Raw genomic sequence first — 137,651 nt, forward strand, 5'->3', positions numbered from 1 at the left:
CTGTTCCCAAACTTTGGGTCTCTTCCACGCAGGGTCTCTGAAGGACAGTGACACATGAGCTTACACTACATATAGCCTTTCCTAAGGCACAGACAGGACATGGTGTCTGCTTGGCTGTCACTGCCTCCTTCCCTGCCTCTTTCCTCAAAGCCTGGAGGAAGTTTATCCACAAAACTTCTGCCCTTCTGTCAAACATTGCTGAATGTCTTGGCTTGGAATTCCTGGGATTCATGTGCTCTCTTGCAGAGCCAGTGGATACGGAGTGCTTGTTCCCTGTAGATTGTGAACATCGTATGAAACCTTGCTGCTGCCACCCAGGTGCCTCAAAAGCAGATTTATAAAGTACTTTCCCAAACCCAGGATATCAAACCCTACCTCCATGACACTGATGTCAGGGCTGGAACCCCTCTGCTGTGAAGACAGGCTGAAGGCACTGGGATTGTTCAGATGGAGAAGAGGAGGCTCTGGGGAGACGCTCCTGTAGCCTGTCAAAGGAGATTTATAAGAAAGGCGGAGAAAGGCCTGGACAAGCGGAATGGCTTTAACCTGCCAGAGGGGAGACTGAGATGAGCTCTGAGGCAGAAGCTCTTCCCTGTGAGGGTGCTGAGGCGCTGGCACAGGGTGCCCAGAGAAGCTGTGGCTGCCCCATCCCTGGCAGTGTTCAAGGCCAGGTTGGACACAGGGGCTTGGAGCAAGCTGCTCTAGTGGAAGGTGTCCCTGCCCGTGGCAGGGGTTGGAACTGGATGAATTTTAAGGTCCCTTCCAGCCCAAGCAGTTCTGATTCTACAAACCGAAGCCCCTCTAAGGCCTGGCTGACGGAGCGGCCGAGCAGCATTTGGTGACCCCAAGGAAGGCGCTTGCTCTGGGAGGTGACACCATGGACGAAGCAGCTCATGGACAAACCGGAGGCGGACAACACCCTTTAGAGCCGCCGGTTCCCAACCTGCCGGCCAGATCCCTTCAGCCGTGCCCGGTAACCGCGCCGCCCGCGGGCTGCGGAACCCGCCCTTTCCCGGGGTGGCCGCCGCGTCCCCTCAGGCGGGGCCGCCATGATGTCAGCGGGGGGAGGCGGGAGCCGCCGGCCAAATATAGCGGCGCTTCCTGGGCGGGGGGCGGTGCTCGGTACCGGCCTCCTGCCGCAGTCAATGAGCCGGTGGCGGCCGCGGCGGAGCGCGGCATCGGCCGGGGGCAGCGCGGAGGAGCGGGACGGGGCGGGGGTGCCGCGGCATGGCGGGGCGCTGAGGGAGCGCGGCAGCGAGCGGCGGCGGGCGCCGGCACCCGGCCCCAGCGCGGCATGGGCAGCCGCGGGGTCCTGCGATGAGCGCTCCCCCGGCGGCTCCTCCCCGCGCGAATATGGGCACAGCCGTGTCCAAAAGGAAGACGCTGAGGAACGAGGCCATGTCGTCGGTGGCGGCTAAAGTGAGGTGGGTGCCGGGGACCCGGCGAGCTGGAGGGGGGGAAGGCCCCGAGCCCCGGCGGGCGGCAGCGGGCGCGACCCCGGCGCTTGTCCAGCGGGGCAGAGAGCTCAGCCCCCGGGGCTGGGAGAGCTCGGAGGGAGCCTGTGCCCGCGGGACGCCGCCGGTGCCCCCTCGATGGCTGCTGCGGTGCCCCCCGAAAGCAGCCGCCCGCCCGCTCGCCGGTGGCTGCGGGACCGCGGTTCCCCGCGCTCGGCGGACCCTCAGCCTCCGGAGGGTGCTTTGTCTCCAGAGGTATCCCCGCTTCTCGCTGCCGGCCCGGCCGTCACCCCCGGCAGCTTCGACTTGCTCGTGGGGGCAAGGAGCGGGTCACAAGCGGATTTGTCAGGGCTGGATCTTTCCAATGTTGGGGAACCGGGAGCGCGGTCAGTTTGCTCGGTGGCTCCTCACCAGCTGGAATGCCATCTGTGTGTGTGTGTCCGAGGGCAAAGTCAGCCGCTGGCTGCAAGGGAGCTTGATCCTTTGAATGGAAAACGTACAGCGTGCAAACCCGGAGCCAGCACACCTGCCCTCGCCGGCAGTGTCCCAGGCCGCTGTATTAGCCAGTTAAAAGGTTTGGGCTCTATATCGTTACCGTACCTGTTAATTTGTATATTGCTTGTCCTACAGTGTGGCATTTCGTTACTGCCAGGTCCCAGTGATTTTAGTCTCAAACATGGGAGACGCTCTAAGCCGTGTTTGCTGCTGGGTTGTGCTGAGGTTTAAAGCCATCGCTGATGAGCTTTGCCACGGTGCCCTTTGCCTAGCAGGGTGGACCCGAGCCTTCTCCCCCGCTGCAGTGCAAGTGTCACAGCCGTCAGCGGGGACTGTGTGGGGGCACTGGCGCAGGTTCCCAGCAGCACAGCCATGCACAGGGGTAGGTCTGGCAGCTCCTCTCTTAGATGTGGAGTAGCTCCTTGGTAGCCCGATAAAAATGGGAGGAAATAAACTTTTCAGCTGCATTATGTAACGTCTCCTTTGTGTGAGACAGAATTGCGTTAGAATAACCCGGAGTCGTGTGTAGGACTCGATCCGTGCTGCTGAGGGATCTCAGTCACCTCTCTGTGACTGTAACTTGGCATTACGGCATCTCTGCCATGCCGGGAGGAGACACGGTCTTGTGGCTGAAAGCGGAGAGATCCAAAGGTGTTTATATATTGCTGTCTGTGTTGTAAAGAAATCCATCCTTCAAAGTCTGGAGTGACCCTGGAGGAAGCTGTCTGGGTAGAGCCTGGAACTTTTCCCCACTTCATGGTGCACCCTGTTCATAACCAGTACCGAAAACGTGAGTGCTTGCAATGGTGTTCAGAGATCTGGAAGTGGGATTCCTTTTGGGAGATGTCAGCCAGGTGGATATATAGAAATGACACAAAATGCACCATAACTGTTGTAATGGGGTGCTGGGAACAGGATTAGACAGCCAGTCACACACAACCATCATCCTGGGTAATCGCCAGCATTTCCAACGGGAGTGTGGGTGTTGGGAGCGACTAATGTGTTTTGAATGCAATGATTTGTTAGCCTACACCAGGATGGGCAGATGCTACGCAAGTAGTATTAGCTGTGTAGAGTTCAGGAGGTGCCTCTGGGGTTCTGGTTTGCTACATACCTGCTGTAACTGCTACCAGGCTGCTGCTTCTGTATGCGGGTGCTCCAAAGTGTCTCGGTGGTGTGAATTGTGGTGGTTTGACCAGAACAGTTAGCTGAGTGGACTTGGGCTCAGAAACATAAAGTCCTTGAGGAGCATCTGGTCACATAGTGTGTGGCACAGGAGAGGTGCTTTTATGTGTCTCCCCATTCATGCCCTGTGTTAGAAATGCCTAATCAAAAAAGCCTTTGGGGAGGACAGAGGACTGCTCCCTGCAGTGCCTCTGTGCACAGAGAAGGTGCTGGTGGGGACAGGCACTGCCGGTGTGCCTCCACCCTGCCCCTCCAGGCACAGCTCAGTCCCTGCCTCGTGTGGTCTCAGCTACCCTTGGCATCATTCACAGCAGTGATGATCTGCTGAAAGGTTCCTCCTGGAGCACATCACACACAGCTCCTCTGCTCTGCCTCGTGTCCACCTTCAGGTATCCCTCGTGTCCTTATCTTCCTTCCCTACAGTGAGGATTCTGCAGCGTGCAGTAGAGAAAGCTACAGAGAGAGCCTATTCTGTCCTTCCCAAGGGGGCTGGGGACTTGGATCCCTGTGTGGGTAGCACTGCTGTCATGATCAGGTCCCCGGTGGTTTTGTGTAGGCAGCTATGGGATCCTGATCTCATGCTGCAGGAGATGCCCTGGGATTGTCTCTCTGCACCTCCTGAGCTCTGCCCTGTTCATATTTCTCCTGACTTTTCATTTAGAGAGAAAAATCATCTCCTGAAACTCACTGCAAGTCCAAGTGGCCACTAATGTGTATTTATTATGCATGGCCGGAGCATGCATGTGCATTTGATTGTCTTCCTGAGCAGAGAGCATCATTTGTTTGCTATCATGGGTAGTGTGAGCTAAGCAGAAGGGGCAAGCTCCCTAGATTCTTAAACTAAAATCTCTGCAGAGCAACTCAGGGGAGGCTCCTGTCCCAGGAGAAGCAATTAAGCTCCATGCAGTTTGTTGTGTGCTGGGTCTTTTAAACAGCCTCTCAAAACTAACGGCATAGTTGCTGTGTGCTAACATTGTGGAGAGCATCCACGATGCTTCCAGCTTTGGTCTCTGTAGTCTTGTCTTCTGCTGGGAGAGCTGCAGTGAACTGTGTATGGCACCAGGAAAGGACTGTGGCTCCGTGCTCTTGCTCTGATCACATCTCAAGTGCTTGGATGTGAGATCTTGCTGTGCCTCCTTCCTATCTGTGCTGGTTTTGCCTTGCAGCTCCTAGGGCAGGGATGGCGCAGTTGTCCTTGAGCTGTGACCTTGGTGCTGCCCCTCTGCTGACAGTCCCAGGCTGCTGCAGGTTTGGGCTGGTGCAGGTTCTCTTCAGGCTCCTGGCCTGTGTGGTGCCTGATACACACTCCCTGGCTTCCTTAGCACACTTTGAAGGGCGTAGATTAACCAAAACCATTAGAAATGGGCTCTCTTTGTCCTTGCTGCCTTGACGCCTACAGAAAATACTGGCACCCCAGCTGTGGCTAAAGTCTGTCTTCTCCTGCAGCCCTGCTTTGCGTTTTGCTGCCCTATGGCTTTTCTTTGGGAGCAGACGGACATGAGACTTGTGTTCACGTGTTCCAGAACCATCTCTCTGTGCTATAGTTAGCACAGGGAATATTGGATTTGAAAGCATGGTTCATCCTGCCCATTTCCAGGGCTTTGGTGTCTAGTCCAAGGTACCCCACAGAGAGATGAGAATTTGGTCTCACTCCTTCCCTGTGGACTAGAGAGTGGATTTAAACAAGGGCCACCAAGTGTTAGTTGCTGTGAAAGGGTAAATCTTGCACTGGCAAGTGCTGAGGTACTTCAATGCGTTCCTTATTCCAGGTTTCTTGCTGCATGAGCAATTTTGGTCTTAGGCTGGGGTTCTTCCTGGAGGCTGGATTCCTTTTTCCACTTCAGTTTTCCTGTGAGTGGTTTGAACTCTTATGCTTGGGTTACCTTCTTTTAATTTCTGCTGGCTCCATCCTCTCTCCTCCTGTCCAAGATTTGAGTAGAAATTCGCCCAGAAGTGTGGGGTCTTTGACTTGAAGGTCCATTGCTGACATCAGATTTCCCTTTCTTGAGAGCGAGAATTTGCAGTTCTAACATTTAAACAATTTTTTCCAGCTACCATCTCCCTGCACAGATATTTCAGACAACTGGTTTTTGTCAGGGTATTCTTACTATCAGGTTTAAACAACGTAGGTGTCAGCAGTCTTTAGTGATGGACCTGGTACCTGTGGATGTGCTGGCAGTGTTCCCATCCCTGCTTAGTGACAAGGGAGGATTGCTGCTGTAGGAGGACGTAGGTCCTGATGATGCAGGAGGTCTTTTCTCTCCTGGTTTCCTGAGGTGCAGCACTGTCAGATGCTGTCACAACAGATTCCTGCTGCAGCTCCTCTGGGCATTGCTTCGGAAGGAGCACAAGAAGGTGGTGGGTGTTCTTTATTTTTCCATACAGTGCTGCTGAACAGTCCAGGTTTTGCTTACCTTGCTGCTCTGCTCTAAATGGAGTTATCTCAGGTCTTTCCTGGATCTCTATTTCAGTACTCATTTCTTCACTTGGTTCAGTGTCAGTTTGGTGGATTGCATGTATTTGCATCAGTTTCTTGTAGCTGCTAGTAGGCATTGAGGCCCCTTTTATCCTGCTGATGTGATTGTTTCAGACACATGATGGCTATTCCATGCTCATCACACTGTCACTGAGATCTTACTTAGCAGCTTCCTTCCTTCTAGTGAAGTCTCAGCCAACTTCTCTTTCAGACCTGAGTCCAGCTTTGACATCTAATGCCCAGTGAGTACTGAGGAGTGCCCTCAGAAGGGCAGCTGCCTGTGCTCCCATCCCACCCTCCGCTTTCCTGAAGCCATGCTGGTGGAGAAGCTGGTAGTGTTTTCTCTGAGGCACCAGCAGTGCTGTCTTCACCGGTTAGACCCCATAGCACAGCATACTGAGGCTGTGGTGCCTGCTTGACATCCTTTTGTTAAATCCGGCCGTGCTGACTGTGTAACGTGCAGATCTGATCTGCCACTAAAATGAATCCCTCTCTCTAGATGAGTCAGGGCTAAACTTGTCACGTTGTCAGCTGATTGCTCTTGGTCCTACCTGCTCATTGGTATGCAGCTCTTGCAGTGTCATACACTCAGGGTTATAGCTCATCTGCCCCTGTATGTGTGAGGCATCTTGTACTTCATCACGTTTATGTGAAACAAGGCTTTGTTTTTTAATCTCTTGCCAGTTGAATTATCCTGATGTGTCTCTGCTCTGAGAGCACTTGAAGCATTTTCTGCCAAGTGTCATCAGATCACTTGGTGGGACTTAAACTGTGAGAGTGGAGACAAAACTGAGCTGGGAGTTTTGTGACTTGTATTAACAGTGTGTTGTAAGAAATAGGAAAGAATGGGATGAATAGAGCACTGCCATCTGTTTGCCTTTGGCTCTGGCTCTATTTTGATCAAGTTAGTGGCTACCAAGGAGAAGGGGTGAATGGCACGATAACAATATGGGCAGATGCTGGTAAACTGGGGTGACTGTGAGCACAGTGAGGGAGGAGAAGGGACACGAAAGGCTTGGCAAGGGGAGACCAGGCATAAGGAGTTAGCATGGCCAGCAGAGTCCCCTTGGCAAAGGGCATGCATGGACATCTGTGGGAGATGAGCTGAGGCCCAGCCAAGGAGAAGCCGATGGCACTGAGGAAGCAGGAATGTAGAAGGGAACCACTGAGATAACAGGCAGAAATTTAGCCTGAGTTTGCAGTGTAATTGGCTGGAAAACCCCGGTGGCACCTTGTGCTATGTAGGCCTCATTGCCTTATTAGCTGTCACTGGATAACTGAGATCAAGTGTTCACATTCATTTGCTCTTGGCTTGCCCTGCAGCGTTGGAGAGCAGTGGAAGTGGCAGTGACGCAACTGCAAGTCCAGCCTGGGCAGGCAGCAGTGGCTTTGAGTGGTTCTGTGCTCTGCCACTGTGCTTCTGCCTGCAAGGAGAGGTCTGGGTATCCCCTGGGCTCTGGGAGCTCTGGTTTACCCTCCTACCTCATCTGCTTGGGGCAACGGGAGCGTGAGGTTGCAGACACTGCAGCACCTCTGAACTCAGGCTCTCATTCTGATTGACACTGTCTTCACTATGGAGCAAGGTGGGGTGGAGGGTGGCAGTGCTTCTCTCTGGCTCCATGTTAGCTCTTTGCACTTTGGGTCTTAGGAAGCGCTTGGTACTAGTTTTTGAGCCTGTGGTTTGCAAGCTAAGGGCAAACACTGGTTCTGGTTTGAGGCAGACAGATCAGCTTCAGGCATTGGCAGAGATGAATCGAGAGAATGACAGCTGAGCTAACATGCTCTTGGAGCTTTTGAAGTAGTTAGACTATTTTATCATCGTATTTCAGTATTCTTTGTGTAAATCTCCATGTTCTCTCCCTGATAATTTACCCGAGAACTTTCTCACTGTTATTTTCTCTACATGGAATGGCTGCTGATGGACAGAGAAGCTTCAAAGTCTTTCCCAGTGGTGTAAGTGCCCTGTTTGTGAATGGTTTTGATGATGACTTGCAAGGACAGATGTTTCTATGGGAAGCCTTGGAGTCCCAGCAGCGTTGGTGGAAGAGATATTGGAAGTCTTGGGAGCAGCCATCCGCTCACAAGGCTGTTGCCAGTGCAGTGTGAGATCAGCCGTGGCTTTGGATGAGCCTTTAACCACCTCTAAGGTAGAGTGGAGGAGTAGCTCAGGAGTGCTCTTACAGCTGCATAGCCTGATGTTAGAACCATAGGATCATATAATTATTTAGGTTGGAAAAGATCCTAAAGATCAACAACCTAAATGCTGCCAAGCCCACCACTAAGCCATGTCCCTAAGCACCACATCTACACCTCCAGGCATGGTGACTCGTCCACTTTCGTGAAGATGCCACACTCCAGCTCCCAACTTTACCCTTGTGTGTTGCCCCAGGACCAAGTCCTCCTTTTTGCCCAGGCAGAAAGGTGGTGGGTGAAGGAACATCCATGAGGTGCTTGTCCTCCTGGACGGGTGAGCCGTGATGGTCATCCCTTTGTTCTTTGTAGTGAAGATTGTGTGCCAGTTGTACAGCTCCCTCATGTGACAGAGCCCCTGTGTGACCATCTCTGGGGTTGCTTAGGCACCGAGGAAGACAGCTGGGGCAACTCCTACCCCAGTGTCTAAAGGCACAACCTAGTACTGGACAGGCAAGAATGCACAAACAGCAAAGCCTTGGTTCTGTGTGTTAGCCTGTCACGACACAGCAGGTTGAACCCAGCACAGCACAGCAGGTTGAACCTGTCACGACACAGCAGGTTGAACCTGTCACGACACAGCAGGTTGAACCTGTCACAACACAGCAGGTTGAACCTGTCATGACACAGCAGGTTGAACCTTGCTTCTCACACAGCTCCAACTGTGCTGCTCCAGAGCGTTTTGCATTTGGCTGTGCTGAAATTTAGTCCCTGGGAGATTAAATCACTTCATCGTTCATATTGATCCCTTGTTGTTGGCTGTGGATGACAAATGGACTTCCCACTCCTTCCAGCCCTCGTTGCTCTGGGAGGTACGTTGTAGCTTAGTTAATCTTTTCCTGTTGGGAGGAGGCGTGTAAAAGCAGTGGGGGGAAATCCTGGTGACACAAATTGGGATATGCTGCTGGATTGGGTAACAAAACGGAAGAGGATCGCGGGAGGCTGTGTTGGAGGTCAAAGCCATTTTCCACTTGGATGTTTTCTAGCTGTTATGAGCATAGCCTGGTGTGGAAGCTTGAGCTGGAGAGGGATGTTCTGAAGTTGAGCACCTCTGAAGGAGGAGGATGGTGGACGTGATGCCTTGCTATGTCTTCCGCTGTTGCAGTGTCTTTGTCTCCTCTCCCAGCAGATGCTGGTGTGCTTGAAGGCTGAGTGCCTGGCTGCTGGCTTTTGTTGGCTTGGCTTGCCAGGGAGGTCGGTGGCTGGTTTGTCTCCTGGGTTGTCCATGGGCAAATATCACCCTGCTTGTGGTGCTGCTGACCTTGGGGTGATTGTTCTAAAACCTGGGGAAATGGATGGCTGGATAAAAGCTGGTATTGACTCTCAAATCACAGGTCTGTTTGGGTGCAGGAGAACAAGCACAGCAGCAAATGCCCTGCAGTAGGACCCTGAAGATTGTATTTACTGTAGAGCAGGGAATGCATGCCTTGACCAAGGATGCCTTTCCTGTGTGGGTTGCAAGCTTTTTCCTGGCTGGAATATTCATAGGTTTGCTCTCTGACGTAGGCCCTGATGTGTGATAAGGGTTGCGCTCACCCTGCCTGGTTGATGCTTAATATATTGCAGTCAGCTTCCAGTCATCCATGGGACCTGAATCCATCAGAGAGCCAAGGATGGCTTTTGTGGGGTGTTGTGGGGCCTCTCAAATCAAGTATCCAAATGCTGACATAGTTGGTGCTTGAGCACTTAGGGTTAAGGTAGGTAAAACGGGTATTGGTAGTAACATCTAAGTTGTGATGGCTCACAGATAGGAGTATTCAGAACCAGAGTAGAAGGCTGGGGTGATGGATGGGGCTGGGCTGGAGATACCTTCTTCCTTGGGCTGCCAGAAGGGGTTTAGCCTATGTGTATCACAGAAACAAGGCCAAGTTTAATGCAGGTGCATTTCAATGGTTCATAGAGAAGCTGAAGACTGAAATAGTCCTGGGCTTGTGGTTACCCTTTTGGTGTGTTTACCAGGAAGCCCCCCCTGCTATTACACCATGTTTAAATTGGTGTCATCAGAAGCTGAAAGGCTGTTGCAGGAGAACAGCGGTATTGATATTGAACTGTTCCTTCTTTCCTTGGCCTTTAACCAATATTAATCTCTTTCTTTTTTACTGCCTTCTGGGATGCTTGGACGTGCAGAGCAGCAAGGGCTTTTGGAGAATATCTTTCCCAAAACCATCCCGAAGGTAGAAACGGCTCAGGTAAGAGAACTGACATTGCTTATATCCTTATGTGCTTGCACCTATTTATTAATAGGCCTTCAAATGAAAGTGCATTTATTCATCGTAAAGGGTTAGTGTGAGATCTCAGCAGGAGGAGTCACCCTCTAAATCAGTGAAGCCCTTGAGGAGAAAACGCAGTTTGGTGACTCAAAGGTTGGGTGGGCTGTGGGAAAAAGTTCACCTGTAGTGAACAAGTGTCCTGTCATAAATCCACCCCTACAGCTGATGTCCTTGGAAGGCGTTTCAGCTGGGAAGGGAAAGACTGCACTGCACAAGGCATCTGCGCTGCTTTGTCACTTCTAGGTCTTGCTTTCACTGGGGAATAAAAGTAGGTGAGTTATAGTGTCAGCTGAGGTGCTTGGGGTGTGTGCAGCAACCTTTGCTGGCAAAGGTAACATCTGGATTTATTCTAGGGTTTGCTTCAGCAGGGGTTAAAATGAGATTTGCCCTGTCTGGTTGAGGACACCAGCATGTGCCAGCTAATGTGTTAATATTTTATACACAGGTATTGTCCCTATCAGCTTATGCTGAGTTCTGCTTGATGGGCAAGAGAGCACAAGAGAAACTCAGTTGACTTCTAACAGGCCTGTGCCTGGTCTGTGAGGAAAGAAAACATTTTGCAGACAATAAATTCACTATAAAACCTATAGAAAATCCCATAGAACCCACATAAAACCATGTGTGAACAAGTAGCAAGCAGATTGTTCCCTAGCACTGAACTGTTTTGCCAGGGGTAACAGTTTTAGATAGAACATAATTTAGAGTGATGTTACCATTTAATGTAAATTGTGTGTGTGCTTAAACCTCTGCAGGCAGGGAATGCCTCTCCCTGAGAGAGCAAGCCCAGTCCCACCTGCCTTTGGCAGGCAGCTGAATGAGTCCCCGCCTTTTCTCTTGGATCTAATGACCTTCAAGTTATCCTTGGCTGGGTTGTGCTGCCTTTGGGAATGGAGGGGCTTTCAAACAACGTACTGCAGTTTTCCTTGATTTTCTTTCAGACATAAGAACTCCAGTGACACATTACTTCCAATAAGAACAACCCATCGTGGTAGGAAGGGAAGGGTAGAAAAAGGCTCAGGTTTAATGCAGTGGAGGTGAGGTGCCTGAGGCAGAGGGGGGAAAGGGGTTGGACAGGCAGTGCAGGACAGGCTGGGCAGGTCCCAGGAGGCCAGGCAGAAGTGTTCTTTATCATGGCCATTTCTGTAGCTGCTTCTAGCAGTTGAAGCCTTTGCTGGTGCTTTTCTGCACACCCCCACCCCAGGTGCCAGGAAGAAATTTCATTCTTCCCTGTGAGGGTGCTGAGGTCCTGGCAAAGGGTACCCAGAGAAGCTGTGGCTTCCCCATCCCTGGCAGTGTTCAAGGCCTGAGATCTGTGGAACCCTGGTCAAAGCCAAGGAGTAGGACCCTCTCTTATGCACACTTACACAGCTGACCTTCTACTCATCCTTATGGTTGCTCCTAGTTGCTTGTTCCTCTCTTGACTGTAGATAAGGAGGACATGGGAGTGGAGCTAATGTGACTCCTGGATAATGCACTAGTGTGGGTTCCCCTGACCAGTGCTTAAACCCACTCTGTGCTCGTACCCACTGCCCCCTGGTGTATCAGGCTAGAGATCATACTTCAAGTGAATTTAGTTGCTATGGATAAGAATCAAGCAGCGAGCGGTACACGTGGAATACACAGTCCTTAAGTATTGCCTTGGAAATAAAGTTTCCTAGAGATTACTGTAAATGTTTAAAGAGGAAAAAATAAGAATCCTCATTATTTAAGTCATCTTTTGCAGTCCTGCAGTGTATCGTTTAACCCACTCTGTAGCATTCCTTTATAAATAACTGGTAGGAAGGTTGCTGTCCTATAAAAATGTTTAGAAAATCTGTCTCCCTCTTATCCATGCCAGGAGTCCAATAGCAGGGGAACCAACTCTTTCCTTCCTCAGAAGTTCTGTATCTCAGTATGGCTTTCACAAGCTTCTGAACACTTCACCTTTGGCTCAGCAGAGCGCTTAAGCTATAGCTTTCATCCAGTGCCTGCAGTGAAACCAAGGAAGAGCCTCTTCTACGTGACTTGAAGACATAGGACATACATAGACGTACCTGAATCTGCTCCAATTCATCAGAGAGCAGGAGAGCAGTGTTAGGGCTCTACCAGCCCACCAATATCCTGTAGTTAGATTCCTCCTGGCATGTGTTGGTGGCTGAGGTCCAAGCTCAGCACACCGAGGAGCTGATTCCTCAGTGCACGTACATCTCTGTTCACAGCACTCTGGGCTTTCACTAGGGGCATCTTTACCTGGTGGGATGGGCTGGTTTCCACTGTAATAACCCTGTCTACATGGATGCTCCCTGCACTGCCAGGAGACTGCGGCTGCGGTTAAGGCTCTAACCTAAATGTGGTTGGAAGGAGGCAGGCCTTGAGTTCAGGAGTTTATAGTCAAGAAATAAAAAGGTCTAAGAAAGGCTTAAAGTCATTGATGAATGCAGTGAGGGAAAAGGGTTGTGGTCTTTGAGGAGCAGGAAGTTGGCAGAGCCATCAGTGGGACAGTGGAAGCCTAAAAAGCTCCTCTTCTGCGGATCCAAGGAGCTGGAACCCTGCTCTCTCTCTGCAGATGACAATCCTCTTGCAGAGAATGAGAGGAATGTAAATCTTTGGGGTGCCAGTTCTGCTGCTGCTTTACCTGCTAATTTACCTCCATGGCAGAAGGGTGGAGAGCTGGAACTCCCCAGGCAGACACAGCAGGCACTGTCAGATGGAGTCCCGTGTGTGCAGAGACTGCCTCAACTTCCTCCACTTCTGCTGCACTTTGCTCTCTGAGGTTCATCCATTTTGGTTCGACTCTTTTTGTCTTTAGAGTCTCCTGACTCCCAGGAAAGGAGATGCTTGACAGCTTTTGCATCCCCCCTCTTCACGTTCCACAGCTGATCAAAGAGCTATTCTTCGGTGGTAACTTTTACACCTCAGTCTATTTTCGGTGGCTCCTCTGGAGAGCCTGTGTGAGTGTGTGCGTCAGAATGTCTTTGAGATATTGGTGAAGAAGAACTACAGAGGGATTATGCACCAGCAGGATGGGCCAGCTGCCATGTCCGAGCGCTATAATGAGGGTGAGCTATCTGCAAGGCTTTGTTCACCTTCTGCTTTCAATAAAATCACAGTCTGTCCATGTTCCACTCCCTTTGCTAAGGCAGTGGCTGTGGAACTGAGCATCACCAGGGGGTAAGGAGGATTGCAGCATACTATGGGGTGTACACATAGTAAGGAAAAGGTGAGGAGAGTATTTGTTGTTGGTTACAACTTCTGATTCTTCCTAACGTGAGGCCTGAGAACTTCATGGCTGAGAAACACCGTGCCTATGCCTATGCAACTCCTCGATGGCTTGTTCTGGAGGAGGTTTTCCAGGCGACTGGGGAGTCCATTTACCTCTCCTCTGTTGCTTGGCTCGCAGTGCACTGACCATGTTCTCTGAGGTTGCAGCAGGGATGACAGCAATACACATTTGTCTCTCTTTGCTTCCCTTCCCCAGCTGCCTGCTGACAGGGTATGAGTTGCTGGCAGAGGATGAAGGAATTGTACTTTTGGCATCACTCAGATTTTTTCTCCTGATCTTTAAAATATTCTGAGGAACTAGAAAAAAGGGAGGGTTGGACTCTGCTGCTGCCAGGACATGGATCTGTTAAGGGAGCTGGTGCTGAGGTGGTAATGCATCTCCTCCTCTTTTCCTGCTTCCATTCATGCTGGCTTATTCGTGTAGGCTTGAAGGTCTGGGAAGGTTCCCAAGAAGAGCACTCTCATGTTCAGCGTTCATTCTGACTGCAGTGCTGCTGCCAGAGTCCTCGCTGACCCTCACAGCTTTCTGGTACTTTCCAAAGACTTTCCATCTTCTCTGTGGCATGGTTGTAGTGTAAGGGTGGGTGTCCCCTGGGACAGACCCAGAAGAAAGACAGGGAAAAGGGTTGACAGTTGCAAAAGGGAAGTGTAAGAAGGCTGCAGAGAGCAAAATACAAACATAGAAGAAATAATCACTCCAAGTCCCACCAGAGCTCACGGGATGAGGAGTTTTGGACATTCCCAGAGTCCCCTTCTTACAGCATAGGTGTCAGGGCCCCCACACTGAGATACTGCTTTAGATTTCTTTATCTCCATGTACTGGAAGTGTGAGAGGAAAAAAGATACCCAGAGCATGGGGCAGTGAAACGAGCAATAACAGCAAGCAGAGCACTTGAGAAACTTCCACCTATCAGGAGAAGCAGTGATGCATTCGGTGAGATGGGGTTCAGCACAAGGGTCCTTCACTGAGGAAAGGAAGGGAGCTGTACTGGGGCTTTTCCCTGATGCTTTTTTATCAGGCAGTTTTTGTTCTGTTTGCCTGGGCTATTTGGAGGGCAGCTGATGCTGCAGTGCTGGGGTTGCTGCTGTAGGATGTAGCACTGTTCTGCCCGCTGCAGGCTGGGGCTCTGAGCGACCTGCATGTGAAAGGCTGTGAAAGCAAAAGGAAGGGAAAGATCCCAGCAAGTATAAGGTGTGCTTGGTGCTGCAGAGATGATGGGCCTTGGGCCAGAGCTGCCCGGCAGGTCTTGACCTAAATTCACTGTGGTTCTTGCAGAATCAGCACGGCTGCTCTGACTGGTTTGCATCAGTGCAGACCAAAGGGGATAGTTACCTGTAACTGGAAGAAGCTCAAAAGAAGTCTGCTGCTTTTCTTTGGTTTTGCATGATGTTTCAGCCGTCAGTGAAAACACTGGGTGCAGAATGAGCATTCCTGAGCTTCCCCAAGCCAAATAGCAATGGGTAATAGTGGCAGGAGAAAAACATGTTTCCTCAGGCCCCTGTGCCATGGACAGAGACTGCGCCAAAGCAACCACTTGTGTTTTGCATCCTGGGCTTCTGAAGCTTCCCAAGAGGGGCTGTGGGTGCATGTAAGGGCTGTGAAGGAGCTGTGACATGGAGGAGGGTCCTGATGCTGCCAGGAGCTGACACAGGGCTGGAGAAACTGCAGCATGAGGCTTTGCAGGTGCTTGAGGCCATGCAAGGGACCTGTGAGCTGTGCTATAGGAAGCCATGAAGAAAGGCTGCAGCTCTACAGTGCTCTAAAAGGAGCCTTCAGTTCGCCACTGTGCACACTGTGGAGCTGCCAGTGCAGCCTGCTTCAGGGTAAGCACCAAATCTGTTTTCTCTGTGGAGGCTGTTTGCCCTGTCCCCAGGGGGAGCCCCAGCACTGTGCCCAGCCCAGCTCTTGGGGTACCCCTGTGCTGGAGCAGTGTGGTTGCCCTTGAGCAATGGAGGTGGCCTTTCTAGAAAGAGCCCGTGCTCCAGAGGGGGTAGGATGAATTCAGGGCAGAGCAGGGATGTGAAGTCTCTTCTCTTGAGGGTTTCAGGCTGCTTCCAGGATCGGCAGAGCACAAGTATGGTGGGGGTATATGCTAAAACTTGCTTCTAAAGTGAATAAAGAGGTAGGTCAGTGTTACCATAGGAATACAATGGAAAACTGGTGGAGCTGTCACTTGCTCCCTTGGGTCATGTCTCTCAGTCCCAATTTCATCTCTTCACGTTAATGTTACAGGCCAGACTTAAAGGTTACTTCGCTATGAAGCACAATGTCAACAGCATCTTCAGGTTGGCTGTTTTCAAGGCCCATTTCAGTGCTGAGGATTAATTGGAAGCATTTTGTCACAGCCAAAGTGACCTCCTGTTTCCTCCAAGCAGCTCCCTCACTGAAGCAGCCCTTGGCTCTTCCCTGGGGCTTTGCAGAGAAGTGTGTGACGTTCCTTCCCCAGGAGCAGTAGGGTCAGGGTGCCCCAAAAAGCCACTGCCTCGGTCAGTCTTCAGGTACTTTCATAGCAAACACTGTGCGTGTCCTTCATTCACTTGACTCTGGAGCTACTGCGTGGCTGAAATGCCACTGTGACCTTTTTGTGGTATCTCTGGTTTTATATCCCTGTCCCATGCTTCAAACCATTTTTCCTGGTTTCCATGCCTATTTCTTGCCTGCATTTCAGCCCTGCAGAGCAGCGGGGTCAGCTGCCAGCCCGGCTCTGGAGGCAGGAGCCATGTGCTGGTGGGGTCACGCAGTGGGACATCGGCATTGGGAAGGACAGGGCCGATGTGTCATGGCTCTGGTGCTCGCTCGGAGAGGGAGCAGAGGAGAACAAGACCTGACAGCCTGACAGCACACCTGCAGGGCACTGGCAGGCATACGGGAGGACTCAGAACTGAAACTGTGAGAGGAGCTGCTCAGCTGTGCTGTCTGAAAAGATGTTCCTGGTTTTGCAGTGCCTGGGGCTCTAGCCACTGCATCCATCTGCTCTCCTCATTGAGAGTGTCACCTGGACCCCTCCTGGTGTAAAATGAAAAAGCATTAACTTCATTCCAACTGCTGTGAACAGTGCTGCAGGTCCATGTACTGTACAGCTAAAATCTTCTCATTCTTCAGTAGCTGAGACAGTTCTTTCATTTAAAGTCAGTACCATCAACACCTGGTCTGGAGAATCCAGCTGAGGTGGAGCAGGGGAGAGAACTGTTCCTGTTAAATTTATGTTTTCTGAGATGACGGATGTGTTTTTAATAGGCCTTATCTGGATTCCCCTTTGCCACTTTGCTTCTGATGCTGGAGCTGAGGTTTTAAATCTAAGGTGCTTTAATCATCAGTTAAGCTGTTAGTCATAAATTTTGGACTTTTTTTAAGCTTCTGCCTATGCCTTATGGCTGTATTCCACCTTGATTTATAAACTTCCCATTCCATGGGGTTAGAAGGCAGCCTGCATCAGAGATGAGTTTGGCTTGGTGAGTCCCTCCACTGTTATCAATAGGCATCAGTCAGCTGAGGCTTATCGCAGTGTGTTGCCTCCTCTTGAGGCACATTGTGACAGCAAAAGAGAACATGGAAGTTCTTCCATGATTACCTACCTGGGTCAGAGCAAGTTCTCATGTTAGTTACTGAATGGGAAAGCATAATTGTAAGTAGTGTCTAATTATCGGGAACTACATGTACCAAGGTAGCACACATTAACCAGTACAGGTGCTAGTTGCTGTTGGTAGTTATGTCTCTGGTGACACACATGCCCTAGTGATTGTGTTGTGTAGAAGGTGAAGAGAAATATCAAGAGGAGCAAGTGAAGCCAAAGAAACGTGTTCAGTGAATAACAAGGGGGTTGAGAAGTGGATTCGTCCTTGGCACTGGACTGTCAAGCCCCCAGGCTTGGGCAGGCTGTTAGACTTAGCCCAGGTAAACAGGGAAGTGATGAAAATACAGGTTTTCAAGAGACATGATTCACAGATCCAGCATGTTGGTCCTCTTCCCTTCATTTTGCTGATATTTGGGCACAATAAATCCATGTAGACCACAGATCTAGTTGAAAAGAAATCTGAGTAACCTGAGTTGTCTGCTCCAGGGCAAACAAGGGTGCTGCTAGTGAAAGAGGGAGAGCAGAGCTGCCACTGGGTCAGCTTTCCTCAGGGCCTGGAGGGGAGGGAGCTATGCCAGGCCTCCCAAGTCACACTGTCCTGGGCTGCTGAGCAGTTGGATGGAGCAGCTGGGTGTGGGAGAGGTGGCAAGTGTGACGTGAAGATGAGGCAGAGCAGCAGTATCCATGCAGAGGATGTTAACAGCAGTCTGCTGCAGCTAACTCTGAGGGGGCAACTCCTGTCACTGCTGGAGTACCCTCTTACCTTGTCCTCTTCACTGAGCATCCCTTTGGCTCAGGTTCAATTCAGCATTGATTTCAGACCAGTTTCACTTTTCTAGCAGAACTATTGATCTGAAATGCCATAGTGGAGGCAGGTGCAGTGCTTTGGCATCTGAATCCCACCTCTGGAAGCACAGACAAGGGAATCAGTCCCTGGTGCTATCTCAGTGGTGCTGGTGTATGTGAACATGTGTGTGCGTGAATGTTAGCACAGATTTGCTCCCTGAATGGTGCAGGTTTGTCTTTAGAAGCCAGTAATTCATTCTGATGGATGTTTGAATCTCTTTTCCTTTCATGCTATTTTTTTTTGTGTAGATATATTCTTTATTAACTTCTATAAGAGCTTCACATTCCCTTTGCATATGAAGCTGTGTAGTTACCAAAGGTGCTAAATTAAATGAAAAGAAATAATCATCCAGTCCTTGGACAAAGAGAAAGCATACTGCTGTAGTGACAGGACTGTGGAGTGTAGACCATGAAAACTCTTAGATAAGCACAGGTGAAGACACCTTGAGTAACAGACAAGTAAGGTGGGAAGAAAGGATTATGCTTGCATTCTGCATGCTAGATCAGACAGGTGGTTTATGTCAAATACATCTGGTCAAGAGTAACCCTGCTGTGATTTTATAGTCACATCCCACTTAAATCTCTAAGTCTTATGGGTTGAACAGACGTTGGTGGTCATGAAGCAGAGGCAGGAGCTGGTCTCTGCACTTGCAACCATCAGCATTTTCAGACATACCGTACTTGGGGTACTTCATTTTTCCATTTACCCACCCACAGAGGTGCCAAGTCCTCAATCTGCGTTGTGGTGCTGTCAGTGCGTGAGCACAGGTGCTCAGTCCTGTGGGTTGCTCCCCTGAGGCTCCGTGTCCTCCACGGAAGTATTAATTTCAGGAGGAACAGGGCAGCTGTCAGCCACTATTTTGTGGTCTTAAGAAATTGTAGCGTCACTGAGCCCACACGCGTTAGTAAGTTTGACAAGCTGAGATGAGTACTTGGAACTGGCCTTTGTTTTTCATTTTCAAGATGGTGTGCTTGGCACTATTAGCCAGCACACATCTTGGCAGATCTTGGAGTCGTTTGCTGGTGTTTTCCCAAGACGTGCCTGCTCTGGAGCACAATCAGTCTTGGAACTGGAGAGGGTCTGACTTGCTGGAAAACAAATGCAGTGGCTGCTGCCTCTTGGGGGGTGACAAGTGGATGGAGAGACTTTGGAGACACTTTCTGCACTGGTTGGACTGCATGGCTCCTCACTGCACCTAGGCATGGATTTTAGACTCCATGTGCAGTCTGCAAAGGTAACATCAGAAGAGGCTCAAGAGGCTTTCTGTACAGGCAGCTCCTCCTGGTCAGCTCAAGCTGTCAGCTGCCGTGTCGAGACTGTGAGGGTTCACTAGGAGCCAAGTGAAATGAACCCAAGTTGTGTCAGTCTGCATGGTCCTGATGGTCACTTCTTGATCAGGAGTGGCCAGAGATGCATTTGTCTCATAGTGGTGTCGAGGGAGTTGTGTCTCAAGCAGAAAAATGAGATCAGGGTGACGCACTGTGCCAGTACCAGCTCAATTCAGTTCAGTCTCAGCTGCAGACAGAGCAGTGCAGAGGCCCTGGGCAACGTGGGCATAACCCAGGGGGGGCTTCAGAATCAAAAGCTGCAAATGTGCATCCTCAGCTTGGGAGGGCTCTTTTCAGAGGGGCACAAGAGCACTTCATAGGAAGCAGAGTGTGGCAGCAGTGGAAGCTCTGTGTTGCACACATACATCAGACCATCATGGCCAGCTATGAGGGAGCCAAGATTGTTGCTGCGGTCTTCCAGGTCGTGGCTCAGTAGCTAAAGGAAAGGTAATGAAGTAAAGGCTGGGGTTTGTTTCTGCCTGTGTTTCAAGTGCTGCTGTCTGTGCTGGCCACTGATGATTTTGGGTTCTCGGGTAGCCATCACATGAATAATGCATTGCCTGTTGAGCCCTTTCCCAACCCCTGCTGCTTCCCAGCTGAGGGAAGTCTGAGAGGTAATTAACAGCCACTTGAAAAGGATTAGCAGGTGGGTGGGAGCTACTGTTGGGTTCATGCATGGAATTGCCATGGAAATGCTGAGATTTCCTGGCACTTCATCCAGTGTGTGGGCTCCGAAGATAGTTGTGCTCATGGGCCTCTCTGCTTTCCATCTTCCTACCCTACAAAGGCAGCGGCTGTGTTTTCCTTCAGGACAGCATCCTCTGGCTGTGCTGTCACCATCTGCACACAGGATGAAGTCTGCTAACCAGGGGTGCTGTGGAGAGCAGGGTGCTGGTTGCAGCTGTCAGCTGAAGGCCTTCTGCAGTTCTTTCACATCCAGCTGCCTTTCTTTCACATCAAGAAAGGATCTGGGGGTGCTGATTGACAGAGCTGAACATGAGCCAGGCAGCCAGGAAAGCCACCAGCATCCTGGCCTTTATCAGCAACAGCGTGACCATCAGGGCCAGGGCAGTGGTTTTGCCCCTACACTGAGTGCTGGTGAGGCTGCATCTCAAATCCTGTGTTCAGTTCTGGGCCCCTCACTACAAGAGAGACATTGAGGTGCTGGAGTGGGGCCAGAGAAGGGCAATGGAGCTGGTGCAGGGCCTGGAGCACAAGTGTGATGGGGAAGGGCTGAGGGACCTGGGGGGTTCAGTGTGGAGAAGAGAAGGCTCAGGGGGGACCTGATCGCTGCCTACAAGTGCCTGAGAGGAGGATGGAGCCAGGAGGGGCTGGGCTCTGCTCCCAAGGAACAAGGGATGGGACAAGAGGAAACGGCCTCAATCTGCACCAGGGCAGGTTTAGATGGAGCTGAGGAACAATTCCTTCCCCAGAGGGTGCTCAGGCATTGGAACAGGCTGCCCAGGGCAGGGCTGCAGTCACCGTCCCTGCAAGTGTTCACACAGCGTGGAGACGAGGCCTCAGTGCCATGGGTCAGTGGTGGCCTTGGCAGTGCTGGGAACGGTTGGACTGGATGAGCCCTTTAAGGGCTTTTCCAACCTGGTTGGTTCTGTGGTTCTATGAAGCTAATTGGCAGAAAATTGGGGGGGGGGGGGGTGATGACCCCCAAACCCTGGTGGTTTGCCCCTTACCCTTAGTTCTAAAAAATAACTTTGTGCACAGAACATTCACTTTTTATTATCGCTGCTGTGACCAGCTGGTGCTGGTCCTTGTCTTGTGAACCCTGACCAGCCCAGCAGCCCGTGCATGGCTAAACCTGCCGAAGCAGACAGCTGATCATGGGCTGTTTTGCACATGAGCATTTTCATGCTGTGCAGTGAGACCTGCATTTGCTTCCAGCCTTGTTTGGTGGACAGGCACACTTAAAATACTGGGTGTATTTGTGAGAAATGTGTCTCATTTCAGTACCAGCTCTGGAGGTTTAGACTGCTGTGGGCATGCATTCATCTGAGAAGGTTCCTGGGGGAACCTACCATATCCCGCTCACCCCTTCCCTTCCTGCAGCAGTAACAAAGAGCCTCTTGAATGTGCTAGTGCCTGGGGTGCTTTGGTTTTGAGGGAAGTGTGCTGTTTGTTCCAGATCACCTCTTGGCAGACTCCTACATCGGGCAGGAGGACTCCCCGGAGATGCAGCAGACAGCACAGAACAAGCGCAGGCTCTCCGTCATCTCCGATGGCAAGTTCGAGCGGAGCTTCACCGAGGAGCAGGCAGAGAAGGTGCCAAGTGAGGGACCCAAGCCCCGGGTCTACACCATCTCCGGCGAGAGGCCGATGCTGTCAGACCACGAGAATGAAAGTATGGAACTGGTGGTGATGAAGGGGGCTGCCCAAGAGGAATGCCACCACGGTCACCAAGTGCACGGTGCTGGTGGCTCTCATGGTGCTGGCAGGCATTGCAAGGGCTGGCCAGGCAGCAGGCAGGGCTCTAAGGAGTGCCCAAACTGCACCCGGCTGGCTGCCCCTTCCCAGCATTCCTTTGACCTGGAGCACCATCAGTCCAGCGAGACAGGGTGGCACAGGAAAAGGCTGGAGAGGATGTACAGTGTCGATCGAGTGTCTGGTAAGTAAGGGTGAGTGCTGGGGGCTGGAAGGACACAAAAGGACTCACTGACACAGGGGTGGAGGGTGGTACCCATCTCCTCTAAGTATGGAGGTTTCATTGCCCTGTGCTTTGAGTTCGGGCCCTGTAGGGTTTCCCCTTTGCTGGTACTTTGCAGCAGCATTCATGGCAAGGGATTGTCTAAGGAGGAGTCTGAAATAAGCTGAGCTGAGTTTGAGGTCAGCTTGTCCAAGCTCCGTTGTCTCTGCTTCTAGCTTGTAAGCAGCAGATAAACTGGGTGGTTTGCATGCCAGCTTCATGTAGCTCAGTGAGGGTCATCTCTGTGAAGGAAGAGCAAGAGAGAAAAGGCTGTGTCAAAGCCTACATTTATGCTCAGCCAGGAGGCCCTTCAGAGCAGGACCGTCTTCTCTGCCTCATCCTGGGGCTGGGCTGGTGAAATCTTTGTGACAGTGCCAGGGTGCTCAGCAGGAGCCTTAGCTCAGCTCAAATGGGGTGTTCTGTTCCTGGGTGCACCCCAAAGTACTCATCTGTGTGCCTGGAACCAGTGTAGCAGGGTCTCTCAGGTATGAGGCATGCCACCTCTTGGGCTGTCCATTAATACTAGCAAGTAACACGATACTGGACTTTCTTTCCCCCTTACTGTGCATTTGCTCAATGTTCTCAGGGAAGAGGGTTTGGAATTATTCAATTACATTAAAAAAAAATCCCTGATTGTCCTTAGAGCACAGAGATGATGCCACGTACTTGATGAATGGTTAAGTTTCTGAGTTAGCAGGTAGCACACAGTCCATCTTTGCCTGTCAGCTCAGTATGTGGCTGGCAGAGAGTCTGACCTGATTTATCTGATTTATTTTCTCCTGTAAAGACACACCAAGGCTTTCAGAGCACAGTGTCCAGCCAGGAAAGCTCAAGGCTTGTAAAGCAATGGAGTATGAGGACTGTGGAGATCAGGCTGTGTTTCTTCCTGGGTTCCTGGTTTTCTAGTAAATATCATAGTGATATTTACTGCAGGTAAAGGTGCTGAAAGGTTGGGTTCTGGATCATCTTTTCATACCTTGGGGCTTGAAGTTACGTGACTAAATACATGGCCTAATAACCAAAGAAGAATAATGAACCCAGAACTGGTTATCAGACGTATGGAACACCTGCAGTCCCACTAACCCCTGCGTGTGGTTTTTTAAGCATTATCCCTCTGTTCCCTGGGATTCTGGGGCTTCCCATCAGACATTGTATGTGAGTGTTTGGACTTAGTTGTTGTTATTGCTGAAGTGCAAGAAAAAGAGTGAGGAGAGTTTTCCTGTAGGGAAGCCTTTAATGGTTGTATGGTTATATCTTGCCTGTTAAAGGTTGGCTCTGCATATGGTGACCCAGCCAGAAAGCTTGTGGAAGGAGACAAAACCAAAACCATTTCAGGAGAGGAGATCATAGCCCCAGGGGCTTGGTCTTCTGGAGGTGATGGTTCTGAGTTGAATGTATTGCAGCCTCATGGTGTGAGCTGCTCAGCAGTGACTGAAACATCCCTGTGTGCTCAACACTGCAGTACAAACCCAAACCAACACCCCAAACCTGCTACTGTGAAGAAAAATAACCCTACCCCAGCCCAAAGCAGCCCAACCTGAACAAATCGGAACTGTGCTGTGCACTGTGGGACTGAGGCAGGTTACATGATACTGAAGGAAAGCTCCAGATCACTACTGGAAAGTCTAACTCGTAAACACTTCTGCTGGAAAAATCTGTCCTAGCAAATGCTATAGAGAGGTGCCACGTTGTTTCTGGGCCTTGGGATTTACAATAGATTGTCAACCAGGCATCAGTTTTTGTTAGGCATAGTTCTCAATAAGAAATGGAGATTTGCCTTTCTGAAGATAGATCAGGGTAGTTACTTAAATGGGAACAAAATGGACAGTGCTGAAACTGGGGGAATATTTTATGTTCCCTACAAGCAGGCAGCAGCCACCCTCGGTGCTTGTCTCAAGCTTCTGAATGCATCCATGTGCGCTTCTGAGTCCAAATCCCATCCCAGCACTGGCATCATGGAATGAGAGTTTTCTCAGCTTGGTCTCATTTGCGTGCTCTATCCAAGTGTTGTTACTCAGAGGAAAACTGAGAATGGAATGGGATAACTGTCAGAGGATGCAAGAAGTATTCCTTGGGATGTCCTTCATGCATGGCTGGTGGAGAAAACAGAGTGGAGATGGGAGAGATGGACTGATTTCCCCAGAGGTTCAATTTACAGTGCTGCCTCCTCTGTTTGGATTTACATGATGTGTTATTGCTGCAGTTAGGCCAGATTGGCATGATTTATATGGATTTTTATGCTGAGTTTATGATGCCTAACACCATTCCAGAGAAGCACAAGCTGTCATCTCCTGCGCTGCTCCCTGTGTCTCATACAAATACATCCACTCATGAACAGAGGTGCTGAGATGAGTTTGCCCCCTGGCATGTGGCTGGAGGTGCTGATGGTGGTGGTGGTGTGCCTCCAGTCTTACCCAGGCCCATGGTTCCCTCGCTGTTTTGTCACAGTTGATGAAGAAAGCAGAAGAAGATGCTCTGCCTGGCCAAAGCAGTGCGTGCTGCCTGCTCCTGGAAGCAAGATAGCCACACTCAGAATCTGAATCTTATTTAGGGGATGAGCTCTGGAGCTGAGCTCTGCTCCCTGGTCCCCTTCTCTGCTGCTGTTCTACCTCTAGCTGGTAATGAGGTGTTTCTGAAGGGTCCCAAATCTTTTATTCTCCATTGAGTGCTTTGGGTAGGGGAGTGATATCTTTCTTGTGTTGACTCCTGCCTATCAGAAAAGGAGGAAAGCTGCAGTGATTGTCCAGGTAAAGTCTCATAAAACACTGGCTCTGCTTTTCATGAGCTCTGCTTTGAATCAAAGCTGGGGGCTTTAAAACTAAAATTCATTAAGAGATTGCCAGTCCTTTGAGGTGTGTAGTGCTGGAGAAGTCTGAACAGAATTGTTGGCTGAAAAGGAATTTGTCCAACTTCTCCTCCACCACTTCTGTGGGTTTGAGACTTCAAACCAGTAATTCATTTACAGCCTGAGATGTTTTGCATTTCTCCTCCATCTGTTCTTTGGAGAAGAGCAGACATAGGAACTTCATAAGAAGTATTTAGCATACTGGAATGCAGTTTTCATTTAACATATATTTCCTTAGGGTGCCTTTATACAAGGCTTGACGTAAACTGTGAGCTGAGGAGCGTGTGTTAGAGCTTTCTATAGGATTCCTTGGAAGCTTCACTTTAGAGGGAGCCTCCCCAGTTGCATTTAGCATTTTTTTGCATCTCTAATTGCAGCCACTCTTCTATTCCAGGGAACAGCAGGATGAGTCTGTAGCATAATGATCTGTACAAATCACTGGGTAAGCTTTGGTCTGTAGTAATTGTGTCTGCAGTAGGTGTGCAGGGTTTGATTGGGTTTGATTGGGTTTGGGCCAACTGAAGTGAATTAAAAGAATCCTCTTGACAATGCCAGAATATTAATGACTAAGATAACGCAGCTGATCTTAAACTTGAATAAGGGAAGCAAGCACGGGATCAGGCAGCCTGTGGCAAGGCACTGAGCAAGAAAGCCACAAACTGGGAGTGAAGCAAGACGAAAAATCAGACCCAAATCCTTGAGTTCTGGCACGTCTTGTGTCAGTGGATTTTGATACCTCCGAGTCCCTGCCTGACTCACTTCAGCCTGGGAGGCTTCAGTAGGAGCTGCTTCTTGGTCAGGTTCTGGTCACCACCATCCCACACTCATCATTAGTGACTCAGTTTGGTGCTTGCTTTTTGTCTTAGTGGTCATTGTTGGACACAGGGCCTTGGAGCAAGCTGCTCTAGTGGAAGGTGTCCCTGCCCATGGCAGGGGTTGGAGCTGGAGGAGCTTTAAGGTCCCTTCCAACCCAAACCAGGCTGGGATTCTGTGATTACGTGACGATGATGCAGTGCCCTAATGCAATGGAAATAAGAAATGATCCACAGTTGGTTCAGGCAGGGCAGTTTACAGACACAAGCAACCAAAGCAGCCCAGAGTTAGCTGTGGATTGTGCAGCTGATATGCTGTTTGACTTTTAAAGCCACAAAAAGAAGGCCATATCTCAGGCTTATGGTCCTGAGGAGAGGAAGGTGAATGCTTTTTGTCTTTCACAGGAGGTTGTTTCAGAGAGCTGGACAAATGGGACAATTCAAATTAATGGCACTAAGGGAAAGGCACAGGCTGGAAAATGCTTTTGATGAAAACTATTTCTTTCTCCTGTATTTTCTTCTGGTTCAAATGTCTCTCCTGTAATTCCTGGATTATTCTAATCTTCCAGCTTTAGGATGGAGCTTACATTCTTCAGTTAAGCAGCCTGTTAGATGGCTTAGCACAAATTTACACTTGGTGGTAGTGTGCAGATATAGAGGAGGATGAGGCTTTTCTGTTAGTACAGGGCAGGATGCTAAAGAACAGCACTAAAAGAAGGAGCTTGGGAAGTGTTGCTGCCTGAAGGATGTCTCTGCCTACTGGATTCTCAGGTTTTGCTCTCTCTTTTCCAGATGATGTCCCCATACGAACCTGGTTCCCAAAAGAGAACCTCTTCAGTTTCCAAACTGCTACTACAACTATGCAAGCGTAAGTGAAACCTCTGCTATAGCTTTTATTGTGCAGCTGAAAGCTCATGGCCGACTCAGAGCTGTAGCTAAGAGCCTGAAGCAATCGAGTTGCATGTTTGGCACTGCAGTGGGTGAGAGAGACAGCCTTGCCTCTTATTGATTTCTCTCTTGTGCTTATTAGTTCTCTTTCCTACTACTCCCACTTGTTTGGTTTTACCTTCTTTAACTCCTTGGGCTACTCAGCTCTCCTCTGCTTCCCTGATTTTCTCTGTGACGTGCCTGTCCCTGGCTGCTGCTGCAGAGAGAGGGTCCTGTGGCAGCACCGTGAGACCCTCCAGCACTTGCTTCTGCTGCAGCCACTGTCTCAAGGGAACATGATTCCAGGCTTGTCCTGCATCCGTCAGCCAGAGGAGTGCTTCTCTATGGGATGAGATGTAGCCCTGCAGCTTCTGCCCTGGTCTGGGCATTTGAGGAAGGTGTCACTGTGAAGTGTGGCTGGATCTGGGTTAGGAACAGCCTTTCTCTCCAGACTCAGGCAGGTTTTGGTGCCCTGCTTGCTGTGTGTTGGGAAGAGGCACTTCTCAAAGGACTGAAGAAGGGAAGCCTCATTTCCAGGTTGTACCCAACTTGTCAGGAAATGCTGTCTTCCTGGTTTCAAGTATTTCCTGTCTGGCTGGAAAGCCAAGGCAAGCAATGAGGGAAATGAGACACTGTTCTGCTTCTAAGGCCCTTCTCCAGCCTTGTCTTCTTCCCTGTGTCACCCTCAGCTCTACTCCTATTTCTCCTTGTCTGGTGTCCTTTATGTAATCTGTCTCTGCCATTTCTTTTCCTTCCTACCTTTCCCTTCCTGAATCCCCAAAAGAGGCTGATTGTTGATTCTGGGATAACCCAGAGTGGATCAGACCTGTAAGGACTGATGCAGGGAGGGCTGGATGCAGTATTGAGGAAGTCATCTTTGGTGGGCACAAGGTTTACTGCAGAATGATGGCCCATGGCAGGGCTTTACAGGGCTTGAAGGGGAAAGTGAGGTTGGTTTGGGAAATGGTGCCCTAAGGAAACCCCTGAGGAGCACAGCTCCCCTGGTTAACATAGCTCCCAGGTTAATGTTTCAGGTTAATGTGCTGCCTCTAGAGATTGCATGGAAACATCTCCAGGAGTTCAGGGCACCTCCCTAAGCTGCTTGGGGTGACAGGGATCCCCTGGGTGCCCCTGTCTTCCTGGCCTCTGCTCTAGGTGCCTTCAGTCCACCTTGCTTGCTTCCTTCATAGACCAGACAGCACGAGGTGACTTCACAAGTCTTTGTCACTGTGTGGGAAGGTCTCCCTGCTCCAGAAGCCCATGATGCTGAGCTCCCATTGCAGCCTGATGGGCCAGGTTCAGCTCTCAGTTGTACCTCTGCATGTTCTCTGGGTCTACAAGGAGCTTAATTTGCATCCAAGCTGCATGCCAGCACTGCCCCAGGGAGGATTTAGCTCGGTCAAGTAGGAGTCTTACCACTGAGAAATGTTTCATTTAAAAAGCAATTTCACCTAACAAGAAAGATTCCCTCTGGAGTGAGAATTCCCTTGGAATGCTGCTGGGGCTGAGCACTAATGAACTCCTCTTCTCTTTCTTTCCCCTGCATCTCCTGGAATCTCTAGCATCTCGTAAGTATAATCTTCATTATTTCCTTGTCTGTTGGTGTTCTGCATAAACTCTCCTCTCCTGTCCATCATATCGTGCTTTCCCTATGCTAGGGCTGTTTGTCAGCAGGCAGGAGATTAGATGGCTACACCTGGTAGGCCTACACAGATCACACCACAACCATCCTCATCTTCAAAATGGAGACTGGAGTTGCTGGCATGCTTTTGTCCCTCTTGATCCTGGTGTAAGGGGTTTTGTGTTTGCAGTCTCTTAGCCCAGTTCCTCCGTAGCAGGGATGATGGCTGCTCGCCCATATTCCTTGGGCCATGGTCTGGCCACTATTTTGCTTTAGGAACAACAACTTTGTGCAACCACCAACCCTAGGGAGTGAGGACCTTTGGCTCAGTGAGTGTTTGCCTGGTCCCTGACTCGCACGCAGGCCTGCAAGGGCTGGCTCTCTTCCTTGGTCAGCTTTCTCTCTGTCGTGTGGTGAGGCCTCTCCTGTCTGTGTTTCGTGTCCTCTCCAGTCCAAAGCTGTGTAGCTGCTTAATGGCTTGACATGGTTTCCCAGGGCGTTCAGGGGCTACGCAGAGAGGAAGAGGCGGAAGCGAGAGAATGATTCTGCAGCTGTTATACAGAGGTAGGGCCCGTTCCCTCCCCAGCTCCACCCTCGCATGGGCCCTCCGGGTGTCATTCCTGAGGCTTGACGGCACTGAACGTGGTTGTCCCTGTCTGTGTTGCTGTTCTAGGGACATTAGCAGTGGCTGTGTTGGAAATGTGGAGGTGAATGATGCTGCAGGGCTTAAGATAGCTGGTCTCCATCTTCTTAAAGGAACACTGTCGTTTCTTAAGCTTCTGAATATAATATACAGGATCTGTGTCTCAGGCAGTAAAAAATGTATATAAAAGAATTAAAGGTGCAATTTCCCCAGTTCTCTCCCAGATACTTTAAATTTGTTTGTGGTTAGATGGATTTCATAGCAGCTTCCAGTGTCTAAAGGGGGCTACAAGGATGCTGGAGAGGGACTATTCATTAGGGACTGTAGTGACAGAACAAAGGGGAATGGGTTTAAACTTAAACAGGGGAATTTCAGGTTGGATCTAAGGCAGAAGCTCTTCTCTGTGAGGGTGCTGAGGTGCTGGCACAGGGTGCCCAGAGAAGCTGTGGCTGCCCCATCCCTGGCAGTGTTCAAGGCCAGGTTGGACACAGGGGCTTGGAGCAAGCTGCTCTAGTGGAAGGGGTCCCTGCCCGTGGCAGGGGTTGGAGCTGGAGGAGCTTTAAGGTCCCTTCCAACACAAACCAATCTATGATTTTATTATTCTATGTGTACTTTACTGTACTGTTGCTGCATCTACAGATGCACTCCAGAAAATCAGACCTGGGCAAAATGTACCCCTCTAGTGACCAGAACTGATTTTTTTCAACCTTTTCTGAAAAGAACAGAAAGGAAAGAGAAAGGGATTGGTCATCTGGGTATGACAGAAGGGCCCTAGTTTCTTTCTGCTGGCTTCACAGGCACATCATTTAGCCACTGTGGTGATCAGAACTGTTCTGGTTTTCACATGTGCCAAGGCTCGATTATTTTGGCAGCCTGCTAAGATGGATAACACAGTGTATGTGTCATTGGTTAAAAACTGTCATGATCACTTCAGCACTGTTCAAAACAAAGTGGGAGAAAAACATCAGGTTTTCTTAACTGGGAAATTGCCAGGAATTGTTTTCATTAGCAACTTGAGGGTAATGGGTTTTTTTCCCTCAATAATGATGATAAATAAGAATCACAACTGAAGACCCTGTGAAATAGTGTCTTTAAGATTTCACAGGATTTATTAGGCAGAGGCAAGTCTTTGTTAGGAAATGGCTTGCTCATGTGGTTTGCAAGTAGGGGAGTAGGAGTTGTATCCCTCAGTGATGCTGTGTAGTCAGGATAGAGGACGGAGTGATGGCATCCTTGTGTTGGGTGAACAGTGTGTCCCTTCAACCTGTGGACACTGCAGATCTGGGCAGGATTGAACAGTGGGAGCCCATCTGCATTCATCTTGCTGTAAAAGAGCAGAGGGCAGTGGGCTGTAGGGTTGTGGTTCGTGTTCGGCCCTCCTCCTGGAGGGAGGAGGACCCCAGAGCTTTGGATGTTGTGCAGCAATTCGTGGCTTGGATGTCTTGGAAGCTCAGCTGTCATCACACAGCCCCTCCAGTGCTTGGTCCTGTGTGCCTGGTGCATGGGAGGCTGTTTGTGTGGCACAGCACACAATGGGTGTTGCAGTGACAGTGAGTGATGCCCAGTGGTTTGCTGAAGGACCATTGCAAGGAGGAGCTGAGAATGTGTGAGGTGATGTTGGGAGTTTTCTCGGTCAGCAGTTCTGCCCCTGACCTCTGTCTGGGCAGTAAAAAGGCTTCTATGCAGAGGGTGTGGAATGGGGCTGCTGTGGCTGGGATGGATGCCGTGGAGTTGCATAGGGTCATGTAGAGCCAGTCTGGAGGAGGGCTGTTCAGGAAAGGGAGTCATAAGGAGGTTGTGTCAGTGTAGCTTGGGGGATGCTTGTTGCATTTGATGGGTGATGAGATCTTGCTGGTGCTCAAGTAACACTGGGTGTTGTGGGTGCAGCTGCAGCCACTAGGCAGGAAGATAGGCAGGTTTATGTACCCTGCTGCTCACAGAGGAGGCTGCAGCTCTCCCAGGGCTCCTGTGCCAGTCCTTCTGTGCTAACATGCAAGCAGAGGGGCCTGAGGGCCCATACAGCTGCAGAAAGCCCTCAGAAGGCTCTAGATGACCACAGGATGCCCACAGTAAAAGGCAGTTCCAGGCTTGGGCCTCCTTTCCAAGGTGCTTTTATTCTAGAAGCAACAAGGAGCTAAAAATGGCCTTTGGCCCATTCTCCAAGCATGTAGTGCAGTGGTCAGGTTGAAGCAGCTGGATCCCCTGGAGCTGCTGGAGCAGTGGTTGTGTATCTAGACAGCTTCACTCAGCTGCAGTCGTGGGAGGGAGCAAGTTGTCCGAGCAGCATCTTCATGGCAAAGGCTGCTTTAACCCCTGCCCCAAGGTCTGAATAAGCTCCTCTGCAGAGAGGACAGCTGAGCATTCAACAGAAGACTGATCTTTACTCCAGAATGGGCTTTACTCCAAATGCCCAAAGCCCAAAGCAACAGTGGCCTTGGCAATTACGTGGGTGCTCAGTGTCTGTATGATCTCAGGCTCAGTGCCTGGTATGACCTTGGTTTTACAATGCACCATGACAACTTTCATTCTGATAAGCTACATTGTGTGTCTAAGACCTTTCTGTGTAAAGAACATCCCTGTTTCACTTAAAACATTGTATTTATTTGGGGTTGAATCTATTGTGCAATAAGACAGCCCACATCAGTCATCCCCCTCCCCAGAAGGGCTGTATACAGAGCCAGTCCCTGTGCAGTGAATGGGGTTTGTTCCTATCTAAAGGGGCAGGTGTCTGATCCACAGCAGTGAATCTTCATGTACCCAAGCAGGGCTAAAATAAAGCTTTGGGAAACAGCTTTAATAGCCCAGGTGCACGTGGAAATTTGTCATGGAATAATGCTGCTCCCAGCTTCACTGCCCAGCTTTTCCTTCTTGAGCTGCATCCTGATGACAGGATGGGATCCAAAGCCAAGGTGGAGCACAGTGCAGAAGGCTAAATGGGACATGGGTTAAATGTTCTCCCATGAGGGCTGTGTTGATTGAGCTGTACAGGAATGGACATATCCAATGTTTTCTGAACAACATGTCAGTGCTGGAAGTGTCTTCTAGTGTTTGCTGATGTATCTGCATGGTTGTACTGTGTCTTTACTGATACCACTAACCTGTGTGTGAGCCAGACCACTCGTCATGTTACCCCTTTCACCAGCACTGGGCTCTGTTGCTTGGTGTCTGCAGTGTGTGTTGATGGGGCAGAAGGGACCCCAGGAAGGCTCCTGCACTTCAGGCAGGCTGCTGTGCTGGCTGACACCCCTGGGGCCATGGGGCTGCTCTGCAGGGTGAAGCCACGCAATTAGGCTTCATGGAGGGTGATAGTCCATGTGCTGCCACTTCCCTGTGTCTCTTCTGGTGTCCTGTTTGGTTTCTGTCCTCTTTGGTTCTTGTCTAGGCAAGTGATGAGAAATGGCTTTAACCTGCCAGAGGGAGACTGAGCTGAGCTCTTAGGCAGAAGCTCTTCCCTGTGAGGGTGCTGAGGCGCTGGCACAGGGTGCCCAGAGAAGCTGTGGCTGCCCCATCCCTGGCAGTGTTCAAGGCCAGGTTGGACACAGGGGCTTGGAGCAAGCTGCTCTAGTGGAAGGTGTCCCTGCCCGTGGCAGGGGTTGGAGCTGGAGGAGCCTTAAGGTCCCTTCCAACACAAACCAGGCTGGGATTCTATGAAACCAAGGGAAAGAGGTCCTTTGCACTTGAAGGGACAGCACTGAGTCCCTTTGCCGTGGTCTCTCAGGAGTGGCCGGGATGGTCTGTTTTACACAGACCTGACTCTGGGGTGTAGCTGCTCCCCAAGGCTCATCCTCTGGTGGCTTCCTCTGGATCTGTGTACTCTGCAGCCCCACTGAGCTCTACCTGTGAGCCTTGGGCAGGCCCATGAGGACAGCCAGCCCTGCTGACAACCTACAGCCCTGCCTCACAAGGAGGAAGCTGCTTCCGTCTTCCCCAGCTCCCTGCCCTGGAGGGCAGTAGGGGCTGCATGGCTGCTAACAGCATAGGGGGGATTTTAGCAGCTGCTGGGAATGTGTTGGGAATGAGCACAGCCAGGAGCGTGGTGTGTGCATGAGCAGGGCAGAGCCTGGGCACCCACCTCCCTGCTGAAGCATGCGTGGAGCACAGGGGAGAGGAGCAGTTACTGCTCTTTATGAGAAGAGGGACCATTGCCAGCATAGGCAGCAGCCAGTGTCTTCAGCAGAGGTAGCACAGGCATGCTGGTCATAGGAAGGTGAGAGCAGGCTCTGAGAAAGGGACTGCCACATATTCCAGCCAGGAAGAAACAGCCACGCTCCTGACAAACACGACCATCCCCAGCACTGAATAGGTGCAGGCTGGGAGCCTGGTCTCAGCTTTCGAATGCCCAGAAGGAAACACACTGTCTTCCCAAGGTCATTGTTTCCCTCACAGCTGTTCCTGGCCTGCTGGGCCCAGGTCTTGCTCTGGGTTGCCTTTCTCACAGGTTGTGTTTGGCCTTCTTTCAGGAATTTTCGGAAGCACCTCCGCATGGTGGGGAGCCGAAGGGTTAAAGCACAAAGTAAGTGAGCACTGAACCTGTCAGATGTGGATGTGAGGAGCTGGGGTTGTGCTGCTGGGATATGGGAACTTGCATGCAGATGTGGGTAGAAAGGACCTAGCACTGGGCCAGAGAAAGGTGCTGGTGCCATTTTACAAAGAAGCAGCCAGGTTGTTGCAAGTCTCCAGGACACATGAATGTCTGCAAGCAGCCTGCAGGCTATTTCTGAGGACCCTCTGCTTTGGCCATGGCTGATCTCCGTGGTGTCAGTGCAAGGAGTGGAAGAACTGCAGCATCCTTGTCGTGTATGTGTTTGGGGTTTGGTGATCACCAGTACAGGCACTTGTGAGCAGAATCAGAGCTGGGAGTTCTGCGGAGCTGGCGAGGGCTGCCTGGCCTCTTACTCCTCTTCCTGGAGCTGAGGACCAGCTGTGGCTCCTGGGACAGTTGGTGCTCCATGTGCCAAGTGGGCTGGTGGCTTTCTCTCTTCTCCTCCCCTGTCTCACCGCCATCTCCACATCAGGATGTGGGGGAGAGTTGCTGAGAGGATGGTGGAAGGAAGAAGAGGAACAGGGAAGAAATTGTAGCAAAGGGGAAATAAGGGAGTGTTTAATGCCTCTACTGGGGAAGAAATCACCTGGGATACAGCAGTTCCCTTTCCCTGAGGAAGGCAACACTCCATGACTTGGTTTGGGCAGCTCCCTTATTGTGTGAAGTGGGCTAAGAATGGTGTAACCTCCTGAGGATTGCTCCAGAAGAGGAAACAGCTCGTTCTTCCCACCTCTGGCCAAGCATCACATACAGACTGCCCACTGCAAAGCGCTGCTGAGTTGAATTTGCATCCTTTCCTTTCTCATATGCTGTGGGGGGTGAACAGCAAAGAGCATTGTCCTTCAAAGAGTCTTTATTGGCATCTGAGTTAGCACTGCCTGAAATGAAGAGGGCTTATGTACCCTAGAGCTGTCTGGAAGCTCAGGCATGCCTCTGCCTTGGTAACTCTCGGGTCATGTTTTCAAAGCTTTCTTCATGTGCACAGTAGCTAAATGCCTGGCTTTAAATGAAAGCTGAGGATGGAGATCACCTGAAGAGCTTCCTATGTGATTTGTCTCCCTGGACTCCCACACTTGGACACACTGCAGCAAGGACAGGTTGCTTCTCAGCTGTTATAATGCAGATCTGCAGTGAATTCCTGACATGAGATGCTGTTACTGGACACACTGCAGCAAACTTGCTCTGTCTGCTACCAGAAATAGGTATTAGTGGCTATAAGTGGCTGTTAATCTGGGTGTAATGGCTTTCACAGGGGCTTGCCAAGTCAGATATTGTTGGCAGCTCCCAGGAATTTGCCTGCAGTGCAGCCAGCTGGGCTAAGCTCCCTGGTTCTGCTTGGGAAATGCTGGTACAAACAGTATAATGCCCCTTGGACAAACAAGGAAAGCTGGGGGAGGAGTGCTCACACGAGTGCAGGCAAAACCTGAAGGATTTCCTCTTTTGCAGCAAAGTTTAGAAAGTGGGAGCTTTCCAGAGTCCTCCCATCCCATCTGGTCCAGCTCTAACTGGGATGCATTAGAACATGCAGGGGAAACTGGAGAACTGCTGCCTTCTTCTGGTCGTGGAGGTGTCATTAGCTGTTGAGTACGTCCGTGAGGCCTTTGAGTCAGAGCATTGATACTGGAACACTGGAAAAGTCTTGATTAGACTGAGCTGTGTGCATCTGAGAGAGCATCAAGTGTCCTCTTTTGCTGTGTTCCGTACCCTGTAATGGTCCTGCTCAGGAAGTGAGCACATTGCCTTTTGCTGTCCAGAAGGTAGACCCTTGTTTGCTGTGTGGAAAGGCCTCACGTTTGGCAAGTGAAGAGCAAGCCCAGGGGAGTCCGTGATGTGTGGCTTTGGTGGAAATCTCTGGATGTTTTGTTTGCTGGCAGCAGCAGAGGTGGCTTTGGAGTCTGTTAATGTCCTGCTCTGGTTTTATCCTAGCATTTGCCGAACGGCGTGAGAGGAGCTTCAGCAGGTCCTGGAGTGACCCGACTCCCATCAAAGCCGATTCCTTCCATGACTCTCGAGAAAGTGAGTTCTGAGTCCTTTGAGCTTCCTCCTGTGGCCAAACCTCCAGCTGAGGTGCGGACTGGAGCCCCACTGGAGGAACTCCTCTGTGCTCTTTTGTCCCATCTGTGATCCTTTTAGTTCCATGAGATCTGAGCAAGTACCACTCCGGGTAGATGCACTTGTTCATCTGTGTGTGCCTGTATTTATTTGTAGAGCACAACCCATCCAACCTCATGTTATTGTGCAGTTGCCAAAGGATACCCAGGGGGACAGCTCTCTTACAGCCCTCTGTTCCCATCATCCCATATTTGCCTGGGACCAAAACAACCTACCTGGAAGCACACCAGTCCAAGGCTTTCACCACAGCAGGGCTAACCTGCCTGGCTTCCAGTGCAGAGCCCCTTCTGAGCTCTTTCCTAGGCTGGAATGGCTCAGGAGCACAGCTGCAGCGCTCCATGAGATGGAGCTTTGCTTTCCTGGCCATGCTGGCTGTACGGGTGATAGGCTGGGGCAATCTGATCCTTGTTTGGATTGTCAGGAATTCCTCTGGGAATCCGCAGTAATGCTCGTGGGGACTGAGATGCTGGTGTGTTAATTCACAGGAGGAAATATCAGCATCTTCCCACTGTCTTTTTATAAAGGGAACAGCTGTTTTACCCAGCTTTTATTGAAATCCTGTGGGCAAGACACATGGTGGATGTGAGTTTGCCCATGTCGAAATGGGATGTAATGTAAACGAATTTCAGTAATGGAATGGACTCACCTACTAGGTAAGCACGAGGTGCAGCCCTCCTAGAAGACACACACCAGGTTGTAGGGGGAGGTGTAGGTTCAAAACATGACCCGATGGTTCCTCTGCAGTCTGATTCCTCCCCACTCCCTCAGCTAACTCAGAGGCGAATGGAAAAGACATGGTTCAGACAGGCTCCAGGCACTGCCAGGGACACTCTGACACTCGGACATCCCCAAAGGCGCAAACAGGGGCGTCTTGGTTCTCTTTCCTCAGGCCTTGGCTCCAGGGAACCATCTCTGTTTCTAACCTTTAATGGTCAATTATATTCCTTCCAGATTTTTTTTCCCCAGGAGGCTTGAAGGGCAACAGGTAAGGTCAGTTTGGAAAGCAAATTCAAGTGTACTCTTGCAATACTGCTGTTTGCTACGGCTGTCCTCACGCGCTGGGACTTCTCTGCCAGCATCAGTTTGACCAACAAGGCAGAGTTCATAATCACAGAAGACAGTGTCAGAGCAATAATTACAAGGAAACCAGCTTTGAAGTCTGTGGACTTTTGCTCATCAGCTTGGCAATGTTAAAGTGTAGAGTCTGCCTGTGTTCTGTCTCCTCCTCTATTTCTGAAGTGACAGGGTGACTGTTGTGATTAGCACTTGAAAGCTGAACGTGGTGACTGTGGAGTGATGAACTGTTACGTGATGTGTGGTACCAGCTCTGTGTGTGCTCTCCTCATTTGTTAAGTGTTTTGTCTGCTCAGGGGCACTAGCCCCAGTGTGGTGTCTGTGGGGGAAGAAAGGAGGGCACAAGGAGGGCTTGTGGCACCTCCTGCAAGGTGGCTGCCACACAGGACCAAGAGGGGAAGGGAGGCTGTTCTGCCCTTGTAATGCACACTGTTCCTGCAGGCCATGACCTTCAGGATTCCTGTGGCACTTTGGATGGCAACTTTGACTTGAACTGGGAAGCAGAAAAGGAACTTGAAGCCGTGGCATGTGATGGAGAAGACTTTATTCCACCAAAAATAATGGTGAGGATTTCAACTCTGCTACCTGTATCTACTCGGGCTGTGTCTGTCCTTTCAGAGCTGCTAAGTTTAGGATCTTTGTAAGAGGCAAGTCTTTCATGTAGCTAACTCTTCAGGTGTATATGAGGGTCACTGAGAGATCAGCCAAGACATGGTATTGAGCATCTGTTATTGCTGGGGATGTGTTGAAAGAAAACTGGAAGTGGAAGGACCTGTAGTCCAGCCTGAGATCAGAGCAGGACTGTCGCCAACACTGAACTGAGTCAATAACTGGAGATGTGAGTCTCCAGCAGTGCCTCCCTCCTGTTGTTACTTGCCTGGTATGGAGCTCTGTGTTATGATGCTGTCTGCTCTTCTATGATTCCTTGGTGCTCATCTCCCTGCACTCCCCCCTGCTATGCCCTGGGGGATTTGGCACACAGGACCAGATCTTGACACATCCTTTGGCCACATGCACCAGTACTCAGGAAAAGGGATCTCAAGCTCTCGGGGTGGCATTGCCAGTCCAGCAGAGCAGGACTGCATTTGAATGGATCACCAGGAACCCAGAACTTGGGTTTGTTCAGCCCTTGACATCTCCGGTGTGTCTCCCAGGTGGTGCATGTGATGATTACCTCCCTGGACTCTTCAGAACCTTTGCATTACCTGCCAAGTGGCTGAAGCAGTGATGTGCTGTCTAGGAGGGAGGGCTCTGAAGCCAGCTAAGCTGGAACCCACAAGCCCACCAGCACCGCTGCCTGCTCCACTCTCAAAGTGATGAACAGAGGTGCCTGAAATCACAGCACAGTCAAACTGCCTATGTTCCCATAGTCCTTGTGCTGTGCTTGTGCTGACAGCAGGCGCATCCCTGGGCTCTCATGCTGCTGGAGCCAGCTGAAGCTTCAGCCGGAGTTGCCAGGCAACCTGCATCTGCCTGACATCCTGTGTCCGCCTGTGCTGATGCTGTTTCATCCCTCAGCTGGTTCCCATTCAGGTATGCAGCCATCCCACCACCAGCCAGATATGTGTGCCTGTTTGAATGATCCTCTGCAGACCCTGGCACAGAGGAGGGCTGTAGAGAAGTGATCTTTGCCATTTGTGGTGATGCACAAGCTGCTACCTCTGCACACTGGGCTCCACTTTACAAACTGCTGTCTCAGGCTCAGTCCTGCCTGTCAGCAGAGCTGTGTGCTCATCAGTTGGGGCTCGAGGACACTGTGACACACAGCAGGAGTGGGCAGACCTCGGGGTGCTCTGTAGTGGATCAGAGGCTTGGAGGACCTTCCAGAGGGATGCAGACAGGCTGGATGAGCTGGGTAACACCTGAGAGCAACTGAACAGGGCACTGTTACCGTGGCCTTTGTGCTTTTTTACTCCACTGCCTTCTCCTCATGCTGTTTTCTTTCTCCCGTTACAGCTCATTTCCTCCAAGGTGCCCAAAGCAGAGTATGTCCCAACAATTATCCGCAGGGACGATCCCTCTATCATCCCCATTCTCTATGTAAGTGTTTCACTTCTGCTATGGCTTGGATGGGTGGGAGCAGGCTTCACACACAATTATTTAATGGGGGTTTCTTGTCCCTATCCCTGGTTCCTGTTATGGGAATTCTGAAACACTGATATGATTTGGGAAAGCTGTCAGGAAAGGGCTGGGGGTGTGCTGAACCCAGGAGATGCTGCGAGGGCTGGAGCAGCTCTGCTCTGGAGCCAGGCTGAGAGAGCTGGGCTGGGGCAGCCTGGAGAAGAGAAGGCTCCTGAAGGGGAGACCTGAGAGCAGCTCCAGTGCCTAAAGGGGCTGCAGGAAAGCTGGAGAGGGGCTTGGGACAAGGGCCTGTAGGGACAGGCCAAGGGGAATGGCTTTAACCTGCCAGAGGGGAGACTGAGATGAGTTCTTAGGCAGAAGCTCTTCCCTGTGAGGGTGCTGAGGCGCTGGCACAGGGTGCCCAGAGAAGCTGTGGCTGCCCCATCCCTGGCAGTGTTCAAGGCCAGGTTGGACACAGGGGCTTGGAGCAAGCTGCTCTAGTGGAAGGTGTCCCTGCCCGTGGCAGGGGTTGGAGCTGGAGGAGCTTTAAGGTCCCTGCCAACACAAACCAGGCTGGGATTCTGTGATTTGGGTCTGGGGTAGCTCGGGGAGGGGAGCTCAGGTCTCAGTGGTAGAGTACGGAGGAGTGGAAATCACACATGGGGCTGCCAGACTATGGAAGCACAACCAGGGAGCTTGGGAAGATCAACAAGGAAAGGGCAGGACTGAGCACCCAGGCAGAGCTGTGTGTTGCCAGGCTTAGGGCTCCTCCTTCTGTTCATCCTTAGAACCTCGGAGCTCTGCATTGGTCCATGAGCCCTGACACTGTACAGTGGTGCAGCCCTGTCAGTCAGAACCTCGGTTTTTCTCTAGGAGCGGGTGTCTGAAGCACCAGCATGGGTCCATGGGCCTCTTTTCCTCATCACTTTATATTAACTGCATTTGAAAGGGATATCCTGATGACCCTGCTGTGCCAGAGACAGATGTGTTGGCAGTGTGACTGTTTGTAGCCATCTTAGACACATCTAGAGCCAGAGGCTGGCTGCAAAACATGGGCCAAGAGGCAAATAGTCATTACTGATGCTGACTGCATCTGATGGATGATATGTGCTGTGGAGTTGTCTGCAGGATTCAGCTTTGAGACGTGGTCTTCATGGACCACAGTCTTCAGCTGCTTTACTTAGATGAGGTTTAGGGTGGTTATTACTGTGGTGTGACCAGACACCATCAGTTGATAAAATTGAGCTCTTGGAGCATCCGTTTGGGATGTGTGTGGATTGTGTGCAGTGTTAGAGACTATAATAATGTCATGGGAGCTGTGTACAAGGTTAGAGACTATAATAATGTCGTGGGAGCTGGTGTAATGACAGTAAACCTTGATATGTTTTCTCTCTTGGTTTCCAGGACCATGAACATGCCACCTTTGATGACATCCTTGGTACGTGAGTGTTATTTCCTTAACTCCTGCCCATTGCAGGTGTAACTGATCAACATGTTAGTCACTCCACTGCCCTGTGCCTCAGCTGCCACACGTAAAGGTGCTTTTGTCACCCAGTGACACCTGACAGTGTCAGTGCTGTTGGATGTGCTGCAGTAAGAAAACTTCACTTCTGTGGCCCATGTTCTGTGCCAAGCTCCCAGTTTATGGAAGAGAAGCTGAGGCTCAGGGCAGCAAAGATTCATTGTACCCTTGTAGGTGAAGGGGAGCTTTAGCAGAGGGTCAGCACAACTGGATCTAGTCCAGTGCCACGGTCACTGCAGAGCAGTACCTGGTGCTGCTCTGTCCCTTCTCTGCCCTGGGATGTGTCAGGGTTTCCTGCTTTCCACAGCATGAAAGCGAAGGGTTTGCTTTGTCATCATTGCGAATGTGGGTGCTGAGCACCTCTCGCAGCTCAGCCTCCTGCCTTCAGCACTGACGTGACAAGAAATAAGATTAATTTTGAACTTCCTCCATGGTTCTAATTTCCCAATGTGTTTATTGCAGAGGAAATAGAGAAGAAGCTGAACATCTATCGGAAAGGCTGCAAGATCTGGAAGATGCTGATATTTTGCCAGGTACATGAAAATTGTGAAGGGCCTGGGAGGTTGTCACAAATTTGAGTACTTCCCTGTGAGGGTGCTGAGGCGCTGGCACAGGGTGCCCAGAGAAGCTGTGGCTGCCCCATCCCTGGCAGTGTTCAAGGCCAGGTTGGACACAGGGGCTTGGAGCAAGCTGCTCTAGTGGAAGGTGTCCCTGCCTGTGGCAGGGGGTGGAGCTGGAGGAGCTTTAAGGTCCCTGCCAACCCAAACCAGGCTGGGATTCTGTGACTTTCTACAGGGAAAATTACAAAGAGGAACCAGTGGTCCAGGTTCTGTTACAGTAACTGCACATGGGCAGCTTGCACTTCTCCTTTCCCCAGACACTGAGAAGTGGGGAGTTGCTGTAACAGCAGGAAATGAAGTCTGATTTAGTGTGGTTAAGTCCAGAGCTGGGCTGCTCCTCGGCTGCTTTCAAGGAAACCCATGGAAACCAGCTTTACACAGACCTCGAAATGAGTGCTCCAGAGACAGAACAAGCATTTCCGATGCGATGAGGGTCGTTTCCATGCGCTCAGTGTGGCCGTGGCAGGGTGTGTGTCCCGGAGCAGACCGGCAGATGGCACAGCTCGGCGCTGGAGCAGGGCCTGTGCTGTCAGGGTCCAGGCTTGCCGAGCTGGGGTGCAGAGATTCCTGCTGGGTCTGGGGATTTCCTTCCCACGTTTCTTGTTCCTCAGGGTGTTCAGCTTCCCACTTCCCCAGCAGCTGGGCGAGAAACCTTGAAATGAGAAGTTAGGAGCTGGCCTGACTTGAACCCATTTCCACGTGCCCGGTGCTGTGGAATAGCAGGGTCTGCAGCACACTGACCTGGAGATGGTGACTGTTTTCCTGCTGTTGTACTCAAGCTTTTCATGCCTGCTACAGCCAAAGTGCAGCCCTACCTCAGTGACATCTCTCCTGCTAATCCCTGCTTGGCTCAGCCTCTCTCTGCCCACCAAGGCGAGTCCCCTAGAATCCCCAAGCAAAAGGGGCTTTCTTGTCTTCCCTATTCTCTCCAGCCACCCACAATGAACATTTTTGTCTATTATTGTGCCTTTTTAGAATAAGGTGGGCATAGAACAGTAAAAGCCAGAGAATCCAACCCCCAGCACTCTCCCATGTGTGACTCTTTCCCGAGCAAGCCCTGCAGTGCCTGCTATGGAAGACACAGCAGCTGTGCCAGCCTGGCTCTGCTCCCCTGTGGCACAGAGGGCTGTGCAGGATGAGAAACATCCAGGCTTTGTTTCTTCATGGCCTGTGCCCAGTGGTTCATATCTGTCTGTCTGTCTCTTGCAGGGAGGCCCTGGTCACTTATACTTGTTAAAGAACAAAGTTGCCACATTTGCCAAAGTGGAGAAGGAGGAAGATATGATCCTGTGAGTGGCTGCATCACCTTCTGGGCTCACACAGCATTCTGCTGCTTGGTTTGCTCTGTTTGTAGCACATGCCTGAGCAGGAGAGGGGAAGGGTTGGTCAGGGGAAGATGAGGCTGAGGGGTGACCTAATAGCAGCTTAAAGCTCCTCTGGGGGGGCTGCAAGGACGAGAGGGCTGAGCCTGGCCCTGGAGTGGTGCAGCCCCAGGACAGGTCACCAGGAGATTGATGCTTTTATCTGTTGTGTCTCTGTGGAACAGAGACTGCCAAAAGGGGTGTGGAAATTTCCTCTCAACGCAGGCTTTGCTGACCAGACCCCAGGGCACATGCCTTGTGCCTCTGTTGCTCAGAAGTGGCTGAGACAGCATTTCTAAGCAGAAATCCAACCGGTCCTCCCCCCACAGCTGCCTCTGGTAACTCCCTCCTGATTGCAGAGGAGATGGAATTTGCCTCTGCAAAGCCTGCTCAAAGTCCAGCACGTTCCCGAGGAGGATTTTCACTAACACCACCCTGTCAGCCAGGGCTGCTGAGGCAGTTTTGCTTCTCCTTGCAGAGAGTTAAGCTTTGTCTGTTTTGCTGCCTGCTCGTTTGTGCTGGCTCAAACTCACCTCGTTGTGGGGGAGAGGATGTACACCAACCTGTTCTGCACAACTTGTTGGCATGAGAACTGGCTGTTAAAATCTACATCTGTTCAGTGCTCTCATGCTCTGGCACAAGCACTGACAATAAAATTCTTCAGCACGTGTTTGTGTACACGCTTCTGAACACAGGCCAGGCATGGCTGGTCCAGAGCTGGTCACTCAGGGACCTTCAGAAAGCTGTGAACACAGCTGAAAACTTGGATGCTTGGATGTGACTATCTCCACCTAACCTCTATGTCCCTGGGAGGCAGTCCTGAGGAAAGCAATCTGATCACAGAGAGCTTCAGGGCCCACCAGAAGCCTGCCCTGATCCCCTGCCCAGGGGAGGTGGTTGTTCTGTCCCCTAGGCACAGTGTGTGTGGTCAGTAGTCCCAAAAGGTAAACTGGGTCTGACTGGTGAGCAGCACCAAGCACTGGGTGGTTTGCTGGTGTCTCTAGCAATGTTGGAGAACAACCTCTCCAGCTGTTCTCTGTTGATTTCATGCCCTGCAAATGAACCAGTGCACTGATACCACTCATCCTTAGAAAGGGTAATTGATAGAAATGTGAGAGAAAAATGGAGGGAACTGCTACAAGAGGAGACTGCTCAGTGAAACTGGCAGTCTGAAAGCACTCCTGGTGGACTTGGCTCCCTTCTCTTCACCTTGGAGCTTCCTTGGCTCAATGGGCTGCTCCTTCTTCCCTACCACATGACTGGGACCTGCTCCTTGGACCCTTGCTTGGCCCCTGTGTTTCCTTGTCTAAGAAACCACGGCTCTTCCTGAGCAGGCTGTTCCTCAGGCCACAAGCCTCAGGTCCCTCCCGAGCTGTGTGTGCACGTCCTTGTGATTGATTACTCATGAGGAGATGGGGGGGGTTGCTTTGCTTTAAATTATATATTCTGTTTTTTCCTGTTTCTTCCAGCTTCTGGAAGAGGTTGAGCCGGCTGATGAGTAAAGTCAATCCTGAACCAAATATCATTCACATCATGGGCTGCTATGTTCTTGGAAACCCCAATGGGGAGAAGGTAAGAGCTTCCTGGGAGTGTCTGGTGAGTAGCACCAAGCCAAACAGCTACACTGTGAAGTCTAAACCTTCCTCTTCTGCTGTGTGGGAACATGCTGCCATCCTGTCCTATGAGAGGCTGTGAATGGGTGAAGTGCCCTATGGATTGTGCCTTCCCCAGAGGGCAGGGGAGGAATAAGTGACAAATACTGAAGCCTTTGAGGAGAACAGTAGTTCAAAGCACTTTATTTACTGGTGAGCTAGATGTTTTAAAGAACAGGGATGGGAGGTTTTCTTGAGGTAGGGAACAATGATGGGCCATTCTGGGTGTCCTGGAGTTCATTTTTGTTTTCAGCTGCTAACCCCCAGTATCTTTTCCTTTCAGCTATTTCAGAATCTGAAAAACTTAATGAATCCTTATAGGGTTGCCTTCGAGTCTCCACTTGAACTATCAGCTCAAGGTAACTTATTTTCTGTACAAAGACACACACCATCCTCATCAGGCTGTCCCATTCAGAGGGCCTCTGCTTCAAAAAGCCATTCTGAGCTCCCTTCAGCCCTGCCACAGTCTTGCTTTTGCTTGTTCCTTGTGCAGTTCAGTGGCTGAACCTGGTTTTCCCCTTGCAATTGCTCCATGATCACATTTCATCTGTTTTGTTGGCTGCACAACCCTCTCTCAGGCCACGGGCAGCGGCAAAGCAGCCTAAAGAGTAGTCAGCTTTCCAGGCTCAGTTTAGGAGATCTGTCATGTACTGGGGCATGTGAAGACCATGGCAGAAATGCAAGTGGGAGCAGAAGCTTTTCTGTAACCAAGTGTGCAGGATTCTCTTCTGCAGGGCTCAAACCACTGGTACTGAGTTGTGTCATCAGCAAGCACTGGGCTGGAGCCATTCTGCATCTCAGTCTGCTTTGCTTTGCTTTTTTTAATGTTTTTTGCCTGTAGTTCAGGATATTTCAAGGGCTAAAGAATCTTTCCTGTTCTTTGGTCAATGTAATTATGGGTGCAGTTTCTGAAGTGACATTCTGTTTGCCCTTATTTTACCTTAGCTGTAATCCTTAGTACATTGACCTCTAAGAAGATAAGAACATGCAGCATTAGGCTGTAAGCACTGTGGAGACTTCCTCTGCTGCTCACACTCGCATCAGGACTTGATGGGTTATTCCTGACTCCACTCACTGTCACAGGACCATAGAGGAGCTGCGCACATTCATGCTGCACAAAGCTGTCTGTGTCCTGTTGAGATTTGGACCCCACTTTACAGAGTGTTTGCACAGATCCCATAGCAAACATGCTGGAGCACCTCTATTATGAAGAGAGGCTGAGACGGCTGGGCTTGTTCAGCCTGGAGAAGAGAAGGCTCCTTAAGGGGAGACCTTAGAGCAGCTCCAGTGCCTAAAGGGGCTCCAGGAAACCTGGAGAGGGGCTTTGGCCAAGGGCCTGTAGGGACAGGCCAAGGGGAATGGCTTTAACCTGCCTGAGGGGAGACTGAGATGAGCTCTTAGGCAGAAGCTCTTCCCTGTGAGGGTGCTGAGGCGCTGGCACAGGGTGCCCAGAGAAGCTGTGGCTGCCCCATCCCTGGCAGTGTCCAAGGCCAGGTTGGACACAGGGGCTTGGAGCAAGCTGCTCTAGTGGAAGGTGTCTCTGCCGTGGCAGGGGTTGCAGCTGGATGAGCTTTAAGGTCCCTTCCAACACAAACCATTCAAGGATTTTATGTGTGCCCAGAAGCAACTTGCGGGGCAGTTCCCGGGTTTCTGTGCAGCTTGGCAGGCGAGGCAGCAGGTTCTGTGTGCATACATTTAAGCAGTTAATCTTTGAAGAGGCTCGGCTGGAGAATATGCCTGAATTTATCCCCTTGATCAATCTGGGACGTGCTAATACAGCGCCGGCTGTAATCCTTTGCAAAGTCATCTGAAATTAATCTTAATCAGGCCTCAGAAGCGAAAATCCCATCCTTAAGCCCTGTCTCAGAGGCTGTTTGCCCTTGGGTTGTCAAAGGCACTCACTGCCTCCTGGGTCTGTAATGGCCTGTGAGACCTCCACCTTCCATCAGAGGTGCCAGTGCACACAGCTTGCATTAGTGTGTTCTGTTAAGCTCCTTGCTGTGAGAAGGCACAGCTTTGCAGGACAGGGGCAGCTGTAAGTGCTCATTTATAAACCAAAGCACCCATTTTTAGTTTGAATTTTCAAGTTACTTGTTTTTAAAGTTTCCCACAAATCTTTACAAGGAGTTAATTCTGGCTTTGTGATGTCCTGAAGTCCCTGAGCTGGGTAGCCTCACGCATGCTGTTGGAGCTGTGGTCTGGTGGCAGGGGGTTGGAACTAGATGATCTTAAAGTCCTTCCCATCCCAAACCAATCTGTAATTCTGTGATAGTCCACAGCCCCCTTCCACAGCCTCCTTCTGCAGTTAGTGCAGAGAGGTCAAAGTCTGGAGGCAGATTCTGTGCTCAGTTCCCAGCTCAGACAAACCCTGCCAGGGGATTTAAGGAGCCTTTCATGGTTTGAGTTCTACAATGACGTTTGCTGCTCATGGGCACCTTCCCATGCTTTGGGCAGGTGCTCGGTGTATTCACCAATGAAGCATGTGGATGGGTTCTCCTGTGCCCCTGCCTATAGGTGGCTAGGGTGGTTTTGCTGCTGCAGGGTGTAACCCCTCCACTTCATTTCACTCCTAGGTAAGCAAATGATTGAGACTTACTTTGACTTCCGCCTTTACCGCCTCTGGAAGACCCGCCAGCACTCTAAACTATTGGATTACGATGACATTTTATGAGCTGGAGAAGACTTTGCAAGAGGAAGTTGATCACTGGTGTCCAGGAAGTCGTGCTGATTGCAGAGAGACTTTTTTATTGGCACGGGGAGCCCTTCAAAGCCCTATGGGAGGCAGCAGTGCTAAAGGGAGGGAAGAAGGAGCCCTCGGAAGTGTGTTGGGAGGAAAGTCTCCTGGGTCAAGAGAGACTGGAGGGAAAGGGTTTGACACCTCACTCGCCTCAGGTCAGAGCCATGGTGTCTCAGGAGGAGCTGTGTGCAACGAGGACAGGATGGAGTTCCTAGCAGAACTGAGCTGTTTTGGGTCAGAATGGGCCAGATTTGATTCCAGGTCCTTTTAAAGACTTTTGAAGCTCAGGTTTTCTTACAAAAAAATAAAATCAAATCACTTACCCATGCACTACACTGAAGAAGTGACCAGAGCACAGAGGAAGGAGGGTTTGTACTGATGGCACCTTCTGTGCAGGGGATGTTGGAGAGCAAGGACTGCTACACCTACTCCTGCAAGCTTAGAGCAAGACGATCCAGTTTCCATGTGAATATATACTGGAAGATAGAATTGAAACCTATCTCTTTTTGGTTTTGTTTAATAGAAATTAAGAAGTGCAATTTTTATAGCAAGGGGGGGTAGAATCCCTCCCAATATTTAATTAGTTAAAAATAACACACCAGTAACCAATAGATGAGGTATTTTTTTGGTCTGCTTGAAAATATATTCAGAATGGTAATATATCTTCTGTAGACGTATTTAATCACCAGCAAACATGGATTTAAGGTAACTTAGCAGACCCTGCATGTCTGCTGCATTGATTAAGCCGGTTTGGTTCCTTACTTTCAGAGTAGCTGTGTTGCACTCATTGTGTGTGCTCTCACGAATGTATAGCTCTCCTCCAAGTAGACACAAGTTTGTTACTTTCTATTTTGCTGCTTGCAAAACTACGGGACTTGAGTTTTGCTGAAATACTTTAGGTTAGAAACACAGAACCTGGCTGAGAAGCCTCGGTTGGGTTCACTATGGTATCAAACTGAATTAGAAATTAATAGCCATGGTAATTAACTTGTTGATGCTGGTGTTTTGCTGTGTGTTGAGACGAGTTCTCCTCCTAGCCCGCGGTGTGGAGTGGCGCAGTTCCGCGACCACCAGAGACCCTCCACGGAGACTGAAGAGATGCCTGTGGAGGAGCACAGCCTGGGTTTGTAGCACGAGTTTGGATCTTCCCTCTGTTCACTTGATTGCCAGTTGTTTGTGCATCAACCACCTTTTTCCCCCTTCTAAACAGACCTGTTGAATGGTCTGAGCTGCTCACATCCCATCCGGTGTAGGACAGAGGAAGCCCAGAGCTGTGTCGAGCAGCTGGGTTTGGGAACTCAGGCTCCTGCTTGGCATGTGAGGGTATATTTAAGACTATATTTACTCTTTGTTTCAGTCAGGGGGTTGCTTTTTGGTTTGGGAAGGGTTTGTTCATCTTGTACTCTCCCGTTCAGAGGGTAAATACTGCTCAGAGCCTGTGTAGGTCTCTCTGGCAGTTCTGCGAGGTGATACATTACTGCTTTTCTAAGTCATACACACTGGAGCAGTAACTGGGAAGGGTTACCTTGATATCCTGATCTCCTGCTCTCTAAAATTAGTTGTGGAGGACAATATATGTACAAATCTAAATACTTAACAAAGAGAACTAGCTGTTCTGACCTGTAGAGTACTCCTTCCCCCTCGCTGTGGGTGTGAGTGTGGGGAGCAGGCGTCCGGCTGGAACTGCTCAACCCTTTACACTACAGCAGTTTTATAGCAGAACTTTTGGAGAAATAATGTACATACAGTAAGGAGAGGAACAGCTGAAGAGAGATGGTTTAAAGTCATTGAAAGCAACACATTGAAACAAATAGGTGCAGGCTGTTGTTGTACCCTAGGGGGGACCTCTTTGGGGTGGTTTGGTAGCCACGGCTCATCCCTGGCTGGACCCTTGCCCTCTTCATGTTGTCCAGACCTGTAGTGAAGGGGATAATGGGCCCCAGTCTGTAGCTTTTGGAGGGAAATGCCAGGTATAAGAAAGAAAACACAACTGAGGCCAGTTCTGTTCTGTAGGATGGCGGCTTCCACCAGCTGTGCTGGGAGAGGTGGGAGCTGGGGGTGCGATGAAAGCAGGAAGTCGTGTGTGATGTGGAGAAGGCAACAGCAGCAGCAGGTTAAAATGCTGACACAAACCCCTCTCCCTTTCTGCCCCTTTGGTCATGCTCCTAACTGGGGGCAAAATGTTCTTTCTCCTTGCTAAACTAAACCCCCAATCTAGTGAACTTGGTAGCATGAATGTAGCATTGTGGAACTATTGAAAACCTTTAACTCCGAAAGGGCCCGTTTCTGTATCCACTTGAGTGATTTCTCTGTACAACTATTGTATATCTATCCTCATTGACCACTTGTAGAAGTAGGGGTGCAAAGTAGCAAGGTAGCTTGTACAGTTGCATAACTTCTGTAGGAAGATGTGTGTTTGAATGACCATTATGGACTGTTGTAGTGGTGCAGTTGACTGTAGTGTAGTGTAATGACACCGACGAATGCGTTTCTCTCCAAAGATCTATATTCCTCAGTTTGTGATGTTTATGACATGAGTGTGTTATTCCCTTTGTGGTGTTTGACTAAAGAGATGAAATGCTCTAAAAGCTGTGACTGGAAAGACAACAGACTTTTGATGTTTCAAGTCCTTTGTGCAAACGGCGTCGTTGAAGTTACCCATTTCTGAAAGCAGAAAACCAGTTTCTTCCCCTTTTTTACCCGCTTGGATTTGTCCAGTGGCTGCTGGGAGCGGAAGGGACCAGCAGAGGAGATACAAAAAAATACATCATTATTTAAACTTGAGTTAATAGAGCCTGGAACTTCCCCCATTGAAGCAGCTGGTGAAGGATGATTCGGGGTGTGCTCAGCACGGTCCCAGCCATGACATCCCCTCCACAGACACTGAGGCCCCTTCCTCGCACCCCAGGAGCGATGGCTGCTGGGCACACAGGACAATCTCTTGTTCCACTTCTGCACCCAGCTTTCTGCTGCCTGCTCTCGGGGTGTGTCTGGGGGAAGCTCTGAAACCGGTTTGTTCACACACACCTGGTAATTGCAACTGACCTGGCTCGGTGGAGCTCGCCTCTCAGGGTAACTGGAGCGAGTGGTCATGGTGTGGCTGAGCTCCAGCCCTGGGGCACCCTTAGGCTCAGCCCCGCCGTGGGGAACTGCTCCTGCAGGTCTTGTATGGGCTGGATTTGCTCTTAGCAATGGGAACACCTGGTTAACCCTGGAGAGAAGCGGATCAAACTGGGATAGCTAAACTGAGTGCCAGCCCAACCATGCTGGCAGTTTCTGCTGCTCTTGCTATGAGGCAGTACTGAACGTCAACAGTCTGCTGGTTGTGTTATGGCCTGGGCTGGGATTGTCGCCTCCAGGAGAGGAGAAAGGTGGGCAGCAAGTGCATCCACCAGTCTGGTCTGCAGCTCCTCAGCCTAGCTCATGTGCTGGGAGCAGCACCTGATCCTCTGCTGCCTGCAGAGAATGTTCACCCAGCTGTAGAGGCTTGGGGGCGGTGGTGGTGTCTTCTTGAATGTGGCTTTAGTCTTCTACAGGGTTTTCCAGGGAGGCTTTCCTCTTTTCCTCTTGTTTGGCTGGGAAGGAAAGGGAAGAAGAAAATTCAGATTACCCGAAGGACACAGAAATGGGTAGAAAATTGAGCTAAAGCGTTTTGCACCTCTCCTCGTGCTGCAGCCACCAACTTCCCTTCGCAGCCCACCTCCTGGGCTGGGAAACGGATGAGTGAGCAGATAATCCCTTCCTGCATTGAAAAACTGGAAAACAAACCCAGTAAGTCCTTGTAGCTCTAACAAAACATCTGACTGGGAAAGGCAACCATCCTGCTGTGCCAAGACTCCGCTGCGTGCACCCAGGGGAGCTTCTGCCTCCTAGTGCCCCCAGAGCCACCTGAGCCACATCCCATGGACCACAGTGGGCTCTGCTTTGCCTCTGCGGAGGGGCCTGTGGAAGTGGGCTTGTTCTTTGTTTCTCAGCTTGGATCTCGTGCCTGGAGCTCAGCACAGGGCTCCTCCTGCTCCCAGGGCTTCTGGAGTGCACGTGTGTGTGTGTGTGCATGTTGTCTCTTCACACACAGGCTCCTTCCTGCGGTCTGGGGGTGATGGTCCCCCTCGACTGTCCCCACGTACTCTGCCGTGCGCAGGAAAGCGTGGGGCAGCATTGCCATTGTCCGTGCTGTGTTAGCATCTCACTGCCTCCTGGCACTCATCCATTGCACAAATAGCTGCTGCTGTTCGGGGATGTGACTGCGCTGGTGACCTGTGGCTGAGAGTTCCTGTTCCCAAGGCTGTGCTGGCAGAGTGACTGCAAACAGTGCTTCGTCACCTTTGGACAACACAAGTGGGGTCACTTGAAAGAATGGAAAATGCTGTTTTCAAACCACCAGCCTGGCAGGATCTGGAAATGGGAGCGTGTCCTTCATCCCACCCACACTGGAGCGGAACAACAGGCTCGCACTGCACTCTGTGTATGTGTAAACAGCAACCCATCAAAACCCAGCTTGAGTCACACTTACATGTAGCTAATGCATTGGTCCAGGATAAGGTATGGTAGTGTATGACTAAAAATCCCTTTGTGGCCCATGGTGGTTGGTGTGCGCTGCCGGAAGCTCGCAGCAGAGGATGTGCCACCCTTGCTGAGCGATGGGACACAGCTCTGCAGCCACGCGTGAAGCTGAATCGCTCCGTGCTCTGTGCTCCTGCGGCTGAGGATACAGACAGCCCTTCCCAAAGGATGCCATGCAGATATCCCTGTATCCTCCCAAGGGATAGCCAGTGGCGGTGTCATTTTCCACAGCACCTGTAAAAAGTTGTGAATCCTGTATTTTGTTCCATGCTCCCAGAGGATCCGTGGCTTTCTGCATCTTCCGTGGGAGTGTTTGAATTCTAAGTTGTGGAAACACAAGCCAAAAGTGAGCTGGAAACTGTTCTGGTCTGGATGACAAGTCAGCCTGGAAATAACACCACAAACTGGAACTGAGTAAAGGGTGGTTTAATGACCATGAGCATGGCTGTGAGCATTGTTCCTCCCCGGTGATCCTGCACTTGGCAGAAATAACAGTGAGATACTAGAGTTGGCTGTCTCCTGCCAGGGTTGTGCACGAGCTGTCAGACTGAAGGGAACCAGGAGCTGCTTTGATTCAGGAATAAATTCAGCCCAACATACTGCCATCAGTGTGAGAAAAAGGCTGGAGGGAACAAACCTTACATGTAGGACTCCATCTGAAGGAAAGCCGAGCTGCATTCTGCTATAAATGTTTAGTAAATCTCAACTAATACAACCCAGTAATTTTTCACTTTATTATATTGCTTTTAGAGGATCCTTAACATTGACACAGGTCAGGTCAGATCTAGGGCTGGCACAGCGGGAAGCCAGGCCATATCTCGGTACTTAATTGGGCACTTCAGTCTCTCTTCCTTATCTCAGCAGCCAAAGGAACTGGTGCTTAATCACAGCAGTAATGGCTCCATAAACCTGGAGCAAGAGGAGCCTCCACCTGCATTGCTCAGCCTCGAGCAGAGGGAAGTTTCATCCTGTCATGGGGAAGCCCCTCCGGTGATTCCCTGAATCCCTACAGCCACAGCCATGGGCACGGTGCTGCCTGGCTGCCAGGTCCATGGGGTTTCTGTGTTCCTGTGGTTGTACAGGGTTGTACCTGGGGAGCAACCTTACCAGGGCAGTCAAACTGCAGCATGCCCAGCACCCGGCCAGAGGCTGGCCACTGCTGCCGGCACCCTGGCCTCTGGCTGGGACCAGCACAGATGCACGTCATGGTATTCAATAGAGAGTGTGAGGTTATGGGGTAATTCTTCCCTTTTTTAGTGCTAAAACAGCTGCAGGGATACAGTCACCACTACAGATCCTGTTAATTTGGAGCTGGGAATTCCAGAACAGATTTCATTACCCTCATTCAAAATACCCTTAAAGCATCGTAGATGAGCCAGCCAAGGCCCTTTGAGTGAGGATCTCTGTGCTCACTGTGCTGAGATGTGGTTTTGCTGGGTGTTAAGATGGGGATGACTGAAAAAACCAAGCGAGTTTGGTGTTCCTCATCCCAGGAAATGAGGCTGGAGTCGTACCCGCATGAGCAAGACTGTAGTTTTTCTGCTGTCCGTTTCCTGTTGATCTTTAACAACTCTATTCCTGGAACTGGGCTGACTTCAGTGGTGATACCGAGCACAGAAATAGCTGAGCTCTGGCAGGGCTGGCAGAAAACGGCCTTTGGGATTTTCACTGCTTCCCCTCGGAGTCCAGGCACCAGTTGTCATTTCCAGCTCAGCTGTGAGCGTTCCCTTTGCTGCTGCAGAGCTGCTACTGAGGAGGCCTCACTGGCTTCCTGAACAGAAAACCAAACACGGGAGTAATGAGTGGAAAAGGTAATGGTGCAGGCTTTGAAAATGAGTCTGGTCATGTAGAGGAGAAGGTTACACCTGGTAATGCTCCGAAACTGGGATGTCTCATACAATCCCAGCCTGGTTTGTGTTGGAAGGGACCTTAAAGCTCCTCCAGCTCCAACCCCTGCCACGGGCAGGGACACCTTCCACTGGAGCAGCTTGCTCCAAGCCCCTGTGTCCAACCTGGCCTTGAACACTGCCAGGGATGGGGCAGCCACAGCTTCTCTGGGCACCCTGTGCCAGCGCCTCAGCACCCTCATAGTTCCTTTCATCCTAATGAGAGAGAGAAAGAAAGAAACAGAGGTCAACAGGGAGAAACATCCCCAAACCCCCCAAGTGTGAACAGTGATCGACCATTTGACAAGCCTTGTGGGGACACAGCACTCTGGTGCCTGGTTCTGCCTCTGCTCTGCTGAGCTCAGAGGGACCTGGCCAGAACCAAACCTGAGTGCAAAGCTGTGTGGGTGCATCCATCCCGGGTGAGGCTGAGCCCCTGGTAAGTCCCAGCACTCGGGTCCCTCTTTGCTCAGCCCAGCGGGAACCTGAAGGCAGAACAGATGCATGAGGAGCTTGAAATGCTGACCTGAGAGAGCCTCTGGGTTAGAGAGCTCAATCCGGACGTGCTGGTTTGGGGCCCCAACTGTCTTAAAGTTAGTGGAGAGTTTTGAATGCAAAGACCGTAACCACTGAGGTCTTGGTGGGCCCTGGACCAGCAGGTTGGCTGCTTGGGGAAGTCCAAAGGGAGATACTCCAAAGTCCTCTCCCTGGTGTTGGAGGTGGTTTCTGGCTGGATGTCAGGCAAGGGGCAAACCTGGCTGTGACATGGGAGACATTTGCCATCTCTACTGCCTCCGTCAGTGTGTTTCTCTGAGGCTATCTGCTGCTTCGTGTATGATAACCAGGTTTCAGATTAATGTTTCTAGGTTTTAAGATGTGATTTAATAAAAAGATGTTTCTGGGAAAGCAGGCTGTCTCGTTTGGTTTGTGGTGGTGGTGGTGCTCTCTGGCTGTTCATACACCCAGGACCTCTGAACGGCAGCAGCAAGGGAAGTGCTGAAAACTCAACAGAGCTCGAGAGGTGCAAGAGGCCCACATGCAGTTAAAAGGGGAGGAAGGTAAAAACCGGTGCTTTAACCAAGCAACCATCTGAGAGGCAAAGCCCGGTGATGGGGATAGTGAGGAGTGATTCACAGTGCCAGCAGTGTCTGTGGCTTGGGGAGCACGGAGGGGAAGCCTAAAGGGCTTACTGAGCGTTGAGTAGCGTGCCTTTTCCTGGAGCAAGGTGGATCTGAGCATCACCATAGGCACTGAGGAGCAGAGCCCTGGGGAAACACCAGGGAGGCTGAAGGCCTGATGATCCCTCTGGGGAAAACAGCTCCAAACAAAGCACATCCCCAGGAGGGCAGAAGACGTCCAATTCCACTCACCTTGTGGCAGGTCTGCTTGACCTGATTGCCAAGATGAGCAGGTCTGGCTGCCCGCTGCAGTCCTCCCCGTTACCTCCATTATCGATGGCCACCTCCAGGTTCAGCCTCCGCTATGCGAGGTAACCGCAGCCCCTCTGGGCACTGGCAGAGACAAACAGGCTGGACAGCTCTGTCAATGAAGGCGTTCTTCTTCGGCACTGGGATCTCTCAGCCCTCATTTCTGCATCCTCCCCGTGTGAAGAGTTTCTGCTCCACACCACGGCAGCCTGGGACGTGCTGTATCCAGCTTAGCAGTGTAATAGACAACAGAAATCCCTTTTAATCCCTTACCACCAACCGCACAGCCAGCTTCTGGCCAGTGTTCTCCCCAAGGCCTTTGCAGCATCAGTGCTGCCCGGAGTACCTGGTGCCTAGAAAGATGGTCTTTATCCTGCAACCTTTATCCTGGAACCATTCTGTGCCAGCACTGTCCTGTTTTTGAATCAGCCATCACAGGGTACAAGGTCTAATTTGCTGCAGAAGCCCAGTTAGAATGGATTAGTTTTACTTACTGCCTTCTTCCCTGTCCCTTTGTGCTCTGTTACTCGTGATGGGGTGATGGAGACAGATGGGAGCTGTGCAGGTGGAGTTTGGCTCTGCCCTGTAAAAGGGCAAGGAACCGAGATGGCTTGCAGGGGGGTTAAAATGAAATCAAGTGTTTCCAGTCCCACCAGGCTCCGCTCTTCCCTGTTCCCCTGTGACCCTGTACTTGTGGCTGTCCCAGCAGATCCCTCCATTTCCAGCCCTACTCCCTCTCAAGCCATGTCTGGTGCGGACGTGTCCTGTTGCTGGCTTCACAGCCACATCAGCTGTACCCTGGCACTGCTGGGACACTGGGAATCCGTGCCTGTGCTGGTGCCACTCGGCCATGGCACCCTCCAGAGCCCGTCCCCTGCCATTGTCACACCTGCGCTGTGGAACCCAGCATTCATTTCTGTGACAGAAGAGCGCTGAGCGGGATTGCCAGGAGCCTCTTAGTAACACAACCGCAGGGTTCATGATGGCTGTACAGCCAGCAAGGCAGGCGATTAGCTCCAAAGCACCCGCCTGCCAGCCAAGCTCCACTGTCCGGTCCTTAACACTGTTCCACTGACAGCCCAGGAAGGAAGCAGCTGTCAGAGCGATGGAAGGCTCACATCCTGGCTGGCAGGGGAGGAGATGGATAATGCCTGCTTTCATTGTCTGCTATCAGGCAGGCAGATGTGCAGTGATACTGGCAGATGTCAGGTTCGCTCCCCACAAAGGGAGGCGTTTTCTTTGCACCAGGTGCAGCCAAACTGCGTGGGATTCATTACGTGAGGATTTATGGGCTTTACACGGGCTCAAAAGCCAACCAGACATGGCCACGAAAGAGAAATGCACCGAAATCTGCCCAGTACAAAGCCACATTGTTGGCTCTGGACGTGCCTGAGCCATGAGTCACCAGAGGCAGGGAAATGTCACTACCCGCTTGCCGGGGTCTTCATCCCCGACCCCAGGCACCAGCTTTGGGCAGGACACAGCAGGGTGCATCAGGGACCTTGGCTGCAGCTGAGTCCTGTGTGAGCTGAGCTGAATCAGAGCTGCCTCCTTCCGCTCAGCTCTACTTGGCAGCAGCTCCTCGGGGCGCGCAGCACACAGGGCACTGCACGGCTCCTGCCGTCCAGCAACAACCTCCCGTTCCCGGCAGTACCCTTTCCAGGGGTCATTCGGCCAAGGCGGAGCTGCTCTGCTCCGGCTCGGCAGTGCAAAGGTCCGAGCACGATCAGCAGGATCCGCTCTTCCTGCCCCTAACACGGAGCAGCCCAGGCTGCGGGGGGCGGTTCCACAGCTCCCGGGCAGGCTGCGACTGCTGCCCAAAGGTTACTGACGTGTGCGTGCAGTGCCGTGTCCCCAAAGGGGAGCTGTGCCATGCAGTGCCGTGTCCCCATACTGAAGCTGTGCCGTGCAGTGCCATGTCCCCAAAGGGGAGCTGTGCCGTGTCCCCCATACTGAAGCTGTGCAATGCAGTGCCGTGTCCCCAAAGGGGGGCTGTGCCGTGCAGGGCCGTGTCCCCAAAGGGGAGCTGTGCCGTGTCCCCCATACTGAAGCTGTGCCGTGCAGTGCCGTGTCCCCATACTGAAGCTGTGCCGTGTCCCCATACTGAAGCTGTGCCGTGCAGTGCCGTGTCCCCCATACTGCAGCTGTGCCGTACAGGGCCATGTCCCCATACTGCAGCTGTGCTGTGCAGTGCCGTGTCCCCAAAGGGGAGCTGTGCCGTGTCCCCCATACTGAAGCTGTGCCGTGCAGTGCCGTGTCCCCATACTGAAGCTGTGCCATGCAGTGCCGTGTCCCCCATACTGAAGCTGTGCAATGCAGTGCCGTGTCCCCAAAGGGGAGCTGTGCCATGTCCCCATACTGAAGCTGTGCCGTGCAGTGCCGTGTCCCCAAAGGGGAGCTGTGCCGTCCCCCCATACTGAAGCTGTGCAATGCAGTGCCGTGTCCCCAAAGGGGGGCTGTGCCGTGTCCCCAAAGGGGAGCTGTGCCGTGCAGTGCCGTGTCCCCATACTGAAGCTGTGCTGTGCAGTGCCGTGTCCCCAAAGGGGAGCTGTGCCGTACAGGGCCGTGTCCCCACGCCTCGCGGGGTGAGTGTTTTGCCCCGCAGCGCTCCCGGAGCTGTGCTCCGAGCACTCATTTCCGGACCCATCAGAGCTCCCAAAGGCACCTGCTGGCCCTTGGCCACAACGCTGCGGAGGCCTCCCGTGCCCCACGAGCAGCGCTGGCTGCGGAGCGAAGCCCTTCCTCCGTGCTGCGTGTGCTGTGGAACCCCAACCTGCCTGCTCCGCAGCTCCCATCGCACGCTCCGGGGTGCCCATGGCTTGCTCCTTCCCCAGCAGGGCTGCCCGCGCCGGGCACTGCTCCCAGCTCACGCTGGGTGACCCCAAAGACATTTTCCACTCCCCTCCTCCTGGGCTGCCACCACACGGGCCACGGCACGTCGGGGTTGCTGCGGCCGGGCCGGGCCGGTGCCGTCCCCGCGGCGCCCGGGCAGCGATGAGCCGGGCCCCGCCCGCGGCTCCCCCCCAGAGCGGAGCAGCCGCTGCCGGGCCCTGTCATGGCGCCCGCCCCGCTCCCGCCCCCCGCCGAGGGCGGTGCCGCGGCCGGCGGCGGGGCCTGCTCAGGTGCGGCGGGAGGCGGCGGCCGGGCCGCGCAGAACCGGCTGTGCCGCCGCCATGAGCAGCGCGGAGGCGCCGCTGGGCGCTGGGCCGCGGGCTCAGCCCGCCTGGAAGCGGGAGATCCTGGAGAGGAAGCGGGCCAAGCTGGCCGGGGCGGCCGGCGGCGAGCCCGAGCCCCCGGCCGGGGAGCGGCTGGTGGTGGCGGAGAGCCTGGGCCCGCTCCGGGAGAACCCCTTCATGCGGCTGGAGAACGAGCGGCGGCGGCTGCGGCAGGGGCTGGCCGGGCACGGCCCCGAGGCGGCGCGGCCGCTGCGGCAGCTGCTGGAGCTGTACAGCGCCGTGCCCGGCATCCGCACCATCCGCGCCGACAACATCCTCATCATCGAGTCCCAGCCCGACGCCGCCACCTGCTTCGCCGAGGGGGAGGCGCTGCCCGGCCGCCGCCGGGACCCGGCCGCCTGCTCCCCGCCGCGCCGCCCCGACCCGCTGCGGGAGCTGCTGGCCCGCCGCGGAGCCGCGCTCGCCGAGATCCGCGCCGACCAGGTCGTCATCTACGACGCGGCCGAGCCGCCGGAGCCGCCCGAGGCGGCCGAGCCGGGCACCGTCAGCCGCCTCCTGGAGAAGTTCGGGCAGCGCCCGCGGGGCCGCCGCCGCCGCGGAGGGGAGGCGCTGACCGGGACCGGCGCCGCGGCTGCTCCTCCGCCGGCGGGACCCGGCTCCCCCCGCCCCGGGCCGCCCTCTCCGCACGTGGTGCCCGGCTCCCCCCGGGCCCCAAAGGCGGCACCGGCATCTCCGGTGTCGGCTCCCCCCCGGGCTGCCGCCCCCCAGCCCGCGGTCCCCCAGGCAGCCCCGGCTCCCTCCCGCCCAGCCACCCCTCCGCCGCTGCCGGCTCCCCCCCGCCCAGCCACCCCTCCGCCTGCTGTCCCGCAGCCGGCTTCCCCCCGGGCTGTGCCCCCTCAGCCCGCGGTTGCCCCGGCTCCCCCCCGGGCCGCAGCCCCGCAGGCGGTCCCGGCCGCCCCCAAGGCCGCAGCCCCCCTGGCCAACTGCTTTCTGCACAAGATCAGCTCCAACTCCTTCACGGTCACCCCCCGGGGCCTGCCCCCCGGCAGCCGCGTCCCCGAGCCCAGCGCTGTCCCCGCGGGCCGGCCCGCGCTGCCCAAGGGGCCGCCAGTGCCATCCGCGCCACCCGCCAGCGCTGCCCATGCCAGAGCCAACGCTCGGAGGCCAAAGCCCGAGGAGGCCGAAGCGGCCGTGCCGCCCCCGCCCAGTGCCACCCCGGCCCCCAGTGCCACCGGCTCCACGCAGCCGCTCTCCTCCTCAGCCCCCCGGGCCGGGGGCTCCTTCGAGATCCACCCGGCCCCCAAGCCCGACCTGGCTGCCATCCCCGCACACGACCTGCAGGCGCAGGCCCTGGCCAAGCTGCGCCTCAACTCACGCAATTCCTTCCTCTTCGTGCCCCGCCGGAACGGCGGCCCGGCTGTGCCCCCGGCCCCCAGCGCCAGGCCAGGGCCGCCGCCACCGGCCTCCGAGGTGAAGGCACCGAAGGAGCCCCCGGGGGTTTCCGCCCCGGCGCAGGAAGAGCCCGTCGCTTCCCCAGCGGCGCCGCTGGATCCGCTGGTACCCGTGACTTACATCGATGACATTGTGGAGCCGGACAGCGGGGAGCTGTGTCCCAGGGCTCTGAGGACGGGGAGCGTGGAGCAGCCTGGAGGAGCTGGCCCTGACCTGGAGATGGAGTTTTCCTCCGTGCCCCTCTACAGGGCACACTCTGCCCCCCACCAGAGGGGAGGCAGCACCTTCACTGTTGTGCCCAAAAGGAAGCCCGTTGCCTCGGGGCTGCAGACTCTCACCGATGCCAGCAGAAGGCCGCAGCGGGAGGAAGAGGAGGAGGAGGACGAGAGCAAAGCGAAAGGCAGACCAGTGGAGAACGCTGATGGGCCCCAAGTTGGGATGTCCCATAAAAAGCGATACCCCACGGTGAATGAGATCGAAGTGATCGGGGGGTACCTGTCCCTGGAGAGGTCCTGCATGAGCAAGACGGGCTCCCGCCGCAAGAAGGTAACGGCCTGGGGCACCTCTGCCCCAAGGAGCCAGGCTGAAAGTAACTGGGGTGTGCTTTTGGCTTGGGTTTCCATGAGGCACCGGGTGGTGAGGTGGGCAGGGGTTTCATCGGCCCTCTGAGAGCTCTCGGGGATGGGGCACTGGGTGCTGTTCTAACAAGCGGATAAGGGTGGGATATGAGCTGGGGTAACTGCAGGGCCTCTCCCACAGCTGCTTGTGGGAGGTATGATAACGGGAAGTAAAATATTTCAGGTATTCAGACAATGATGGGGAGTTGCATGGTTTGAATGGCTGTGAGCCCGCCTCCCCTGCAGCTCTGCTCCCTCGGTGGTGGGGCTGGACACGTTGAGCTCCCCGTGGTCCCTGTCCCGCCTGCGACACAGGACAGCGGCCAGCGTGGCACTGGCGTATTCCCTGCATTAGTGATCTATTGATAGAGACAAAAATTAGGTCTCTACTAGGCAGGAAGAGATCAGCAACTTAACTCCCTTAATAGGCTTATACCACCTGGCTGCTTGTTAGGGATGTGCAGCTCCATCTCTGAAGATCTGAGAGATGTTGATTGCTCCAGGTCTTTGAAGCGAACGCCAGGTTCTAACTTAGATCCTTGTGAGCCTTAAATTGAGAATTAATCTTTGTGTGGCTTGGTGAAATGCATGTGGATGCGATAAGGACACAGTCATGCAGAAGGAGCTGTGCCGCAGGAGGAGGTGTGAATTGTTCAGCTCTGAGAGCAGCATGCCAGGGTGACAGATCCTGATTTCCAGGTCTGTGACATGACATGTTTTTCCATAGCGGGAAGAGTTGTTTGACGTTGTTCCGTTACCTGAATGCAACTAAATATTTGATGGACTGAATCCACATGGGTGCCTGAGGCACTGAGCGTTCTAAGCTGAGGAAATCCTTTGAACAGGGTGCTTGTCATTTAGGAGGGAGGCAGGGAGAGCTCTTTGTCATGGCTTGATGTTGTTAAGCTCCCTCATAAGAACACACAGTCTGTATTAATGTGATTGTGACTAATGCAGGTAGCAGGTCTGGAGCATGAGTGCTGTGCGATCCAGAAGAAGCAAATAAGCAGGAGTATTGGTTCTTGCTCGTGCTCCTGCATGAGTTGTTTTTCCGTGTCCTCCCATGGGGAAATGCTTGGTCAGCCTGGAGTTGTTCTGCTGCTTAAATACCTCCTGGCATGAGCTCATTCCAGCTGTTCCCTTGGCTGCTCAACCGAGCAGTTTGGGTATTAACTGGATGTACACCAAATCAGGTGTGCTATAAATGATGGAAATGTCAAGACAAAATGTCAGTTATGGGTATTCTAAGGATGGAGCAGAAAATACACTGTCTTTGCAGGACAGTGACTCTTAGATAGCCTTCTTGTGCTGGCCACGGAGCTGACAGCTCTGTGCAGGATGGTGCTGGCTGGTAGAAAAGTAGAGCCTCAATTAAGCAGTGCCAGTTAAGTGATGCGCAGTGGAAGCATCCTTACCAATACAAAAAGGAGGGAGACAAGGACAAGGTTGGTGCAGTGACTGGGTTGTTTGCAGTTGGTCAAACACTGCATCAGGAGCCCAGAGAAGCAGTGGCATCTCCATCCTTGGAGCTACTTCAGACTTGCCAGGGGACAGCCTTGAGCAATTGATCAGGTCCTGCTTGGAGCAGGAGTTGGGGCTAAAGACCTCCAGAGGTCCTTTCCCAACCTCAGCTATCATATGAGTCTTTGAAACTAGTTAACATCTGTTTTGTCTGTTCAGTGTTGGATTTTTTGTGACATGGGGCAGGTCCTGCTGCTTCTCCACCTATGTCTGTATCAGCTTATGGCATTAACTGTCCCTCTCTGCAGGCACTCTGAAGGTGAAGCGAGCTAAACGTTGCAAGGTGCATCTGTAACTGTAATGGGGTTTGCTAAGAGTTACGTGTGGGGGATGTCCTGCATGGGATCTTGCATGAAGATCTGGTTTCTGAGAAGAGAGATTAAAAGGCAAAGAAGGAGCTGCTTGTAACATTGCAGAGGATGGGAGGATGAAGCAAATTGGGACCCTTCGGAAAATAAGATCCAGCTTAAGGAGAAGTTTCTGGGTAGAATTTAATGTGGTAGTGGGATGAACACCAGCTTTTCCTTCAGTTCCCATCCTGCTAGGGGTGGCAAGCATTGAAGTTTGACTTTGTAGCCAGGGTTTAGAAGATGCTGACGCCGTAGCAAATGGAAAGATTGCTGTTTACTCTTAACCTAGAGGGTGTTTGTGGCTTTTACTCTGGGCAATAAGGCTGAGTGTTGATGCCTGAAAAAGAAGGAGCTAGCATTAGGATGCATTCCTTGGTTTCTTCCCAAGGGATGGCTCTGTGTCACTGGGGCAACCAGCCAAAAACAAAGGTTCTGTTTTGTAGGAGTTTTCAGAAGCTTGATTTTGGCCTGAATTGGGCAGAAGCAGACATTTCCTGTGAGCTGGAAGCTGCAGTTCTTTGCTAAAACCAGTGCCCCTTTTGGGGGTATTGAAATCCATTCTGATGCTGGTTTCAGTAAGCAGTTGCCTGGGTCTTTTGGGGTGCTGCTTCTCCCCAGGCAGATCTGCTGGGTGAGCCCACCTCCTGCTGAGCATCTTCCTTTCCAAACCTCGCCTTGGATTTGCTGAAAGGCCTTTAAGTATGATCCAGGTTCAGGAAAGTGGTTTTGTGAAACTTTGACTTGGAAAACTGCATCGCCTTGCTGATGTCCAGCAGGAATCTGGGTGAGATAAACAGCACAGCCTGAATCGGATCAGCTGGTGTCTGTGCTTAGAGTCAGGGCTACTGATTTATTAGGAGGGGCGGAGGCGGTGGCAGTTGGACTGAGTGTTCTGTCAGATGCAAATGGTGTTTTTCTTCAAATGAGGAAACAGCATCCCTTTTCTGTCCCCATGTCTGGCCACTGGCTGCCTGACTATAGCAGAGACACCAGCAGAATGGAGCTGACTCCATGGTCTACATCCCCTGTGGCTTTTTGGAGTGGGAGGGGGGCTGGGACAGGGTGGGAATGGGTTCAGTGCTGCTCTGGCCTGTGTGGAGGGAGCTCCAGCCCCCTGCTCTGGGCTGTGCAGGGGCTTGTGACTTTGCTGTGCCTGAGGAGCGCTGCTGGTGTTCAAGGCCTTTCAGGAAAAACAGCTTTATTGCTCTTTCCAGACACTTCAGGTATGTGAAGCAGTTGTTTGTGTTGTGTTGGAGCTGATGAGGGAGAGAGAAATGCTCTTCCTGGGTCAGAATGAAAAATGGGGTCCCAGCTCTCTTGTGCAACCAGAGCTGCTGTGGTGGGACAGTCATTCACCAGGGCTGCGAAGGTGAACTTGATCTTAAAGGTCTTTTCCAATCTAGTTGATTCTGTGATTCTATTTGTGTATGATGGGACATGATCAAGATCTGTAGGTAAAGGAGGGGGCAGCCCCAGCCATGTTCATCCTGGGATCCAGGCTACCAGTGTGGGCAGGGAGTTGGAGCATTAAGAGGCCCTTGAGGACTCTTCATCTACTCCATGGCTGGGTTGAGACCTCTCCAAGCAGTATAAGTGCTCTGAGACCTCTCCAAGCAAATCAGATAAAGCTGGGGGTGTCCAGTTTGAAAACAGTGAATGTTTGCAGCTTTGAGCTGACATGCTGGGTGTCCAGCAGAGCACTGCACTTCTGCTGGGGGAGGCTGGCTGAGCTGTCAGCTCCAAGAGTGAGGCCAGGATACGTGTGCAGGGGTGGAAGGAGACCTCCTGACCTTCATTCCAACAGGGAGTGGGGCAGAGGATGCAGAGCACTGTTGGTGACCTTTGTTCAGTGCTCATCTTTGTACTCTCTTACAGAAGAAGTAAAGACACTTCAGCCTGACAGCAGCCCTAGGAGGAAGGGAAGGCTTTGCTGCAGGATGCGGATCTTTGGGATCTCAGGGGATAAAATCTAGCTTGGCTGAGCTGACAAGGCTCAGTCTTGGTTTGGTTACCTGCCAGAATGATGTACAATAAAGTTGTCAGCAGGATAGATCTGGGTATGTAAAACATGTCACTGCCGTGTTGGAGCGAGTGCTTGGAAAGGATTGAGGACTGCCGAGGTCCTGAGCTGTACTTGTCTGTCTTTAGGCTTCATGGTCTCATCTTGTTGGAGGCTGGACTCTGCCATGAAGAGCCTGTGTGTATAGAATTAGCCCAAACTGTGCTCCTTCCTTCCGTGTTGTCACTCCTGCAGCTCATCCCAAGTCCTAGCGTGGTTTTGTCCTCTCCAGGACCTGGTGCCTCTTTGGAATGCTGCAGGAAAGGTGACTTCTGGCCAGGCTATCCAAATCCTGTAAACAGGACATGAGAGCCAACAAACATCAGGTTGTTGATGGTTTTAATGTGTTTTGCTTGTCACAGTTGGCAATTTGCTGGGTACTGGAAGGTGAGCTGGGCCTTGTGTGAGTGGGACTTAACCAGAACAAGGCTGGTGGGATCCAAACAGTTGGAGTCTGTCCTGCTTCTTCGCAAAGCTGACTTCAGAGATGTTCAGCTTCAGCTGAACTTCAAAACTTTCCAGCTCACCTGGACTTTATGGTCTGTTTTCTAATGTTTTGAGCTGCATAAAGCCTGAATCTGGCTTCCAAAAGCCCACTTAAATGAATGGTAAAGGAGCATTCTGAGCACCCCTCAGCCGTTCACCATGGGCAGCAGTTTTGTAGGCTGAACCTGCTGAACTTCTTGTTCCCTAGCTTTCCCTGTTCAGGTGTGCTGGAGATGGTCTCCTGTGAGAACCAGGTGTAGGCTCGAGACGCTGGCAGGGATGAACCCTTCCACCTATTGCCCAGACCTGTCTGGAGCAAGTCTGTGCAGCGTGGAATCCAAACAGCAGCGACTGCCTGAAGTGTGGTTTTGCAATGTATCTCACAAGTAAATTAACCATAACACAAGTGAATGAACCTGGTGGCAGAGGCAAAAATGCCTCTGAAGAATTACTTTGATTCTCCTATCTCTGTGTTCGGAGGGGTCAGGACAAGGCTTGGTGTTCTTCAGCTCTCAGGGAGCTGTGTGCTCCTGTTCCGTGTTCTGCCTTGTGACTGTGCTCTGCTGAGGCAAATCCATGTGCCACCTTTAAGGAGTGCCTGTCGGATGTGTCTGACGTGGATGTATTGGATTTTTGGGGAGATGAGCTCAGCAGTGACACATTTGCTCAGAAATAGGTGTCTTGGCTGATCAGGTCCCTCCCCTGCGGAGGTGATTTCCCTTAGCTGTCAATGTGAGGACCTCCTTCACCCAGACAGTGCTCTTTCCCTGCCCTTTTCTCAGTCTGATTTTTAGCTTGTGCTGCTTGTGGCCAGTGACTCCAGAAGCCAGGATCTTGTGGTGGTTACAGATGTTAAACCACCTCACAGGCTGCACCTGAGGCTTGCGGTGGGGAAGGAGGTTGGGTTTGTTTCCCTGCTGCCTGCCAGCCCCTTGAAGTGCTGGTGCTTTGTTGTCCAACCCCCCTGGCAGAGCTCATGGCTCGCATTTATCTCCACAGTGGGAAATGTTCTGTGACTGAGGTTCTCCACGGCCTCGCCGCTCCTATGCCACAGCAACAGCCTGAGCTGCTCCCAAATTCCCCTTGGTTCTCCTCCTCCCATCCCCTGCTCGGCTGCTGCTGTCAGCAGCACAAGGAGCGGGGCAGGAGGGCTAAAATAGAAACTTAGGCAGATGAGGTGAGCTGCCTTTCAAGGTGGTTAGGACGTGCCCTGGGCTCAGCCAGCCCCAGAGGTTGAAAGGAGATTTGGAATGCTTTGTGCTCCGAGTTCTGATCATACGGATTACAGGCAGTGTTATCGTAATTGGTTTCTTTAATCCTAGAATGGTTTGTGTTGGAAGGGACCTCAAAGCTCATCCAGCTCCAGCCCCTGCCACAGGCAGGGACACCTTCCACTAGAGCAGCTTGCTCCAAGCCCCTGTGTCCAACCTGGCCTTGAACACTGCCAGGGATGGGGCAGCCACAGCTTCTCTGGGCACCCTGTGCCAGCGCCTCAGCACCCTCACAGGGAAGAGCTTCTGCCTAAGAGCTCATCTCAGTCTCCCCTCTGGCAGGTTAAAGCCATTCCCCTTGGCCTGTCCCTACATCCCTTGTCCCAAGCCCCTCTCCAGCTTTCCTGCAGCCCCTTCAGGCACTGGAGCTGCTCTCAGGTCTCCCCTTCAGGAGCCTTCTCTTCTCCAGGCTGACCCAGCCCAGCTCTCTCAGCCTGGCTCCAGAGCAGAGCTGCTCCAGCCCTCGCAGCATCTCCATGGCCTCCTCTGGACTCTCTCCAACAGCTCCACGTCCCTCTTGTGCTGCTGCCCCAGAGCTGGATCAGGGCTGCGGGGGGGTGTCTCCCCAGAGCACAGCAGAGGGGCAGGATCCCCTGGTCTATGGACCCGATTGGAAGTAGTTTATAAGTTCTGTCCATCTCCAGTATTCAGCCTGCCTGGGGTTTGGGTTTGCCTCCCTGCTCTGCTTTTTCCAGGATGTGGTCCCAGTGGTCCTCAGCAGAGCTGGGCAGTCAGCACGTGCTCAGGCAAGGGCAGAACCCCTGTTTGCCTGTGGGATGTGTGGGAAACAGTAATGTTTAGTTTCCAGGTTCAGTGACAGTAAAAGAAATCTCAGTGGGAGCTGCAGCACCATCTCCTTTACCTCTGGGGCTGCGCTTTCAGTCCCCTCCTGAATGAAACTTGGGCAGTTTAAAATGTATGTACAACCCAAGCCTCTTCTTAGTGCCTGGAACATGGATCTGCCATGGAGCTGTCACTGTTTGGCCAGTCTGTGTAGGAAGAGTCATGTGGAGCCCCTGTATCACACACAGAAACTTCCCAAACCTCCTGGGAACGTGTGGACGGAAGGAGCTTTGTGCTGATGTTTTCAGAGATGTGGCCTTTAGATGATCTTGGGAACTTGGCAGCGTGGAGCTGCTGGCTTGTAGGCATTGGAAGGAGCACAGGCGAGCTGAAGGCAGCATCCCAGACATCATGAGAGCAGAACACTTGTGTGCCTAGGGAAATCGTATGGCTTGCAGGACAAGTCCCTCAGCCTCGCGGTGAACTTGCTGCACTTGGGCACTTCTCCTTGAGGAATTCTGCATGCTGGTAGTACAGAGAAAGGGCAAGAGACGTGAACTCTGTTGTGTGGCTGCTATCAGTCACATCACGGAAGCCTTTGGGTTCTGAAGTTCAGCATGAGCTCCTTGCCAGGGTGGGAGGTAATTCCGTTCCCAGCCTCCCCATATCTCCTGGGAAATAACGCTCCGTCTGTCCCATTCCAGCTGGAGACTGCTCCCTTGCCCCGGACCACAGTGCTGCTTTGGACTGCTGTGGTCAGCCTTGGTTGCATGGAGATGTTTGTGTGCGGCACCTCCCAGCTCTGCATCGGGTCCTAGCCACAAATTACTTGCTCAGAGTTGCCTGTACAGCAGAATCCTCTGCTCTTGGGAGGTTTGTGCATTGTTCATGGGGATCCCAAGGCTTGACACTTGATTGTACCTTGCACACGCGTGCTCTCGTTGTGTGTTCAGATGAGATTTGTTTCATATAGGGGGGGATCTGTCCAGTTCTTATGAACCAAGTTATATTTGAATTGCTTGTTACTTACTGGAAGGCTCTGGCTCCTCCGTCTGCAGATGTGCAGAGGAATGCAGGGGTTGGGGTGAATAGCTGCTTTGTGCCCTGCCAGCCTGGGACTCCTAGCACCCTCTGGTTGTTTGGGAATCTCTTCTTGTCCCACACAGTCAGGAGTTAACAAAGCTGCTGCCCTGCCGTGCGCTGGGGCTGCCCCTACCCTGTCACTGCTCATCAGGAATTTGAAACTTCCCCATGTCTTGTACAAGGAGTTTAATATTTCGAATCTCCATGCTCCTATCTACCATGTGCTTCAGCAGATTGATTACACAGAGCTGCCTTTGTGGGTTGCCTTGTAAATGGAGACTTTCTTCTTCTGCCTTGGGGCTTGGGAGCTGGGATGTGACCCTGGAGGCAACCTCTCCTTTGCCAGCAGCACAGCTTCCCTGACGTGCTGCTGCTGTGAATCTTCAGTGCTGCTGGCTGTTCAGTGACTGTGATGCTGGTCATAGTTGAGCAAAACTCAGGGTTACGTGGAAACACCCCTTGGAAAAGCACGGTCGAGTGAGCCTGTGGTGGAGCAGCCAATTCCTGTGCTCTGAACTCTGCTTTGTGTACAGAAAAGAACCGTTCTGAAGTGCCATCTGCAGTTTTCTGGGCATACTTGTGCTGCTTCATCCATAGCAATCCAGGGTTAATCTGATGCAGGAGCCAAGGCTCAAGCCCCTTCCATTCCTAGAGGCATCTCTCAGGGAAGAACCCTTTCTTCCTGTGTCTGAAAAGCTTTAGAGGTACAAAAGCTACTTATCTTCTCCTGACTGATAGCAAATGCTTTGGTAACATACTGATGCTGCTGCAGCCCCCAGGGTTCTGTTCCAGGCTGCTGCCCATAGAGATTGTGCTTGGAGTTATTCAACAGTTTGGGCTGAGACATGACCGTGTTTTCAGGACAAGTGCAGGCATGTAGATAAGCTGGTTGCTGCCTTCTCTGAAATAGCTCATTTTTCCTATATGTCCTTCATGTGAAGGTTCCAGAGGGAAAACTGTATCCCACTGTCTGCAGGTTGTTATGAGAAAAATGAAGGTCGTGCAGAGGTTTGCAGTTTATGAACTGCCCCTGCACCACTCTCACTATTGATCTGTGAGAACAGTCAGACAGGGTCAGATGGGAAGACCAAGAGAAACCCTTTAGGAATCATTGTCCACCCAAAAATACCTGCTTCTGCCTTCTGGTTCCAGTCTCACAGGCAGTTATTTGGCTGTGCAGGGACCTTCCCTTTCACCCCATGGCAGCGTGGAGGTGGGAGGTTGTTCTGACCTAATGGTACTTGAGAAGCTTTCCTGCTCAGCCTGAGGGGCTGTTCCTGCCAGCCTCTATGGGATGCTCTGTATGAAGAGGTTCCTGCTGCACCCCCAGCAGTTTGCTGCTGCAGTTTTCAGGTATCTGGGTGTGATGCCTTGTGCTTTCCTCTCATTGACTCCATCTTTATACAATCGGTGTAGCAGAATTAGCAAAGCTGATGTGTCAGACTGCACAGAGTCAAAACCCTGATCCTGTTAGTGCCTGGTCTCTGAGATACCAATCACTTGTATTCATGCTGAACTGCTTGTCTGCCCTTCCTGCAGTTACCAGCTGCTCAGAAGGGAGGAGGTGTTTGATAGACCAGGTGTGAAAAGCTGGTTTAAATCACACCCAGTGCATCAGCAGCCCATACATGCCCTGGGGAGTCAGTGAAGTCCCTAAATCGGTCACTTCTGGGTTGGATGGGTTGGGGAGAGAGGACGATGAGGGGAAGTTAGTACCTGGAAAGAGCAAGTCTTGATTCCTGGTGCTGCTCAGGTTTGGATCTTGTGAAGTACCTGGGTAACAATCACCTTACTGCAGAACTGCTGGGTCCTTGTCACCTCGCAGCAGCCACTGCCCTCTAAGGCAGGCTGCAGTGTGGGGGGGGTTTGGATGTGCTGGAGGTACTGTGTGATGTTAGCAGGGGCAGGAATAAACTCCAGCTTGTGCTTCACAACTTGCCATCCCGTCCGGCTCCTGCAAGAGCCTCTGGTTTGGGAGATGGCTGCTGGGAATTGCTCTGTGGGGAAGGGGCAATGGGCTCTGTGGTTTGCAGTCCACAAAGGCCACTCTGATGAGATCAGTGTGGGGCTCTGACCCTCCTTGCTGGAACTTTTTTTTTCCCTTCCTCTTTTAATGACTAGAAGGATGTAATGTTTTTTTCTGAATTTTACAAGCTGAGGATTTGGATTAGCAAAGCAATTGCTGTTTGAAAGGTGCAAACCACCCAACCTTATCACTGTGGCTTTGCCACATCTGCCAAGAAGCAGAAGCAATACTGGGTGGCGAAAAGCCACACTAAAGGGATGCTGTGGAGCTGAGGATGCAGATTAGCCCCATGATTTGCTCCTAAGATTCAACAGAGATGGGTTGTGAGAAGCCATAGGGGGTTAGGTCTCTCCTTAGCTGCAGGGACTCTCCCACCCCCGTGTTTGAAGCGAGGTGGCTGCTGTGGATGTCGCACGTTGGTTTCTGTAAAGTGCTTGGGTTTGTTCCTATGATGTCTCTGTACACGGGGGCTCTTCCGTGGTTGCTCTGGTGCAGGCTGCATCCCCTGAGCCAAGCTTGAGCCTTGTGTAACAACCCGGATTGACGCATGCTGAGCAATGTTTACCCTGGCTTCTCCTTCCTGGGCACTCTTATTACAATTCAAATCCTAGCAGATAAATGAATGATTTTTGCTATGGCAACAGGGGTCTGTTGGCTGAGCGGCACATGTTAGATATTCCCTGAAAAGCCTGCCTTATCCTTCCCAGCGTGGCTCAGCTGGCTGGGCAGAGCTACGTGGGTCTGGGTTGGACCCTGGCTTGGTGACACAGCTGTGGGTGAAGCATTCAGCTGAGCAAACAGTGACAAATCCCTGCAAACATCCCCAGCTGAAGGGTGCAGAATTCTTCCTTTCCAGCACGGGCAGCTGCTGCTGAGGTGGAAGTGGGGGAGCCAGAGGCAGGATGAGCAGTCCTCTGCCTGGGCTCGGGTGTGCTTGGCTCCTGTGGGATGTGCTTTTCCTCAAGAAAACAACCCCTGTTGCCTTTTGTGCTTCCATAAAAGCCTCTATGGTCTGGCAGGGGGCTGCTGGCTGTACAGAGCTGTCGTCTCTGCTGTTACTGGGCTCTTGGTTTTTCTCTTTAGATGGCTCCTGAGCCTGAATCTGCCTCTCTTCCCCACACAGAGGGTTGCTTGAGGCAGCTCTGTTGCCCCCCATGTCCCTTAGTTTTGCCTTCCCTGTGAGGGTGCTGAGGCGCTGACACAGGGTGCCCACAGAAGCTGTGGCTGCCCCATCCCTGGCAGTGTTCAAGGCCAGGTTGGACACAGGGGCTTGGAGCAAGCTGCTCTAGTGGAAGGGGTCCCTGCCCATGGCAGGGGTTGGAGCTGGAGGAGCTTTAAGGTCCCTTCCAACCCAAACCAGGCTGGGATCCTGTTGGATTGAGCAGAGCTGTTCTGCGCTTCCCCTGTCACTCCGCATGCGTGGGGAAGGGAGCTCATGGGGTGAACCCAGCTGATGCCAGGGCAGGTTTGTCCCTGTGAGTTTTGGGGCTCTGGCTCTGCACGGGCAGGGGTGACTGCGCCCCGGGGGGTGCAGCTGCTCACGCAGAGCCTGTTGCCAGGGTCCAGCCCTGTGCCAGGCTGTCCCTCCTGTGTTTGCTTTCCTGGGTGCGTCCAAGTGCTTTATTGCCATGGGGCTCTTCCTGCTTCCCGGGAGCAGGGTGATGGGATGCCACCAAAGCCAAGCTGGGGCTCTGAGGGGGGGGAATTGCTAAGGTGCACTCTCACCAAGCAGGGCTGCCTGGGGTGAGCCTGTGTGCAGGCTGCGGTGGCCCGGTGGTGTTGCTGAAGCAGCACATTGTCTTGTGATGAGCTCTCCCCCGGGCTGGGGCCCTGGGTGCGTGGGGCTGGCACAGTGTGGTTAATGATTGCTGCCTTTGAAGGGCTCTAATGTGTCCTGATGGAATTAAATGGAAAGAGAGGAGATTAAATGAAATGATGCTTTTATCTTGGGCCAGGGGAGGGGATCCTGCCCTTCTGCTGCGCTCTGGGGAGACCCCCCCTGCAGCCCTGATCCAGCTCTGGGGCAGCAGCACAAGAGGGACGTGGAGCTGTTGGAGAGAGGCCAGAGGAGGCCATGGAGATGCTGCGAGGGCTGGAGCAGCTCTGCTCTGGAGCCAGGCTGAGAGAGCTGGGCTGGGGCAGCCTGGAGAAGAGAAGGCTCCTGAAGGGGAGACCTGAGAGCAGCTCCAGTGCCTGAAGGGGCTGCAGGAAAGCTGGAGAGGGGCTTGGGACAAGGGCCTGTAGGGACAGGCCAGGGGGAATGGCTTTAACCTGCCCGAGGGGAGACTGAGATGAGCTCTTAGGCAGAAGCTCTTCCCTGGGAGAGTGGTTCTGGGAATACTTCTGAGCTTTTGGGAGCCCTGGGCACCTCCAGCCTTGTGGCCTTCGTGCCTGGCAGCAGTGCTCGTCCCTGCAGTACAGAGGCCACATTGTGAGCAGTCACTGCCCGCTCTGCTGCTTGGCTTGGATCAGGGAGCATCTAGGTCAGCAGCAGGGGCAAGAAACTCAGGCAACAGCAACTGGGATGCTCTGATCTTCGGGGCCCTTTTATTCCAACCCCTTTTCCCTGACACGCAACCATTCCTCTCCCCATGGGTCATCTGGAAAAGGTCAGAGTGGCCTTGGGGTTGGGGCAGGCAATGGGGGAAGGCAGCTTGCTGCTCTCTGCTCTTTCCATTCTGCCTTCCCTTGGGAGTGTGGGGAAGGGAGCCAGCCAGTGTCCAAGGTACATCTTGGACTTGGCCGAAGTAGCACAGAGCTCCATGACGTTATTTGCAGCATGGAGGACATGCTAGGTTCTCACTGTGTAACCCAGGTTTGATTTAAGCTCCCCTTGTTGCTTTACTGAAAAGCAGCAGTGAGATGCTCACTGTCTGCCTTGCAAACCCTCATGACCCACAGAGCTGAGCTGCAGGGTGTCTCTCTGAGCAGCACAGGGAGGTGCTGTGCTCCTGCTCCGTGCTCATTTGCAGGCTCTGGCCCCTCTGCAGTTGTGGGTCTGGCTGCAGTGGAGCCCAGCAGCGGCAGGCAGGGAGGTGGCTGCTGCTGGAGGAGCACATGGAGCAGGGCAGCAGGGGTGGTGGTACCTGCCTGGGGCACTGTTTGTCAGCCTGAGGGTGAGCTTGTGGGAGGGAAACTGCAAATAGGGCACACGGGGTAAATGTGCTGCACTTTGTTGTGTGTGCAAGGGGAATGGCTTTAACCTGCCCGAGGGGAGACTGAGCTGAGCTCTTAGGCAGAAGCTCTTCCCTGGGAGGGTGCTGAGGTGCTGGCACAGGGTGCCCAGAGAAGCTGTGGCTGCCCCGTCCCTGGCAGTGTTCAAGGGCAGGTTGGACACAGGGGCTTGGAGCAAGCTGCTCTAGTGGAAGGGGTCCCTGCCCGTGGCAGGGGTTGGAGCTGGAGGAGCTTTAAAGTCCCTTCCAACACAAACCAGGGTGGGACTCTTCTTGCCAGTTATTACACAGCATCGGGGAGATCTGAGCCATCCAGCTCCTACCACCCCTCACAAGCAACCACCAGTTCTGTTCATAACCCTACTAGCTCAATTCTAATTCCAGTTAGAAGTAAATGGATCAGAACACTCTTTAAAGCAGCAGCTCCTGAACCTTGAGCCACATTGGCTAAATACTAAATACTGCTTTTGGCCTAAATTTATTCCTGGCAAGCTTCTCCTCCTTGTTTGTCTGTTGCCTGCTGGCATCAGCAGTTCTCTGCTCCTTGGGGTTATTTCTTGGTGTGCTTACAAACTGCTGTCATGCTTTTTCTCATCCTTAATTTCTGCTGGTGTGAACAGAACCTCCTCTGCACCTGCTGAGATGATGTGTAACCACAGCTAAGCAGAACAGTAGATAATGATTAGGAGATGGAAGGCTGCAAGGGAACAACGCCTTCCCTCAGCTTCCCCTTTCAGCTTGGAAGAGGACATTGGGATTTGGGCATCCTGCTGCAGGATGGATGCAGAGGAACTGGAGCAAGGCCAGGGGAGGCTGCCAAAGACTCCTGGGGCTGGAGGATGGTGTGTGAGGAGAAGCTGAGGGACCTGGTTTGTTCAGCTGGAGGAGAGAAGGGGGGAGTCCAATTGCTGCCATCCAGTGCCTGCTGGGTGTGGACTGACGGGTGCAGTGAGGACAGACCCTGCTTCCAGTGGAAATGCCTTGCATTATTCCTGGTTTATTTAAGCAGCCTCCTAATGATGGTCACGGTCCTGTAACCCGTCGAACTTTTCCTTCTCAGTTATTCACAGAGGATGAACTTCTCTTTGAGCAAGGGTTGGTGTTAAACATCACCCATTTCTAGTGTTCTTGCTCTGTAGTTTTCTTCATTAAACTCTGTTTTTTTTCACCTCTGAGCTCCCATGTTTGAGTCATCTTCACTGTTCAGTCTCTCAGTTACTGTGGCAAGGTTATTAGTGAGACACTAAAGAAAACTGGTTCCAGAACAGAACCCTTAAGGGCCTCCCACTTGTCCAGTATTTTTCCTCCTACTACCCCCTGTTACCCTCTCTCCTGCAGCTGCATCTGTCTTGCCACTTCTGGTGTTAAGCCCTGCTTTTAATCCAGTTTAAATAGCCTTTGCCAGGATGTCCTCCCCAAAATGATCCCTGGTGCTCCTGTTGTGTAGAGCATGGGTAGGCAAACGAGTTGGCAGGCACCAGTGAAGTCAACGTGTGGGTGATTTCCTTTCCTCCCCTCCTCGGGAACACTGATGCCTCCCGCGGGACACGCGGCAGCTCCTCCTGGCTGCTGGGCATCAGTGTCAGATGAGGACAAAGCATGTGCCAGGCAAAGAGCCAGAGGTACTGTGGACCTCTCAGCCTCCTGCCTCCATCCTGGCTATGTGGCTGCCTGCCTCGGTGGTTTCTCAGCATGATAAGAGATTCAGCAAGGCACAAGGGGAAAGGTGGGGGATATGCAGTGGTTTAAAGACCAGGGTGAAGCCCTGGCATGGGAGGTGGCCTTTGCCAGAGCAAGTGTTGGGATCTTGTGCTGCTTTCTGATGATTCTCCTCTGCTCTGGTCTAGATGAAGATCTCTTTCAACGAGACAAGTTTGCAGACTATGTTTGAGTACCCATCAGAGAGCTCACTGGCAGAAGAGGAGGAGGAGGAGGAAGGGGAAGGGCATGCTTCTGAAACAGAGGAGGACAAATCTTGCACCTTTTACATTCCAAGCCCAAACAGCACTTTGCATCCCAGTACGCCCAACTCAGGTGAGCGAGGCACTGTGCTGGCACTGTGGGGTTAATGATGGTGTCTGATGCTGTCCACGTTTCCTACAGACCCTTATGGGGTTCCATACAGGTGGAAATGCTGCCAGCTGACAGCAGAACTGGGGCTTGGTGGGGATGAGACTCAAACCAGAGCAGGGACCTGCACATGGGCAGCTTCCGTGATGTCCCTGCCAGGTTCCTGATCCCCCGCTTTCTTTTGGGATAGTGAGAAATGCTTACATCAGCTTTGTCCTTCCAGCAGATTTATCCAGCTACACCCCAAAGCACTCCGTGAAGTTCAGCGAGTGGCAGGAGCAGAAATACGAGGAGATACCTGCTGCAGGGGGACCCCTCCCAAAGGAAGCTGATTCCCAGGGGAACCAAGTGATGGTGAGACATTAAATAAGGAAGTCGTGGCTTTGTCCTGCTGTGCTGTCATCTGGTGCCTGGCTTGGCCTGGACAGTGGGTGGGATGGGATGTGCCTTCCACTGTGCACTGCTCACAAGGGGGTTCTCCATCAGGTCCCACTGCCAGACCTGCATGGGTGAAGGTGAGGCATCTGGCACACCCTGTACTGCAGGGCACCTTTGGAGGGGGGAATTAAATGCAGTTGTTAGCCCCGGGCAAGGTGCCAGTGCAGTCTGAAGGTGTGGGTACACCCGTGCTTTGCATCTGATGACACCCCATGTCAACTGCTTTCTGCACAGCTCACTCCGGCAGACAAGGGCGGCCTCTCGGATTTCAGCAGCGAGCCTGCTCTCTACTTCTGATGGCTTCATCTCCTGGCCTGCAGCAGCGGCTGCTGGACGAACCGCGTCAGTGCAGCTTCCCAAGGTCCTCGCCAGCACCGCAGAAACAGCTTCTGGGTCCCTCCCTCACCACGGTTTTTGTTGGATCCTGATGCCAAGGGTGGACGAGATGCTCCCGAGCATCTCCGGGGAATATTTGCACTGGATTCTGGGACCTAACTACTACTTTTAAGACGTATGATTTATTCTACCTGTGGCCTTGCAAGTTCCTTGTTCAAGATCAGCTGCCAGTTGGGCAAGTGTCTTGAGAACAGACCAGGATGGATGTAGAGTCTCTTGGTGCTTATCTGAGTCCACTCATCCAGGCTCTGTGTGGGGACTGGGGGGCTTTTGTACCACTTCTCCTATCAGAGGCCCCAGTGAAGGATGGTTCTGGAGCTGGAGCACTGGGAGTACCTGGGCAGTTACTGGGCTCACACAAGTGGCTGTGAGTTGACAGGGGGATTGGGGAGCAGTTTGGGAAGCCAGTGAAGGTTCAGGGTTTGTTCTCAGCATGTTTCTGGCTCTAGTTGGACTGAACCAGCATGGAGGTAGTGTGCCAGCTGTGTTCTTTTGAGGGAAGCTGAACGCACTTGGAGGGATGGGGAGGGATTAAATGCTTTTGGCTTTAGGGGTTATTTTTGCACTGATCTGTAGGGAAGTGTCCAGACTAGCTTGAGGCTCTTGCAGCTTCCCAGCCATTGGCCATAGCTTTGATCTGTCCATACCCAACCCTGGTGTCCTGTCTCCAGTAACTGCTGGCTGTGCTTCAGTTTGCCAGGCCCTCTTGTTGCTTTGCTCCAGCATCTGATGCCCAAGATTTCTCTCTTGGCTGGTGCGGAGGCCTCCTTCCAGCCACGCTTGCTCTGCTCCTCTGATGCAAAGCACAGGAGGGCAGTTTCACTCCTTCCTTCTGCAGAACTTGAACAAGGAATATGGTTTATTATTTTTTCTAGTATTTTTATAGTTCTGTTGTAATGGTTTAACGCAGCCAATATGCAAAGGAATCTGCTAGACTCTTCCATTGACGTTTTCTACTACTGTAAACTCAGGGTCAAAATTGCATTCTGGAAAAGATGGAACACTGCTGCTAATGTGATTTGTACTTCTGGGATTAAAAGAGATGGTTGGAATAGCTACTGCCTCCTTGGGCTTTATGGAATGAGTGGTACCCCCATGTGTGGCCCCATCCAGAGGGAGGGGGTGGTATGTTTTGTTAAATTTTGTGTGTTTATTGGTTTGTGTGTTATATAGGAATGATAAATCTTGACTCAGGGGCACTGGGTTATGAACTGAAAATGCTCTGCATACCTTACACTTGGTTTGGTGTACATTGTAGCAGGTGGAAGGCTGTGCTGCTGAATGATATGTCAGGATGTTGCACTTCTAAGGCGATGGGGCACAAGTACCGTGTAAACAGCAGTGGATCCTGTGGGCTAAAAGCTTCTCCCATTAATGAAATACTTCAGGACAAGATTCTGAGACTGGGGTAGAATGAGGAAATCCAGGATCTCTAGTGACTGCTGGAGGCTTAAGGGATGAGTAAGTTACCAGATATGCAGTTAAACACTGAGCAGTGCCCATGGTCAGTAGCTGTGCGTGCAGCCAAAGGAGATGGGGGCTATGTCTGAAGAAAAGCTCATGCACAGCTTCTCTAGGAGAAAAGGACCCCGTGAGCATCTTGCACTGCAGAAAAGCTGAGGCCAGTGTAAGGCAGCTCTGTTTCTAGATCTGCAACTGCAGGGGCTAAAGCAATTAAAGTTAGGGACAAGGTGTCTGAACTGGTCCTGACTGTTCTGCTCTGGATCAATGGGGAATGCTAAAGCCAACAATATCCTGCAGCTAATCCCATTGACATCAAATCTCAGCCTGGTTTGGGTTAAAGCTCCTCCAGCTCCAACCCCTGCCACGGCCAGGGACACCTTCCACTAGAGCAGCTTGCTCCAAGCCTCTGTGTCCAACCTGGCCTTGAACACTGCCAGGGATGGGGCAGCCACAGCTTCTCTGGGCACCCTGTGCTGTTCTCAGCGCCTGAAACTCCTCTGGCTAGCACAGGCTCAGTGGAGTACGGGAGTGCAGTGTGCTTCTTGAGAGGAGCATGTGGGGCTCTACCTTGTAGCTGTGATTTGCACCTCGGTGAGTGCTGCCTCTGCACTTCCCTCTCACTACCAGAGGAACTCTGCTTGCTTTTGGCAGAGCAAGGTGAGTGCTGTCTGGAGGGCAGCAGCTGCCAGCTCACCTCCTGGGCTGTGCTTCATTACTGTGCTCAAAAGAAAGGGTATTTTGTTGCAGATGCCCACCCTGATCTCTAGCACTTGAGGATTAACTTCATAGCTCTAACACCACAGTGCATCCGAAAGGGAAATCGTCAGGACAAGGACCTTTATTACACGTGGCACCCTTGCACCAGAGCACGAGCTGTCCCAGACCAGCAGGGCTGTCCGGGCTGAAGGACGAGTTTAGGAACGCTTTTGTTCATGTGCTTGTTTTTCTTTTGAAGTGCTTTGCTGCTCACTGCCTTTACCAGCATTCCCAGGTCCTTCCTCCAGGGTATCCAGCAATGCCTGAGAACTCTCCAGGATCTGGGAAAGCAAGAAATAAACACAGCTTATTTTTACATAAACTGTTTGGGAGTTCTCCTGGAATTCAGCTGATCCTGCAGCAGGAGGGATCCTCACAGTGTCTGCGTCTCAGTAATGTATCATCCTGTCTGCCTGCTGGAATACCTCTGACTACAAAACACCTTGGGCCATTTATGTCTTGGAGCAGGAGGCAGAGAACTTCTGGAGCAGGACGTGGGGTGAACTTTGGGTTGGGTTTGGGGGAGTTGGTTTGTTTCAAAGGGAGCTGTTGCTACCTGGCCTTTTCAGAGCAGTATCAAAGAGTGGTCAGCTGAGCTGGTTTCAGGCATCTTCCACTGTTAAAACTGCACTCTAGGTTTCTTGCTTCAAGACTAAGTCCACAATGGCCTTAAGTCAGATTAAATCTTCCCCTTTATTCGTTTTCTCCTATTTTTAGCTTACATTGTATGTAACCCAACACTCCCACTCATTATCCTCGAGGAAGTGAGGCTGCAACAGGTTTAGATCTTGCTGCCTGTCCATGTCACCATTTTAAACAGAGGACAATTGTAATGAAGTGTGATATGAGGGTGCAGTCCCAAAGATCATCTGCGTTCCTATGAGCCTGTGGAAATCACTGTGTGGTCAGAGAGCTGAAGGTAAGTGCCTGCAGGATGAGACACTGAGAGGATGTGTTGGGACGTTGCCATCTTGTCCCTGGATGAAGGTGGAGTGAGTGCTGTGCCTCGCAGGGGCTGGGGAGGGCAAGTTCCAGTAAACATGGGTTCATTTGCGGGCTGTTGTGACCTGTACCTGGGGTAAGGTTTCTTTTAGAAGCTGCTGTTTGCCGCTGTAGCTTCACAACACGAGTTTTAAGCTGTCCAGTTTTTATGTGGGTTCCCCCGTCACCCCAAACCATCAGGTCCTGAAGCAGGCTGGGAAAACAGCTCGGGCCTCCCCTGAGAAATGACTGTCACGGGAAGGTACTGCCTTTGGGAGATGAGGATGTGACAGAGAGCACTTGATCCCATTCAACAAATGAGAAAAGGGGGATTTCAGCAGGAGCTGACAGGGGAACGGTGCTTTTGAACCAAACAGCTCCTGGTTCAGGTGTTACCCTATGCGCAGGATCAAGCATCCCTGCCTGGCAGTTTACTGCTATAGGAAAGGTGAATGGGTTGAGGAAGCAAAATAATGGTAACACCCCTGTGGGGTTTGTCCCCTTCCTACCCCTGTACTGGGCCAACAGCTCTGCTCTTTTAATGATACCGTTCCCTTAGAGATGGAATAAATGACATTACAAGCTGGGAAAGCAGAGCGGTCAGAAGCTCTGTCACTGCAGTGTGTTGTTACCTGTGTGAATGTGTGGTCTGGGTCAATGTCTCAGCTCTGGTTTCCTCCTTTCTCTCTGGGCACCCTGTGCCAGCGCCTCAGCACCCTCACAGGGAAGAGCTTCTGCCTAAGAGCTCATCCCAGTCTCCCCTCTGGCAGGTTAAAGCCATTCCCCTTGGCCTGTCCCTACATCCCTTGTCCCAAGCCCCTCTCCAGCTTTCCTGCAGCCCCTTCAGGCACTGGAGCTGCTCTCAGGTCTCCCCTTCAGGAGCCTTCTCCAGGCTGACCCAGCCCAGCTCTCCCAGCCTGGCTCCAGAGCAGAGCTGCTCCATTTCCCCGCAGGTGATGCTTTGTGACATGGCCTTTACTGGGCTACACGTGAGGACCACCGATGTCTTGTATCAGTGTGCTTTATCCAGGCCCAAATGCACCAAACCAAACCAAACCCCGACCTCCTCCATGGGTGTGCTGCGTGTGCCAGGAGCTCGGTCCGGGGCCGGGGATGCGGTCAGCGGGTGCCGCTCGGGGGTACCTGGCCGCAGGCCACCTCTGTCTCGGCTATGGTCCGGTCCAGCTCCGCGCGGGCTGCCAGGTCCCGGGCCAGGCTCTCGCTGGTGCCCGCCAGCCGCTCGGTGAGCGCCCAGATGCGGCGCTGCAGCCGGCTCCGCTCCGCCTCCCGCTCCCGGATCCGCCCGCTGAGCTCGTCCCGCCGGGCGCGCAGCTCCGCCAGCCCTGCGCGGCACCGACCGTCAGCGCCGGCCGCGGCCCGGGCCCCTCAGCCCCCGGGCCCCGCAGCCCCCCGGGCCCCGCAGCCCCCGGGCCCCGCAGCCGCCGGCCCCGCTCACCGTCCCGCAGCTCCGCTCCGTACCCGCGCAGCGCGGCCCCCGCCCCGCTCATCTCCGCGGCGCGGCCCTGCCCAACGCCCCGCCGCGCTCCGCCCCTTCCTGCGGCGCGGCCCGCATGGAGCCGCCGGCGGGCGCTGGGCTCTCGGCCGCCTGGAACGCGCTGAGCACGGCGCTGGTGCCGCCCGCGGCCCTGGGGCTGGTGAGGGGCCGGGCCGGGAGGGGTGGGGGGGGGAAACGCGCTGGTCCCCGCTCCCCTCACGGGCCTCAGGGCCGCGGAGGGTCCGGACGTCACCGCAGGCCCCGGGGCGGCCCCATCCTGGTCCGGTCCCTTCCGCGTCTGGGTCCGGTTCTCGGTGCCGGGGCTGGGGGGGGGGGGACGGACACGTCTGGAACCGGCGGCGTGGAACGAGGGGAGCGGGGTGCGGCGGCTGTGTGTGTGTGTGCGGGGCTGCCAGGGGGGCCCGCGGGTCCAGCCCTGCCCTGCACGGCTCCGTGCTGCGGCTCCGCGGGGAGGGTTTGGGTTCTGGGGCCCCGAGGCTGAGCCGTGGCTCCCCCACCGGCACGTGTGCTGCGGGAGCCGCCGGCGGGGGCGGCAGTGGACGAGGATGCCCCATCCCTGGCAGTGCTCAAGGGCAGGTTGGACACAGGGGCTTGGAGCAAGCTGCTCTAGTGGAAGGTGTCCCTGCCTGTGGCAGGGGTTGGAGCTGGATCCGCATCAGGTCTCCATGGATGAACAGCATCCACTTGATGCTGTTTGGCAGCAGAGCCCATGTGCATTTGGTCCCTGCTCTTTATGCTGAGGGTCTCTTCCGCCACCTCCTAGAGAAGTCTGTGACTTGACTTGTCATCCCCTCCTCTTTCCAGGCCGCACCGAGGTCCAGTGCTGTGGGGCCGCTGAAGGATGCTGACCTGCGGGCAGCCCTGGACGTGCTGCGATGTTACGACCTGCACTCGGTCGTGGAGGAGTGGTTCATCGAGGTGCTGCAGACAGACCTCCAGGCAAATATAGCTCCTGAGTTCTGGAACTGCATCAGCCAGTATGAAAACACAGCCGAGGAGCCCCAGTGCTCCTCACTCCTCCTGGATGCGTTCTGTCTCCTCAAGTGCCGCCTGGACCCCTACCTGAACAGCCTGGAACTCCTGGAGAGATGGACCAAGGCAGGCCTGCTCCTGGGGACAGGCGCTCAGATGCTGCAAGAGAAGGTCTACACCATGTTCAAAGCTATCCTTTTCTTCTCCACTACCAAATCCTTCCAGGAGATGATCCAGCAGTTCTACAGCCGTACGTTCAGGATATACATGCGGCAGTGGAAGAAAGGAGAAGATGGAAGCAATGAGTGTGAGAGCAGCATGAGTGAGACCGAGCAGGAGAGTGATACGGAGGAGGGCGGAGGAGAGAGCGTGCTGTGTGCGGGCTGCAGCAGCAGGAGAGAGCAGTGCTGGTGCCCCAAAGCCATGGAGCAGTTTCAGCAGCTCAATGACATCCTGTACGTACGTTGTGGGGTGGTGGTGGCTGTCCCTTGGAGCAAGCAGATGGTCTGGGTGGGGAGCAGCAGCAGGTCTTGATGTCTGAATACAGGAGTTAGGTGGGAAGTCAGGCTGGTTTGTGGCACTGGGTAGGGAACTTGACACGGGTTCTGTGGCTGGTTGCCAACTGATGGTTGAAGTAGAGCAGATCTTCAGGCAGAAGGTTCCTCTCCTTGGATATGAGAGTATCTTCTTGCTCTGAGGCCTTCTGTCTGCAAGGAGGCAAACCCTTCTGAATGAGAAAGCTTTTGATGGCCAGAAAATAATGTTTCTAAGGAGGATGGGGTGTTGGTGGTGTCATGTGTTATATACCTGTGCCTCTATGTGGGCTATCGGAGCATTTGAACTAAGGCCTGGGCCTGCAGCAGTGGAGCAGCAGGGAGGAAGGTGCCTTCAGGAAGTCAGAGTGTCTCTGTTTGCTCGTACCTTTGCTTCCCTCGCTCTGAGCTCAGTCGCTGTTGGTCTCTGCAGCCGCCGGCTGAACCTGCTGGAGAGAGTGAGCGCCGACGCCGTCACCACCATCCTGCACAGGATGATAGAGGAGAGGATGGAGCAGCGGTGCAGGGGGGAATACGAGCACTCCTTCCTCAACGAGTTCCAGGAGGTAAGGAGGGCAGCGGGGGCCCTGCCTGTGGAGATGTGCAGCTGCTCCTGGTGCAGCTCAGGCTAGAGCAAATTCAACCTGAAAACCTCTGGTCCAGGGCTGTGACTCCACCGCCCCAGCAGAGACGTGGTTAAAGCTCCCTGGTTTGATTTATGTTTGAGGGGGAGGTTTGCTCTGCCCTGTGTGCAGAGGACCTTTGTATTTCACCTGCTGATGTCCCTAGTAATGAGGGAGTTGCAGTGGTTCTGTTTTATCAACAAGAACATGTAGTGCGCCTCGCCCGCAGAGGACGCTCCCTCTGCATCAGCAGGGCCATCATCATTTGTGTGGCTGTTTTCTGGCATCTTTCCCATTTTTCAGCACCCCATTAAAACAGGAAGCAAGGGTGGGTGCTGGAGAGCCTCCCATACAAAGGCAGGCTGAGAACATTGGGGCTGTTCAGCCTGGAGAAGAGAAGCTGCGTGGAGACCTCAGAGCAGCTTCCAGTGTCTGAGGGGGCTACAAGGATGCTGGAGAGGGACTCTTCATCAGGGACTGCAGTGATAGGACAGGGGTTGATGGGTTCAAACTGAAACAGGGGAAAGTTCAGGTTAGATCTAAGGCAGAAGCTCTTCCCTGTGAGGGTGCTGAGGCGCTGGCACAGGGTGCCCAGAGAAGCTGTGGCTGCCCCATCCCTGGCAGTGTTCAAGGCCAGGTTGGACACAGGGGCTTGGAGCAAGCTGCTTTAGGGGAAGGTGTCCCTGCCCATGGCAGGGGTTGGAACTGGATGACCTTTAAGGTCCCTTCCGACACAAACCAGGCTGGGATTCTGTGATAGATCTCATCATTGGACTGCACAGAACTAAATTCCTTCTTGCAACAGCCCAGTCATTTTGCTGCTGCCTCGAACCGAGTTTGTGTTGGGCTCTTTACCCAGTGTGGCCTTAAAGTCAGACCCTTCTCCAGGTTATGGCTTTTCCAGGATACAGCCATGGCTCTGCAGGCTAGCCCTGTGCTCCTTGTTCCTTTGCCTGTGTCAAAGAGCAACCCATGAAGTCAGTTTGCTGTGCAAATCCAACCGCTGTCTGCTTTCCTGGTCTCCTTGCTGTTTCCCATGCCAGCCTCTTTTGTTGCCTGCAAGCATCAGCAGTCACTTTATGTTTACTTCCCTTTAGTTGCCCTGCAACACTTCTTTTGTTGGAGCTGGTGTGAAAAGCTTTTGTTTGACCTGGAGCTTGTTTAAGAGAAAAGGCAGCTGCATTCCACTTGCCAGACCTTGCAAGGTCCCTTTGTTCCCACCTCCTCAGAAGGGCCGGTGTGTTTGACCCCAAGTGTTGGAGCCTGTCAGAGTTAGGAAGAGATGATTTTAAGGAAGAAAAGAAGCCTGGCAAGAGAAAGGTAAAACAGGAGAAAAAAGAGTCTGAGAGGCAGCCTGCCGAAAGTCCAGGTGCTGAGAGCAAACCTGTGTCAGACACAGCAGCAGCAGCTCTGGGGTGTCAGCTCATAACTGGGTTGTAACTGGAGCACTCAGAGAGAAACTCATGGGGACAAGTGGGTTGGTTTGATAATTATATTCCTTAAAACTGAGTTGTGTGGCATCAGTTACAGCCCTTCCCTTCAGCCTTTAGGAACATTCCTTATCCTCTGCCTCACTTTTGCCCAGCTCAGTGCCCAGGTCTTCTGTAGTCCCTGCTTTCATCCTGCCCTGGCATTGGCAGAACTTGTGCATTTCATTGTTTCCTCAGGTGAGTAGGTGATTAAAACTGACCAGAACCAGACCTTGACAGCATTTGTGTTGCAGGCTGTGGAAATCTAACAAAACCCATTCAATATCCAGTAACTATTAATCCTCAGGTACTATCGTAAGAAGTGCCACAATTTGTCACCTTAAAGGGAGAATGAACACTGCCCCGAACACTTCTCTTGAACATCCACACATTGCAATTTGCCAATTACACATTTCTCTGTAAGAAAACTCAATCTCATATCAAAACCTGAACCTTCTGATGCTCCCTTTTCAGGTTTTCATTTTGTCATTCAGTGAGTAGGCCGGTATTTGAGGTCTTGGTTTCAAGTGCCTGAGTTTGGGTGGTTGTCTGAGCCCCTGGCATGGCTTGCTTGCTCTTCATTGATTTCAGGAATTGTAGAGATTTTAGGTTGAGGATGGTGCTCCTTTCTGGAGCCCAGCACCCATGCACAGTCCTCAGTCACCCCTTATCTTCTCAGACACATCTGCATAGTGTATATCCTGTATCTTTAGTTAAAGTTCACAGTCAAGGCCAGGTTGGATGGGGCTTGGAGCAAGCTGCTCTAGTGGAGGGTGTCCCTGCCCGTGGCAGGGGTTGGAGCTGGATGGGCTTTAAGGTCCCTTCCAGCCCAAACCATTCTATGATCCTCAGCTGTAACCCAGGCCAGGGTGCATTTGGAGAGTGGCTGGAGGTGGTGCTGTCCTTTTCTAGCTGCCCATTTCCGCTTGCTGTGGTAGGTTTGGGGTGAAGGGTTAAGTGTGGGATCCAGCTGTGCATCCAGCTGTGGTGTTCACCGCCTCTGTGCTCTCCCTGTCCTTGTGCAGTGGATTGAGAAGGTAATTGGCTGGCTCAGCAGGGTTTTCCTGCAAGATGGTCCCTCTGCTCACTCCTCTTCAGAAGCCAGCAGCACCCTGAAGCGCTGGCGGTGCCACGTCCAGAGGTTCTTCTACCGCATCTACGCCAGCATGCGCATTGAAGAGCTCTTCAGCATCATTCGAGGTAGGTGAGACCCACTCAGTGTTCATTCACTTGGACTTGGATGGGATGAATGATAGATCTGTCCCCTGGTGTGCCACGCTGCCTCCTCCAGCCTTCCAGAGGAGCATGGCCACTGTTCATAGGCACTGCTTGGTTTGTAGATTTCCCAGAGTCGAAGCCCGCAGTGGAGGACCTCAAGTTCTGCCTGGAAAGGACTAATCAGAGGCAGCAGCTGCTCAGCTCCCTGAAAAGTGCTCTGGAAATGCGGCTTCTGCATCCAGGTGGGTTTTGCATCCCCATGTGTGTCGTAACACACATTGTGTTGTAAGGAACCTGGGCATGAGTGGGGGTCTACTGGGAGCCATCATCTGATCTTGTGTTTGAGGAGGCTGGGCATGTCGCATGCTCTCTGTGTTCAGCTGAGCGTGGACAGCAGTAGATGGTTATAGCCAGCCCATTTTTGCCTCATTTTCACAGTATGGTGAGGAGCTGCACTGGAAGTTTAGCTTTGGTCCAGGTGGAAACAGGCTTCTTTGCTGTGTGTGGTTGGATCTCTTCGTGCACAGTCAGGGCTCAGCTGGTTTTTGGTGCGCTCTGAGCCTGTGCTCACAGTTGGAACTGCTTTCTCAGACACATGGATCCAATCTCTCCCTTTGGCTGAGGCAGTAGGGCAGCAAGCCCTTTGCCTCCGACTCCATAGATCAAACCAAGGGCTTGCAGCATCCAGGCTTCTTGCATCCAAGCCATTAGTCTGTGTTCTGGGACTCTGACTCCCTCTGCCCCATTCCTGTAGGAGTCAACACATCCGACATCATCACTCTGTATATCTCAGCCATCAAGGCCTTGCGGGAGCTTGACCCCTCCATGGTTATCCTGGAGGTCGCCTGTGAGCCCATCAGGAAGTATCTGAGGTAAGAGGCTTGTGGGGCAGCCTTAGGCATCCCCTTTTCCTCCTCTTCCCTTCCCTTGCTCTGTTTTGTTGCTGTTGGCAGGACGCGGGAGGACACGGTGCGGCAGATTGTGGCTGGGCTCACTGGGGATGCTGAGGGCTCTGGTGATCTTGCAAATGAGCTCTCAAAAGCTGACCCAGTGACCCTGGAGAATGGCCAGGAGAGTGATGATGACATTGCAGAACCAGGGGACTGGGTTCCTGACCCAGTTGATGCAGATCCAGGTTAGATGCCAAGACCAGAAGTTGTAGTAGGTTCGCTGCAGACTTGAGCAGCTCATTTGCTTCTGCTCTCTAGCTGAGCTGGGGCAAGTCTCTATTGATCTGACACTGTGCTGGATTTCACCAGGAAAATCAAGTTCCAAGCGTCGTTCCTCAGACATCATCAGCCTCCTGGTGAGCATCTACGGCAGCAAAGACCTGTTCATCAATGAGTACCGCACGCTCCTGGCCGACCGGCTGCTGCATCAGTTCAACTACAGTGCTGAGAGGTGAGGTTCAAGTGCCCAAGCCCAGGGCATTCCATGGTGAAATCACCTGATGAAGGTGTGCTTCAGACTGTCTTCTGTGAACACCGGGAATGTCTTTGGCCATTTTCTCTGTAGCTTTGGGTTTGCATCTGGAATTTCATGTGCTCACTTCTTCTCGGACTGCTTCCTCCTCAGTCCTGCCCTTGGCTTGCACAAGTAGGGCACCACATAGGAAACTGGAGGTACCAACACCCTCTTAGCTCTATCTCACATGTTCTGGTGGCCCTCACAACCTGCACAGGCTGCTGAGGGTCAGCAGAAAGTGTCCAAGCAAGCAAAAGAGATGAAGCAACAGGAAACCTCAGGTGCAACACAGCTGTGTCTCTTGATTCAACAGCTCAGTGGTTTTCCTGTCTGTGAAGTGCTTCTACTGCAAACCGTATCTGGGATGGGCAAACTCGGGCAAGTGGCTCACCAAACGCTGAGGTTGCTCTGTGGTGTTGAGGGGATTGGCTCCACATGATGCTCATCTGAATGAAAGGGATGGGAAGGTCTTAGAAAAGCTGCTGCCCCCCAGAGGTTGCTCCTCACTTAGATGCTGGGAGGCATCCTCTCAGATAAAGAGCTTTGCAGGGTCCTAGGAGGAGCACCCTGTGCCAGGGTCTGCCTCTCTGGGCTGTGTTGAAGGGGTGGAGGCCAAGCCAGGCTCGTTGGCTGAGGGACCTGGGTCTGATCTGCTCTTTCTCTTACCAGGGAGATCCGCAACGTGGAGCTGCTGAAGCTGCGGTTTGGGGAAGCTCAGATGCACTATTGTGAAGTCATGTTAAAAGTAATTTTTATCAATGAAATTCAAATCCTGGCGTTTTGAGCTTGTTGGGGAAGAGAAGGACCCCAAAAAAGGGTCTTTTAGGAAAATTGGGTTCCCAAAATCCCAGTGAGGGCACTGCTTCATGACAGGCAGAAGTGCATTCAAATCAAGTCTGGTTTTTAAGCCCTGTCGGTTGTGTTATTGACCCTGGGGGATGGTTGCTCTGGTGCTGTTGTCTCTCCTGCCCTTCCTGCAGTACAGTATCCTGGCATTCAAGAGGTGAGCTCTTCCAGCTCCTCTAAGGTTGGGACTCTGGAGTTTAATTCACTTGGAGCACTGTGAGAAGTACACAGGTCTGAGGGACTCCAGTGCAGGCCAGTGTTGAGCTGCAGGCCCTCCCTCAACCCTTTCTAATGTCCCCATCATCATTTGGAGACAAGGCTGGTCACCTTGGTGAGGTTTGCTGTTGGTTAACACTGACTTGGGGAGAAGGGGCTGCCTGAGCTTCCTCTGCCTTTTCCAGGATATGGCAGACTCCCGACGCATTAACGCCAACATCCGTGATGAGGAAGAGAAGCTCCCAGAGGAGGAGAGGCCACCCTTCAGCCTCGTGGCTGTTATCCTGTCCAGTGAGTTCTGGCCGCCACTGAAAGAGGAGAAGCTGGAGCTTCCAGAGCAGGTCAAGGAAGCCATGGAAGCCTATTCCAAGAAGTATGAGAAATTAAAGGTGAGGCAGACTTTGTTAGATAGCATGGGCCTTGAGAAGTCCCCTTTAACATCCCTTCGGCTTTAGCTGCTGGTAAACCCACACTGTTACAGTGGAACGCCAAAGTTCTTCAGCTTTGAATCAGTGTTGGAGGCTGCACTAGCTTAGCTGAGCCAAAGGAAGGGTTGATCTCTGGGGGGTGCCTGGTCATTGTGGTGACTGCAGTTTGGTAGTTTTCTACAACGTGACTGTGTTTGTTGGTTAAATGGGTTCTGAGCTGGAAGTTCTTAAGCTTGTTGGCCTTTCTGTAGCAGTAGAAGCGACCTCCTGTCCCTGTTGGGCCTCTGTTCTTCACTACTCTGGCACTCTCCTCCCCTGTTTATCCTCTCGAAAAGAAACATGCTCTCATTTGAGGAGTCCCTTAGTCTGGAGTTAGGTGAGTGCTGCTGCCTCTTGTGCCTGTGGTTTCTCCTGGGTTGTTTCATCCATTTCTGGAGGGTTCCTGAACACGTTAAGACAGTTCAGGTGCAAGTTTTTTTGACAGTGGCTCAGACACAGGATCCATGTCTTTATAAACAGCGTGGAATGGAGACACACAGAGGAAATATAAGCAACTGTGCAATATTCTTTTGTGTTCTCTGGGTGCTTGATCACGGTGGTTAAACAGAGAAGGCTGAGGTGCGTCTTGCATTGCACATAGAGTGGGTCAGGAGCAGGAGCATCTGTCTGGATATCAAAGAGAGATGTAGGTCATTTCCAGAGTTGTGGTCTTGGCTTTGTCTGGAGTGCAGAACACACATCTGGAGCGCAGAACACACATCTGGAGCATGGAGGGTTTAGATTTAGCAGTTAGGCTGGTACCGTGTCTGTGTGCACATGCAGGTGGTTCTTTGCAGCCAACCTGAACGCAGTTTGGTGCTTTATGCAGATGTTCCTCTTTAACTGTCCACTTGTGCTCTGATCACTTCCAGCTTGGTTTTCTGTATCCTTTCTTGTTACTATACACGAGGTGATATGTGCCATGAGGCTGGGAAGCTCCCAGCTCTAGCTCCTGTCTCTTCTCCCATGCCAGATGGGGAAGCCAGCCGATGCCTGTGCCTGCAGAAAAGTTAGTTAGGAGGGTATGAATGTGGCTGCCCCATTCCTGGCAGTGTTCAAGGCCAGGTTGGACACAGGGGCTTGGAGCAAGCTGCTCTAGTGGAAGGTGTCCTGCCCGTGGCAGGGCTTGGGACTGGATGAGCTTTGAGCTCCCTTCCAGCCCAAACTAATCTATGATTCTATGAAGGAGGGAGCAGCCTCCTTGAGCATCCTCAGCCTTAAAGCAAACAGTGCTCTTCTCACATCAGTATCAGAAGAGACTACTTCTCTTCTGAGGAAATCCTGCCCCAGATGCATATTTCTTTTCCAGTAGGAGTTTGTCCTGAGCAACCCAATTGGTCTTCCAGTGTTTCCTCAACCTGCGCATTACCCTACCGGGAAGCTGAGTAACCGGTGTTTATGCAGGAGAGGGGCACTGGTCTTGGGTAAGGGCTGAACCACAACTGGTGCTGAGGAGGATGTTCCCCATGAGGGATGGTGGCAGTGCTGGGCGACTCATGAGGGGAGCAGCTTTGGTACCTGGCAGAGGCGTGTGACGTGCAGAGGGGCATTTGCAGTAACGCAGCACTGAGTGGTTCCTGCTGGAAGATCTGCTGTGAGCGGCTGCTTCCCCTTTTCCAGGCCATGAGGACCCTGAACTGGAAGTACCACCTGGGCCTGGTGAGCTTGGACGTGGAGCTGGCGGATCGCACCCTCTCGCTGTCTGTGTCTCCTGTGCACGCTGCCATCATTCTGCACTTCCAGACCAAGAGTGAGTGGCAGCGGCTCGGTGTTACCCCCGTGTCTGTCAGCTTCCCAGGGGTGGAGGGGAAGGCCGTGGTCCTGGGGTAGCTGAAGGCTCTGAGAGCAGGACCAAGGCCTGGTTCATGGACTTGCATCTGCCACAGCGCTCAGCCAGGTCTCCGGCTCTCCTAGGAGACAGCACCCAGCAGGGCCCCAGCTCAGCGCTCTGTGTTCAGGCAGTCACTGCTCGCTCCTGACAGCGGCTCCCCAGCCTTCCCCATCCTCTTACCAAGCCCTGGCACGCTGGGGGTGGGCAGGTGTCCTGTTCTCTTCTCTGATACCCGTGCTCTCTGCAGGTACATGGACACTGACGGAGCTGAGTGAGGTGCTCAAGGTGCCCGTGACGTCGCTGAAGCGCAAGATGACGCTGTGGCTGCAGCAGGGTGTCCTGCGAGAGGAGCCCCAGGGCACCTTCACTGTGATTGAGGAGGAGCAGAAGGACCAGGTGGAGAAGGTTGTTTTGATAGACAGTGACGAGGAGGGGGACTCTGCCATGGCCTCGCAGGCTGACCAGAAAGAGGAAGAGCTGCAGGTACTGTCCGTGTGTCTTGGCTGCCTGCAAAGGCAGCAGGATGATGCAAACATCCCCTGCTTTTGGGACTGGGGAATCTGATTAAGGTGATGCATTTTGGATTTGCAGTTTCCATGGCAAGTCCAGGTTTTTGGAGGGTGTTTGAAGTGGGTATCTCTTAACGCTCGTTGGTGCATGTGCTGGTTTGCAGCCTTCCCTCCAGAAAAGTGCCCTGCTGTGTGTCCCAGCACCTGATGCGGTTCTGTTTGAAGACCAAACGCTCATGGCTGAGAGCAGAACTTGCTGCCAGCTCCAGCCCTGCTCTGCATTTGGGATGCAGGATGCTAAAGCACCCCTTTCCTCCTGGTACAGACGACCGTGTGATTTACTGTTGCTGTGTGTCCCCTGCAGCTGTTCTGGACGTACATCCAGGCCATGCTGACCAACCTGGAGAGCCTGTCCTTGGAGAGGATTCACAGCATGCTGAAGATGTTTGTGATGACAGGCCCCGTGGTGACAGAAATCGATATCCAAGAGCTCCAGGGTTTCCTCCAGAAGAAGGTCCGGGACCAGCAGCTCATCTACTCCGGAGGTGTCTATCGCCTGCCCAAGAACTGCAACTAAGGGGGCCAGTGTCCCTGCTCCGGGCCTGTGCTCACCTCCTGGTGCCACCCAGCTCTGGGTACTTTCTCTGTGCCCTCTTCCCTGGATGGGTGTCCTTTTCCACATGGAGACAGCTCAGGAGCACTCTGGGCCATGCACACCCCAACTCCTGGGTCTGGGGCTGCTCCCTGCTTTGCTTTTCCTCCCTTATGTGTCTGGGCCCACTTCACTGGTTAATAAAAGCCAGCAGTCTCCTTTTTCAGATGGTACCAGCTCTCCTCTCCTCTTTTCACGCTTGGCATCAGCATTCCCATGCTGGAAGGGCAGGGAGGAAAATCCCCCGTCTGGAAGGCACCATCTCCCTTTCCCTGGGTCTCATCTGTCCCCAGGAGGTTTTGGAGGGGGCTCTTGGCTCCAGTTGCTCTCTGGGTCTCTTTGTGTGGCTAAAGCAGCGTCTTGCATCTAGCTGTGATGGGTGAGACCCTGCACAGGAGCAAGGGCTGATGCTGTCTCCTTTGGCTTACATGGGAGGAACTCCAGGGCCTGCTTCTCCTTGTTTGGAACTCTTAAATTGGGTGGAATAATTTCACTGTGGGATGAGCAATGCTTTAAATGAATGAGATGTAGCAGTTCCTCAGGGCAAGCAGTTGGGTCCGGGAGGATAATTAAGTGGATTATTGAGGCAGTGGTAGGATTGCTTTACCGTGGCATGGATACGCATCTCCCAGCACCACAGGGCTGCCCTTGAGCCATCATCTGGTGGAGCTTTGGGGTTTCTGGCACCACTGAGATCAACGAGGCAGCTGGATGGGAGAATCCTTGAGCTCCCCTGGTTAAACATTGTGTCCCAACCTGGGTATCGAGCAGGGGGGGTCCGTTCTGTCTCCCCTTCACAGCATTCAGGCTTCCTCAGTCCGGTGAGTTTGGCTCATCAGGAGGAACACGGATCATAGGGTGCAGGGGAATCTGGGGGGGGGGGTGTACTAACACCTTGCTTTCTGTGAAGCAAATTTGTTCCCACAGCCCAGGGAGTCTTTGTCCTCTGCTGAATCTTCTACCCCAGCCTGTGGGCAGGAGCTGGAGCTGAGATAGCAACTGCCTCACGGCTGTGCCTCCAGGGGCACAGAGACTCCTGCAACACGGAAAGCAAGGGCTGCACATCACCCTATTTAACATTTAACCTGTGTTGACAGTGCCTAAAGGGCCGCCAGGCTCACACTTTGTGCAGCTGCAGGCAGCAGAGTGTGGTGCTTGTCTTCCCCTCGGGCATGTTCCTGTTTTTCCCTTGCAGGTGGGAGCACGTGTTCCTGTTTCCCTGTGGCACTTCGCTCCTGGCTGGTGCTGGTGTGGCACTGGGAGCCCTTTGGTGTGTTCTGCTGTGATGCTTAGAATGTCCCTTGTGCTGTAGAGGCTGTGGCAATAACAAATCCCCATCTGTGAACCTATAGGATATTGCTCCAGGTAAAGCCAAGAAGGATAAAGAGTGGCTGAGCCCAGATGGCAGCAGGCAGGGAAGGGAAACACTGAGCGTCCCCATGAGCCCCTGGCAGGACAGCCAGCTGGAGCTGCTGCTGTTTGAGGCTGGGCAGAGGGGCCAGGACACGGCCTTGTCACTGCTGTGCCCTGCATGGGATGTGGCTGGGGACATCCCTGGGAGCCACGTGTCAAGGGCACCAGACATGGAATGCTGTCGATCTTCAATCCCAGGCACGGGTCTCTGCTGCCACTGGGTGCTCCTGCAGCGGGTCCTGGTGGGTTTTCCCTTGCAGACACCACCTCCTGGAGCACTCTCCATATCCCATGAGTCTCCACATTCCCTCAGAGGCTGCTCAGCTCCTTGTGCCTTTGCTCAGCTCAGACACTTGCCCACGCCGGATAAATCAAAGCAGCCCACAAGTGCCTGGGCTCCATCCAAACCCCACATGGCCATGAGGGCGAGCGGGAGCAGGACATGGGCTGGCTGTGCCCACATCCCTCAGGACACCTCTTCCCTGCGCGTGCTGCAGGGGCAGAGCCCCAGGGCTGCCTTTCCCAGCTCCCTGTGCTCTGCTTTGGGGTGTTTTTCAGGAAGGGAAGCTGAGCACAGGGAAGCACCCGGAGGGTGGGAGCCGAGGGGCAGCCGGGGTGTGACAGGGCACGTCCTGCTCCTCCCTTGGCTGACCATGGAGTGTCTGGGCACGCTGCGGCCGCGCTGCGGTGGGGAAACAGCTCTTTGATCCATCGGGATCAAAGGAACCACCAGCTTCGTGCCAGCGCTGCTGGCGGCCACCGACAGAGCCAGGGCTGGCTGCTGGGGCAAGGGATGTGGCTGGGGGGGGACTGCAGGGCCCTGATGGTTCTGCTCTGCTCACACAGGCACAAACACTTGTGACTGCAAAAGTGTTCTGGAGAGGAGAAAGCTCCTGAAGGGGAGAGCTCAGAGCAGCTCCAGTGCCTGAAGGGGCTCCAGGAAAGCTGGAGAGGGGCTTGGGACAAGGGCCTGTAGGGACAGGCCAAGGGGAATGGCTTTAACCTGCCAGAGGGGAGACTGAGATGAGCTCTTAGGCAGAAGCTCTTCCCTGGGAGGGTGCTGAGGCGCTGGCACAGGGTGCCCAGAGAAGCTGTGGCTGCCCCATCCCTGGCAGTGTTCAAGGGCAGGTTGGACACAGGGGCTTGGAGCAAGCTGCTCTAGTGGAAGGGGTCCCTGCCCGTGGCAGGGGCTGGAGCTGGAGGAGCTTTAAGGTCCCTTTAACACAAACCAGGCTGGGATCCTGTGATTAGCCAATATTATTTACGTATGTATGGTACAGGTGGATGTATTCCTCTCACGTTGCTTTGTCACCCCCAGAACAGGGTGCTGCAGGGCCATTACCCATCCTCAGCAGCACCTCAGAGTGAGGTGAGGGGCACATCCAGCCCTTTCGTCATGCCCAAAGCCGTGGCCCTGCCATGGAGATCAGAGAAGGGAAGGGCCCAGGACGAGCATCTTTCCTCTCCTGACTGTTCCCAGCTGCGCTGATGCTGCCCCATGGGAAGGGCCTTGGGATAGGATGAGTTTGTCCATCGTGAGCGCAGGGTGAGCTCTGCTGCTGCTGAGGGGACCCAGAGTCACTTCTCTCCCCGTAGGAGGTCTCGGTGCGGCCGAGCCAGAGCCACCGGCTGAGCTGTTGAAGTGCTTGTTCCACAGTGTTACAGTAGGAAAACTCCTGCTTTAATGAGCCCTGGGGCTTGTCTGGAATGTGAAAGTCTGGAAACTGATTGGAACAAGCTGGAAATGCGGCTTCCAGCCTGAACAGGGGGAGCTGCAGGGTGGGAAGAAAGGGCTTTGGGCTCTTCCCTCCGCTGTTGGCTGTGCAGCCGCACTGCTTCAGGCTGGAGCTGCACACGCTGGCCAAGGCAAAGCCCTGTCCCATGTCTTTGCCTTTGCAAATCATAGGATGGTTTGAGTTGGAAGGGACCTTGAAGACCACGTAGTTCCAACAGCTTTTAGAGGAAAGAAACGAAAAGCATTCGTAGCTTTAAAATGCAGGTACGATCCCACTGCTTTACTCCTTAGGGGCTTGGAAATGGCTTTGGCTCCTCTGCAGCACTTTACAGGCACCCTTGCTGCCTGATACAAACGCCTTCTATGAACGCTCATTCACGCGGGAGAGAGTGAATGGTCACTGCCTGTGAAATGAGTTGATATTTACAGCAGGACCCTGTAAGGGACTGTCCCAGGACATCTGTAGGTGCCAGTCTCAGGGTGCTGTAGGTGCCAGTCTCAGGGTGCTGTAGGTGACAGTCTCAGGGTGCTGTAGGTGCCAGTCTCAGGATGCTGTAGGTGCCAGTCTCAGGGTGCTGTAGGTGCCAGTCTCAGGGTGCTGTAGGTGACAGTCTCAGGATGCTGTAGGTGACAGTCTCAGGGTGCTGTAGGTGACATTCTCAGGGTGCTGTAGGTGACAGTCTCAGGATGCTGTAGGTGACAGGATGCTGTAGGTGCCAGTCTCAGGGTGCTGTAGGTGACAGTCTCAGGACGCTGTAGGTGCCAGTCTCAGGATGCTGTAGGTGACAGTCTCAGGGTGCTGTAGGTGCCAGTCTCAGGATGCTGTAGGTGCCAGTCTCAGGGTGCTGTAGGTGACAGTCTCAGGATGCTGTAGGTGACAGTCTCAGGGTGCTGTAGGTGACAGTCTCAGGATGCTGTAGGTGCCAGTCTCAGGGTGCTGTAGGTGACAGTCTCAGGGTGCTGTAGGTGCCAGTCTCAGGGTGCTGTAGGTGCCAGTCTCAGGGTGCTGTAGGTGACAGTCTCAGGATGCTGTAGGTGACAGTCTCAGGGTGCTGTAGGTGACAGTCTCAGGGTGCTGTAGGTGACAGTCTCAGGGTGCTGTAGGTGCCAGTCTCAGGATGCTGTAGGTGCCAGTCTCAGGATGCTGTAGGTGACAGTCTCAGGGTGCTGTAGGTGCCAGTCTCAGGATGCTATAGGTGACAGTCTCAGGGTGCTGTAGGTGCCAGTCTCAGGGTGCTGTAGGTGACAGTCTCAGGGTGCTGTAGGTGACATTCTCAGGACGCTGTAGGTGACATTCTCAGGGTGCTGTAGGTGCCTGTCCCACCGGCCGCAGGAAGCAGCTGCAGGCGCTCGCTGCACTTCATCTTTTCCAAATTCTTTCCCAAGTTTTCAGTTTTTACCCCCAATTTTTCACTTTTTTCCCTCTGCCACTGGTCCCTGCCCTCTCCTGTCGCTGGCCCCAGCATCCACGGTGGCACTGAGCCTGCCCAGCTCGTTGTGGCACAGCCAGGAGCCTTCCCAGTGCCAACTGCAGCACGTGAAGGGCTGAAGCTGCCAGAATCCTTTTCTCCCTGTTTAAATCCTTTTGGTAAGGTGGGGACGGAGCTCGGCTGCGTCAGAAAGCAGCAGTGGATTTCAGCTGGGTTTCGGGAGCGGACATCGGGACCAGCACCCCTGAACAGCTTTAACTCCACAAATCCCATGAGATTCCTCGCTTTCCATTGGGAAGAGCGATCGCCCTCCGTTCCCTTGCTCTATGCATAAACTGTTTAGAAGGGCCCCGCTGACCCAAGCAGGATGCGGGCTCCCGGGCCCAGCGTAAACTGTTTGGGTTATTGTGGAAGCTGCTCACAAGGGCTGGAAACTTTTGGTAACGGTGAGGCCAGGCTCAGTGCCCCAGGAAACGGGAGCCCCTGCTCTGCTCCTGCCGGCACGCCGGGGTTCTGCTGCTCCTGCCTCTTGCCACGGGTTCAGGATGCAGGAGGGCTGATGCTGCGATGGGACCCCATGGGAACGAGGAGCAGCAGCGATTCAGGGCGCACGGACGCAAAGGTGGGCGACAGAAAACAAAACCCACCCGAGAGCCCAAGTCATTGCTGATGGGGTGGGGGCTCACAGGGCAAAAAGGGCAGCTCCGGGCTTGGGTAAGGGGCTATGGGTCTGGGAAAGGGCTGGATGCTGCAGGTGATGCTCGCGCAGCCCCACACTGGGGAAGCTGCTCCCACCATGGGGCGGGTTACTTCGTTATACACTTTAATGCTTCCTTGTTTGGGGCTTCCGTGTCCCCATCCCAGCACCATTTCCCCTTCTCCACTTGCAGCCTCTCACTTTTAGTTTCTGTGCTCCCGGCTGTGCCTCCATGGGGCACATTTCATCCCTGCGCCCGTTTTCCTGCACCTCCAAGCCCGTGACCTTTTCAGCTGCTTTTTTTGCTTCTTTTTGAACAGATTTCCTCCTTTTCGCAGAGTTTCTCTGGGCAAGGCCGGTGCTGTGGGGATGGGAGCACAGAGCTGACGGGGCTCACACTGGACCCGTTCTGGGCACCCCCCCAAAAGGGACCCACTGGCCTCGGGGGGGTTCATTGAGCTTCCTGTGGCTCCTGGGGCAGCACAGTGCCGGGGGCACTTGCACGTGTCTGGGCTGCAGCTTAACAGCCCTGGGGGTGTTCTGGCAACAAGGCAAAACCGGAGGAAAGACCTAAAATCGCCCTGGTAAATCAGTGCTCAGCAGCAATGGGCCCTGTGGTGCCCCCATCTGCAGCAATGCCTCCTGGTGGGGACCAGACCAGGGGGTGCCCATCACCTGCGGGTACCCAGATGGGGGGTGCTGGTCAGGGGCTGGTACCAGCACCTCGGCTCCGAGGTCCCCGTGCCCCCATCCCTGGGGATCTCCCACCCTTCCCCGCGGGTGCCCCATGGAGGGGACGTTTGTGCAGGGTTTGCATCTGTGGCTCTGCAGGAAGGGCCCAGCCCAGCCCGGCCGCTTCCTCCCCACCAGGGGCCCAGCTTGGGGGTCCCGGCACCGGCACCCGCAGGGACACGGAGGGGGGCCGGGGATCGAGGGACACGGTGAGTGGGGCTGGGGCTGGGGGGAGAGAGGCCTGGCCCAGTGCACACCCCTCCTGCAACAGACACCCCCCCTGCATGCACAGAGCCCCTCCACACTGCACTGCCCCACTGCATGCATACAGCTCCCCTCCTGCACTGCCCCACTGCATGTGTAGAGCCCCCCCCCCCACTGCACTGCCCCACTGCATGCGTACAGCCCCCCCACTGCACTGCCCCACTGCATGCATGCCCCCCCCACTGCACTGCCCCACTGCATGTGTAGAGCCCCCGCCCACTGCACTGCCCCACTGCATGCGTACAGCCCCCCCCACTACTCCATTGCATGCGTACAGCCCCCCCCCACTGCACTGCCCCACTGCATGTGTAGAGCCCCCCCCCACTGCACTGCCTCACTGCATGTGTAGAGCCCCCCCCACTGCACTGCCCCCCACTGCATGTGTACAGCCCCCCCCTGCACTGCCCCACTGCATGCATACAGCCCCCACCCACTGCACTGCCCCACTGCATGCATACAGCCCCCACCCACTGCACTGCCCCACTGCATGCGTACAGCCCCCCCCACTGCACTGCCCCACTGCATGTGTAGAGCCCCCCCCCCCTGCACTGCCCCACTGCATGCGTACAGCCCCGCCTAGGTAACCTGCCCCACTGCACAGGCATGCCCCCCCCCCGCTGTCCTGCTTACGTGGTGTGTGTATCCCCCACCCCACTCCCCCACTGCACTGCTCTGATGCCCATGCGTGCCCCTCCTTCATCAGACCACCCCCCCCATGTACACAGCCTACTGCACTGCATGTGGGGGTCCCCAGGGTGCACTGCCCCCCATGCAGCCCCCCAACTGCCTTGCCACACTGCCCACATGTGTGCCCCTACCCCTGACATCCCCTCCCCATGGCACACAGCAGCACGGCAGCTTGCTGCCCCACTTTGGGGTACCAGAGGTCCTCAGAGCCCAGGGCTGCGGCAGGGGCAGCAGCAGCAGCACAGCCGGGAGTATGAGCAGGTTCCATGGTCCTGTGCCTCTTGTCCCCATGGGCCACAGCAGGGGGACATCCCCATGTGGGACACCTCTTGCTGCCAGTGGTGCCCCTGACCCATCCTCCTGCTCTCCCAGGCGCGCCTCCGGCTTCTTTGGCCTCACCCCAGACCAAGCTGATGGTTTTGGGAGGCTGATGGGCATCAGCACCAGGTCACCATCCCCAGCTGCAAGTGCCAGCCCTGCATCGCCCCGCATGCATCACCCCATCACCTGCACGGGCACCCCACAGCCGTGCTTGGCACCCTGGGTCAGGCTGCCCCGCATGAGTCCCCATCCCCATGCGCCATTGTCCCATGCAGGTTGGTCCCATGTCCCCACTACAACCAGGACCTCCGGCCGTGGCCCCCGGCCCCTCTGCCTGCAGCTTGGGGCAGTTTGGAACCCCCATCTCCAGAAAGGGCGCGCACGGAGCCCTTCCTCCACCTCCCTCAGTTTCCTGATGCATTTTGGAGGCTTCCTGCCCCTGTTCCCCCTGGGCTGCCCATGGGGTGCTGGGGATGGCTCACACTGCCCCCACTTACAGCCCTCACTCAGGTGGTGCCCGGGAGCCGCTTTCCCTCCAGCCGCTTCCTTTCGGGTCCTTGGGGCATCGCTGGGGTTTTCCAGCGGTTTCAGCGGTGCTCGGGGAGGTTCCTCCCTTGCAAAACTCGGAATTAGCCTGAGCCCATCTCTTGCCATGGCCGCCCCTGGAGGAGCAAGCTCCTTGGGGCAGGACCTCCAGCTTGGGTCCAGCCCCACGCATCCCAACCCTGAGAGCAGGACCCGGTGCTCCGTGCCGATGGACGGGCACCCCCCAGCTGAGCTCCTGCTCCTTCCGGACACAGAATCCCCCAGGGCTGCAGCCCTGCAGCCTCAGCCCCAGCGAGGTCCGGTGCCCGGCAGAGACTCTGCGGGTCCAGGCTTGGGGGGGCCCTGCTCAGAGCATCCTGGCCCCACGGGGATGTGGGGACCTTGGTGTGCATCGCAGCCCGGGTGGGATCTGCGATGCTCCAGAGCACCCCAGACCTTCCCCGCTCCTGGGTTTGCTCCTGTGCAGCTGCTGTGGCAGGGAGCAGGTTCCGGCTGGGGTTCCCCAGCACCAGGAAGTTGAACCCCATCAGGAGGCTGCTCTGGCTCGGCCAAACGGGTTTGTTCCTCAGGGCAGGGCCTGGGCCGGGTGGTGCGAGGCAGGGGGTGCCGGGGGGTTCACTGGGGCTGGAGGAGCACTGAGCTGGGGGGGGGGGGGATGTGCCCCAATGAGCTGGGCTCAGAACCCCCCCGGTGCCTCCCCCTCCTGCCCCTCAGTGCAGCCGAGGGATGAAGAGGTTTTCCCCTGGGAGCTCCTGCACGGGGAGGGCTCAGGGTGCACGCAGCATCCTCCTGACGCGGTCCCACAGCCTGGCCCCCTTGGCCCCATGTCCTGTGCTGCAGGGACGTGCCTGTGCCTCAGCAGGGCCGCGGTGCAGGAGCTGCTGCAGTGCCCAGCGACAGACAAAGCACTTGCTCTGGGCCTGCTTGCCCCCCAGGCTCTGTCACATGGATTCACTGTTCTTTCCCAGTTTCACTTTCTGCTCCCCCTGGCAAGGCCCCTTGGCCCCGGGCTGTGGGTTCGGCTTCGATAACCTCAATAGCATCATCGCTCTGGCCTTCACTGGTGACGGGCTCTGGGATGATGTCACCCAACGGGTGGGAGGTTTTCCTTGACCTTGGGGCTCTGGAGGCTGTGCGGGTGCTGAGCTCATCCCACTGCCCCCTCCATATCCCACTGCCCCATCCCTATCCCACTGCCCCATCCATATCCCACTGCCCCATCCCTATCCCACTGCCCCATCCATATCCCACTGCCCCATCCCTATCCCACTGCCCCATCCATATCCCACTGCCCCATCCCTATCCCATTGCCCCATCCATATCCCACTGCCCCCCTCCATATCCCAGTGCCCCATCCCTATCCCACTGCCCCATCCATATCCCACTGCCCCCTCCATATCCCACTGCCCCATCCATATCACACTGCTCCATCCCTATCCCAGTGCCCCATCCCTATCCCACTGCTCCATCCCTATCCCACTGCTCCATCCCTATCCCACTGCTCCATCCCTATCCCACTGCCCCATCCATATCCCACTGCCCCATCCCTATCCCACTGCCCCATCCCTATCCCACTGCTCCATCCCTATCCCACTGCTCCATCCATATCCCACTGCTCCATCCCTGTCCCACTGCCGCCATCCCTGTCCAACTGCTCCATCCCTGTCCCACTGCCCCATCCCTATCCCACTGCTCCATCCCTATCCCACTGCTCCATTCCTATCCCACTTCCCCATCCCTATCCCACTGCCCCATCCCTGTCCCACTGCCCCATCCCTATCCCACTGCCCCATCCCTATCCCACTGCTCCATCCCTATCCCACTGCCCCATCCCGGTCCCTCCGCAGCCGCCCCCAGTGGTGTTTCCCCGCACGATGCCACCGTGATGTGACGCAGGCACCAAGGAGGGCTTTGAGCAAGAGAGGGGAGAGAAAAGCGGCCCCGCGGCCGTCCCCCGGCGCGGGGAGAAGGAAGTTCCTCTTGGGCCACTCCTCCTCCCCATTTCCTCCCGGCCGCAGCCGCAGCCGGCTGGGGAGGGCAGAGGAGCGCCCGGCCCGGCCGAGGCTGCGGGGGACCCGCGGGGACGCTGCGGTAACTGCGCTCGGTTCGGCGGCCCCGTCCCGCTCCCCTTTCCCTGCGCACCCCTTGGCCTCGGCCACCTCCATCTCCGTCCCCGCCACCACCTCCTGCTTGTCCCCAGTGGCCCCTTTGCACCAAAACCCACCCCAGGTTCATGGGGACCCTCCCGTTCCCGCTGGTTTCAGGGGCTCAGGGCTCTTCCCTCCTCTTGCTTCCCTTCCCATCACTTGGCGTTTGGGATTGGCAATTGTTTGTGCTGGGAGCGGGGCTGGATGGCTTTGGTGGCACGCAGGCTTTCGGGGTGGCACGGTGGGGTTTGCGTTGCCCTGGTGTCACCCTTGTGAGGTGGTTTTGGGGAGGGCGAGCGCCTGCACGCCCCGACACAACCCTGGGCACAATCCGTGCTGCTCAGCTTGCTTCCGAGCGGTGTCCCTGGGGAGCTGAGCTGGGGGCGTGGGGCTGTGCCCTGTGCTGGGGCCATGCTGGTCGCTGGTGTTGGCCCCTGACACCCTTTGATGCACTGCTCGCGCTGTGAGGGGCCGTTTTCCTCCACGTTCCCCCTGGAAAGGCTCAGTTTTGGCCGCAGGGGCTCAGCTTCCAGCTGTGGGGGGATCAACCTTTGGGATTTTCCAGCTGTTCCCTTATCCCAGCAGCTTTGCTAACCCAAGGAACCTGCACCTGGGGGGCAGCTCCCTCCTCCCCAGTGCCAACTTCGGGATTCAGCAGCCAGCACTTTAACCAGGGACCCGTTTCCCTGTCTGCTGTCTGCCTCATTCCCACCCGCAATGCCCGGAGGCTGCCCCCGTGTCCCGCTCGTGTCCCGGCTGCCTCCCTCTGCCCACGCAGGCTCCTCTGTTGTGGAAACCTTGTTTTGGCGGGCGCAGGGTGACACGGGGATGCAGATGTGATGGGAAGAGCTAAAGGAGGAAAGCCGGAGGTTCGCAGGGGCTGGGTGCCGGTGTGCCTGCGGTACCGGGCACGGAGCAGTGACTGACGGGGCTTACACGAGCCCCTGGGATGCTCTGGACGTTACTGCTGGGTTCCTTTCCATGCTGTTGTTCCCAAACACCCAATTAAGGTGCCAAAGGCTCGTCCCTGGAAGCTGGCAGCGCCGCCTGCCCGGCCCAGCTCTGACATTGAGCAAGCAAGGGGCTGCTCTTCCAGAAGAGTCCCTGTACATCCCAGCAGGTATTAGGAACTGAGTCATGGGTGCAGCAGGATTATTTGGTGGTGACAGCACAGACTTCTTGCTGAGGATGGATTCAGCTCATCTGGAGGGTTGGGCACCCCGTGCCGGTGGGATGGATGTGCTATCTGGGCTCTTGGATTTTGGGAAGGGGGGTCTTGAGCATCTCCTGGCTAATACATGCTCAGTCCTCGATGTTTTCCATCGGCCTCACAGGGACCTTGGGGGCCCTGCATGGACACAATGGTGGTAGGAGAGTCAGCTCCAGGCTGTGAGGAGCTGAAGTGCTCCATGCTCGGGCAGGGGGGTGACACCCTGCTGTGTGCCGGCAGCATCCGTAGGGAAGCATTAGGGATGTCTTGTGTTTCCCTGCCAGCATCCTTCTGCTCCCTAAACCTTTTCCCCAAGCTCTCACAGCTCCCCCTGGCATTCCGTCACCCCCTTGACACCTGCCTGGGTTTGGGGCTGAGAAAGCATCACTGTTTATGGGATGCACGTGTGTTGTCCTGTCCCCAGGCTGAGCTTTGTGGTGTCTGCGCTCCCTGGGGACCACGGCCTGTGCTGGTCTGTGCCACAGGAGCTGCTCCCAACAGCTTTGGGGACAGCTTTTTGGGTCCCTTTGGGTCCCTTCAGGCTTTGTGTGAGCAAGGCAGAGTCTGTGAGATGGAGAGAAGTGAGTGAGAGACCCCAGGGTGCTGTGGGGACAGCCTGGTGTTCCCAGTGGCATCCTGGTGGCCCCCAGCCCTGCTGCCCGGTGGCTCAGCTCCTGCTTGCAGGAATCTCGTCTGGCTGGTTCTGCTCTGGGCACGGGCAAATCCCGCACGGGGTCAGCAATTAACACGCAGGGCTAATTGCTCCACAGCAGATTAGCGCTGGGCTGGCCCTGGCTCTGGTCCCAAACCAAGCCGGATGCCAGCACATGGTCCAGAAATCACCTTGTCCCAGGGCAGGGGTGAAGCTTTGCTCGGGGTATCCCGGCATTCGAGAGGAGCCAAGGAAGGAGCCGGGTGAAGGGAAGAGGTGGCTGGGAGCGTTTCCCAGCCCCGGCTCCTGCGTCAGCCCCGTGCTTGGGGAAGTAAAACCTTCTCCGGAGCGTGACATTCGGCAGGTTGGTAACTTCCTGCTGAGCTGAAGCAGGTTAATGATGAACCCTGGGTCCTCCTCCTCCTGCCCAGGGACCGTGCTGCCGCCGGCAACACCGAGGCTTGAGCTTTCCTGGGCGGCCGATGAAGGCGGCTCTGCTCTTCCTGCTCTTGGGGTTGGCAGTGTCACGGTGTCAAACTGCTCCTGCGTCAGCGCCGCTGCGGTCCTGAGCTGGCTGGAAAATGCCCTCCCACTGTGACACAGCTTCTGCCACCACCGCCGCCGCCGTCGTGCCGGGCAGGGCTAGGGCTAGAGCCGTCCCGGCGCCGCAGCACGGAGGTGGTTGTGTGCGGGGTCCTGGCAGCGTGGCAGCACCAGCCCTGGGCAGATGTTTCCTCTTGGGGGGTTCCCTTCATGAAGCCCTGCTGCTGGAGCACAGCCTCTCCTCCTCCGCGCGCGCCCACCGAGGTTTGTCCGTGCGTTCTCCGTGCAGTTATCCCCAGGGATGCTCCTGTCCCGGTTCTCATGTGGGAAGGACGCAGCGGCTGCTGCGTGTGCAGGGGTGTGAGTGTGTGGGGGGCTCATGGGGCAGGGGTAGGAGGGTTGGGGTGCTGTGAAGAATTCCCCCCCTGGGAGATGTGGAGCCACCACAGCCCTGTTTCCACAGCGAGCTGCTCCTGCGTGCACACCTGTGAGGGCTCTGTGGGTGTGGGTGACAAGGTCCCTTCGAGAGGTGTACGTGCATGTGCTGGTGCACTGGGGTGGGTTTGGGTCCTGCTGAAATAGAGCAGGGAACAGGACTGGGCAGCTCTGGGTCTGTCTGCCCGTGTCCTGCCTCTTGCTCCAGGCAGCACGGAGCAGAGCCCCGGCTTTGGCTCCAGTCTGCTCTGAGCTCTCCTTCTGGATGCGAAGGCAGGGCTGGGTTTGTGATAGGCATCAACTTGATTTATTTATGCTGGATTTCATCTGTAGTATTGCATGTCTAGACGATCTCCCAGAGAGTTAGCTTAGGTCTGACAGTCTCTCTCTGCCACCTTGTGATTGTTGATGGGTACAGGTCACCGTTCTGCCTATTAGAAGGTGGGGTATCTCTCTAATCTGTCAATGGCCACTTCAAAATCTTGCAAAGATTGATTTTTACATTGTTCTTTTTAGACAGAAGATGATGTGAATGAGCTGTAAGAATCAGATGAGATGGATGAAGAGCTGCCCTGTGCTGAGGCGGATGGAGAAGTGTACTTTGCCATGGAGGATCTGGGAGGAGAGAAGCCCTGTGAAGAGAGCGATGATGATGTGTCCTGTACTGAGAGTGATGCACCAGGAGACATGCCCTATACTGAGAGCAATGCACCAGGAGACATGCCCTGTACTGAGAGCAATGCACCAGGAGACATGCCCTGTACTGAGACCAACCTCAAAGAAGAGGCACCTCGTGCTGAGAGCAGTGTGGAAGGAGAGATGCCCGGCACTGATGGCAACGGGGAAGGGGAAATGCCCTGTGCCGAAAGCGATGCCAAAGGAGAGGGATCTTTCTATGAGACTGAGGAGGAAGAAGAACCAGCTACTGAAACCCCTGGGGCTTCCAAAAAAATGTGTTCCATTTCTTCTCCCTTGCGAGCAATCATCCGCCTGCGCCGGCGGTACCGCGGGCAAAAGAAGAGCCGGCTGCATTTAGAGCTGCCCCGAGAGAAGCCCTCCGAGCTCGTCCATACGAGGCTGCTTCAGAGGCAGCTTTCCCTGAACAGAACTGGCCTGTATGGCCCTTCCATGTCCCTCTTTAACCAGAGCAGCTTTGAAAGTTCCCAGTACTTCACCTTTGACACGTCTGTGGAGCAATATGCTATGAAAAAATGCAGGCGGAAAAAGAACCGGAGGAAATCCAGGGTAGTGCTGTACCCAGATAAAACCAAGAGATACCTGCCAGCGGAGGAGAAGAGCAAGGCAAAACGCTGCCTCCTCTTGCTCATTGTCATTATCTTCTTCCAGATTCTCAATGCAATAGAGAACCTGGATGATAACCTCCAAAAATATGACCTAGATGGTTTGGAGAAAACCATGCACCGGGAAGTGTTTGGGCAGAAGGCTGCTGTGGAAAGCATTATGGAATTGCTGAAAGACTACCTGGCTACCCACATACACAACAAGCCTCTAGTCATCTCTTTAAATGGCCCAACAGGAGTTGGGAAGAGTCATGTTGGCTGGCTGCTGGCCAAACATTTTCGTTCCATCATGGACAATGACTTTGTGCTTCAGTACTTTGTTATGCATCACTGTCCCAGCGGCATGGCCCCGCTTACATGTGAAATAGATTTGTCTAAGAAGATCTCTGACATGGTCACAAGAGCTGAAATAGAGGAGAAGATCCCATTGTTTATTCTGGATGAGGTTGAACTCATGTCTCCAGTCCTGCTGGATACTCTCAGCCGATTCTTTGAGCCCAATCAAACCAATGAGTTCCTCAATGCCATCTACATTTTAATAAGCAACATAGGAGGTGGTGAAATAACCAAGTTTGTTATCCAGAATTCATCTGCTGAGATCCTGCGTCAGCAGAGGGGAGTTGAAGAACTGCTGAGCATCGTCCAGCCTGTACTGATCGATGCCCACCCTCTCTGGAAGTCTGCAGATATCATCCCATTTGTCCTCCTGGAGAAGACTCATGTCATAAACTGCTTCCTAGAGGAGATGAGGAGGGAAGGGCTGTATCCCGACCAGAAACATGTTGAAAACTTAGCTAGTCAGCTCAGTTACTACACTACTGAGGATAAGCAGTACTCCAGGATGGGCTGCAAGCAGGTTGTGGCCAAAGTCAACCTGTTGTAATGCTTTACTGCAGGGACCAAGTCCTGCTCTTGGGATTTGCAAAGTTCTGGCCTTCTGGAGGAGTGCATTGCAGCAGGCTGCCCTTGTCCTGGTCCAGCTAGAGGGATGGCAGCCTTGTGGTCCCCGTTCTCCTCCAGATGCTTCACTTGTTCCTAATGTTCTGTGAATAAGGCCTGGGCTACGAAGCCCAAGCAACCTCCCATTAACTGCGAGATGCTTTGTTCCTCACATGCTCATTTGGGATACTTGTCATTAAGGAGTTGTGAGATGAGAAGAGACGCTGTGAGGAGGAGGAAATAGTAACTGGGTTACTGTCCCTGCAGTACACGTAACCATCTCTCACTCCTGCAGGCTCATGGTCTTCAGCTCTTCATTTTTCTTGGTCCTGGCTGGTGGTGTGCAGAGCAGAGGCAGTGCTGGGTGCCCTGGAGAATTAAGAGGATCATAGAATCACAGAATCCCACCCTGGTTTGTGTTGGAAGGGACCTTAAAGCTCATCCAGCTGCAACCCCTGCCACAGGCAGGGACACCTTCCACTAGAGCAGCTTGCTCCAAGCCCCTGTGTCCAACCTGCCCTTGAACACTGCCAGGGATGGGGCAGCCACAGCTTCTCTGGGCACCCTGTGCCAGCGCCTCAGCACCCTCACAGGGAACAGCTTCTGCCTAAGAGCTCATCTCAGCCTCCCCTCTGGCAGGTTAAAGCCATTCCCCTTGGCCTGTCCCTACAGGCCCTTGTAATTGTGTAAAAGGGCAAAAAGGATTTGTGGCTCCTCATTCCCAATTGCAGGGCAGTCAGAGCTCTGCTCCCTCCAGCTCCTACATCACCACATGCTCCAGAGAATCCTTTTTGGATCTGTTCCTGAGCTATTGCTCTTCTGAGCTCATACCTGAGCTCACCTTTGGCACCTCCAGTGAGATTTGTGCCCTGCGAGTCTGTCTGGGCTCGTCTCGAAGGCTGCAGCCATAACCACGGCATTGTTTCAGCGATGCTGGTGGGGGCTCGTCCCCAGAGCTCTTCTGCTTTTGCTCCTGGGTACCCTTCACCACCCCATTACCCAGGAAGCCCAAAATAGCAACTGACATATATTAAGCAACACACACTGGAAAAGACAGTTGGGGCTGTCTGGGCCAAGTGCAGTGGGAATCCTGGGCTCGTTCCCACTTGTGCGAAGCCAAGAAGAGGTTCTTTGCCATTGAGACCTGGGGAAGCGCCTCAGGAAAAGCACATGTGCTTGTTCTGTGCAGGCCAACTGAGCAGGTATTTATGACATTGCCTTTTCAGGGTTTGGGTTTGGGCCTAAACCCCCTTCTACAATTTGCTGTGAATTATCCTCTACGTAGTCCTGCGGATGTTTGCACTGGTGGTTTGATTTGCCACTTTGTAATGTGGGCTCCAGAGACTTCCATCACAAACTCCTGCTTCCAGAGCTATTGTCAGGAATGAATCCAAACGGTCCCAAATAAAATCATTTGAAGTACATTTTCTTTATTTGAGTGAAATGTGCTTTTCTTCCCAAATTTCTCTTCTGGATGGATGTAGCTGCATTTCCATGCCTGTGCTTCCCAGTGACTCACATTGGGATCAAGGCTCTTGGTGCACTGTGTGTGTGCAGCTCCTCAAGGTGCACTCATGGAAAGCCAGATCCAAACCCCACAGCGTGCAGCAGTGTGGGAGCTGTGTGCTGCACAGCTCCTCCATCCCCCTGAGCTGCACAGGGTGGACAAGGCTGGAGGCCAGCCAAGTGTGTCCTTGCCTGAGATGCTGCTGGGCTGGAAGGCCTGGCTGGGGTTCCTTCACTTGCCGTTACCCATTGGAGAAGACTTCTCATGCAGAGGAGCCCGTGAGAGCAGCTGCTGTTTGCATGGCTTAGGGGGAGGGTTCTGAATGAAACTATGCCACCTTCTGAACACAGTGGCCACAAAACGTGATGTATGCGAGCTGGTCCCCATAGCTTAGTGTCGTGGTTTAAACCCAGTCAGGTAACTTGTTCACTCACTCCCCCCCTTCTTGCCCTCCCCCTACTCCCGGAGGGACGGAGAGGAGAATCAAAAAGAATGCAACTCCCACAGGTTGAGATAAGAACAGTTTAGTAACTAAGGTATAACACAAATCACTACTGCTACCACCAATGATAATAATGATAAAGGAAATAACAAGGGAAGAGAATACATCATCTCACCACCAGCCGACCGATAACTCGCCCCCCCCAGCCCGACCAAGCTCTGACCGATACCTCCTCCAACCCGGTAGTCTCCCAGCCCTTCCGGCTCACTCCCAGTTGCATCCTGGGCATGACGTGCTGTGGTATGGAATACCTCTGTGGTCAGTTTGGGTCAGGTGTCCTGTCTCTGCTTCCTCCTGGCTTCCCCTCCTCCCTGGCAGAGCATGAGGCTCACAAAGTCCTTGGCCAAACCAAAACATCGCTTGTTATCAGCTCTGTTCCCGAGCTGAAAGTCAAAACACTGCACTTGCACCAGCTACCAAGAAGGGGAAAAATGACTGCTACTGCTGAACCCAGGACACTTAGTGACTTTGCTACCAGGACAGTTAATCCTGGTACTAAAAATCCTGGTTTTATCCCGGATAAGAAACAAACGACTCAGGGACCAGGATTCCCCTCCCTTTCCGGCTGGGAGCAGGACAGAAGCTGTGTGGTTTCTACCCAGCTCTCTTGTTTCTGGGAGAGTTGCTCCAAGCCCAATCCCCGTGGCAGGAGAGACATCACCCACCCTGCCTGGGCTTGGGAGCTGGAAGTGCCACCAGTGTGTGCAGTGCTGGACCGCAGGGGTGCTGCCGGAGCAGACACCCATGGGTGCTGCGTTGCAGATGGCTTCTGTCCCGTGTCCACCAAGAGCTGGGTGCGGGGTGGCTCTGGGCTCACTGGGAGCAGCTCAGCACCCTGTGGCTCAGCAGTGTAGGGCCCCATGCTGCCTCTTGGGGAGATGAAGGACACGTTGCACTGTCTTGCCTCCCACTCCATCTTACCCCGCTTCAGCACATCAAGTCCCTCCCTAAGCAAAGCTGCAAAAGGCATGGGGTGCATCGGTGCCCTGGGCACCCTGAAACCCACCAAGGTTTTTGCCTCCCACAAAGCTCCTCTCAGTGCTGAGAATTGGAGCTCAGCTTTCTGCTGCACAAAGACCACCTCATCCCTTGGCCAGTGCTGGGGAGGACAACCTGGCCAGTGCTGTACATGTGCCAGCCCTCCTCACGCTCCAGCCCACACCACAGCCTGTACCTCTGGAGGCCTTCATCAGAACACACAGGAACCTGCAGGCCATGGAGAGGACTCTCCCTGCCAGCAGATAAGGATGTGGCCAGGCTGTCCCTAGCCCCAACTTGCCCAGGGCTCAGATCCCAGCTCAGATGGCTCTTCACGGTGGCCCATCCCCAGTGCCCCCCCAGGATGCCAGCTTAGACGTGTCCATACTGTCCTAGACCCCAAGCTGCTGTGAGAACCTCTGCAAAGCCACCAGCCCTGCCAGGCACTTTCAAGGCAGGGGAGCTGGCCCATGGTCAGTCTGCAGTGCTGAGCACCAGGAGCCTGGTGTCTCATTTCTCAATGTCGTGTGTGCAAAGGAAGCTGGTCTAGGGGAAAGGAACCGTTAAGGACACAAACCTCAGTGTCCCCTAATGGCTGCTGTCGCAATATGGGGGAACTTTACAGCTCTGCCAGGACCACTGAGGTTCTCCTTCACTCGGCACAGGAGCAGCCTCCTGCTGCTCAGAGCCAGGAGGACCTCTCGAGGAGTTACTCATCACGTTGCTCATCACTCAGCTACTCCTACACGTACCTGCCCCACACCGTACCACACACCTGCTGTAGGGCTGTGCTGATTGATGGGCCTGGCTGGAGAAGTCAACAGCAACTCCTGCAGCACAGCTGAGGCTGGAGGACAAAGGCACAGAGAGAGCTGAGGCTTGTCCATGGTCCCACTCTGTCTCTTGGAGGCTTGGATGCTCTTGGCATAGAACCCAAGGTTCTCATGGAGAGCTTTAACTTGATGGGTATGGCTGAAAGGGCATCTCTGTGGAAACATGCTTTCACCATAGACTTTGTCCTCCTTAGCCTGGATTTCTTTACCCAGGGAAAAGCCTGGTTGAGCTGGAGGGATGGGATTGAAGTTGAAGGATGGAGAGAACCCTCCATGCTGGGGTACATGGACTGCTGGTCCTGCTCTTCCCCTGCACAGCCCAGCTGTGTATTGAAGGGCTGGTGGCAGCCTGGACTCCCTGACTCTGGAGGCATCCCTCCTGCCTCACCTGCGCTGTTGGCTCCCTTTGCCTGGTGAAGGGCTCGTTTCTTTCCGGTAGCACTGGGCCATGGGTATCACAGGATGCTGGGACAGCTGGTCCCAAGGGCCCATGTCACCAGGATGGGTCACCCTCCTGTGGCCAGCTCTTGCTGCCTAATTCACTGTGCACTCAGGAGTGCATACAACACATGATGGAGTAGGGGGCTGCAGAGGGTATCGTGCTGTGTTGTCCCTAGACTCATCCATGAGGGATCTCTTCAACCGTTCTTTACTCTTAATTGCTTCTTTATCATCCAAAGATCTAGAGATATGACTTTGGAGGAGATATTGACAGGGATAAAAAGAATTGCCAGGGCTGCTCATCTGTCCTGGGCCTTCATCCAGCTCCTCTGCATGCCCTGGGTGAATGGGGGCTGCCTGGTGTGCAGGAGCCCAGAGAAGCTGTGGCTGCCCCATCCCTGGCAGTGTTCAAGGCCAGGTTGGACACAGGGGCTTGGAGCAAGCTGCTCTAGTGGAAGGTGTCCCTGCCTGTGGCAGGGGTTGGAGCTGGATGAGCTTTAAGGTCCCTTCCAGCACAAACCATTCTATATCTGCTATAGGCGTGGGTGTAGGTGGCCCTGGGAAGGCTTCCTCAGTTGCAAGAGCTCTTCCTGAGTCAGGCACACCTTCCTGTCATGCTCGGAGCAGTGATTCATGGAAAGCAGCTCCTGCCCTTCTGCAGGCATGGCACCACCTTTGGCCTTGAGCAAAGCGCAGCTGGTTCAGTAATCAAAGCAGCACTGGGATAATGATTCCCCATCACGGGGTTGGCTGGGGCTCATGGGGTGAACAGCAGGTACTCTGCACCCTACAAGTGTATCCCAAAGCCAGAATGGTGTATGGGGAAATTCCCCTGGGGAAAGTGCAGTGTGATTCCCAGTAGGTGAATGTGGGCAGAGCTGCTGCTACTGCCTGTGAGAGCGTAACAGTGATGGAGGCGGGCAAAAGCAAATACGAAACGGTGTCTGGCACAGCACGGGAATTGTGGCCACACTGGTCACGGTGTGGTCTGTGCTGACGGCTTCCCCAGGGCTGGGCTCAGGTCAGAGGGGCACAAGCTGCATTCCCATCACATCCAGCACTGTCAGACCTTTGCAGAGCGGCTGGGCTACCTCCAGGAGGTAGAAGATGCACCAGTGGGCACCAGCTCTGGAGGTACCAATTACCCTTCCCCATATCAGCCACACCTGACAGCTCCCCACTCCCTGGAGACTTCCCTGCATGGCAGGAATGAGCTAAGCATGCTCAGAACCTATTTAAGCTCAGCTGGAGCCATCACTCCCTGGGGATGCTGTGCTCAAGGAATGCTGGTGTCCAGCACAGGTCAAGCTCTTCCTGATCTATGCGCTGCTGCTGGTCCAAGACAGTCTGTAGCCTGTTGTTTCATCTTGCTCCATCACCATGGACCTGCCTGTTCAGTGCTTGCCCTAATCTGCAGGCTGGCTTCACATTGGACCCATCTCATCATCATGAGATGTGTTGCTGGATCTGGACTTTCGGGTTGCTCTGGACTCTTGGTTGGACCTGGCTGCTATCTCAGACCTGCCTGGGTCTCCATGCAGGTACCATGGGATGGGTCCTCTTGGACCTGGGTTCCTCCAAGTTCTCCCTCCCTGAGGGAGAGGCCTCTTGGTGCCCCTGATATGAGGGCACCTTGATGGGAGTGGGGGGGCCAGGAAAGGCCATCAGGCCAAGTGTGCAGCTGTGGGTGAACACTGAAGGGGGCCCTGTGGGCAAGGCACTGACTGCTTTCTCCCTATAGGTGCCTAAAGCTACAGGAGAAGGCAACATCCCCCTGGTATCCAGGGTATGGCCTATGTTGGTAGAACAGCCCCCATGGAACCAGAAGAGCACTTTTGCTGGAGGAAAAGTGGTTCCCAACACCTGCACCTCCTTCCCTGCTGAAGCAGCTTTGCTTTGGGCTGCGGGATGGATCGCTGGGTCTGCCCAGGGAAGGAGCAGCCTGGGGTGATGCAGCAACATGAGCAGCCTGGCTGGTGAAGGTGCTGCCTGTGCTGTATCCCAGGGTGTGCTTGTACCCTAGCACACTGCTGCACAGCCTGTCCTCCATCCCCGTGGCATCTCTTTTCCATGCTAGTGTTGATGTGCCCCCAAGCTGTGTGTGGTTCTGACATAACCCACCACTGCACCTTGCACCCATGTGTGGACTGAAGCTCCTTCCTCCCACCCAGCTCTGGGTGCCTTTTCCCTGCCCATCAACTGGCAGCAAATGGCCCTGGGGGCTCGTGTCTGTGGTGTTCTGACGGGATGCTGGGTGCAGTAACCCTGATGCCTGGACAAAGAGTGGGCTGCAGAGAGACAGAAAGGGCAAACCCCTCCCTGCTGGGGTTGGCAGTGGTGCACTGATGCCTTTGCTCGTGTCTCTCTGGGTGTTGCCCATGTCCCTGCTCAGCTGCAGGGCTCCTTTACTTTGCAGCTGGGCTCTGGGGTGGTGTCCCTGCTCTGCACCCACAGCCCTGGTCACCTCTAGGAGCATCATCCAGGACAATCTCCCAGCCTGTCTCTCCCATCCTCCCGTTGCAGGAGGGCCTTTAGTGATTCCTGAGGAGGAGCTGAAGGCTGACCCTCAGATTGCTCCTGCACGTGAGCTGGGAGGTTTGTCTTGATAGAGAGCGTGCTAATGTGCTGCTTTCGCCAAGCCCATGGGCTTGGGGCACTGCAGGCGTGACCCCAGGTTCCAGGGCATCCCTGTACCAGGGACCTGGCTGCCTCCCCTGCGTGGCCCACGGCTGTGGGATGTGCCCTGTGTTTCCCCATGGCCATGGCCCAGCTCCAGGCAGAGGAAGGTGGGTGCACACACACGTTCTGTGTCGGCTCTGGTTAACTTCAGCTGCCTCCAGGGAAAGGTTTGTATTCAACGTTCCTTAAAAGGAGCTAATCCTGGGTGCCTCTGTGGCTCAAAGCGAGCCAGGCTGATGCTGCTCCCAGAGGTGGGTGCTGCCTGCTGTGCCCAGCCTGGCTGTGAGGCTGGGTCCTCCCTGGGGTTTCTTTCTGCCGTGGGAAGGTGCTCCAGTGCTGGCACAGTACTGACCAGTGCTGCTCTGTTATGCACCGCAGCGCTGGGTGAGCCTTGCTGGGCTTGCCTGGGCCTTGAGCTCCCCATGTGCTGCTGGAGCTGCTCCTGCTGCAGCGTGGGCCCCCCCCAGCAGGACCTTGTCCTCACTGGCAGTGCCTCTGGCCATCATGGCTCTACCAAGACCCACAGGGCATGCGTGACATTGGCTTGGGGCACCTGAACAGAGGTGGTGGAAATCGAGGTACCGCTTGCAGGGATGTGGGGGTGACAATAAGCCCATCTCCACATACGCTAATGGAAGTGATCAAGGCCAGGCTGGACACAGGGGCTTGGAGCAAGCTGCTCTAGTGGAAGGTGTCCCTGCCCGTGGCAGGGTTTGGAGCTGGAGGAGCTTTGAGGTCCCTTCTAAACCAATCTGGGATTCCATAATAATATTCCCAGGACAAGGAAAAGCTACTGATGCCTATCAGGTTAAGTGCTTTGTTGCTTTCTTATCAACTCCTGTGGTCCTCACTAAGCAGATGAGCTGCAAGCAGAAAAGCAAATCTTATCAGTGGTGGCAGGGCTGCAGGAGGGGAGAACAGAGCGAGGACAGCTCAGGTAAGTCAGAGCTTTCTCAATAGCTGTGAATGATGCAACTTACCTCAAGGTGCAGAAGGAATGTCTGCAATGGCTTCTGAGATCACATGAGGATGAGTGAGCCTCTGAAAGGTGGAGGGAGGACAAGCCTTCCCTTTTCTTGGGAAGGAGGAGGAAGGCACAAGCAGATGGGAGCAAAAGTATTATGTGTGAGCTTTTAGCAGAGGGGGGAGAAGTAAGTTAAGTTGTGACCATGAAGTCTTTCTTCCTTTCCAAGAATAGCTGTTAACAGTTACTGGGATGAGCTGGAAACAGCTTTCCAGAGCTGGGGAAAGTCAGTATCCCCCAAACAGTGGGGAGAACAGAGGTGGGATTTTGTCTGCCCATTGAATGTGGAGGGGACGGGGAGCTGGGAGGCCTGCAAGCACTGCAGGAGACACACTGGGGATGGCAAGCACAAACACTGGAGGAAAGGTCTAAGAGGAGCTGCTGCAGAGGAGGGTGCGGGTGAGCAAATGCACGTTCCAGGCTGGGGAGGGCGAAGGGCTGGGAGGAAAACAAGCCTGGGGGGGGAGATCGCAGCGCTCCCGCTCCGCACAAGGGATAATACCTCGGGTTGTGGGGAAGGCAAACATCCAGGAGTGTGTAAAGAGGTGTGTTGCATATGCGAGGGATGAAGTAATGTGGGGCCTCGCTGGAGCACCGTGGCCATATTTGGGCACCCTCCTGGGGAGGAAGACCTTGGTGAGGGGGGGATGCAGCCCAGGGAGAAGTTTCAGGTGAAGCATGATAAGAGGTTTCAAACATGCAGAAGCCTGGCAGGAGCAGACAGCAGCGCTTGGTTACCCCCTCATCCATGGCAGGGTGTGGGTTGGCTCTAGAGAGTGAGGAATATGTTAAACTTGATGAAAACTGCTGTAACTGCAGGAGTGAAGCACCAAAATGGGTTTATTGGGGTGGTTGCGCCATTGCTGCCACTGAACCCAGAGGGGAATTGTTTAGCCCAAGCTGTAGGGCTCTGCCTTGGTGGTTGCACCAGGTCCCATATGTTGCTCGTCTTCTGTTAACCTTTGGTGCCTGTCAAGGGGTCAGTTGTAACCTGCTCAGCACACAGCTGGTTTGACTTGCAGTGCTCAGCCTTCACAGGGAGCACAGCAATTCAACATTACTCCTTGGTTTCAGTTACTAAAATACCTGGGTTCAGGTGCAAAGTCTCGGGCACCTGCATCTGCAAACTGTCAGACTTGGGAAATGTGGTGAGATCAGCAAGTAACCCCCCCAGACAGATTGGTTTTCCAGGTGGGATCTGTTAGAAGGGCAAGAGAATCGGCCAGTATTGAAACTAGAGCACGCAGAAGAGTTATTCATGTAACTAAATTCACCTCAAACCTCATTTACTTCCCCTTGTTTTCCCTTATCGACTTGGTTTTCTAATAGATCTTAGGTATGGGGTTAGGGTCTGCACCTGGAGCTGCCTCAGGACTTGCAGCCATCTCCAGGAAGCCCCTGCAGAAGGGGCAGATGCTCTGGCATGGTTTGATATTCTCCAGTTACAGATGTGGAGGTGGTTGGTGGCTCCGTGTGCAGGAGCAGAGCATCAGCTCCTCCTCCAGCTGTGGAGATCACTGCAAAGACCTGCTAACAGGTCCGTGCAGGATATGCACATCCCAGGATCTTCTGCAGGTGCTATTTTGAGCTTACTGCCACTGTGCTTCCTGTGCTGGTTTGCCAACCCACCCCTCAGGCTGGGATTTAGCTGCCCTAATTTTGGTATCCTGAAGTCTGAGTAAGTCTCTCCTGGACTTCCCCATCCCTGCTTCCTGGAAAGAGGCTGCCCAGGAACCCAGGCCTGGGAAAAAGCCATCTGGAAAACCTTCTCTGAGCCACAGCTCCTGCTCTGAGATCCCTGGGCAGGGTTGGACCCCTGCAGGCATGTGGTACCCATGAAGCCCCCAGGTTACTCCATCCCTTTGCAGCTCTCTTCTCCTCGATGCAACAACAGGCTGCTGATGGAAGCCACCACCACTGCATCCCACTCTGGCTACTCACCCATCCTTGCCCAACATCTTCCATCTAGGACAGTGAATTCCTGCAGACCAAACTTGTGCTAAGCTGCTTAGTTTGCTACCAGCTTGTAAAAGCCATCACTCTGCTGCCCTGAGCTACAGGACAGCTCTGTGAGCGCGTCTTGCCCTGCATTTTGCTTTTATTGCTAATGGTGCATCTCCCTGTGGGGCCTTACCCTGGGGATGTGGTTGGATGGAGGGATCACTGTGTTTTCACCTCCCCAGGTCCCAGCCTGGGGCCCCTCACCAGATCTTGATGGCTTTTGTTAACCTTTGGCATCAGCTTTCCCAGAGGGTCATGAAGGATCCAGTCTGAAGGACCCCATCCTTCACCAGATCCTGGCTTCTCACCTGCATGACATGTATGTACAGTTCTGAGGCCAGTAAGTGATATCTGAAGAGAAGTAAAGCATTAACGGCACCCAGAATATGTTTTCACTTGTAACTTCTCCCCTCTCCTGCCCCTACAATGCACTGCACTATCCAAGTGCTCTCACTCAAGCCAGGTCCATGTGGTACTTTTCCTGTTCTTCCAAGCAAACAAACCCAAAGCATCCATGAAAAATCCTGGAGAAATACCCAGCACGTATGGTTTCTTTTGGGGCTCTGAGCTGCCTGACGTGAGCTCAGTGCAGGTACAAGAGGAGCTGCAGGCATGACTCTGAAACCAGGGCATCTGTTGTGTTCCCAGCCCTCCCCAGCTTCCACATTTCCACAGCCCAGCTCTCTGTTTCCCAGTAGCTTTTCCACGGCTGCAGTGAAGGGGTTTGCACCCCTCATAGCTGGCACAATGCGGTGTTACTCTCTCATACCGTTGCTGCTATATCACAGCGAACTGCCCAGCTCTTCCTGAGATGACTTCATAAATTCCCCCTGTGGGATGGAGGTTTGTGACTCACAGCCTTGCTTTGCCTATACGAGGTCCTGCCACCTCCCTGGGTGCTGCGGGGGCCTTGGAAAGTCAGTTCGGAGCCTTTCCTTCAGGCATAAGCTGGTCCTTGGCTTCAAGGTTGTTGCTTCTCTCTCCAGCGTGAAAAAAGCTGTGTGTACCTTGGGTTTGCTCCAGCTATTGCAGATGATGTAATGAGCGGCTCTGCCCCTCCCTGCAGACTCTGCAGCACAAACTGCACTCTGATTCTTGGATGTCTTGAGGTCAGAACATAGCACTGAATGTTGTGGAGCGCCTTGGCCTGACGCGACCCAGTGTCCTCAGCTCCCTCAGTGCCACGGCCTCTGTCGGCTTCAGCTGCAAAAGCTGCTCTCTGCTGGTTCTTTTACTCCCATAAATCACATCAAGACCTTTCAGGCTGCACCCTTGTGCCAGAGATCCAGCACCTCCACCTCTGAATGCTGCTCTTGATGCATCCAAGGCTCAGTTTTTGGCTTTGGTGATCCCTTAGTGCAATGCACACAGGTCTCTGGGTTAGATGAAATTCAGTTCTTCGGCTCCGGCTCAACAGAAGTCGTCTTTCCTCTCCTTGCACCTGGTGGGCAGAAGATCTGCTTCTTGTGGCGCTGATTCATCTCAGTTCTCACTTGAGGAGGATCCAGTGACCTGCTTGGACAAGCTCACCTGGGAGTTATAAATACACCCCTGTGTAATACTCACATGACAATAAGCTAATGGGTCATGGTAATTGCCAATAAGAACAGGATTTGTCCCTGCAGGCAGAGACCCCTCTTCCTGGGGCTCAGTCTGAAGCTGGGTTATTACTCGCCTCCCTACAGCTGGGTGTTGGGCAATGCTGGTGAGATGGATGAGGTGAAGATGCGGAGCTTCCCTGGGAAACCTCTCCATGATCAGTTACACAAGGTGATGCTATTGGTGTCAGAGCTGCAGTCAGCTTCTAGACAGGCTGTGTTCCAGTCCATCAGGAGCTGCCCATTAACTGCACCAGGGTAGATACAGCTCATGATGGGACAGCTGGGAAAAGATAAACGGGTCTGTCTGCTTGGTTATGATGCTGGTTGACATAAAAGGGGTAGTTGGATGTCATACTGAATGTCTGCTTTTTGGTCTGTGACATCCACCCTTCGCTCATCATCCGGGTGCTCCTAGTGTCCACTTTGGTAGCTTCCTGTGGCTCTTCCTCCTCTGATCTGAGTGGAGCTGGTTGAAGCCATGGCCTGCGTGTGGGAGGGTTTGTTGCTAATCCCTATCCTGACTCATCCATGTGCTGGGACCGGGGTGGATCCGAGGCCTCAGACACCACAGGGTGAAGCAGCAGCACTTTACATGCTTTATTTTCTTACTGCATGCTGCTTTTAAAGCACTTCAGTGTTTTAGGTGCTGCCTGACAGCATTGCACCAGTCATGGGGGTGGATGCCAGGCAGGGATGCAGTTAGGACCTGCCACTGAGCAGAGCTTTAGCCAGCAGTTAAGGGACAAGCTGTTGTACCCCACTCCAACCAGCTTCCAGGAGAGATGGTGACTACAGGGGCTGCTTGAGCCAATTCCTTGCTACTTTAGGAACTGCCCAGCGTTGCCAATGAGTAGGTGAGTTTGGAAGCAGCAGTTTGTCTTCAGCTCTCCAGACTTTGCCTTGTAGGGGAAAAAAATGATGACCAAAGACCTGTTTTTAAGCCCTGGCTGTGTCTCAGGTTTAAACATTCATTTAAGAGCCTGCCATGAGGAAGGTGTTTTTCAGCAGCAAGCCTTGTGGTGAGCCACTGGCTCCAGACTTGGTTTAAATGGGGGTTAGGGATGAGTGCAGAATCAAGCAGTGGTCCTGCTTGGAATTACTGACCGTCAGTTTAGAGGTGCTGGGTGGTCCATACCAAAAAATGGGACTTCATGTATTGTAGTCACTGTGTTAGCAGCCACATCTTGGTTTTGCCCAAGACTGTTTCCAGTGGAATAAACCTGATTGTCACGTCATGACAGCCGGTGACATGATGGTGATTTACAATGCTGAAAGCACAGAAGTTTGATGCTTTGTGACTTAAAGACAACATGAATTTGTTCTTCCAAGAAGCAGAAAGCAAGCGAGGTTAGAGAGCCCAGAGGGCAAAAGGAAGTCACAGAATGGTTTTAGGTGGAAAGGACCTTAAAGATCATCCAGTTCCAAACCCCTGCCACAGACAGGGAGGTGCCAAGGTGTCAAAGAATAGCTTTAAAAGTTGGGGTTTTGCTCCTTGGTGCTTTGTGGTGGCTAACGGCTGCTCAGGAGAGGTTGCTGTGTTCGATTTCAGGTTAGCCATCCAGAGGTGGTTGCCCAAGGCCCTTGCAGAAGTCCATCTGTCCCCCTCACCTGCTCCATACCGGTGTGAAGTGCCCCACGCTGACAAAGATACACGAAGTTTGCAGCTAAATCTCCTAAGTTCATGGCAAAGGTGCTAGAGAGCTGCAGACCTCTCCAGCAGGTTTGTGGGCACTCAGCCCCCTCCGGCTCTGTTTAGTCATCATAAGGCACAAAGAATTTGAACACGAGTGTTTTTTCCTTTTGTGGGCATCTCTGAGACCGAGCTTGCCAGAGCAAGTGCTGAGGTTGCTCTTTTTCTGGGGCATAGTGCTGAGGTTGCACAGGATCCTAACAGAACCTGGGGTCTCCCAGCTCCATCCCTCCAGCTCCAGGCCAGAGATCCCGGCATGGGATGGGAAGGCAGGGTGGGAAGGTGAGAGTCCTCAGACTGTTCTGTATAGCAGATGGGTGAATTCTAATGATGGTACACTCTCAAAATTCTGGAGGCAAAGTTCTGTGACAGACAGCTGTAATAACCGAGAACAGAGCTGGGGAGGAGGAGATTTGGAGCATAATTTTACACTCCTCTTAGTGCCCGTGGGCAGATACCTGGTGCTGGGGGCAGACGCATTCCAGAGTGGTTTGTGAGTCAGACGAGCTCCTCCCATCACAACTTCACTCATCAAAGCAAGTATTTATAGCACAGGTAGGAGTAAGGAGAGAAATCAAAGGCGAGCTTCCCAGAAAGATGCATAAATCACTCCAAGAGTTCAGCTCTGGGGTTCTGCATTTTTTGCTTTAATACGAATGAATAAAACTGCCGTTGTTACTGATATCTCTTACTATTATTTCATTGCTCTGTTTTTTGAATTGAACCCATCTTTGAGCAAAGAGGGTATTTCCATAGAGTTCTCCCAGCTCTCAGAGCTACCCCAGCAGGCTGCTAAGGACATGCTGGCTTACACCAGAGAAAACATGTTCTCCAGCACTGATCTGCTGAAAAGCAGTGCAGAGAGGCTGCCCGGGCCGATGTTTGCTGTCCCAGCTGTCAGGAGACCTTCAGGCCTTGCAGCAAAGCGAAGCAGGAAAGCCAGGAGGGTGCTGTACCCAGCGCAGGTGAGGAAGTATTTGCCACGTCAGGAGAAAGACCTGGTCAAGCGGTGGCTGCTCTTCTTTGCTGGCATCATCCTCCTGCAGGTCTTAACTGAGGATCCTGAGCAAGAAGGACTGGCTGGGGGCGAGAGCCTTGAAGTGCAGCCGCTCTGTGCATCAGCGTCACTGAGGGCTGCAGGGAACAGCTCCAGAGAAGACAGAGCTGTTTCAGAGGCCCCAGCAATCATTTTCTCATCAGCTCATGGGCATCAGCCTCCCAGGCAAACCACAGCAGATGGGCCACAACAAGCAAGGAGACCTCTGCACGCCTTCTGCAGGCAGTGCGTGGCCAGTTTCCCTTGTGCAGAGCAGTGAGCTGTGTGAGAAGCTGTGCTCCTAGACCTGCTCTTGGACATCAGCTGCTGGAGCAGCACCATGGCCTGGGAACCCTGCACCCCTCCAAAGGGACACCAGGACTCTGGATGGTGACTCAGGGCCGGCAGTGGCTGGAAGAAGCATTGATGAAAAGCCAGGGCTGCAGCAAGAGCTGTGCAGGTTTTACTGCTGATTCACTTGTGACTGATCAGAGACTGTGGTTTCCAAGAGCTGTAACAAAAGGCTGCAGGAACCAGTTTTGCGTTCCTGGGCTGGGCTTGTGCTGTGCTCCCTACCTGTCAGTGTTGCATAACTGTACTCAGTGCCTCCACTTGCATGCTGTAATTGTCAGTTCTCACGAATCAGACGTAGCTCAGCTCTCAAAATGATGAGAGTGCAAAGATCCTGTGCGCCTTGCTCCCTCTGTAATCCTGTAAGAATAAAACTGCTAAGATCAGACTTTCCCAGCGTGTTTCTCAGCGTTTAAAGTTAAGATTTGCCACACTGCTGCATGCTGCAAAGTGCTGAGCATCCTAGGGAAACAAAACTGTCCAACCAGCAAGAATAGTGGGGTCAGAGCCACAGCAGGACCCGGACACAGACACACTGGTGCCCAGCACAGGGAGAGGGTTCATGGACCTGGGTCAGAAGCTATGTCTCCAGTTGGGGACATGGGGCACAATATGACCCAGAGCCCTGGCATAAGGTATCTTCTTGGGGAAAAAGCTGGGAGGCCCCTAAAGGAAACCATGGGACATGCTGGGAAAGAGGGTTTGTCAGGGGGAGGTTGAACTAGACATCACCAGTGGTCCCTTCTAACCAACACTTCTACTATTTCTGTGTTCAGCAGGGGGTTTTACTGGGAGCTCAGCAGCACTTTGTGGTTCTGTATGTGAGAAACAGGGCTGGCCACAGGTCCAGGGCAGTATGTGTGTAGGCTGTTTGACAGAGTGAATGGGATGGTGTCTGCTGCAGCTGGTCAGATACAAGCAGGCTGCGTGAGTTCGGAATAAAGAAATCTGTCTCAGGACCAGCTTCTGCTCCTTTCCCAGCCATAGGGCTTATTCCAAAGAGCCACTCATGGCTCCTTGCTGGAAACACAGAGTCTAGGATTTCCAGTGGATATTTTGAGCTTGTTGAATTTCCGGGGCTGTTTTATCAGCCGCCCCCGAGGCTGGGATGCAGCTGCCCTAATTTAGGCATCTGAGGAAAGCCTGAGTAAGTCTGCCTGGGATTTTCCCAGCCCAGCACCCTGGGAAGAGTCTGCCTGGGGAAAGGACACCTGGAAAACCTTCTCCAAGCCATGTACCTTCGGTAGGAGGGCTCCCCCCATGAAGGTCAGTCCCAAAGGCCACACTATGCCTTTGCAAGCCCTCTGCTTTGCCTTTGGGTCTCCATCCAACCTTCCTCTCTGCAAAACAACTCAGACTTTTGCTGGGTTGCTCAAGGCTGTGTCCAACCCAACCTTAACATCTCCAAGCATGGAGATTTCACCACCTCCTTGGCCCACCTCTTCAGCCTGGGACTTGATTGAGATCTTTCCCATGCCACATGATGACAGACAGCTGGTGTGCCTCACATAGCTGTGCACTGAGATAGGTGTCTCAGAAAGCAGGTCTGCTCATGGCTGCAGCAATTAGTTCCTCAGGCCCTGATAAGAGCAGAACTCAGATGCTTTGTAATGACCTAAAGCGGCCGCATGTGACCTAGGGTTGGAAGGAAGCTGGATTGCACACGCGGTGATTGCAGAAGAGGTGTGGAACAGCCAAGCACAGCACTGCAGGCTAAAACAGAGAGGAGCAGGGAGCTGTAGCCCACAGCAATCCCAAACAGACCTGCTTATCTCAAAAACATGCAGCTGAAAAAGCTGAATCACCGACAGAATTTAGCTGCTTCATTTCTACTAGGAAAAAACTCCAAAGGAGCAATCTGTGCATGTGCGTGGAGTAAGGAGCAGCTGGGACAGGACTTCTGTGAATGGTGGTCCAGGATGAGCCTTTCAGAGGGGCTCCACATCGCTTGTGAAGGCAGGGAAAACATGCAATCACAGGGAAGGGAAAACATGCAGTCAGAAGGAATAACTGAATGTGAAGTCTTGTGAACTGTTGGAATTACACTGTTGAAAGATCTTTTAACAACGGTGTCGGTGATGAAACCCTTCAGTTGATTGCAAGCTCGGTGAGCAGGAGCTTCCTGAAAGCCCAGCATATCCCAAAACACCACGGGAGGGCAGCAGAGACAGAAGCTGAGCAGCACGCACAAGGCAGCGAGCGGCCTCCAGTGCTTCAGCCATCCAGGCACGGAGCTGCAATGGCGCACCTAGCAGTGCCGAGGATGCTGTCAGTGCCTTGCAGAGAGCCGACGCGGTGGGAAAAGAGAATGTGTCAGAAACCCCACCTTGCTGGGGCATAGCTCAGCAAAATAGGTACAGACACCTTAAATATAAACCCCCATCAGGGATGAGGTGAGTTACGGGTGAGAGGTTTCGTTGTTCCACGCAGCACAGGATGGTGAGCTGAGGTGTGCGGTAACGTAAGTGTAACAGAGGCTGCCACCAAGCAACTTCCAAGCCAGATACTGGCAGCTGTAACCACTGAAAATTCACTTCAGACCTGGTAACTTGAACGAGCTAAATACAAGGAGGACTGTCACAAGAAGGGTGTTGTGCCAAGTCTGGAGTTTCATGTCATGGGCAGCCCCTGCTCCCCTCTCTAACATTCCTGTTTGCTCCAACATTGCTTTTGGCACAGTGTGACACGGACAGGACCAGCCCAGGCCGAGGGCAGGAGTGAAGGACACTCCTAGGAGCGCATGTCCCTGCTCCACAGCATGGTGCTGGGAGTGCTGTCGACCAGCCCTGTTGTGACTGTTCCCAGCCCTACCCATCACCAGGGCAGGTTAGGGCTGTGTGTACCAGGTGAGGAAGCAGCCCAGCAGGATGGCTTTGAGCCCTGCAGTGCCCTGCAGGTATAATGTGTGCGATTGGCAGAGCAGCGTATCCAGACAGGCTCTGTAGCAGGGACATGTCAGGACCCAGTCCTGCATTCCCAGCCCCGCAAAAGCCTTGTGGCTCCTGCTAGCAGCTGCCTTTCTGTGGGGGAGCCCCTTGCACCCAGCTCTATTGCCCCTGCGGCCTCCACTCTCACCTGCAGTCCTTGGGCCAGAGCCTGTTTCACTCCTTCCTCTCCCAGCGCTCCCATTGTGCATGCTCCAGAGCCTTCCTGATCCATGCTACAGCCCCAGCCCCTTCTCCTCATGACACTCCTCCCCTCAACCTTTCTTTATCCAAGCCTCCTCAGGCCACCTCAGCCCCAGCACCCTTCTACTCCACAGGCCCCCAGTCCTGCCACTGAGCACAGAGTCCTTTGCTCCAGCTCACTGCCCTGACAGTAAAATCTCTTGGCTTTCAAGCAAACAGCATCCAGATGTGCACTGGGAGCAGCCCTTGGACATTCCCACCATGATCCCAGCCTGGAACAGTCCCTGAGAAGCAAGGCAGATGCACGACCCCAAACCCAGGCCAGGGACCATTCTGGCAGCTTGTTGTTACTCTTGATGACATTCCTGTGCCCAGCAGCATCCCCAGGAGCTGCTGCATTTAGCACTACAGAGGTGTCCTACGGGAGCAGGCACGCTGGGAGATGCAGGACTCCAAAGATGCTCCTCAAAGGAGCCGTGCTTCCCTGGTCCCACAACATGAGCACTTGATCCCCTGTGTAGAGCGGACCCAGGGCTCAGCAGCTCTTGAGGGAGCTGAAGAGGATGGTCCATAACAGCTCCGTGGCAGGTTTTGACTCCCGGAGCCAGCACCGCTCCCCCTCCCTGCAACACAAGGGCACGGATGCTGCTCCCTGTGGAGGCATGCCAGGGAATCATAAACACAGCTGGTTTCACTGGGTGTGTTATTCACCCCCGGGCTCTCTCCGAGCTGGACTGAGGATGTCTCGGGAGTGTAATGGGGAAAAACACGGCAACGTTTTCTTTGCTTCACTGCCTCCCCTGGGTATTACCTGCTGCACTGCTCCTCTGCACAACCGGCTGCCTGAAAAAAGGGGGAGCCTGAAAAGACTGCTGTAAATAAGGCTTAGAATGAAGACAAAAGTCAAGGGAAACAATAAATCAATAAATCAATGAGCAGCACATACGGAGGTCTGCACTTCTCCTTGCCTAATGGTGTTAGCTACTCAGCAGAGCTAAAAGCCATGAAACTGGTTTGTGTTCACACACATGGCAAAAAAAAAGAGTGAAAATTCTTTATGGGAGACAGAAAGGTTGATGGCAAGGAGCAGGGGATTACACTGACAGCCAGTGTTCTGCTTCCCGGAGCAAAGCCATGCTCCTCACTGCTGTTTGCTCTTAAACGAGCCTTCAAAGAGTCCATGTACTTTACACTCAGAGACTGCCGCTCTGTTCTGGCCACCAGGCCAAGGTTCTGGCTCTGTTTTCACCTGACGTACTGAAAGTCTCCTCTGGGACAACCTTTCCCTGGTAACCAGCGTTTTCCTTCCTTTCCTTCTGCTCGGGGGAGTTTCCCGCTTGCCTTTGCTTCCTTCAGCTTGTTTGTGGCCAAGTGCCTGGACAGCCCCAGGAAGGGTCCATCTCCATTGGAATCGCTGTTAAAAGCAGAATCGAGTCCCAGGATGGTTTAGGTTGGAAAAGACCTTCAGGATCGTTGGCTCCAACCGTTCCCCAGCACTGCCAAGGCCACCACTGAGCCAAGGCACCGAGGGCCACATCTGCGCATCTTTGGAACCCCCGCAGGGCCGGTGACTCCAGCACTGCCCTGGGCAGCCTGTGCCAGTGCTGACAACCAGCTGCGACGATGCCAAGGTTGTTATAAAGAGGCGTGCGTGGGATGGGCCATGCTCATGGAGCCCCTGTGCCTGGCCACCACCACCATGTGCCAGCCCAGCACCACCGAGCGCCATCACAGCTCTGGGATGGTGCTTTGGGACTGGCTGCAGCACAGCAGGATGGGACCCTGGGGGCTATGGCGGTGTCCTGGGGCAGGCAGTGACTGGGGAGCAGCAGGGGTGCAGTGGGGGCTCGGACACATGGCAGTGAGCTGGGGTGTGTGGGGGAACGGTGGGACAGGGCAGGGCCTGAGGTACATGAGGTAACCTGGAACATGGCGGGGCCATGAGGTGCAGCAGGAGGACATGGGGACAGGGCATGGCCCTGGGGCATGGGGGTCACCCGGGAACATGGCGGGGCCATGAGGCACATGGGGACGGGGAGGCACAGCCCTGAGGTAGCTGTGGGGTTACAGGAACATGACTCAGTCCTGAATACAGAGGGACATGGTGGGGCCCTGAGGCACATGGGGACATGGTGGCACAGCCCCGAGGCACATGGGGACATGGTGGCACAGCCCTGAGGCACATGGGGACATGGTGGCACAACCTTGAGGCACATGGGGACATGGTGGCACAACCTTGAGGCACATGGGGACATGGCACAGCCCTGAGGAACACGAGGACATGGCACAGCCCTGAAGCACATGGGGACATGGCACAGCCCCGAGGCACATGGGGACATGGCACAGCCCTGAGGAACACGAGGACATGGCACAGCCCTGAGGCACACGGGGACATGGTGGCACAGCCCTGAGGCACACACATGGTGGGGGCACATGGGGCAGCCAAACAGGCACATGGGGACATGGTGGCACAGCCCCAAGGCACATGGGGACGGTGGCACAACCTTGAGCACATGGGGACATGGCACAGCCCTGAGGCACACAGGGACATGGCACAGCCCTGAGGCACATGGGGACATGGCACAGCCCTGAGGCACATGGGGACATGGCACAGCCCTGAGGCACATGGGGACATGGTGGTACAACATTGAGGCACATGGGGACATGGCACAGCCCCGAGGCACACGAGGACATGGCAGCCCAGCCTTGAGGCACATGGGGACATGGTGGCACAGCCCCGAGGCACACAGGGACATGGCACAGCCCCGAGGCACACAGGGACATGGCACAGCCCCGAGGCACACAGGGACATGGCACAGCCCTGAGGAACACGAGGACATGGCACAGCCCCGAGGCACACAGGGACATGGCACAGCCCCGAGGCACACGAGGACATGGCACAGCCCCGAGGCACATGGGGACATGGCACAGCCCTGAGGCACACGAGGACATGGCACAGCCCCGAGGCACACGGGAAGCTCGGGGCCATGGCGGCCCCCGGCCACCCGCAGGACACGGCGCTGAGCGCAGGCCGCGCTCCTTCCCTCCGCGCCGCGTTGCCATAGCGACGCCTCCCTCCGTGCCCCCGGGGCGCTGTCGCTTTAAGAGCGGCGAGGCCGCCGCCGCCCCCGCCCTCGCCCGCCCGGCGGCCGGAAGGGGTCCGCGCTGCCGCCCGCCGCCCGCCGCCCGCTCTCTCAGGTAAGCGCCGCGCCTCGCCCGGCCTAGCCCGGTCCCACCCCGCCCGCCGCCGCCACCGGGGGAGGCGCTGCCCGGGGCGCCGGCTCCGCCCCGCCCGCCGGGTGCCCCGCGGGCCGCAAGTGCGGGAGGAGCTCGGGGCCGCTCCCGGGCGCCGGTCGGGTACCGCGGCGGGGCTGGCGGTGCCCGGTGGGCGCTGGGGACCCGGGCGGGGAGCGCTCGGCGGGGACCCTGCGGGCCGAGGCTGCTCGCGGAGGAGGGGTCCCGCGGACCCCGCGTTGTGTTGGGCCGCGGCGGGTCGGGCGTGCTCGGGGAGGGGGTGTGTGTGTGCAGAGCCCGCGGACCTGTTGAGCGCTGCTCGGTGTGCGAGGGCGGGCACCGCTCCGGCCACCGGTACCGGCGGTGCTGACTTCCTTGGGCCTTTCAAGGCTCCGGCACCGCTCCTGCCGGGCTCTCTTCGCAGGTGGAGTCACGGCGATGCCGATCGTGCCTCCCGCTCTCCACCGGCATCGCTGTCCCTTGCAGCGGGGCACGGCCCGGGCCCGGCCCGCAGCGAACGCACGGAGCCGCCTGGTTCTGTTTCCCGCAGCCGGGTGCGCGCTTGGCATTGGAACAGGCTGCCCAGGGCAGGGCTGCAGTCACCGTCCCTGCAAGTGTTCACACAGCGTGGAGACGAGGCCTCAGTGCCATGGGGCAGTGGTGGCCGTGGCAGTGCTTGGGCTTGATCTTACATAGATCTTCCAACCTGGTTGATTCTGTGTTCTTTGTGGACCTACCAGCAGCTGCTGGGACTGTGAGAAGTAGGAGGAAGTGGGCAGGAGGGAGTAAACTTCACTGCTTACGGTGTTAGTTGTGCTCAGGTCCTGAGGTCCAGTTTTCCTCCAGCTTGAGAGTCAGACCCTCATGCTGGCTGGTGCTCTCGTTTGGGATTTTTCTCCCCTTTTATGAAAGAACGAGCCTTTGTATTCCTAATCAGATGTCCGTGGGAAAACTGCTTTTAAACTTTTATTTTGGCCTTTTCTGGTTAATACTACTCCAATTTCTTGCTGCTTGGTGCTTTGCTTCCTTTTTGTGCTGGATGTGCTGGATTTCTGTTTCTTTGGCTTGTCTGGCTTCTAAATGTTCCCTAGTTAAGGAGTGGGGGGATTGGGAAAGGATAAAATATGAGAATCCAAGATGACTTTGTGTCAGCTCCTCTAGTGGAATCCTGTAAGCCAAAGGGGAGAGGAAAGAAAAAGTGATCAAGGGGAGCTCAGGGCAATTTGCTTTGTTGGAGGCAAAATGTTCTGAGGGACTGAGATTTTTTGTCAATTTCTCTTTTGAAGTCAAAAGATAAACCAGCACTTTGAAACGCTCCAGTTTAAAATGCTGAGCTCTTGCTTTGCTCTTCAACTGAGAAAAGGTCTTTAAAACAGAAAAAGCAGCAGCAGTTCTGCAGTGTGTGTGTGGGGGGGGTGGTGTGTGCAGAGAGGCCTCACAGCTCTTCCATCAGCTGCTCCTGCCTTCTCCCTGTGGACCATACCGTTAGAGAGGCTTCAATTCCCATTTAACCTGCTGGTCTGGGTAATGTGGCTGTGGGAAGCAGGAGGAGCTCTCCGTGGATTACCCGCTCTGCCACCTGGGGCTTGCTGCGCTGCAGGCTCTGGCCTCTGGGGTATAATTGAGGAAAGTAATTGTATTTGAAGACTGAAATCTGTTCGGCAGGTGTGTGCTGTCCCCTGGGCAGATGTCAGGGCGTGTGAGCTCACTTTTGCTGTTGGCGAGTTGTGGTCTTCTGATGGTTGTAGTTGCCTGCTACTAGTTGCTTGATGCTGAAGATTGCAGCATCTTCAGCGTTTGGAAGTGTGACCCTTTGGTGTTCTGTCCTTTTGCACCCCATGGGGATCACCCAGGTGATCTGTCTCCTCCCCCAGCGCTGCCTCCTTACCTTTCCCAGGAGCTTTCATCTTCCTCATTCAGTTTTCTCTCCAGGAAGACTTTTATTTGTTGCATCTTTCCTGAGCTTGGTTTTTGTGCACAGCAACAAGCCTGGCCATGGGCAGCGCAGGTCTGTGGTGAGGGACAGAGAGCCAAGAGCAACTGGAACTGGGTGTAATTGAAAGCTTTGCAGCAGATAGCATGTGGCTGTCTTGTTGAGGCTTGAGGTAGCTCCTTGAGTAACACTGAGCGAAGATAGGGATCTTTCAGCTCTAAACAGTCAGTGAGAAGGCATCAGAAAACTCCCCAGGGTTTGGCCACTCAGGAAGCTCTCTGGGCTGGAGCCCAATGGTACAGTGGCAGCAGCACTCTGGGTGGCTTTTCTTCTGCTTGCTGCTGCAGTTCTGCACCATCTGATGTGGGTACTTGGCTGCTGTTCTTCTGAAGGTGTCCAGCCAGGTGAAATGGTCAAGAACCGGTGTCTTGGAGTGCTCTGCTTGGGTTTCCTGCCCTTCCTTCCCTTGGTGGCTGTTCACTGGGGAGTTTGGCTGCAGTGGGGGGTCTGTGCCTGAGGGGGACCAGCAGTGTCCCATGAGAAGGCTTTTGGGTAACGGACAGGCTAGAGCCCTGCTGAGTGGGAGACCAGGCAAAGAGCAGTGTGCCCACCCTGGTGATGGTGTGGGACAGCCCTGGGCATCTGGGAAAAGAGGAATTTGGGAGCGAGGTGAATCCAACAAGGAGCAAATACCCACCCCAGTGGTAAACAGCACCAGCTGGGAGCACTGCTTCTGCCTGCAAGCCCTGGCTGGATCAGCTTTAGGTAGTTTCTCGAGAAGCCTGGAGGTGACATTCACCATTTCATTCCCCAAATATCCTGCTGTCCCCTTGGGCCCTTTGTATCTGCTGCTGTTTGCCAGACGTTGCCCGAGCTGCTCTTACACTGCAGCTGTTTCTGCAGGTCCCCAGTTCCTGCACAGTTGTTCTTACTCTGTTTATTTTAGTGCTTATAAACTGATTTTTAAGAAGAGTTGGAACTTGAGCTGGAAAGTCTCCTTTTGCTGCTTCCTCATGATCCGCTTGAGAAGCGACACCATTAGGAGGTGGCAGCTGAGCCCTGCAATATTGTTCACCCCTTTATGCTTTGCATTTTCTGAGCTGTGGTTTCCCAGGTTTTGGGGGCTGTTGCCCTGTACCTTGTTTTTAGCAGTTGACTTGTGTTTGGGGAGGTGTCTGATCTTAATCTAGTTAGGATTAGGAGCTTGGTTTAGGAGTAAAAACAAAGGCTTTTTCTTCACTTTTAACATGTTTAGCCTGAACATTTGCAGTTGAACAGAGCTATGTGTTTCTTAAAGACACAGCAAAAAGCTGCTTTAGGGCAACATCTTAAATTGCTGAGATGCAGTCTCACATACGGAGCTAGAAGGTGCCACCAGAACAGTTCCACCATGCCTCTGTCGTTCTGCATTTTACGGGCAAAGCCCTTCATGATTCTCATAGTGAGTTCAAGAGCTATGGGTTGAGGTGTGGAAACTGTTTTTTAGTACATAGCTTTAGTAAAGATGGAAATTGAGGGAGACCCCATGTGGTTAACATGATCCCATGGTGATCAGTGCATTGCCTTTCCACGCTGATCATAGAACAGTTTGTGTTGGAAGGGACCTTAACGCTCATCCAGTTCCAACCCCCTGCCATGGGCAGGGACGCCTACCACTAGACCAGGTTGCTCCAAGCCTGTTTTGTAAGTTACTTTGCAAGTTGAGCTGAAAATGGGTGCTGGAAGTGGTGAATAACCCCTTCACTTGGAATAATCTATGGCTGGGAAGAGCCAGGGGTTCAATCCTCCCCATCTCTTTTGCTAGAGGCAGGCTAGAGTTTTTGTCTTCCTGCTGTGGTGTGTGTTGAATGTTAAACAGTGATTTCTATGCAAGAATTTTAAGGGAAGCCTTTCACAGCACTTGAATGACCAACTAGGGGCAGCTGAGAAAAGGTTGCCTGGGAGATGCTGTTGAGAGCAGCTAGTGCAGTGCGGGGCAGCTTGCGTGGGAGAAAGGGAAGGCAGGCAGGATCAGGATCTGATCTTCCTTTTTGGGGTGCAGGAGTGCTGGTATCCCTTCTGAATGCTCAGGGGATGTGAATGTGAGTTTGCAGGCACAAGAGCGGTGTTGCTTGTTCTACTCATCACAGTACTCCTAAAGGAGCGAGGTGCAGCTGGCCCTGCAGAGAACAACAGTGTCATCTGGATATTAAATATTGCACTTCATTTCCTGCACTCTCTACAGCACTCACACTTCCCCATGGTTTTCACCAGAAGGGAAAAGGTGCTGCATTGTGGGGAAGTAGCATGGGGAGGCTTCTGGATGCTGCTGTAGCATCACCAGAAACTTGGGTAAAATCCTGTGACATCCCTTTAAGCAATCTCAGGGTAAAGCTGTCTTTCAAAGGAGCTTATTGTTCTCTTACTTCTCTTCAGAGCTCCTGTTGTACTGGTTAGTTCTCTCTTTGGGTGCAGATAGGGTTCAAGTGATAATTACAGGGAAATGCTGAAATACCTCTCCAGACGTGAAGAAAATACTCTTACACATGCAGGTCCCCACTGCTGTGTGTTTAAGGGATTGCTTTTCCGGCTGCTCTTCAACCTTTGCAGCTCTGAGTTTGTTCTTGCACTTCTTCCAGCGCCTGCTTAAAATGAGTTTGTGTGAAAATGTGAGCGCTTTCAGGCTGTGGGGAATGAAAACGTGATGCTCCAGTTAGGTGCTGGCAAAGTGTCCTCCTGTCTGGAGCTGTGTGGGAGGAGAAATGGCTTCTTGGTTGTGTGACCCCAATGGGGGGAAGAGCAGCTGGGGTTTAACAAACTGCTTAAAATTTATATAGGCCCCCAAAGTCTCCAGAGACATCTCTCCTTTCCTAGAAGCTTCCTTTAACAAGCTGATTTCTCAGGCTGATTGCTTGCAGATGAGATCATGCAGTGTGTTTTGCAGGGAAAGAATCTCAGCTTAGACTGGCGAGCCAGAAAGCTTTAACACGCAAGTCACATGCCCGGTGTCCTCATGGCACATACAGAACACTAGACACTGTGAAAGCATCTGTCTGGGGGGCAGCTTTTGTTCCGTGAGCTTTCTGGATGTAAAGAATACCAAGGGATGCTCTCAAGTGCTGGGTCCTGTTGCTTCGACAGCAACAGGAGACAGCAAGGAAGTATTTCATCTTTCCTTAGCTCTGTTTCTCTCTTTAGTGTGTGTGGTGTTGGGATAAGCCCAGGCGAGGGAAGGCTCTCATCTTAATTCCACAGACGTTTTTCTGCTGGCTTCAGCAAAGGAATTTATGTAGAATTGATATTTTTTCTGTTGATACATAAGAACGTTCAGAGCAGGGAGGACTTGATGTTAATGTTCTGCTGCAGAGGATCCCACCGGTCTCTGGTCCCTCTCACTGCTGTTTTCCATTTCTCTTGATGGCACCTGGGTTCAGGTGTCCTTAATGGAAAGGCTGCTTCTTCCAAAGTAAGTACAATCCTCCTTTAGGAATCCTGAAAATTAAGCAAAGCTGTTCTAAGGTGATGCTGGGTGGTATTCGCAGCACAGTGAGCCTAAAAACTGCTGCCAGTAGTTTGAAAGTACAGCCCGTTCTCACAGGCCAGGTAAAAGGCACCTTCCTGATGCCGGGAACTCCTTGTGCCTAAAATTACTTCTTCCAAATTGAGAAGGTGTTAGTTATGCAAAAGCAAATAGGGGGGAGGAGGGAATTTTACTAATATTGATTATGGAAATAGGAGCCACTTGTTCCCAAGCTCTCCTTAAAAAACTAAAAATAGAAATTGGAGTCAGACCAGGCAGGGAATACTTGAAATCCACCAACCTTTTATGCAACTTAGAGACGGGAATGGATAAAGCAAGATGTGTTAAAACCTCCTACCACTGCACAGCAGTGTTCTGCCTGTAGCAGAGCCTCATTCTGTGAGCTTGCTTCCTGAAACCAGGAGCAAATCTTACAGGGGAGCACAGGCTTGTTGGAATTTCTTTTTCCTGTTGCTAAAGCATTCCTTTATATTTCTCAATAAAGCAATCTTCATGTTTATCAGAAGCTCTTTACAATGAATAATTTCACACAGGTGTTTTGTAGAGGTGCAAAGTCAGGCACACCTAAGTGGAATCTAGAGGATCTATAGCCTCATCAAACTTCAAGCTGAAAGAGGAGACTGAGATGAGCTTTTAGGCAGAAGCTCTTCCCCGTGAGGGTGCTGAGGCACTGGCACAGGGTGCCCAGAGAAGCTGTGGCTGCCCCATCCCTGGCCGTGTTCAAGGCCAGGTTGGACACAGGGGCTTGGAGCAAGCTGCTCCAGTGGAAGGTGTCCCTGCCTATGGCAGGGGTTGGAGCTGGAGGAGCTTTAAGGTCCCTTCCAACATAAACCAGTCTGTGGCTCTGTCAAGGCCTATACACTTTTTAATGTGTAGTACAATGCAAGTTAAAATACCTACTTTCTATATTGTGTTATTTTATTCCCTAGATAGTTGTGAAGTAAATTGCTTTTGTTGCATGCCCTTACTCACTGGCTCGTAATTCCAGGATTCTTGTTTTAATGAAAGGGGCTGGTAAAATACTTGCTGCTGTCAAGTGGTGTAACTACGGCTGCAGTGAAGTGGTATATTTTCTGTAGCAGCTCAGCCATCTCATTCTGCTCCTGGATGGGATCCTGCTGGGTCTGGTCATGGGCTGTGTGTCCACCTGGAGATGGGCTGATGTCAAGGCCATTGGTTGGGTCGAGCAGTGCGTACACATGGGAGGTGATGATCTGTGCTCTGAAGAGCGCTGCCTAAACCTTGTTTTGTCCATGAAGCTTCAAGTATGGAGCTGCTGAAGCCCCAGCCCACTCAGAACTAATGCTTGCAGAATGCATGACCAAGGAATTAAACTGGGTGGAGCTGTTCCAAAATTTGGATGTGGGGCCTGTCCGCTCCTAATGCAGCAGCTCTCTGGGTGTTTGCTTGGAAGGGCTCCCAGCATGGATGATGCTCTCCTGACCTGATTTGACTTCCCCTTCTTGATGCTTGGGTACTGTGCCCAAATCTGTCTGTGAGGATCTGCAGTGCAGAGCTCTGGTGCCTGATGAACCTGAAACAAGTCAGCTCCTGTCAGGAGATGATAGATGATCAGCTCATACATGCCATGGGGGATGGAAGGGAGGGCAGAGCACAAGAGGAGGGACAGAAACAAAGCAAACAGTTGTGTTTCTTCCCCAGGACTGTCCTATGTCCTGAGTCTGGCAGCTTCAGCTTGGAGGCCAGAAGAATAGGGTGGGGTGTTTTCTTCCAACCAGATGAATTTCTGCAGTGAAAATGAGAAGTGAAGTTTAGTTTCTCTGGGAATAACATTTAAGGTGTAAAAACATCCCACCCATCAGTAATGAAGAGCTGAAGAATGAGCAATTACAGAGACAGAGCCTGCAGAGCACATGGTGTCTGCAGCTTTTCCTTGGAGGATGAGAATTCAGTTCTGGGCCCCTCACTCCAAGAGAGACATTGAGGTGCTGGAGCGGGGCCAGAGAAGGGCAATGGAGCTGGTGCAGGGCCTGGAGCACAAGTGTGATGGGGAACGGCTGAGGGACCTGGGGGGTTCAGTCTGGAGAAGAGAAGGCTCAGGGGGGACCTGATCGCTGCCTACAAGTGCCTGACAGGAGGATGGAGCCAGGAGGGGCTGGGCTCTGCTCCCAAGGAACAAGGGATGGGACAAGAGGAAACGGCCTCAAGCTGCCCCAGGGCAGGTTTAGATGGAGCTGAGGAACAATTCCTGCCCCAGAGGGTGCTCAGGCATTGGAACAGGCTGCCCAGGGCAGGGCTGCAGTCACCGTCCCTGCAAGTGTTCACACAGCGTGGAGATGAGGCCTCAGTGCCATGGGTTAGTGGTGGCCTTGGCAGTGCTGGGGTAAGGGTTGGACTGGGTGGGCTTAAAGGTCTCTTCTAACCTGGCTGATGCTATGATTCTATGAATCTGGGCATGTTTGTTGCATGTATCCTTTGGTAGTGGCATCAGTCTTCATATTGCCTTCTTACAGAGAGCTAAACTAGCCAAGAGTCAGGTTTTGTGGTCCATGTATCCCTGCTGTTATTTCACTTGTGCTTTGTTTCTGCCTGTCCGAAGGTAAAGTACAAACAGTAATACGCTGTAGCAGGAATAGCTGGAGTATTGCAATTCAATATGAAAATCATCCTACAATGGGTGCTTTTCACTAAGCTCAGGCTGTTTCTGCTGTTCCTGACAAGCTCTCACATCTTCATGCTGGGTAATGTGATCTTCCAGGGGTGTTTATCTGCCAGTTCTATGTTTCTAGTGGAGCTGAGCTGGGGCTGCTTGTGGGAACACGTGCAGCGTGAGCCTCCAACACCATGTTGTTGTTCGGGGTGAGGGGTTGGCTGTGTGCGCTGGGATTCAGCAGAGCTAGCTGTGCTGTGAGCTCCCTCCTTGTTGCCCTGGACAAGGGTCTCAATGCCGCAAATTCATCTCATGAGCTCTGTTTTTAAGTGCATGTGTTTTGCATTTGCCATGGGTATTATTCAAACAACCCAGCTTCCCAAAGGGTCCTTCCCTTTTCCATCAGCTTGATTCCATCCATTCTACGTGTGTCGCTAGCAGCAATCTCATATTTTCTTCCATGTTTTGGGACAAGCCGAATGGGGCTTTGCAAGTGCCATGGGCAGAGTTGGGAGGAACAGCACTGGTGGCAGTTTCTCTGGTGGCCCACGACCCTTTTCAATCTTGGTGCCTGATTCTGCTACCCCATCACCCTCCAGACAGAGCACCTCATGTAGACAACATGCTGCCTTCGTTCTGAGGACTGAACCCACCAGGGATTAGATGTGGTTCAGTCTGCTACAGCGTTTTCTGGCCTCCTCCCAGCACTGGAAGGACACCAAATAGCAGCAGTGCCTCTGAGGCCTCCCTAGAGTAAAGACTTGGAGTGGGAAATGATTTTTCTCGTCCCTTCTAACGTCGAGAGCTATTGGCTGTCTTGCTTTTTACCTGTATTCTTGGAATTATTGGAAGGTTTTGTGTTTGAGTGCTCAGCTGAAGTGAAATGCCAAGAAGAAACTGCTTATGGTGGATGTTAATTTGTGTAAGGACAGCGTGATGCAGTGCACTGACCGTTTGAGACGTGTGTAATACATGAAGGCACAGAGACTGGTACTCCAGTATCCCTGTCCATACAAACACTGATTGTGTCAGTGCTGACATCTTAACCAAGCTTGTGATACAATCTAGAAAGATTGCTTCAGAGAAACCCAATGTCCTTTTGTAAAACTTGGCAATAATTATTCTGCCTCTTCTCATTTGCTGTCACAGATGATGGAAATACTGGTTGGAAAACGTGTGGAGGTCTTCAGCCTGACCTCCTGCTAGAAGTGGGACTGTCTCCAGCCTGGGATCACCTCAGCTGTGGCTTTGCCTAGCCATCTCTTGAAAGGACCCAGGGATGGAGCAGTGTGCCACGTTGGATCACCTTCTGTTTGCTTTGCTTGAGAGTTGTACCTAGTGAGCCACCTTTGAGTGTGGGCTATGCATTTAGCTTTGAATTACTTCATCCTCCAGGTTTAAAAACATTGAAGTGAACCGTTAGGAAATGTCCCAGTAGGGATAATAATGTAACATGTATCTGAATCCTTCTGTCTTTTCCATGCTAGGATGGGAAATATGGGCAGACCCGAAGTGCTGTTTCTGCAGGAAAAGGCAAGGACCCTGTTAGGTGGTTTTCTTATGTGTGCACAGGGTTATTACAGTGAACATGTCCTGTTGTTGGAATGAGCACATGGGTGTTTTCTCCTCAGTATTAGCTGCGTGTTTGCCCAGCCAGAGCTGGGTTTGTCTGGAGGCGCAGGATGAGCTCTGTGAGCATCCTTCGCCCTGAGGCTGAGTGTGGGCTGGGGCAGAGCAGCTCTGCGCCCAGGCTGAGGCCACACATGCTCAAAGAATGACCCTCCTCAGCCTCTTGCAATGGGAGGAGAAGGTTTTCCCCAGGGTCTGCTGCAGTCCTTTCAGAAGGAACACCAGCTCATGAGATGGGTGCTCCAACAGGCACACTCATCAGCGTGGCCCGGAGCATTAATGGGAGCACAACAGCTCTCTACATCTGAGAAGTAAGCTTGGATTTGGCAATGCCACAAGCTTCTGGACTCAGTGGGTGTCCATGAATGGCACGTAGTCAGGCCAGAGCAGAGGCCTGCTGCTGTGTCTGGGCTGGGCTGGATTTCTTCAGACAGAACTGCAGATTGCAACACCCTTATGCTTACTGAGGCCAGGAGGCCTTGCTTGGAAGGGAAATGGCTGAGATGGAAGGAGCTGCTGAGGAGGTGGAAGCTTCCCTAGCCAAGGCCTCGTTGCTGGATTCCAGTCTGGCTGTATCCCTGCACTCTGCATCCCCTCATGCCATGGGGAGAAATGTGCATCCTTCACTGGCACTGAGAATGAGAGCTCCCGTGGGCTCATCGGCATCTTGCTTGGCACTGCCTTCTGCTCTGGAGATTCCTGTTGTATTCCTGTTAGTGTCCGCTGTGTCAATTGAGTCCGGTGGTGTGGAGCCAGCAGCAGTGCCCCTGGGTGGGTTCCAGGTTCCCTGTTGCCATGAAGAGGGGCCATTTGGTACCCTGCCTGTCTGAACTGTGCACCTGAGAGCATCCTCCTGCCTTTATTTCCATACCAGAGCCAGCAAAAGGGCTGGGAGCGTGGGCTTCTGCAGGCCTCTGGTCACTTCGAGGCGATGATCCCTGCTGAGGAATGGCAGAAACGTGGTGACCACTGTTGTCAGCTGCTTGCTGCATGCTTTGACCAAAGTGCAGAGGGCAGGTTCGGGGTTGTGTGGCTGGAGGGTCCTGGAGCAGCAGCTGTGCAGAGGCAGGGGTGGCACCTAGAGGCTGACTTGGGCTTCCAGCTCTTGTTTTACCACCAGCTCTTCCATGCACTGGGTATTTCTGCAGGGTCTGTGTGTGTGTGTTGCCTGCAGAGTGGCTGTAACAGCATTGCTGCCATAGCTGAGTTCTGCTCTGGTTCAGTTGTTCTGGTGTCCCTTGCTGTGAAAACCAAACTGTTGGTGCCCAGTGTCTTCCTTCCCACATGCTGTTCCTCCT

At 53.5% G+C, this 137,651-nt stretch overlaps 6 protein-coding genes and 1 long non-coding RNA gene across 11 annotated transcripts in view; 6 read left to right on the plus strand and 1 right to left on the minus strand.

Moving 5' to 3' along the window:
- The first annotated feature begins 1,200 nt into the window (after positions 1 to 1,200).
- NSMF (NMDA receptor synaptonuclear signaling and neuronal migration factor) lies at positions 1,201 to 48,916 on the plus strand. 5 transcript variants are annotated; one of them, XM_062616041.1, is made up of 15 exons: positions 1,201 to 1,424; positions 9,928 to 9,989; positions 21,222 to 21,701; positions 26,229 to 26,304; positions 28,480 to 28,548; positions 33,088 to 33,140; positions 35,097 to 35,186; positions 36,798 to 36,919; positions 38,313 to 38,396; positions 39,822 to 39,855; positions 40,402 to 40,472; positions 41,769 to 41,848; positions 43,390 to 43,492; positions 43,856 to 43,931; positions 46,146 to 48,916. In XM_062616041.1, the coding sequence occupies exons 1-15, from the start codon at positions 1,318 to 1,320 to the stop codon at positions 46,241 to 46,243; spliced, it is 1,605 nt and encodes a 534-aa protein (XP_062472025.1). In that variant the 5' UTR covers positions 1,201 to 1,317; the 3' UTR covers positions 46,244 to 48,916. The 5 variants fall into 5 exon arrangements, with proteins under 5 accessions (XP_062472025.1, XP_062472029.1, XP_062472027.1 ...); XM_062616045.1 differs by lacking the exon at positions 21,222 to 21,701; XM_062616043.1 differs by lacking the exon at positions 35,097 to 35,186 and having other exon boundaries at positions 1,202 to 1,424.
- Positions 48,917 to 57,300: 8,384 nt separating this feature from the next.
- On the plus strand, positions 57,301 to 76,140 carry TPRN (taperin). The gene is made up of 4 exons (XM_062616032.1): positions 57,301 to 59,359; positions 74,030 to 74,216; positions 74,476 to 74,606; positions 74,925 to 76,140. Exons 1-4 carry the CDS (start codon positions 57,359 to 57,361, stop codon positions 74,985 to 74,987), a joined length of 2,382 nt encoding a protein of 793 aa, XP_062472016.1. The 5' UTR covers positions 57,301 to 57,358; the 3' UTR covers positions 74,988 to 76,140.
- Positions 76,141 to 77,370: 1,230 nt separating this feature from the next.
- On the minus strand, positions 77,371 to 79,860 carry LOC134162346 (microtubule nucleation factor SSNA1-like). The gene is given in 4 exon segments (XM_062616035.1): positions 77,371 to 77,587; positions 79,431 to 79,630; positions 79,744 to 79,810; positions 79,813 to 79,860. Coding segments are annotated over 4 exon segments (438 nt in total). The 3' UTR covers positions 77,371 to 77,464.
- On the plus strand, positions 79,816 to 90,769 carry ANAPC2 (anaphase promoting complex subunit 2). Its single transcript, XM_062616034.1, has 13 exons — positions 79,816 to 79,942; positions 80,608 to 81,230; positions 81,742 to 81,874; positions 84,426 to 84,600; positions 84,741 to 84,860; positions 85,373 to 85,490; positions 85,572 to 85,753; positions 85,878 to 86,019; positions 86,752 to 86,827; positions 87,330 to 87,533; positions 89,232 to 89,361; positions 89,690 to 89,925; positions 90,316 to 90,769. The coding sequence occupies exons 1-13, from the start codon at positions 79,859 to 79,861 to the stop codon at positions 90,526 to 90,528; spliced, it is 2,436 nt and encodes an 811-aa protein (XP_062472018.1). The 5' UTR covers positions 79,816 to 79,858; the 3' UTR covers positions 90,529 to 90,769.
- A 3,377-nt stretch (positions 90,770 to 94,146) lies between these two features.
- LOC134162291 (uncharacterized) lies at positions 94,147 to 94,639 on the plus strand. The gene is made up of 3 exons (XR_009964282.1): positions 94,147 to 94,217; positions 94,356 to 94,392; positions 94,593 to 94,639. It is a non-coding gene; the product is annotated as an uncharacterized LOC134162291 (long non-coding RNA).
- Positions 94,640 to 100,418: 5,779 nt separating this feature from the next.
- TOR4A (torsin family 4 member A) lies at positions 100,419 to 105,674 on the plus strand. The gene is made up of 2 exons (XM_062616036.1): positions 100,419 to 100,519; positions 103,932 to 105,674. The coding sequence occupies exon 2, from the start codon at positions 103,971 to 103,973 to the stop codon at positions 105,597 to 105,599; it is 1,629 nt and encodes a 542-aa protein (XP_062472020.1). The 5' UTR covers positions 100,419 to 100,519; positions 103,932 to 103,970; the 3' UTR covers positions 105,600 to 105,674.
- A 20,894-nt stretch (positions 105,675 to 126,568) lies between these two features.
- The window catches only part of LOC134162348 (discoidin domain-containing receptor 2-like), a 59,476-nt gene continuing 48,393 nt past the window's right edge, over positions 126,569 to 137,651 (plus strand). The window contains exon 1 of the mRNA XM_062616039.1: positions 126,569 to 126,624. The gene's annotated coding sequence lies outside the window, so the exon portion shown is untranslated. The remainder of the gene's footprint in view (positions 126,625 to 137,651) is intronic.

Source organism: Pezoporus occidentalis, unplaced genomic scaffold, assembly GCF_034315485.1.
Source record: "Pezoporus occidentalis ecotype Australia unplaced genomic scaffold, CSIRO_AGI_Poc_V1 ctg187, whole genome shotgun sequence".
NCBI lineage: Eukaryota > Metazoa > Chordata > Aves > Psittaciformes > Psittacidae > Pezoporus > Pezoporus occidentalis.

What these genes read in the sequence shown, in the direction of transcription:
- NSMF (XM_062616041.1), top strand. Translation starts at nt 1,318, where the DNA reads ATGAGCGCTCCCCCGGCGGCTCCTCCCCGCGCGAATATGGGCACAGCC. An exon ending in CGAAGGTAGAAACGGCTCAG is followed by an intron (nt 9,990 to 21,221) that starts GTAAGAGAACTG and finishes TGTTTGTTCCAG; the next exon opens with ATCACCTCTTGGCAGACTCC. An exon ending in ACTTGAACTATCAGCTCAAG is followed by an intron (nt 43,932 to 46,145) that starts GTAACTTATTTT and finishes TTTCACTCCTAG; the next exon opens with GTAAGCAAATGATTGAGACT.
- TPRN (XM_062616032.1), top strand. Translation starts at nt 57,359, where the DNA reads ATGAGCAGCGCGGAGGCGCCGCTGGGCGCTGGGCCGCGGGCTCAGCCC. An exon ending in CGGGCTCCCGCCGCAAGAAG is followed by an intron (nt 59,360 to 74,029) that starts GTAACGGCCTGG and finishes GCTCTGGTCTAG; the next exon opens with ATGAAGATCTCTTTCAACGA. An exon ending in CCCAGGGGAACCAAGTGATG is followed by an intron (nt 74,607 to 74,924) that starts GTGAGACATTAA and finishes CTTTCTGCACAG; the next exon opens with CTCACTCCGGCAGACAAGGG.
- ANAPC2 (XM_062616034.1), top strand. Translation starts at nt 79,859, where the DNA reads ATGGAGCCGCCGGCGGGCGCTGGGCTCTCGGCCGCCTGGAACGCGCTG. An exon ending in CAGCAGCTCAATGACATCCT is followed by an intron (nt 81,231 to 81,741) that starts GTACGTACGTTG and finishes TGGTCTCTGCAG; the next exon opens with CCGCCGGCTGAACCTGCTGG. An exon ending in AATGCGGCTTCTGCATCCAG is followed by an intron (nt 84,861 to 85,372) that starts GTGGGTTTTGCA and finishes CCATTCCTGTAG; the next exon opens with GAGTCAACACATCCGACATC.
- TOR4A (XM_062616036.1), top strand. Translation starts at nt 103,971, where the DNA reads ATGGATGAAGAGCTGCCCTGTGCTGAGGCGGATGGAGAAGTGTACTTT.